This window comes from Tachysurus vachellii, chromosome 20 (genome assembly GCF_030014155.1).
Source record: "Tachysurus vachellii isolate PV-2020 chromosome 20, HZAU_Pvac_v1, whole genome shotgun sequence".
Classification (NCBI taxonomy): domain Eukaryota; kingdom Metazoa; phylum Chordata; class Actinopteri; order Siluriformes; family Bagridae; genus Tachysurus; species Tachysurus vachellii.
This window is the reverse complement of record NC_083479.1, coordinates 4,275,015-4,419,193: the sequence shown is the minus strand read 5'-3', so window position 1 is coordinate 4,419,193 and position 144,179 is coordinate 4,275,015. Positions and strand designations below refer to the sequence as shown.

The following is a 144,179-nucleotide window of genomic DNA, read 5'->3' as shown; positions in this document are numbered from 1 at the left end:
AGAACAAATAGTGAAAAAATATCTACAAAATTTTTATTGCAGTTGCTGAAAAAAAAATAAGAAAAAATAAAAGAGGAGAAGGAGAAAGAAAGAAAGAAAGAAAGAAGAAGAAGAAGATGATGATGATGATGATGATGATGATGATGAAATAGGAGGAGGGGGAAAGAGAGGAGGAGAAAGAAAAAGAAGATAGGGAAGAAGGAGTATGTGAGGAGAAGGAAGAAGAAGTACAAAGAGGAGGAAGAGGAGGAGAAGGAAAAAAGATGAGGAAGAAGATGGAGAGCAGGAGGACCAGGAAAAAGAAGAAGAAGAAGAAGAAGAAGAAGAAGAAAGAGGAGGAGAAGGAGGAGGGAGAGGAGGAGGAAAAAGAAGACAGGGAAGAAGAAATACGAGGAGGGGGAAAGAGAGAAGGAGAGGGAAAAAGATAGGGAAGAAGGTGTATGTGAGGAGAAGGAAGAAGAAAGAGGAGGAAGAGGAGGAGAAGGAAAAATATGAGGAAGAAAAAGAGCAGGAGGACCAGGAAAAAGAAGAAGAAGAAGTAGAAGAAGAAGAAGAAGAAGAAGAAGAAGAAGAAGAAGAAAGAGGAGAAGGAGGAGGGAGAGGAGGAGGTAAAAGAAGATGGGGAAGAAGAAAATGAATATCAGGAGGACCAGGAAAAAGAAAAAAAGAAGAAGAAAGCAGATTGAAATCTGTTTTTACTGTAACAGAAAAGCCTTAATAAAGAAGAGTTATGCTAACACACGTCAGTTTGCTAGCTTGCTAGCAATGAAAATGTTAGCCCGTTGACTCAAAGATTAATCTCGCATATAAACTTTTTATGTCTTAGAAAATCATATTTTTTAAACTTAAACAAAATAAATATGGATACCAGCTATATTTAATGGTCTAGCTGTTTCTGCTATATAATGTGTGCTGCACTGGATTTTCTTGTTTAAACGTCTGAAACGCCTGTGTAGGGTTTCAGTAAAGTAGATGCTGCTGTAAAGCTGGAAATGTTCTCAGGAGAACGCATCCTGAGGGAAGTCATGCTCTTTCTGTTAGAGCCATGAAGCTGTCAATGCTCTCCTGCCATCATTTCCAAGCACACCACTGCTCCAGTCGCGCTGGGAGATGCACAAGGCATCTGTCAGCATATTTGGTGTCTTGACTATTTGGCTAAGAAAAAAAAAACACTCCTGGGGGGAAAAAAAAAGTCCTTCCCTGGAGGAGTGTAGAGACGGAGGGAGAGAACCCGCCGTTAATGTGGCCCTGCTGTTGTCAGGAAACGGCAGTGATCAGCATTTATGAGGAAGCACGAAGGAAGCGCAGGGCATCACATGCACAAACCTGCTGCTGCGCTCTTTGAAGGGACGATAAAGTGAAGTGTGCAGGTTTTTTGTTCGAGTAATCAGTTCAGGACGAGAGGAAATGTAACACTGCCATCTAGGGGGTGGATGGACAGCAGCTCTGCGGCATGCCGAAGGAGATTAAGGAGTTATGTTGCACATTCAATGTAAATGAGAGAGCGCATGCCAGTAAGGAGGCGCGCGGATGCCCTTGGTGCATCTCTGCTGGGAGGTAGACGAGTGTGAGACAAAGCTGCAGAGCCAAAAGTGCACAGGCAGAGTGACTCGTCTTCCACGACAAAACAGGAGGAATAAGTGAGGAGGAACAAAAGAGAAAATGACAGAAATCTATAGACGTATAGAGAAAAGGAGAGGGAGTGTGTGTGGATGTGGAGTGTGTGACTGTGGATGAGAGACAGGAAGAGAAGGCGGTGAGACAAAAAGACAAGTGGAAAACAGCAGGAGAAGAGGTCTAAAATGTTTCGAGAGAGAAAATAGGAAGGAATATAACAAAGATGGGTTGAGAAAAGGGGTGAGAAAATGAGTGTGAAAGAGACTGAGACGACAAGGGAGGAAGAGAGGATGGTGAGACAGCGAGGGAAGGAGAAAGACAGGCCAGTGGAAAGAAGAAGGGACAGCTTGGGTGAAAGAGGAGAAAGGGAACGGCGAGAGAGTGAGGTAGAAAACGTCGAAGGTGAGACAGGAAGAGAAGGAGAAAGACAAAGTAGAGAAGATGGCAAAACATAGCGATCTAGCGAGAGTGAAAATGAGCATGATAGCAAAAGAAAGAAAATGGGTGGGACAGAGACTGAGATAAAGCAGGGTGAAAGAAGGAAGGAAGGATGAGAGAGTTGAGAAAGATAAAGGTGTGAGAACGAGAAGTAGAAAGGTTGGAGAGATTGGTGAGAAAGATAGGGTGAGTGAGGGAAGGAGCATGGCTGAAAGGGGAAGGAGAGAGAGAGAGAGAGAGAGAAGAGTGCAGATGATGGAGAGACAGATTGGGTGGGTGAGAAAAGAAGAAGAATGCAGAAGAAAGGAAATGAGCGAGTGTGAAAGAGAGAGAGAGAGAGAGAGCGAGAGAAGAAGCAGTGAGTGTGAGAGAAAGGGAGGAGGCAGAAGAGAGAGACAAGGAGCGGATGACATTTTTGTCAGTAAAAACTATTTCGATAAATTGCCTTTGGAAACGCATGTGTCGAATAAATAATGGACTGATGATAAACGTGAGGTTTTCTCTCACGCTTCCCAGTAAATGATCGTTTTCCAGCTTCAACATCAAACATGCTCTGCTTTTATTTATGGATGACAAATGTGTCCATTAACTACGGTAAATGAGAAATTAGGACCTTCTCAGTTGTATTAACATGTGCATCAACCCTGTCCGAGCTCCCTACTGTAAACTCGGGTTAAAGAAATGTCAGACCATCAAACCTTTAAAGAGCTGATAATACAAATCTTGGGCTAGTGGTTAGCATACTTGCCTTGCATATCTAGGAGTGAGGGTTCAATTCCCGCCCCATCTGCATGTGTTTAAATTTTTTTTTTCCAGGTACTGGACCTTCCCCAGTCCTGAGACATGCATCATAGGCTGATTGGAATATCTAACTTGTCATTCCTTCACCTTATGTAAATCGATCATAATCACTACATCACATCATCTACATCTGGCAACATTAATTAACAGTCAGTGGTCCAGACAAGAGGGGCACGGTGGCTTAGTGGTTAACACCTCCAGGGTTGGGGGTTCGATTCCTGCCTCCGCCTTGTGTGTGTGGAGTTTGCATGTTCTCCCCGTGCCTCGGGGGTTTCCTCCGGGTACTCCGGTTTCCTCCCCCGGTACAAAGACATGCATGGTAGGTTGATTGGCATCTCTGGAAAATTTTCTGTAGTGTGTGATTGCGTGAGTGAATGAGAGCGTGTGTGTGTGTGTGCCCTGTGATGGGTTGGCACTCCGTCCAGGGTGTATCCTGCCTTGATGCCCGATGACGCCTGAGATAGGCACAGGCTCCCCGTGACCCGAGGTAGTTCGGATAAGCGGTAGAAAATGAATGAATGAATGAATGAACTTCCTGACCTACATATTGGTCAGAATCAGAGAAACTGAAAAATGTAAACACATGTTTACTCTCTCACTCATTTTCTACCGCTTATCCGAACTACCTCGGGTCACGGGGAGCCTGTGCCACGGGGAGCCTGATCTCAGGCGTCATCGGGCATCAAGTTAGTTAAGAACGTTAAGTTAGTGCTAAGTAAATCATAATTAGAGCAAAACGTTCCGGTTTGGTTAGTTAGCAACCTTCCAGAAGATGAGATGAGATGATCGAATGAAGCGCTGCTGCACTGCACATGTAGTTAAACTGCATTATGGGTAATATTGGAAACCAGTAAAAATATAAAAATATATTGATGAATGAAGTTTAAAAAAGATCAGCTCGAATGTTTAAGTTTCATAAGCATATCTTTCAGGACAGATTAAACATGTGAAAAAAACTAGACATGTGGCATAATCTTGAAGAAGCAGAAGTCATTTAACAAAGCAACGTGAGAGCAAAGTCAGATCATTAGATGGAAAATCTCAGCCCAGTTAAATGTATGCACTCATCTCCATCTTTAGACATGGTGCAGTGAAAACAGGCGGAGCTCAACGCTGCCCCCTTGTGTTCAGAAAACAAAAAAAAATCCAATGTAATTAGATTTCGACACTATAGTAATATAACATACCAGGTTTCCTTGTAGAAAGTTAAGGGATGTATTCCCATGATCTCACCCAAGATTCATCCTCACACGTCTCTAAGGATTTTACGTCTCTACTGGTTCTTTTCTAGTGAAGGTTTTTCCAGTTCTATTCTTGCTTAGGATACTATCAGTCCTTGCTGATTAAAGCGATCAGTTCTGACCCTGCAGACACTCAGGATCACCTTTTTGAGATAGACAACAACCCCCCGTTTCTCTCATCCTTACATCATCCTTCTCCCACTGATTGGGGTCTGACAGTTTGAGTTGGCTTTGTGCTTTTCATTAACAGTCCTGCTCTTTAGTTCACAATAGAGTAGCAGCTACAAGACATGCAAGGCAAGCAAGCATTAGGGGCCCAAGCATCTACATAGGAAAAAAAACACAGGACCTGGAGTTAGATCTCTCTCTCACTCTCTCTCACTCATTTTCTACCGCTTATCCGAACTACCTCGGGTCACGGGGAGCCTGTGCCTATCTCAGGCGTCATCGGGCATCAAGGCAGGATACACCCTGGACGAAGTGGAGTTAGATCTCTGTTGAGGAAACCAGACGTGACAGTAGCAAGAAAAAAAACCCCTGAGACATCATGAGGAAAAAAAAAAACATGACAGGAACCATACTTATCTACAAACAGTAGTAAGGGTGTTACAGGGAAAGAAAGTCATTTTGTTTCATGAAGAACATGAATCTAATGACAAATTTGTTGAATACAGGATCTGTGAACATGGGTTTATGTAAACATTCATAGTTTATTATTGAGTTTGTCTTTTTTAAGCTATTCATTCTGTCAGTTGTTACCGGGTTATTGGTTGGATTTAAAAAAATAAAGCTCTAAAAGAAAAATAAAATGTTTACACGCTATTAATCTACCCTGGGGGGCACGGTGGCTTAGTGGTTAGCACGTTCGCCTCACACCTCCAGGGTCGGGGTTTGATTCCCACCTCCACCTTGTGTGTGTGGAGTTTACATGTTCTCCCCGTGCCTCGGGGGTTTCCTCCGGGTACTCTGGTTTCCTCCCCCGGTCCAAAGACATGCATGGTATGTTGATTGGCATCTCTGGAAAATTGTCCGTAGTGTGTGATTGCGTGAGTGAATGAGAGTGTGTGTGTGTGTGCCCTGCGATGGGTTGGCACTCCGTCCAGGGTGTATCCTGCCTTGATGCCTGATGACGCCTGAGATAGGCACAGGCTCCCCGAGACCCGAGGTAGTTCGGATAAGCGGTAGAAGATGAGTGAGAGAGTGAGTGAGTAATCTAGCCTGATTTTATTCCTGCTAATCTTTTCTTTGTTCCCTCTTGTTTTTGTTCTTTTTTCCCGGGTTTCTTTTCTTTTTCTCATCATGTTTCTCTCAGAGCCATTTGGTGATGATGAATTAAGCCTGTGGGTCGAATACAAACTTCTCTTCAGTCATTTTTGGGAAAACAAACCATTAAGTTGTTTGTGATGTGGCATAATAATGAAGGAATAAAACGCAACTGTGTTTATGTACCTAATAAAAAAATGTTCTCGTCGGAAAACGCTGTGGCGTAACAGGAGAGCAAAATTCATACAGGACGACCTGCTGGAGGAAAATAATCAACAGTGGGGTGGTGTGATGTGTTAACACTTCATACAGAAGTGTTACATCATATGTTTTAGGCATCATGGCTATATTTGTGGAAAGTCTATGAAACATTTTAATTCCTGTTATAATTTATAATTGTGCAATTTCTCTAATGGCCTCCTTTTTCTTCTCTGGTGTGAAGATAATACACTCCAAATTATTTCTTATTATTGCTTTAATGGAGTTATTTATATGCTTTATTATTTATATAACTGTGTACGTGACAAATAAAATTATGAAACATGTTGACGTTACCATGGAACAACATAAAATCCTGAAGATGTGTATGAAGTATCTATCTATCTGTCCACCTATCTGTCTGTCCACCTATCTGTCTGTCTGTCCATCCATACATCTATAGTTGTTCCTATAGAAATGATAAAAGATCATTAGACTAGTCTGTCTGTCTGTCTGTCTGTCTGTCTATCTATCTATCTATCTATCTGTCTATCTATCTATCTATCTATCTATCTATCTATCTATCTATCTATCTATCTATCTATCTATCTGTCTGTCTATCTGTCTGTCTGTCTGTCTGTCTATCTATCTATCTATCTATCTATCTATCTATCTATCTATCTATCTATCTATCTATCTATCTATCTATCTATCCATCCATCCATCCATCCATCCATCCATCCATCCATCTATCTATCTATCTATCTATCCATGTATCTATCTATCTATCTATCTATCCATCCATCCATCCATCCATCCATCCATCCATCTATCTATCTATCTATCTATCTATCTATCTATCTATCTATCTATCTATCTATCTATTTATCCATGTATCTATCTATCTATCTATCTATCTATCTATCTATCTATCTATCTATCTATCTATCTATCTGTCTATCCATCTATCTATCTATCTATCTATCTATCTATCTATCTATCTATCTATCCATGTATCTATCTATCTATCTATCTATCTATCTATCTATCTATCTATCCATGTATCTATCTATCTATCTATCTATCTATCTATCTATCTATCTATCTATCTATCTATCTATCTATCCATGTATCTATCTATCTATCTATCTATCTATCTATCTATCTATCTATCTATCTATCTATCTATCTATCTATCAGGGTGATGAATCAACACCTTCCGACCAATCAGAACAGAGAATTCAACAGCGCAGTGGCCTGATTAGTCTCTGAGCTCTACGTATCACAGACAGACTGGCGCTGTATTCATGAGTGGTGCAATGATTAATGGGTACTTCATTCTCACTTGCATCAGTTGGCGTTGGCGATGTGAGACGGCGTGAGACAGGTCGATATTCATCTTGGCCTGCGAAGTGTTCAAATCAGCCAACATTCCTTTGGATTTAGCACAAGGAAAGTTTGCAGTTGCTGTCATCAAACATGGTGTTACCTTTCAGAGAAGCTACAGACAGGGAATTTGGCGCGTTTGGTGTGTTTGGTGTGTATGGTGTGTTTGGTGTGTTTGGTGTGTATGGTGTGTATGAGAGGCAACCTTTTGGTCAAGTCCACAAGTCCTGCAGCCTGCTTACCATCTCTGTTTACAGCACCTGCAGTGACACATTGGTTGCTCATGCTTGATGAAGGAGAAGAAGAAGATGAAAACCAGCACTCGAAAGAGCAATTGTGAATCCTGATAGGCAGGATTATTAGCCCCAGCAGAAAGAATGATATACAGTATATATATATACACACACTAGCAGATTGTCCCTGGCTTCTGTATCTCACACCCAGGAGAATTTCCTCCAAATCCACTCAGGCAGCTGACTATCACACATCAAACCACAGTTTTGTCGTGCCTTCTGGGTGACTATGATCGCTCCGGGACTACGATGAAACACAGATGAGTGCGAATGTGTAAATATCACAGCTGACTCCTCCAGTTTGATCACATCTAGTCCGTCTGCCAGGATCGTGTGGGCTAAGAGAGAAAACGCTGCAATCAATGAATGTGAGTCAGAATAGGATGTGACATTATCAGAAGGGTATCAGACAAGCACCGTAGTGTGCCAAATGTATTAAAACATAATCACTGGTATTAGCTGGTATTAAAAGCTAAAAATATAGGACCAGGCTGTACGGGCAAAAACACTCCTCATTTTGGTTCTTGTGGGGTTTTTTTTAGATTTTATGGACATCCAAATACACATTTGTCTGTTCAGATTTTGTGAAGAAATTGACTGAGTTTAAAAATGATTCAGGTTATTATTCATTCATTTTCTACCGTTTATCCGAACTACCTCGGGTCACGGGGAGCCTGTGACGCTGGACGGATGCCAACCCATCGCAGGGCACACACACACACACTCATTCACTCACGCAATCACACACTACGTACAATTTTCCAGGGATGCCAATCAACCTACCATGCATGTCTTTGGACCGGGGGAGGAAACCCCCGAGGCACGGGGAGAACATGCAAACTCCACACACACAAGTTTTCTCTTTGATTCATATCGTAAGTGCTTCGGGAATTTCCTTGAAAGCAGGTTCAGTATGTCCCCTACCTTGTGCCCTGAGTCCCCTGGTATTCACTATTATTATTATTATTATTATTATTATTTACATTTGTCTTTCTTTCTATCTTTTTTTGCTTCTAAAATCATTTGTTTCTGATACCTGACACTTGGCCATTGAAATCTGGAGTTACAAGCCCTCTGATGCCATTCTCTGCATGATGGTTAAACATCTACCTGTATTATTTCCCACCAAAATAACTTTTATTCAGCCAAAACAGACACAGAAAAAAAAAACAGCACTTTATAGCTACTATAATGTAAATAATACCAGGAACTAACATGTCCAACAACATTCAATGTAACTATAAAAGGATAAAAAGTATTATGTGCTTAACTTGTTCTTAACCTGTCCTGTGGTACAACACTTTAAGGCTGCTAAAGTTAAAAAAGAAAGTAATAAATTAATTTAGATGATTGCTGTATGGTCATTTTTTTTTAGGATGAGTAAACTTTAGGCAAATTTTAAGGTGCAAAAGGAGAAAAGTCCCGTTCAATATTTTTAAAGATGTGAATCTTTTCAGTTTCTATTTTGAATCTGTTTTTGGCTCTGAAACTGCTCTCCCTCTCTCTCTCTCTCACACACACACACACACACACACACACACACAGATGTTCGAAACAAGGCTTCAGAGGTTACAAATTTCTTCCTCTTGGCCTGACTGCGGCCTGGGATCAATATTCAGAGTTTGTAATAGTGTCACACACATGACAGTGTTGTGTATTTGTTTATTCTGTGACTTCAGCAGAGATGGAAAATCCTTGGTATATTTATTAATTATACTTATTGTTAACCATTATTTTGGAATGTTTACACTTTACTCGAATCGTACTGAAATTAAAGGATTGTACTCTTACATGAATATATTTACATGTAAAAAACCTTTAAAGTAGTTTACATGCACAAAAAAAAAAAAATCAAGGATCGTGCAAATCATCTGTGGTGATGTTCAAGTGCTACTCAGTGTTTTTAGCCCTTTAGCTATCCATGTATTTTTAAACATGGATAAACCACTCGACTGCAGCACTTAATTTCATTTTCTGATTTTAAAGTAAAATAGGTGATTAAAATCTGCTGCTGAAAGCAAGGACTCGTATAAATCGAGCAATTATGGCATCTACAGAAGGCTCTAGCGATGCAGCAAGCTCAGGTAAACATTAACGTTAACCGACTCACTAAACTAGCCCGTTTTCTTTGCTAATTCGTGGTTATGCTAATTAACTTATGCCAGCTAACCTCACCTGGTTAAGAAGCAAGTCCAGTGCTAGCTAAATGAAAAATGTTGCTTATTTACAGAATATACGTAATATTCTCACTCACTCATTTTCTACCGCTTATCCGAACTACCTCGGGTCACAGGGAGCCTGTGCCTATCTCAGGCGTCATCGGGCATCAAGGCAGGATACACCCTGGACGGAGTGCCAACCCATCGCAGGGCACACACACACTCTCATTCACTCACGCAATCACACACTACGGACAATTTCCCAGAGATGCCAATCAACCTACCATGCATGTCTTTGGACCGGGGGAGGAAACCGGAGTACCCAGAGGAAACCCCCGAGGCATGGGGAGAACATGAAAACTCCACACACACAAGGCGGACACGGGAATCGAACCCCCAACCCTGGAGGTGTGAGGCGAACGTGCTAACCACTAAGCCACTGTGCCCCCCAATATACGTAATAATTTTGTTTAATTCATTAGAAGTTTTCAGGTAAAAAAAAACAGACACATATATAATCTAACAGCTTTCAACTAGTATTAAAAAGTTCCGTTTTTACACCAATTTTTACATCATTTTTACTTTTTAAGGCTTAAATAGTTTTAAGGTTTGAAGAATCTGTACTTTCAATTAAGGATCATTTCTCATTTCTCAGTACTTTCCATTTAAGTATACTCTTAACAGCAAGAGAAAAACATATTGAGAATACACAGTGTTTAAAGGCAAAGAGAAAAAGAGAGAGAGAGAGAGAGAGAGAAAGAGAGAGATAGAGAGAGATTCGTCTGAAAGCCTAAAGGGACCAACCATGTTGTGTTTAATCCTCCTGTCATCATGAGATGTTCTGTGGCACGGCCTGTTTGGCAACTCTGCCGTTCTGCTTGGACGCTCGTGCCCCTGCCTTTGCTGGGGTACGGCTTGGCATTATTGTATTGTGACTGCTTCAAAATGCTGTCTGTCTGTGACCCGTGTGGTTGGATAGACACACATGAACAAGCACGGGCGCTGCACAGATCCACCCGATGCTCAAGATCCCTGTGTGTCATCTCTTTTTTTCTTTTTTTTTGTCTTCAGTGCCAAATACTATATTGGGTTCTATCTGGACTCTGCCTTGCATCAGTGCTCTCGGTCCCAGGCGAGGATTAGCACAGAGGTAAGTGCCATGTCTTATCAGTAAGGTTTTATTAACGCTAAACGGTTGTATTGGCAGTCGTAGCTCAGCGGTTAACGTGTGTGTCAGTGGACTGGAAGCTTTTTCGATCAAATCCGGCCGTAGAGAACCGTTTATACAGGAATCGCAGCCAGTAAAAGATCAGATTTGTGAGATCAGATTGTCAAAAGCAGCTGTTAAAAGAATTGCCAGTGACAGTGAGATTTTACAATAAGGTTAACAAACAAGCATGCAATCACTGAACACTTTATTAAGAGTACGTAGATCCGCTGAGTCACTGAATCGGTTAACTAATCTGTTTATACATCGAACGTAAATGTCTTGTTATTTTCTTGTGTGCTAAAGATTACTGAATTTATTAATTCCTCAAAATAAAAGCATTAATACTTTAATGTATACTTGTGGGTTTTATTGGAAAGAATGAATCTGCCTCACATGCTTAATGAAGTAGAGTAGTACACATTATTATACTGGTCTTTATTTTGCTGATTTTATTACACACCACTAGTAAAAGGCCAAAGCAGCTCCCAAGGCACTGTGGCGGCTCGATACTAAAGCTCCAAGTCATAGCATTACAGCAGGGTTTAAGCCTTCCTGTGTCTATCAATCACCCTAAACTATTTTGCTCCCATCCGTGCAGGCGATGAATTTGGCCCAGATTCATGACAAACAAAAGCTAAAGAAATTTTGGGAGCAGAAGATAGAGCGACACCATCAGATGACTGGGAAAGAAGAAGCCAGAATGAAGAGGAGCGCTTTATCAAAGTACGTACGCCTGCCACATCCAGCACCGGCTCAGCGTAAATGACTTTCCTTTGGGAGAAATGCTTCTTTATCAAAACCAGATTCTTTGTTTCTGTCACTGGGACTTTTTAGGGCTTATTATTGTCTGGCAGGGGTGATTACCAAGAAAACCCCTGTCTATTAAATCAAAATTGGAGATTATTGTGAAAAATTGACTCGGAGTCAGGGAGCCATATGTGCAGTGAAGGAATACATGGTTAAGACCACTAGGGAAGATGGAAAGGGACGATTAGATTTAGATTTTTTTTTTTTTTTTTTTGGATAAAGATTTTCAGTATCTTCTTTAGTGGTTCCATTTTATTTATAGCACCAGTTGGTCAGCTTCATAAGTTGAACTTTCTCAACTTCCACTGACATGATGTGATCGCTTCTGAGAAATCATGATGGAATGACGTAATTAAACATTAGGCCACTGTTTTTATAGACGAATGTAAACAAGCTAGCTCGCTAGTAGCCGCCAGTTAGCCTACAATGCATGTCTTTGAGAACCAAGAGAATCCCTGAAGCATACAAACTCCATGAACATTTGGCAGAGGCAGGAATGAAACCCCCAACCCCAGAGATACGAGGCAACCAAACTAGCGTAATAGGTCGTGCCACCAATGGCTAAATTCCTCTTTTAATTTTCCACAGTTCAGACTGTAATATCATATACAATTTGATATGGCCATTTTGTTACTTATTCTAAATAAAGGAAGCAAACACCTTATAAATATTGCATATCCAAATACATTTTCTTATATGCTATAATGTTATACAACTTTTTGAACCCCCCAGAGATATTCAGCTAATATTGACAATGCTTGTGGCACAGAACACTAAGTTTCTGACTCTCCACAGGTTAAAGAACGAGTGGATCCAGAAGCTGCTCATTCGGAGCCAAGGCATGAATGAAAACAAGGATGCAGCGGAAATGAAAAAGGATTGAGGCCTTTTTTATTTTGAGGATTGAGGATAGAACACTTGATTCCTTTCCTATCATATGTGCATTCAGTTCAATTCAGTTCAGTTAATGTTTGCTTTTTTATTTCCCACTTAATGTTTTATAAAATATACCATAAGCCTAAATCTATATTGTGTGCTTATGTGCTTTGTTGGAGGGGTTATATGCGGGTGGATGTGGTAGCTCAGTGGTGAAGGCGTTTGACTACTGATCTGAATGTCATTGGTTTGAATCCCAGATCCACCAAGTTGCCACTGCAGGGCCCCTGAGCAAGGCCCTTAACCCTCAATTGCTCAGGTGTATAAACTGAAATAAAAATGTAAGTCACTCTGGATAATATGTGCGATTTACTGTATTTAGAGAGCATGCTGGTCACGAGATTGCGTTCTTTCATGGAGACCCTGGACCATTTATTGAAACACGAATGGCCTGTGAAGTGACATAACTGAAAGTCTAGTAGCTTTGTATTGCTATCTTTGACTGACAGATGCCATGTTATAAAAATAAATAAAGAGCACTTTCAAAAAACACCAGCTACTATCACTTTTGTGAGAAAGTTCAAGAAAGCTGGGCATTTTATCCAAATTTGGAGCTCTACGTCCAACCGCAATGATTCCTCGATCACTGTCACAGGGCTCAGTACTGTATGTTTCATTCAAAATGTAAACAAATACTTGTAGACACGTTGTTCGTAGAAACTACCACAGCTAATGTTAAGGTGAAGCTGTTATAATGTGTATGTAATTACATAGAGCCAGACAAATGTTTATACTTATTATACAGTGTCGCTCGGAAGCTTACGAACCCTTTAGGAAGTTCTATTTCTCTGCATAAATATGACTCAAAACACCATCAGATTTTCCCTCATCAGAAGTTCTACAAGCAAAGTGAACTTAATCAAATAAAAAATATATTATACATGGTAATTCTTTTATTTAGATTCCAATATTAGATATATGTGAGTGGCAAAAGTAGGTGAACCTCTAGGATTAGTATTAGAGTTTATCTGTTTTCAATCAATGGGATGACAATCAGGTGTCTGTAAGCACCCTGTTTTATTTAAAGGACATAGATATATCAAAATCTGATGTTCACAACGCATTTGTGGAAGTGGATCATGGCAAAGTAAGATTTCTGAGGACTTCAGAAAGAGTTATTGTTGCTCATCTGGCTGGAAAAGGTTACAAAACCATCTGTAAAGAGATTAGACTCTACAAATCTATAAATCAGACAGATTCTGTACATTCATTCATTCATTTTCTACCGCTTATCCGAACTACCTCGGGTCACAGGGAGCCTGTGCCTATCTCAGGCGTCATTGGGCATCAAGGCAGGATACACCCTGGACGGAGTGCCAACCCATCACAGGGCACACACACACACACTCTCATTCACTCACACAATCACACACTACGGACAATTTTCCAGAGATGCCAATCAACTTACCATACATGTCTTTGGACCGGGAGTACCCGGAGGAAACCCCAGAGGCACGGGGAGAACATGCAAACTCCACACACACAAGGTGGAGGTGGGAATCGAACCCTGACCCTGGAGGTGTGAGGCGAACGTGCTAACCACTAAGCCACCGTGCCTCCCAGATTCTGTACAAATGGAGAAAATTTAAGACCATTGGTACACTCCCGAGAATTACTCACCCAACAAATATCACTCCAAAAGCAAGACTACATAGTCTGTTGGGTCAGAAAGGAACCAAGGGTAACTTCTAAGCAACTAAAGGCCTCTTTCCTTTTTTACTTTTACTTTGAAAGGAGAAAGCCACTACTCTCCAAAAAGAACATTGCTGCCTATGAAGTTTGCTAAACATCATATGGACAGGGGACTAGTGGAAAAATAGTTTGTGGATGAATGAGATCAAAATATAACCTTTTGGTTTAAATATGAGGCATTATTTTTTTTAGAAAGACAAATACTGAATTCCTAAATACATAATAACCTTATACCAGCTGTGAAACATGGTGGTGGTGGTATCATGCTTTGGGCCTGTATTGCTGCATCTGGTCCAGGACAGCTTGTCATCATTGATAGAACAATGATTTCTGAAGGAAAAAGGCAAGACATCTGTCCATAAACTGAATCTCAAGGGAAAATGGTTCATACAACAAGACAACGACGACAAGCACCCAAGTCTGTCTACAAAAGAATGAAGTCAAATCCCTGACTTACTTTAATCCAAAAGAAAAATTGTGTTATGAACTGAATCAAGTAGTTCCTCTGAGGAAACACACCAAAATCCCTGTCTTGAAGCCCTTCGGTACAGAGGGATGGGATAAATTTCTTCCGAGCCGACATGCAGGACTGATCAACAGATCAGAAGGGTTCACATCAGATACTGAAAGCAAAGGTTCACATACTGTCGTTTTGCAAGTCGCAGATATGTAATGCTGGAACATTTTTCTCAATAATTATAAGTATATTATTTTTGGCTCATTTGCATTCACTTTGTTTACTTTTAGGACCTCTGTGAAAATCGGATGATGTTTTAGGTCATATTTGTGTAGAAATATAGAAATACTCGAAGGGTTCACAAACTTTCGTTACACTGTGTCTTTACAATGCATAATGGCAGTGTTTTTAGTTTCCTGTGTTTAGTTTCTTCCTTTCTCTCTCTCCACTGAATCCTAACCAGTAATAGGAATGATTAGAGCGAGAAATAAAATACAAGTTGTCAAAACATGCATATTATGTGTCTTCTTACTTACACTAAACGGCACACACACACACACACACACGCACACGCACACGCGCACACACACACACACACACACACACACACACACACACACACACACACACACACACACACACACACACACACACACACACACACACACACACACACACACACACACACACACACACACACACAACTAGACTATCAGCTCTAATGATCCCAGGTTCAATCCTGAGCTCAGGTCAGTATCTGTTTCTTGTTTCTCACACACTCCCATGTACAGGTTTCCTCTGGGTTCTGTTTTTTTCCTATTTCCCCAAAAGGCTTGTGGAGTATTGTCTATGCTAATTTGTCCCTATGTGAATGTGTACATGCATAATGCCTTACAATGGACTAGCATCCCATTTAGGGAGTTTTCCTGCTTTGCACCTGTGTTTCCAGGATAGCCTCCAGATCCATCACAAACCTGATGAGGATAAAGCACTTAGCGAAGATGAATGCTCGAGTTCTTCATTAATATCTTCAGCGCAGATACCGCTAGGATTCTGTTTACAGCTTGCCTTCCAAATGGTAAATTACTTCTGCTACCATGTACATGCTATATTATCCTCAGTTTACGCACTACACTCTATCTGCATGCTCTACTTCCATAAGATCAAGATCAATGTGCTTGAACTTTGGTTTTGTAAGCATTGTTCTTTAAAATAGTCCTCACAAACAGGGGGGGGAAAGTTTGCAAACTAGAACATGTGACTTTTTAGAAACCAGTGGGAAAAAAAAAGGAATAGGGACAGTAAATTAGTTGCTAAGAAGCCTCTTCAGCAAAACTGAAGCTTCTGTTTTGTGGAAAGTGTTTCAGAAGGTTTCACAGTGCACTAGAAACAGGAACTTGGTCAGTATGGGTAAGAAACTTTTACACTTAAGAATCAGCTATGAATTTGTGCCTTTATGAAGCATCAAATAAATAGAAATGTATTAAAAACAGAAACAACATTCAACCTGCACAAATGTTTGACACAGCAATAATAATTCAGGTTTATATTTGTGTTTTGGTGCCACCCAGTGGATAATACACAGAACACAAGTAGGACATTAGCCTTGCACAAAGCATCAAGACATTTTGACATTTCTTTTTCCTCTTGTTTAATCTGTTACGATTATTAAAGTTTGAAATAAGATGCACTGCAACCTATACTTTTGCATGCACAAGGTTTAGACACACACTGGACTAGGACTTTGCAAACATTATGCAATATTATATACACATGCAAGCATGTATAACAATATTATACATAACCTGAGGCACATATCAGTGTGAACGCAGTAATTACTTTATTTCTTTAAGTTAATGTGATGAAATATTAATATATAAAACCTATAGTGAGGTGGTCTGTAATTAAGGTTGTGTTGGAAACGTATTGTATTGTATAATCATCATCATCATCATCTTGCAAGGTTAGCCACATTCTCTTATATAGAAAAGAAAAGTTCCTTATTATGCACGAGATTTAATATGCTCTGGCATACAGCCAGTTCTGCTACAGCACATTGTTTCGCAAATCAGGAATTCGCAGAAATGGAACTGCTAGTCACGCAGAAATTATTTCTTGACACAGAAATAATTAAAGAAAAAAACATCCCACACATCATCTGTGACATGCTGATCCAAAGTAATAATGCTGACATTTTGGTAGTTTGTTCCAAACCTTCAGTCAAATCTGACCGGCCGTAGAATATAAATGAGCCAGAATATAAGATGCAGGATATAAATTCGATCTTTCTCTCGGTCAGCTGAAATAATCAAGTCCACAGATGAACTTTTTTTTTTTTTTTTAAAGCGCTTGTGTTTAAAATTATTATGTGACTGACAAACATCAAAATAATCACAATTCAAATCAAATAATTCACATTCAAATCAAATTCTGACTACGAGTTGCAAAGGAAAGAAGAAGGAAAATAGCAGTCTATACAAAAAGCTTTAACTGTTGACACAATTGGCCACACAAGCTTTTTAGAAGTTAGGTGTTTAAGTAAAGGAAGCCAAGAAACCAGTGAGGCAAAATAATGCTGCAGCTGAACCTGTGGTATGGTTTAGTTGGTTTATTGCTGCTAACCTGCTTTGATTATTGAACACAAAGCTTCACAGTTTAAAAGTCTTTAGTTATTTCTTGTAAATTTCATGCTAATTTCTATCCATTTAAAGTCCTAGACATGATTCTTGAAATCTCTCAAATGAAAATTTAAAACCTAGCCTCTGACCTTGGCTCGTGTTGTTTTAGTCTCTGCTTAACGATGTCTAACATCGGACATGTCGTCGTGTTAGTCGCTGTTTAAAGGTGTTTTAACACTTTAACAGATAAGAGTGATTTCCTCTGGTAAGCTGCAAGTCACAGTGAACCATGCCATAGCAAGTCATTGCTATTTCTAAACCTAATAAAAGAACAAAAATAGTTTTCTGTACTATATAGGACAAAAGGTTTTTTTAGCGTCATAAAGGGCCACAGCATAGTTCAATTACTGTCGGTTGTCCCACATATTTGAGAACTTCACAATGCTGCCTCATTTTTAGTTGGAATTGGTTTGTCTAGAATATTGTAGTGTATCACACAAATAGTCGTACAACATGTTTTGTTATTTCAGAAATTTATTATAGTATATTATACACTTCATAACTGACTATATAACAATGCTTTGTTTACATTTCTAAGAATTCAAGAGAGCTTACTTTCAGACTTTATACTTCAAGGTGTCTGTGCCTGCATGCTAGAAATAACTAGAAGACACACAAAAAACACCCACCATTTTTAATGACACTATTAAACTGAGTCATGTTGACTCAGACTGCAAACTGAAACAGTGCATATCCAATACTCAAGAACAATTAAAGACTCAAAGTCCCCGAATCTGACAAACTGTCCAAGAATGCAGATCGGATGTCACGTCATTAACATAACATTAACATCCTGGAATCCTTTCTGCTCAATGCAACCATTCATGTCAAAGGAATGCATCCTAAAAGTACACCTAATTTCAAACCCGAGACATTCACGTGAATACATGACTCTGTCAGACCAATAGAAGAATCAATGTGAACCTGATAAATCTGATGTCTATTTAATTAATAGTATTATAAATGAAATTATAATGGAAAACCATTAAACAATGTTGTCTAACATCACAAAAAAATGTTTATCCATACAGTATACATTAACAAATGTAAATATATTTATAATAAACTTTAATTACATTTATTCCTACCATGTTTAAACTATAGGAATACTTTTCCTCGACTACAAAAATAGTAAAATAATGAATTATCTATCAATTGAAAAGAAAAGGATAAAGGTAAAGGATTAAAGTGCCACTGCATCACTCTCTTTGGGTAAAAACAAGGGATTAATCCCTTTTGGCACTACAATCAATAGTAGTCGTATAAAGAGACTAGTGAAAGATGAAAGTGAGCTCTGATTATCATGTCATTACCGATTGGGTTAATTATACGGATTGTTGTGCAAATCAATCAGGGTAGTTTTCCTTTTATTACTAAAGATATTACACACTACACAAACATGAAGTAAAAATATGCTCCATGTCACTGTCACAGCTGGGCATTTGAGGAGTCGGTGCAGTGCGACTGCTGTCCTTTGGAACTCATCGTGTTATCTTCGCTAAACGCCTTCTCGAAGACCCGTCTCAGCGAGAGTTTGACTTTCTCTTTAAAGTCCTGCCCCACAAACACATAGAATATTGGGTTCATGCAGCTGTTGGCATATGCGAACGAGATGACCAGGGGATCAAGTTCACTAGCCAGTATGGCTTCATGTGTCCCACCATAAATGTCTAACAGACCCACCACATGGTAGGGAAACCAGGAGATAAAAAATGCCACCACGACAGCCAACATGATACGAAATGCTCTTCCTGCACGAAAGTGGCTGCTCATAACCTTCCGGGTGATACCGGTATAGCAAAACACAATGGACAGGAGTGGTATAAGGAAGCCTAGAACAAACCGGGCCATGGTTAGCGCACTGTAAGAGACATCTGTGTCGATGCTGAAATAATCATCTGTATTTGTAGTATTTCTGTTCCTGAACATGCAGATGGTTATGTTAGAGGATGTGAACGTTTCTCGAAGGATTAGATTCGGCAGGCTGAGGAGTATGGCCAGTGCCCATGCCAAAGCACAGCATATCCATGCTAACCTGATCGTACGGTTGTTCTGAGCCCAAACTGGTTTAACAACCTGGATAAAGCGATCCAGGCTGATGAGGTTCAGGGTAAAGACGCTGGCAAACATGTTGATGACAATGATCGTGGGTAGGACTTTGCACATAGCGTCTCCATAAGGCCAGTTATGATTTAGAAGGATTACAGCCACGGTAAAAGGTATGGACAGGCAGCACAGGAGGTCAGCGATGGCCAGGTTCAGAAACCAGATGGTGTTAATGGTCCTCTTCATCTTCACTCCTGCAATCCATACTACAAGGGCATTTCCAGGAACTCCAAGGAAGCATGTTAGGCAGTAGAACACAAGCGATGCTACTTCAATTGATTTCCTTGATGTTTCAGACAAACCAGCACTGTTATAAGGGTAATCTTCATATGAATAGTCATCGTTCAAGGAGTCATTCATGTTGTTTTCTAGTTTCACTGTTCCATTGTTGGGGAAGTATAGAAGCAAAAGAGAAATATTTAAATATTAGATTTCTTGATTAAGCTTTAAATGGTTTTTAAACACCACTGAATTCATGATATTAAAATTTTTCCAAATATGATCCTTGGAGTTTAAAGGGTTATTATTTTTAAATTCATGTGTACAAAATAAAATATTTACCCCAAGCCTCCCAAATTCATTAGTCAAATATTTTGGTTCTCTGTAGAACGCTTCAATGCTCTGAATTCAAAGGATGTTTAAATATCACAATCATGACTTTTAAAAACGTTCTCAAAGTTTTGTGTTATCTGTGCTTTCATTTGAAGGATAAACGAAGATCTGCGATTAACCACATATGAAACCTCAGTACTGTTTATCCATACATGTGAAAGGCTCATTTTCCTTCTTCCCATCCATGTTAAATTATGATTATATTAAACGACACCCTAAAGAACAAACCAAACATACGTTCAAATAGTACTTTACATTTAAATCACTCAGGTTTTTACCCTTTCAGACAGTAGAAGTGACTTACCCTTGCTGATACCTTGTCAAGCTGCTGAAACCAAGTCGAAATTCTAATTCTGGCTGCAAGTTAAAAAAGAAGAAGAAGAAAAGAAAAAAAAAGCTGCAGGAAAAGCTTTCACAAACATTTGATGCAATCAGCCGCACAATCTTAACATCTGAGGTCTTTACCACAGGAAGTCAAGAACCCACTGAGGCAAATGAATGCTGCAGCTGAACCAATGGACATGAAAATGTTTTGTTATAATACAAATGTCAAATATATATTATACACAAACATCTAAAAAAAAATAATGCTACATTTATATATGTATGTGTAATAGTTAATCTATTTGTCTATTGAATTTCATTACAGAATCGTGAGAATTCAGAAAATCATGCAGATACAAGGTCGAGCTATAGTTAATATTCACACCAAACATAAGAAAGGGGTAAAAATGTGATCTCAGTGACTATCTACAGTATGTACTGTATACCAGGGCCCGGGAACCTTAAACACTCAAAGAGCCACATGGGAGCCATATGGGAGCCACAAAACCCTTTAGACATCTATAATGAAGATAAAACTGCATATATCGTTTTTTACCTGTATGGAAAGTATAGAAAAAAACTGTAGTGTGTTTATTTATGAAGTCAATGAACTGTGAAATTTTATTTCTGCAAGCAAACAAAAATATTTTGAACAGTTTGAACTAACCTTAACAAAAAAGACGCTGAGACGAAGGTTACTTTCAAATAAAATGTTCAATGTCTAATTGAGTCCTCTTCGTATTCATGACGTCAATATTTTAACTTGCCGGCTGCAGCGAACCAAAAATGTCGTCTGCTTCTGGGATGCGCTTATTTTCAAGGGATTTCAGAACAGCGTAACATATTGCGTCATCGAGTAGGCGTGGCCTATTTTATAACCTAACCCTAACCGTAGTTTTTGGTTGTTTATTTATTTTTATTTTTTTAAGAATAAATCTACATGTATGCAAGGCTGCCGACTCTCACGCATTCGGCGTGAGACTCACGCAATTGACCCCAATCTCACGCTCTCACGCCACACCCCCATATTCTCACGCAGACTCGTGCAGCAGTGAGGAATAACAAATCGCGCCGCATGGTCTCGCAAAGCAACGCGCAGAGAGACGGTGTAGTGTTTTTTGTGACAATTGTGAGGGAAATATGTACACAATTTATTCCCATAAACTGTGTAATCAGCCGTTCTCCCTCCCATCTGCACCGTGTGGATTGTGAACGCAGGCAGGTCAGTGAGTTACAGGGCGCTCCGTGTCTCCGTCCAGTTTAGACTAGTAACCAATAGGCCTATGTGTTATATAGTTTATATAGGATTAAGTTAGCATTAGCAGAGTTGTTTGTTTTGCAGCACTGAGCAGTTATTTTAACATAACTTTATCATAAAAAAAACAATACAAACAAGGCTGCCAACTCTCACGCATTCAGTTTAAATTAAACGTAATGTAAATCTCCCAAGAAATTTTGTACAGATACCAAATACTTTGACAATCAATATATACTTATTACACTCCTGCTAATGCAAGGATTTTGTTTGTATTTTTCCACATCAAGCCACGCCCCTCCGTAAGCCACGCCCCATAACCAAAGCCACGCCCCCAAAAATCTCAATCTAAACTGAACTCAAAAATTGGCAGCCCTGCTGTATGACTGTTTTGTCCTTCATAGTATGCTGGGGTTTTTTTTGAAAGAGGGCGTTTTTCCAAGATCTCCGGAAACACGCCCACTTTACATCGTGGTAACGAAACCCCTGGAATTTAGTGAACGCCGGGATGAGTGAGTGACCCCTTGCCGGCCCCTGACCTATAGCATTGTTATTAGTATCGAATGGGCTGGTCTGAGGATTTCTAAAGAGTTTACACAGAAGTTTGTAAAACAAAACAAAAATCCCGTTAAGAAAAAGGTTTGCACTGATGCTACGGTTACTCAAACAGCCACTCTAAAGTGTGTATGTTCAGCATACATACTAATTTTTAGTTTAATGCTGCCAACCTGCTTTGATTATTGTACACAAAGCTCCACAGTTTAAAAGGTAATTCTTCAAAATCATTCAAAAAAACCAAACACTTTTGACTTACTTGATCCCTAAGACGTACTTCGAAGATATTACTAATATATGGCTGTATTTATTAGATTAAGAAGTAAGCTTAAAACAATAGTTACTGCAGCCAGAACTTCATGAATGTTCAAATCAATTTTCAAGAACTATGAGCTACTACATAATTGGCAGAATTGAACGATCAAAAATGATGCAAAAGTTTAACGATATAATTTTTTTTTAAAACAAACTCATTCAAATGGAAAAAAGGAATGCAATCTGTAGCAGGTTCAATGATAAAATGCACAGGAGGCAACTCTCACCAAAGTGGTGTTTATTACATCGATTTGCCATTTGTAATTTGAAAAGTGTCAAACATCACTCAGCCTACTTTATTGCATGAGGGGGAAAAAGGTAGCGTTTTGGATAAAGAGTATATCTGATCATGTGCTTCAGCAATAACTCTGAAAAATGGGTAAAGTAAATTAGGTTTTAAAAAACAACACCAAAACCTACAATAATTTAATTCTAACAACTTCAATCCTTTATAAACCAAAGTGTTCATTTAAAACATTGACCTCACCTGAAAATGTTGTACACGAATAGCAGAGCAATGAATCTATTTATTTTTTATAATCTATGTCCGTTGTAAATATCCTCGGAAGTGATCTATGGAAGTGAACTATGGTTTTTCCATAGTTAATTCCTTTCAAAAGCACAGACAAACGTGTAAAATGTTACACTACAGCTATCAGTGTCCACATCAATGCTCATCAAGTTTACTTCAGGAAATAGCAGAACATTGGAGGAGTTCATGCAAGGAGCGGAAGTCATAACATACAATATGTGGCATTAGAAAGAAGTTTGACATTTGAATTAATACAGGTGTACAGTTCCTTAAAAATCAAATGCATTAGTAAGGAAGGTCAACCAAAAGGTATCGCAACATCCCCAATATTCCACTGTAATTATCTACCTCAATTCAGACAAGATCAGATCTTGTCACTGGTTTAAATTAAATATATACATAATTAAATCTGTACAAATTGGCATACATCCTGCCCCTCGTCCACAGATATTCACGTGTGCCTGTCACAATTCTACCAGCAAAAAGTACACAACCGTATATTTGCTTTGACTACAATAAGTTTAAACAGTTTTTCTCCAAATCGAGTATTGTCCAGTACATTAGCACACTTTTACACCGAGGTGACAATATAGGATCCGCTTTCTGTCGTGTCTCCTTTGGAGTCTATTTTTTTTACACTGCTGTTAACTGGTGTGGGGATCTGAGATGGCCTTGGTGTTGTGTTGTCAGCGCTACTCTTTCTTGGGCTTGGTGTATAGTTAAAAGGGCTAACCCGGGCAGCAACAGCACCACTTGGAGAGCTGTGTTTGCTGGAATTGGTTGAGCTGAAAGGTGTACGCTCAGCAATTGCAATTTCATGAACTTCCGTAGCAATATTTGGAGTGCTTAAAACAGGCTTTATGTCAGTCACCTTTTTGTCAAGACTCTCACTACTTCGAATTAAATTCAAATTTGTTTCTGAACCAAGACGTCGACTGGCTCCATTCTCGTTGGTTGTTTGCTGCCTATGATGCATTTCACTCAAGTCCCAATCACTAGGATGTAGTCTTCCAGAAAACCCATCAATTACTGGTGGTGTGTTTGCCGTTGGTGACTTACTAGACTTAGGGCTATTGATAGGACAGTCTTCAATCCTCACCCAGACATCCTCAGATACTGATTCTGTGGCGCTCGTTTGATGTGCTGTGCGTACATCGCTAGTTGGATCAGGTAAGTCAAGAGTCATTGAGTGTCCCTTGTCACTATCTTTAATTTTCCTCCATGTTCCTTTTCTTTCGAGACCCCCATCCTTGTTCTGTCCAGATCGCTGAGGTGGATTAGCTGGCTGGCGTTCATCTTCACTTCTGCCCTTCTCACTAGACTCAGATGATGCAGAGAGTATAGAGGAACTGCTGCCTGTCCTTTTCCAAGTTCCTACTCTTGGGAGAGAGGAAGAATGTTTGCTGTGCTCCCTTTTCCATGTCCCTCCCCTGTTAATTGGGAGTCTAGAGGGGCTCTCTGAATGGGATCGGGAGATGTCATGCCGCCTAAGTGACTTACTGTCTCCATTTTCAGAGGAGTTTTGGCTTTGGGGGGACTTTTTCCAGCCACTTCCTTGATAAGGCAGTGAGAGAGACATGTCTGGTAAGGATGGACTTGAAATAGGTGTTTGAGACTGACTAGTAGAGGAAGGAGACAAAGACTCAAAAGAAGCAGACTCCTCTAATTTCCTTTTCAGGGTTGGACTTGGGGCTTCTTTGATAAACGTGGATTGGCGAACAAGACCAGGTTTCTCTGATCTGTCAGACTCGCTCCCACTTGACTTTGTGGAAGACATTCGAGAGAGCTCTGCTTTTTTGGAAGGGCCTGTGGCTCCACACTGATTTAGAATTTTTGAAGCAGATTCACTCCTGGGGATACCACTGGTGCTTCTTGGCAAGCCACTATGTTTTGGAGGTGTATGCTGACTCAGCTGCCTTCCTGGAGAGGGGTAAGACATTCGACCAGACCCAGGTTTGGAAGTTGCACTTGGAGAAACATTACGAGGTATCTGAGAGAATTTGTTTGGTGGAGTTAGACCGTTCCTACCTGGCGAGGCAGAGGTACGACCAGGAGACTGCATGGGTCTAGCTAGGGATTGTTGGGGTGGTCTAGATGGTGTAGAGTCTCTTGATCCTGATCGAGAGGAGGTTTTACTTGATCCTCCCTGGGAAGCAGCTGGTTCTCTAGCAGGACTAGGGTCTGACTTTGATGGTGTTTTCATAGTCCTAGGTGAGTTTCCAGAATTTGGTGCCTGAGGAGCTGGGGGTTTTGTGGCTTGTCCACGAGTAGGAGGCTTTTTTGGAATAGGGCTGGTACTCGGAGAACTGCTTCTCACACCAGGGACATGAACCATTGTCCTTCCTCGTGACACTACAGGAACTTGAGTTTGTCTCTGCTGAGAAGTTATGGTCTCAAGACTGGGTCGTGGTTTTCCAGTGATAAGACTTTTATATACTTTCTTACCACCTTTTAGGCTTTTAGCAGCATCATCATCTTTCTTTTTTGTCTCTAAAGTACTTTTTTCACCAGGTTTCAATATTCTTGGTCCTTTATGGGCAGGTGGCTTATTGTCATCTTGATTTGAAGGCAGGTGGAAGGGGGAGCCAATTGAAATGCCAGATTTAAGAGAAAGGATAGAATCTGAATCAGATGATCCTTGTCTGGATAGACTGGCTGCAGCCTGGTGCAGACTGCTAACAATTGAATTAGCACCCTCTTGGATGGCTTTCCAGTCAAATGATTCAGAGTCTGGAGACAAGGCTTGCTCTGAAATAGGACTGTGTGTATCTGTGAGATCCAGTATGAGGTCTGGTTCCTCTGCTAAAATACCATCAGCTAGCATGCTTTTCTCTTCCTTAACACCGTGGTCATCGCTCTTATTTCTAGGTGGTTGCTTCTTTTTCTTTGGCATTGCAGAACTGATGCACTCTTGTAGGAGGTCATCCTCGGAATCAATACTGAGGGAGCTAAGAGAACTATTTCGAGAGAAACACACAGGCGTATCCTCCACATGAAAGGCTTTTGGTGCATAGCCAGAGGCTTGAGGCCTGGGCACTTCTACTTGTGATGTGTCCTCTTTGTGTGAGCAATCTTTGTTGTTGTTTTCTTGGTCAATGTCACTAAGAGAACTAAGGGAGGAATTTCTTGAGAAACACACTGGGGTGTCCTCTATTGAAAAGTTTTGCTTTTCATCATGCACTGGTCCAGTATTTTCTTTGGATGCAATTGAAAAACCTGGTTTTTGAAGGGCCTTTGATGGTGCAATCTGAAATGTGGACACATTTTTCCTGTTTCCAGAATGCTCTCCATTACTTTTGGAAGGTGGAAGGTTTCTTTGTTCCTTATCTTTTCGGAGCTCGGCTTTCTCTTTTGAAAGGTCAAGATCGTCGTCCTCGAAGTCGAGAGAGCTTAGTGAATCGTTGCGAGAGAAGCAATAAGGAGTACCCTCAATTGGCGTGTAATGATGTGGAGAATCAAAGGCAAAACCTGGACGGGCACGTTCCTCAGTATTCAAAGGCTTATCTGCCAATCTGGGGCATGCTTTAGACTCTAGTTTTTTTGTTTCTGTGTTTTTATCAGGAAACGCTGGCTCTGAAAAGTTGCTAGGGGCATCTGGTCGCTTGAGCATTCTTGCTCTATATTCACTGCTCTGTGGCATTGGTTTTACAGGGGACGTTGGCTTTTTCTTTTCAAACTCTTGCTGGACTAAACTTCCAGTAGCAGTAGGTGGATGCTGAGGCTGATCTGACATTTTTTGCACCCTGAATGGCTTGTGTGTTTTACCTTTTGGCATTGCCGAGTTGATGCACTCAGCAAGAATGTCATCCCCTTCATTCTCACCAGGAGCACACTGCAAGTCAAAAGCACCAGCAATGTCGGTTGTTTCTGCACTTTTACCCTCTGGGACGGTGTCTCGTCTTTGATTTGATGCCTCTGCTTGGGGAGCTGGAATTTCAATAGCAGCCAACTCATTTGGAGGAGAATCAATAGTAAGATCACTAAGAGATGTTGCTGTGGAGAAGTTAGTAGGTGTTCCTTCTACACAATATACACGAGGCATGTCTTCTCCATGACTTAGTGCCATATGTTTTTGCAGTTGCCCTCTGTTTTGTGAGGGTAGTAATTTGTAAACAGGGAGCTGGCTGGGTTTACAGACCACTGGTGGTGGTATTCTTGAAGTGGTTGGGGGTGTTTGTTTCTTGGGTTTTCTCGAAGACTTTGTTGGCATGGCCGAATTTATACATGCTTCTAGGATCTTTCTATCATCATCATCATTGTCAGAGTCATCCAGTATGTCTTTCTCGGATTCAGTAGTTGCTGGAGGCTTGTCTTGCCTCTTGGACTCTTTAATGTCTTCTTTCTCCGATTCAGTCTTGTTTCCGTGGTCATCCTCATGAAGCGGGGGCATTATTTTTAGCTCCACATCCTTCTGAATAAAGGGCTCATCCAGACTTAATGCGCTGAGACTAGAAGCACATGAAAATCCCTCTGGAGTACTCTCTGTAGCAAAATGAAGAAGTGTGTCATTATCTGGAAGCACTTGCACTTTTTGCACAGCAGCATTGACAGCTGCATGCCTTGGTGCCAAGTCACGTTTTTCAGAATGTGGTGGCATGCAAACTTTCTGCTTTATGGATGTCGTACGCGGGGGTGGAGGTGGAGGTGTCTTGCTACGACTGGGTGGCATGGTTTGGCCAGGGCTATCAGGCAGGTCACTAGGGCTTATTATGCCGCTGACCATTCCGCTGTATGGCTCACTTTGTACTGAGCTTGCAATGGAGTGGCTCTCAAAGCTATCAAGAGAGCTGACAGAAGTGCATCTGCTAAAAACAAGAGGTGTTTCTTGCACATAATGCTCAGGGGGACTTTTGGGTGTCTGCGCACCACTTTTTGATGGTGATTTAGCACCTGATGAAAATTCTACTGCTTTTTGATGTCTGGAACCCTCACCATGCCCGACATGAGATCCTTGGTGTCGTGGTGGCTTCATTCTTACATAATGGCTGGATGACTGGCCTTCTGTTGTGCGCTGATCAGGAACATTATTGGACGACTTCTCGGCTACAGCCAAAGTCGTGTAATTACTTGCTGCATTTACATTTTGCTTACAGCTCTCCATTTCGTCTTCAGAAGATAATGATGATAAGGAGCTCCCCCTTGAAAAACATATAGGTGTATCTTCCACACAATAGGTCTGCAATGTTTCTTGATTTATTGTTGGAGCCTTACAAGTGGTCTTTTGAATTGACCTACCAGGCCCCGATCGAGCCGAGGATTGCTGGAGCTGTTTTTGCCTATTCTGAGTTTTTATCGATGAAACCGATGATGAACTGTCCTGGCTTAACTGTTCCTTGACAGAGCTCTGTGAAGATGATGCTTTTGAGTGACTGAACACTGGCTTTTTAGAAGACGCATCAGAATACTTCAGACTATAATCGATAGGTTGTTCTACGTGGTGATCTTCATTGTATTTTATGCTGTAATTGGTAGGCTGTTCATCAAGTTGTTCCTCTTCTGAATAGCGCTCACTGTAGTTTGTTGGTTTGTCATCACCAAAATCATCCACAGTACAAATAGTTTGGTTAATTTTTTTGTTCATTCCATGACCAGATGCACTGCTACTTTGCTCATTTGGTCCCCTGGTTCGGAATCCTACAGACATGTCCTGTTGAACAAACAGGGGCTGGTATTTTTTAAGCTTATCTTCACTTTCACCATTTCCCTCTGTGTACATTGGGTACCCTGGGCTTTGGGACCTGGGTGGATTGTGTTCAGTGCGTTTAATTTCATCGTCCAAAATCTTTGGCCTTGCCCATCTCTCACTCTGGCTGGGGCTTTGCCGGCCAGAGTTGAGCTGCTCGTCCGAATACTTCAAACTATAGTTAATTGGCGTGTCTAGATCACCATCATCATCCTCCATATGATTTGCATTGTGTATCTTATGGGCAAGATCAGCTGGATATTTTCTGTAGACACACCATTTCCCTTCATCATCTTCAGAGTAAGAGTCTACAGATGGTTTCATCTGACCCCTTTTTCCATAACCATCAGTGCTGCTGACACTATTAAGGCTGTCATTAGAAGCTCTATACTCCAATTTGGGCATTGGGCAAGGTCGCCCTGATGCATCTTGTTTATTATAGTTGTACATGTTTTGGTGACCATGAACCCCAGTCTTACGTCTGATGAGGTCATCCTGAACTACGTGAGGGTCAGGAGTAGATCCAGGAGTTCGGTCATCTATGCCCAAGTGCATGTTTTGTACTTCTTCCATTACCATTGCTATTTGTGCTGCAGTGGTTGGAATTTGCATTCCCATTCTTTTACCCGAGTCAGGTTCTGGGACGGCACCTCTTCGCTCCCGATCCAGACTCTTGTCTCTCTCAGCCCTAACACTGTCTGCATTTCCCCTGTTCTCCCGAGCAGATGGGCTGGAGAGAACTGGTGTGTTCATGTAAGGAGAGCGAACACCAACACCGCTAGTGTTAAAACCATCTGGCCTGCACACCCCATCATAATCACCATAAACATTGTGCTTGTGTCGGAGTTTGCTCCTGTGAGAAGCCTTGGGACTCAAATTATCTATATTATCAAAAGTTTCAGAAAGATGCTGTGCATCTAGTTCTTCAATTAGTGCTTTCTGTTTTCTTACATGTAGTGAAGGCAGGCTAGATCCAGGAGACATTATGTTTGCATCCTTATATTTGGCAGGCCGATTGGCCATGAGGTTCCTCAGAGCTGCAGCACTACCCATAGCAATCATTTTGTGCTTGGAATGAATCAGATTCTTTAGCATACTAACGGCACCCATATCCCACAACGCCTCCTGGTCTTTTGCATTTCGAGCAGAGAGGTTCCACAGAGTTCCACAGGCATTGCTCACTATGGTTAAGCTATGAGATTTGAGATGCTGAAGAAGGGTCTGCAGACAGCTGCTCTCCCGCAGGATTTGCCTATATATTAAAAACATATAAAGAATATTGTGAAATAAATAAGAATTAGCATTTGCGGCACTGTGAGAATAACAAAAATTGCTTATGAAGCATATCACTTAAAAAGCAATAGAATATAATTTCACCTGTGCTCCTCGTTCGTGGCTATAAGACTTGAAACATTCCTCAAGATGCCTCCACCGCTTTCTATAATGGCAAGGGTGTTTGTTTGGCTTCTGTAGGTTAGAGTGCTCACTAAAAAGGCTAATGCACCAGCAACAGAACAGATATCAGCCTTGTTTTCAGTGCAATGAGCAGATAGGTTCCAAAGGGCACTAAGCACACTTTTTAGTGTTGATTCCTATAAAAACAAAAAAAAAAAAAAAGATTCATATAAGAGGTCGTTATAGAAAACAAATAGCAACAGTTAATGTGTATTGTGCACCTAATACAGTCCTTACCTTCTGAACCTCAAGAGCACACTCCATTAGAGCCCGAACACTGCCAACCTCACGCAATGTTTTTTTACTATTGACGTCAGCACGCCAAGACAGGTTTCTCAACACACTGGCAATTACCTAAAGGAATGAATTTGATCAAATTTTAAAAAAAAAATAAAAAATGAATAAATAATAGAATTACTGTAAAATAGTTAGATACATATACACAATTGCTATATGATACTTAATTTACCTGTTGTAAATCCTCACTCTCAGATTTCAGTTGTGCTACCATGGCCCTCATACATCCCTTCATGGAACAAAGCGTGGCCTGTAAACCAAAAATACCATGGTTAATAACAGTAATATAATCATAACAATAATAATTTAAATCTGATCCCGAATGGAATGCACTACCTTGTTGGCTACATCTCCAAAAGTTAAATTAGTTAGAGCCATGCCAGCATATCGTCTTAGTGTAACACTGTAGTGGTCACTCGTAAGGCCATAAATTTCACAGTCCACCTGCAACAGTTCGCCTATAGCCTGCAATCCACCTACAAAACCGCAACCGTTCAGTAATTATTTTAAAATACAGAGTACTCTGGACACACAGCTCACTGGGAACTCTAAGCAAATGGCTGTACATAAGGATGCTTACCAAGTTCGTTCATTGCATGTCTATGCTCCTCGTCAAAGGACAGCTTCATGAGAACACAAACAGCTGGGCAGATCTGGTGCTCCATAGGGGAAGGCACTAAAATGCAAATGAAAATTTCATTAGCAGTGTCACTTAAGCAGTATTCGGACGGGACTAGTTTTCCAAACGAAGTTTGAGTTAGAATTTTTTTCAGCCGACGTCGGTCATTTCATGTATGGATTCGGACGGGACTAACATCTCTGTGTTTATTACGGAGGTAGGAGTGTCTGTGTTTTACATGTGGGCGTTGCACAAGACCACATGTCCAGGATGCGTGGATTGCGTATGGTCATATGACCGATCAATAAACTTGGTAAAAACATTTTCGGCAAACACAGACATTCGCATTCGGACGGGATTAGATTTCTCAGAGGAGCGCCGATTTTGCTGAAAAACAGTAGGTAATTTGCTCTGGAATTTTTACACAGGTCGTGTGAGAAAAAGACAGACATGGCAGATTCGGACGGGATTAAAATCACAAAGTACGTCTGTGAAACTGAAATTACTCTAACGACCCCCTGTAAAACTAGTCCCGTCCGAATAGTGCTTTAGACACATGTTAATTACAGTATTATTCTTAAACCACAGGGCAAAATTTAGCTTATACAGCAGTAAAATGTATAGAGAGAACCCAAAAGCCAGCCTTACTTGGGTTTTTATCTTGGTCTACTCCACGCTCATGGCTCTCCTGCCATTCCCAGCAGGTCTCGCAATAAGCCCTGATCTGTTCCAGCAAGTGAAGAACCCTGATTTCTCTCCGGCCGCGCTTATCGTCAGGCTGCGAGTGGATGATGTTATGTAGAGCAGCACTGGCCCTGGCTCGGGCCTCCTTGCTGCCTCGAGAGTTGCCCAGCAGAACAGAGTCCTTGTCATTGCCATGCAAGAGCTGGATGAGCAGCGGAAGGCAGCCAGATTGACGCATGGCTATACAACTGTCCTGAGAACTGGACATGGCCAGGAGAGTGCGAGACATGTCGTCCTTATCATGAGTGCCCAGCATGGAAAGCAGAGAGTACACCATTTCCACCTGAAAAGATAGGACGATGGTAAAAATTTCATCATCACGCTACAGTATATGCATGTTTTGGTGAACAAGGAAATGCACTGAATATGATGCCTAGTAGGTAAAATATCTATTAGTCTAAATAATAAAAATATGATGGTTGTCTTTTTTCTCAAAGAAAACACACAGCTACATAACATTTCTATAGCCTTCTGTGAGACAACTCTGGTTTGTTAGTTTACCTTTGTGCCCAAATGACTGGTAAGTCTACGTGGAACCGAGTAGCTTCCTCCACTACTCATCTCACTGGCTGTGTCATGATCTATACGAGAGCTTGTGACCTGGCAAAAAAGGAGTGAGTTATCTTTATATGATCATTTAAAAAATCACTACAAAAGTATAACTAATTGAGGAGGTCAATGCTGAATTTTTACTGTTAACTGTGTAAAGGCAACTATGGTTTAAAAAAAAAAAAAAAAAAAATGAATAAATAAATAAATACAAAATCAATCAATCACACGTGATCCCTGTGGCTGATCCAATTACACGTCTGTGGCGCCACCTGTCTGCAAGACTCTATTGTTCAGTGAGCCAGGAAAATGGCATGCAATTCACCAGCAAGCACACAATGGGCATTTAAAAGACATTTATTAAGTTAATGTTTCTAACATTCCTTGTATAGTCTGAAGCAGCTTTGAAATTTGTTCCAAATGCCAAAACTAAACAAAAGAAACACAATATCAGTGAGTAATGCAGGAACAGTTTGCCTTTCTTTACCTGAGAGCAAGCTCCATTTCCAATGGCTGTGTCTCCTGATGCCTGTGCCCCCTCTGCCTGGGCCATGAGGTCATGCTTGGCCTGAGAAAAAGCAAAATCAGAATGCTATTGAGGAGGTTATATAATATTGCGCATGTGAAACATACAAGCAGATTTCTGCACTTACATATGAAGTGGATTTATTCATCCTTATCATAAAACCCTAATCATCTTAAATGCGCACACAATCTGGGATGAAACCTTCCACTCACACAGCAAGCCCTGTGACCCCTGATCTGTACATCTAAAAGCCAGGTCAAGCTCACATATGTTCATGTTCTGTCACACAAAGCGTCTATATTTGGTGCACAACATTGCTCCATTAAAATGTGATTACGCTTTGGGCCTTTTTATACCTGCGAGTGACATACGTCCGTTTGGGAGGAGTATAGCACTGATGTATGTGGCTTGAACAACCACATTCATTTACACCTGTCCAGTTTCATCTGAAATGCGTCCCAGACCACCTCCTGAAGTGGTTTGAACCATCGGATTTATAGCCGTCTCCAAAACATTTCGGGGGGCATTTAGACCTGGTCTTTTTACCATCGGATAGCTATCTGATCACAGAAAACGCATGAAGTGACCAGGTGTAAAAAGCCCCTTAGAATTAGGGTCAAAGTAACTGGTCTAACGGCGTATATGACACACTAAAAAAAAAAAAAAAAAAAGAGAGATCTCGGAGGGTGAAAGACTTTCATCATGTGACCTGAATCATCAAATCCTGAGATTAGAAAACCTTTGATGAAATGTAAAGATTCATTGCCATCAAACCATCTTATTGCCTGTTTCACAGAACAAGATCAATATTCGGATGCTGCTACTGTGTACATCCCATTGTTTATTTGCTTGAGAGTGAACTTGAGGGTGTTGTGAGTTTGGTAGACTGACCTCGGTTTCTGAAGGCTGGGATTGTAAGTGCTGGCGCAACTTCAGCATGTCCTTCTCGATCTGCTGGATCCGCACCAATCGCACCTGAATACAAACATTATAGGTTGTATTAAATTTAGAAACAACGGTAGATCAGGTGTTAACCTGTTCCAAATCCCTGTGCTTAAATTAGGTTTTAGGCTCTCACTTGTAGTTCACTTTGAATAAAAACTGGGGTCAAAGGAATAGCAAGGTGCCAACCTTGATAAGCAAACTATATCTGACCAGAGGTTATCCAAAATGTGCACCAAGCAACAGTAGGAACATAGTAAGGCAAAGGATCAATAACAAGGAGCCACTTTATTTATTTTTTTTTTTGACTGAACAAGGAGACCCTAGTCCAGATATTATGTTTTCTGAGACCAACACTAGATAAAAAAAAAAGTTTGTGTCCTTCATATCACTTTCAGTGAACTGGCTTTTCCACAAGGTGAGCATTGAGCAGACCTTTGATCTTCTGATAAAACAGAAAAAAATCCAACCGTACTGCCGAAAGGTCAAAAATAAATAAAAGCTAAAGTGATAAACCATATAAATTGGATTCCTGGAATATATTTTTCTGTTAAAAGCTTTGTGAGGTGTTAATTAAATGACACCTCACCTGTGCTCTCTTCTCCATGTCCTGGCAGGTGCCCAGCTGCTCCTCCATCGCTGCCCGAATCTGCCGAGCCTCGTATTCCAGCTGCCTGCGCGTCATGTCTGTCTGTAATGAAAACTACACAGCAAAGCAATATGATTAATTCAATGCAATTAAATTAATCAAGATTAATAATAAAAAAAAAAAAGGCTAGCACAACATGCCAGCCATCAAAGTATTGGAATTTCTGATACACTTTGCCAGTGGTAAAATAACAATACCATGTGTGATAAACTTAATTTATGCATGTACATTCTCAGTCAGTGGCAGGCTGTCGATCCTTTTGGTGAGGTTTTGCAACTGGGCATAGTACCAATCCTTCTCTTTTTCCTCTTTCTGAAGTTCAGCCATTAACAAGGACCTAAACAGATTTAAAAAAAAAAAAAAAAAAAAAAAAAAAAAAAAAAAACACACACACACACACACACAAGCTGTTAAATATTACAAAGGAATAAGCGCATTATTACACTGACAGCTGGGAAGCAACAAAGCAACACAGCGCCAGTATAAAATTAGCACAAACAATTTTAGATCTAGCGAACCCTCTGACTTTAGAGCCTGGGGAATCTAAACAAGCTCAAGGGAATTAAATGTTCATAAGGTGAAGGAAGCTCACCTCTCCTTTTCAAGCTCTTCCAGGTATCCGGCGCTGTCTCTGCCTCCGTTTGTGACTCCTCTCCTTGGAAAGGAACCCATGGGGCTGCTGTCAGCAGAGCGGCCTGAACTTGAGCCTGGCATGGACGCTTTAGATCTCAGTTTAACCGCTGAGAAACTGCTAGGCTCCAGATTTATCTCTGGAGAAGCAAAAGAAAAAAAAAAAAAGAATAAAATCTTGATGAAGCTTCTTGCTAATGGAAGTAGCTTTCTCCGGTATTTAGTGGAGGGATAGGAACAAATGTTTGATTTGAATAGGAACAAATATAGCACTGGGACACTTTGGATAGTTAAATATAAATATATATAGGGATGTGGTAGCTCAGTGGTTAAGGTGTTGGGCTACTGATCGAACCCCAGGTCCACCAAGCTGCCACTGCTGGGCCCCTGAGCAAGGCCCTTAACCCTCAGTTGCTCAGTTGTAAGTCACTCTGGATAAGGGTGTCTGCTAAATGCTGTAAATGTAAATATATAAAAAAATAACTTGATTTCTTGAGAGACAAAATGATGTTGATTGTGATGAAAATGTGGATACCTTGCCATCACAGCCACATGTGCTTTCTGAATATTTCATTATATATTTTAGGGATATATTCATCTAGATTGTGGAGTGTGGCTGTTGAGAATTAGCCATTCTGCCACAAGAGAATTAGTGAGGACAAGTGATTATTTTGGTCAAGGTCAAGGATCTGTGCAGGACAATTGTGTTGTTCTCTTCCCACCTTGGCAGACTGTGTCTTCATGGAGATGGCTTTGTTTACAGGTGCACGGTAGTGCAGGAACAAAAACCATTCTATACCACTGTGTGCTTCAATCTTTGTGACAGCACTTTGTTGAAGGCCCCACATATGGGTGTGATGGTCAGGTGTCCACACAGTTTTGGTCACCGCAAACGAACACTCATACCTTTAAGCCTCTCCAAAAAGTCAATCTGGCCCTGGGAATCATTTGAGTCGTCTTCAATATTTCCTTGGAGCTGCTTCAGCACCTCCTGTATCAGACAAACAAAGAAGGGCCATGTAATCTTTAGATCCTGGAGATCAAAAAAAAAAAAAAAAAAGTACCGGACTAAAAGGAGGGAAATGTTTTTGCCTCTTTTTTTGCCTGTAGGTTAAAGTGGTTATGATAAAGCGAAGAGAACGGTAAACATCAAAGAGCTTTGAAGTCTCATCAAACAGGTTCTCTTGTCAGAAGCTCAGAACTGCTTTGAAGTCTCACAGATGTGATCTTGCTAATTCTTTGCCATTCTGTCTGTTAGATACATCTCTAGATGCGAACGGAAAGGAAGTGGTCGCTCTTTTAAAAGCCATTTTTCTTTGGCGTGCCTTTAAACAGAACGCGCGTGTGGCATAGGAATTTACCGTGCGAACATTTTTTCTCTCAAGCGTCTCTAATAACTCCAATCATTTATATTTGCTATAGTGTAATTGAAGATGCCTGTTTAGTTGTTTAGTTGATTCTGTTCACACCAAGTGTCAAGCCATATGACACAATGTAGATAATAATACGATATAACCGTCACTTAAACACCAATTTTAACGTTAAAAAAAAAGAAAAAAATGGCTGCCTACTTACCACAATATAGTTATTATTCCATTTTCACATTAAAGCTACTCCAAGATATGTTCTTTAAACCCCAGACCCGAAATAACATTGTTCCTGTATCCAGTTTATCGAAGTCGTTCAGCTAATCCATGGAGCAGGCATTGTGCCTCGCAGGAAGCAGCTCTTTCCTCCCATCGTATGCAGGCTTGTGGAAAACAGCCACTTCCCATTCAGATGCATGGCCTTAGGCCTCTAACCTCCTAGCTGACACCCATCACCGGCCAAAAAGGACGCAAACAAAAACGGCTGCTTGCCTGTGACACTAATATCACTCCCCCCAAACAAAATGAGACATCGCTGAGTAGACTTGAGGAAACAACGGCTTCATTATTGGAGAGGACTGAGTCATATGATTGAGGACCTCTTACTACACTCTTAGTCAGAATAATATATAGAGCGGATTATAACAACTCTTCTCTTGGTTTCGGTTCGTTTCGGCTCAGTGTTACAATTTTAAAAATGCAGAGTAACCCGGAGAACGGTTAATTACAGTGTTCGAGCAGCCGAATCCACAGCAGGCAATATTCAGCCTGACAAGTGGTGGCTCATGAGTGTAATTTAGCTTTCGCTTGTGCTGTTCAACGTCAGGAACGGTGTCAGCTTGCATGGATCCAGAAGGGACAGCAGATGCCCTTGAAATTCTGTCACATGGAAGCAGTGATGCATAGAGTCACACACACACTTTTAAAAATGTCATTCTATCCTCCTGGTAATGGAAATCGATGTGGTACTCATCTATAGGGATGGAACCAAGAATACCAGGGGCACTTGAGTATTCTATAGGGATACTCAAGTCGGCCTGGGGCTGTGGGGAAGACCCACCTTCTGTTCTTTCCTGGTGGTAAACATCCTTGAGAAAAACAAGGCAGATAGGATTCCACCAGATAGGAAGCAAAAGGAAAATAAGGGGTTGAAAGTATAAGGCTCCATATAAATACAACTGTCATGGCTGTATGCCATTGATCCAGGATGTGAATTAAAAAGCACATGCGCATGCAGACATGTGTTACGCAGCTTGATGGACTGAAAAAAAAAAAAAAAAAATGAGCAAAGCCAGCTTAAAAACCACTACATGAGCTAGCATTCACACAGGGTTCAGGAACTATTTGTTAAGGAACTAAAGTATTCAGGAGCTACCTTCTGAGTTGCAGGACGGTCTATGTTTCCACCACAGGGCAGAATTGTGCGACTGAGGCCTGGCTTGAATCGCTAGGCATAATATACCTCTGCAATATTTAAAACATTTGTAAAAAGCATTAGCCAAAACCAACAATCGATTCTGATGACGTTCGATAACCGTCAAATCCTCAGACGCTCCTTTCAATGCTCTGAGGTATACGATCTCTTTCTGTACAACTCTCTGGCCACAAGGCTCAAAATGTTGAATCTGATCTGTCTCACCGGTCAGACTGAATGGTTAGCGTTATATAATCATGGTTGTTTGTTTGCAGTGTTGCTGACGTCTTCCTGTGAAAGAAGGTGGTTCGTTGGACACAGTTATTCTTGAGAACTAGTAGTCTATCGGTATCAGAATCAGTTCACTGCTACTTAACTGCTACGGTTTCTTTGACATTACCACAATTATGCAACAGAGCATTAGCAGGCATTAGAGGGCAATCAATAATTTCCCACTTAAGCATCCATTATGTCATCACACTCTACAGATTTGTATAGTACAGAGCTTTTGTCTGCTCTAATTTGATGACTAAACGGGCTTCAAATTCATTCGTCGCTAAGTGAAGCTTTGTACAGCTTCTGTTTTAGGAACTGAGCTCAGATGTTTATGACACAATGAGTCACCAGTGCAGGCAGAAAGAAAGAAACTCACTGCTAAGTAAGAGACTAAACGGGATTCCTCGGGGTCTGATCCGCAGGGTAACACTATGGGTCTGACGGTCACGTGTCTGAAAGCAGCAGCTATTCAAGTGGCATTAGTAAGAGTCACCTGTGTACTTTATGTACATCTAGATTATTTTACACTATGTACACAACTACATGATTTGAGATACAGTTCTAGTTTCTTCAGTCTGTGCTCATACCCAAAGCTAATTTGTTCACATGCACACAACCGACACTTGACTTATCTTGCAGATAAGTGCTCGGAGTTACCAGCAAGCAAAAACCATTACAGCCTTACAGATGGGCATGTGTCCATTTTGGAACAATGCACTGTTCTGCGTATGCAGTATACCAGGACTACGGGAGGAAGTGGAGTCGTTAATGAATGTGAGGTGTTTACTGTCTGCCTGCAGATGTTTGCCTCCGGAAGCCTGGGAAAAAAGGAAATGGCCACAGGACAGAAATGGACCACATTCATCAGCGAGACAAAGCCAGGAAGGGAGCGTCACAAAAAGGAGGTGACTGAGGAAGATGGCTGATTTAAGCCTGTGTCACGGAGAGAGCAATCGATCAAAACAGGTACGAGAAGAATATCTATGCACGGATATATATTGCTCTGACACAAAGCAGTGCTTTTCTGTGCTTTGAAACAAAATTAAATAAAGCCAGAAAGTCAATTAGATTCTGCAGACACACACAGTTAGTATATATGTATACACACACTAACAGGGAAGTAAACGATTTATTTCTTATTCATTGCATTACACTGAAATGTAATCCGAGTGAGGCTGTAAAAAAATAAATAAGACATTTTAAAAAGAGAAATCCAAAAAACAAAAAAAAAAAAAGAGTGCACTTCACTGGTCCGAGCTGAAGATTGTAAGGAAGACATGTACTGCCCACATTCATCATGTCAGCCAAACTGCATGGGGATAAAGCAATGTCTCATTAGTGTCCAAAAGGCTGTGATTACTTCTAGAACTGGCAAACGTACTGGCATGTGGGACAGTGAAATGTTACCATACTGGTATCTCCACTCCTTTTTTTTCCCCTCAAAACGTAGGAGGACATCTATCCAAAACCTCTGCAGAACCCAAACTAAAACACAGGAAATGTAACATTTTAAGACGCCTCACAGTTTTCAAATTCTTCTCCTTTCTCCATGTCCTTTAGCTAGCAAGGGATGACGGCGAGACGCATAAAGGGACTGAATTCGCTTTTGGCGACAGAGGAATGAATGGCTGGCCATCTCTGTTTAAAAAAGCCTGTTTCTCTTGCATGAAGGGAATTGCATAGATTGCAGACAACATACTGTAGGTATATGATTTGTATTAGATGGGTGGTATGTAAAAGTATAATACAGCAAACAAGATTATTATTATTCATATTATCTTCTGGCTATTTATTTCTATTATCTAGTCTGATCATTCAGATCTAAATGAATATCATCTCTAGCATGTCCGTAGTTCTCATTTAACCAACCAAAAAAGGGTTCATTTCCCTTTAAGGATCCGACGACGAATGAATAGGAGAGTGCACGCTAATCTGCTTCCGTTTCCCCCGGCAACACAGAAAGTGCTTCCAGAATATGGCACAAATGCTCAGACCTCGTTATTCGCATGAGCCGCTCAAATGTGGCAGAGTATAACCGTACAAAAAAATCTGGTTAATCCAAGAGAAATATACGGCAAATAGATAAACGTTTTAAAAAAAGGAAACCTAACATGCATTTAGAAAGGAGTTCTTCCTCTTATACCGCCATCATCTCCCCTCGGCTGAAAGCTGCCAGGTCACATCCGAATGACTCGCTGCCCCCGAGCAGGCGAGCAGAAAACCAGCCAAGAGCTGAAGCTTGGCCGTGGATTTGGAAAAGAAATGAAGGCATTCAGGTGGAAATGATGGATCGAAGGTGATGTTTCTGCCATGATGGTGGGAGGGGGGAGAGAGGAGTGAAGAAATCAGGCATTATAGTAGGAAACTTCTTGGTGAGGATGCCAAGTGTGAGTGACCGGGTGCTTCCAAAATAGGTCATTCGTATGAAATGAAGGCACAAGAAAATGCAGTATGAATGCTGACTGACCCTTTAAAGCCACATGGTACATTTCCATTCAAATGTTTTGCAAATTTTAATCAAATATCCAAAAAAGTCAGATTAACTGTTAACAGAAAATGCAAATATTTCTAGACTATTCAGAAGGAGGTCAAGAGCTAAAGTCACGGTGTGATAAAGCTGACCGGGAAACACAGGCAAACGAATTCATTCAAATATACAACCAAAATTCCAGGTTTGAAAATAATAATTGTGCTTTAGAGAAAAAGACACATTTCAATACGTTCCTCCAGGTTATGACACTCGAGACTTTCTCTCCTTCGTTTTTTCCTACAATTTTTAAAAGGTCAATAAAGGCATCCAGAAAAGGGTGATAATTTAATGGGGCTGTAAATATCTAGCACTGTATACATGTGTCTTGTAATGCGACTACAAAAATATTTATGCGTTTGTGATAACGGCTTTATATTAACGGCTTGACGTGAACGACTTTATATTTAAAAAAGAAATTCTGCTGTTTTTATATAAGGAAAAATTCTTTACACTGAGAAAATAACTTTGCTCTAATCGCAGGTGTTATATAACAAAATGAATAAACAAAAATGAAGACAATATTCTTCTGGTGCCTTAAAGTTCACGCCGTTGTACGAGTGACTTAATAGTACTGACGTAATATCAGTAGCTTTAAAGGTGGGGTGCACGATGTTTGACAAACGCTTCAGAAAACTGAGTCGGGCCGACAAACAAAACAAACGTGTAGCCAATGAGCAAAAAGGGGCGTGTCTTGTCAACACGGAGAGAGTGTTCAGTGCGCATGTCTGACATTAGCAGAAAGCGATTGAAACATTGACATGGCGGATAAAAACAAAAACCATAAAAAGGCTTATGATAAGGCAAGAAGCATATGTTAATATAGGATCAGCTTTCCAGCCCTGAAGAGAACTGAACGTCTTCTGCGTGAAACGAAGCGAGTTCATTTATTGATAAATAATATCCCCTCGGCCAGAATAGTTCCACCAAAATAGTTGCCTGGGTTACGTATGTATGGTGTGGGCGGAGCTATCAAAACAGGGGTGACACCCATTTGGCTTAGGGGCGTGTTTGTTTTGGTGATTTCAAATGTCAACATTGGCTTTCAAACATCGTGCACCCCACCTTTAACTTCTTTTCCAGACTCGGGATACACGTACACAGTTATCGATCACGTTTATTGAAAGTCTCTGAAACCATCAGCCCATTGTAAATTCCTCTCACCAAATTTCATTCATGTTTTCTTATCTGCAAATTGAACGTTCACAGAAACAGGTGGATAGTTCATGTGAGTGCATCATAGTCCAGTTCAAAGGCTGCAGATTACAATAACCATGAATAAAAGGAGCAACATCCTTGACCCGAGGATGTAAATAAAGCCCGCTGGACGATGTTTTAATTACAGCGATAATTGCTGCAATTCGCTCTTTCAAGGTTCGGCTTTCTAAGCAGCCGGTGAAGTAAACGGAGGCAGACGGCTCGCGCTTCACTCGTACCTTCATGTTAGAGGCCTCAGTTTCCAGCTTGGTGAGGTGGTTCGAGTTATCCTCGAGCTCTTGTCTCAGGTTGGAGTTCTCCATCTTCAGGGCCTCCACTTGCTTCAGCAGCTGATCATATGATGCTGCAGCCATCTTGGACTACCTTTTGACCTAGGAAGCAAAAAAAAAAAATAACAGACTGTAAAAGGGATGGAAGGAAGCACGCGTTGTTAAATCGATAACTCGTTTTCAGAGATCGAGGTCTCGTATTTCTCGTCGTACGCAAGACGACCGAACGGTTAGTCCGTAACATTTGATATGCGAACGTATTCCTTATTCCTCTAATTCACTGGGCGGATAAGATGATATGGATTTTCCCACAAGTAATGAATTTTACAACTGAAATACAGATATTCAGAGGAATCCTCCTCACTTTTTTGTTTCGTAGCCAATCTGTAATAAAACACCAAATGGTTTAAGGCATAAATAATATCCACATGATCTACAACACAAAATAAGCAGAAATCTATTTATCAAGACAAAAAACAACAGAAATAAAAATGAAATCCTCCGAATTAAGACTGGACCAAAATGACGTTCAGACAAATCCTACATTCATTCTAATATGTTGCCTAATTCAGTGTTCTGGTTTTCCCATGAACCTAATTACCAAGTATAAACGAGTTAGCTAAAATGATTACAGAAAGCTAGTTAAGTGCATTAGTAAAAACTAATAAGGTGTGTAGAGATGCAGCATTAAAATGACTTAACGCAGATAATAAGCAACGGTGTTCACAGTGCCAGGAGAGGACCGACTAGTCCCTGCTGACACCTAGATGCATGCTGTGTGTAAACATGGTTTAAACAAAACTTAGAAAATAGTCATAAATGCATTTGTTCATCGTGAGTAAGAACTTTATCCTGGTCAGGGTTGTGATCACACTCGTTTACATCCTGGGGGCAATTTTTTTGTAGCCAAACCATGCTTTATTTTGGGGGACCAGGATGAAACCGACATCAGACCTCAGAGTTGTAAGATATTAAACAGGAGGAGCTACAAATGGACTGGGAAATGATTAGACATGTTATACATCAGCCCATAATAACAGGAAGTGACTGTTGAACATAATTTCAGGACGTCTTTAACAACCGGTAATGAGCTGAACTCAAAATCAGACCATGATTCTCCATGATGGTCCATGCTTAATTCATTTTACTTTACATATCAAATCAGGTACAATATGGGCCATATGCCTATAAGACAATAGGGATTACAGCAGGGTTGTCATGGTAACCAGTTTCTTATTGATCGTGCTGGTTTCATACGTTTGTCCCCCCGCCGCACAGGCAGAAGGTTCTTAAATATGAAACCCAGTATACAAGTATCTTTGGTACCCAAACGTGGTTAAAGACGATGAAGCCAAACACCCCAGAGTTTATAAGTCTGACCTTAGTCATGCTGGGTGCTATGATTGGGCGTGATTGGTGGCCTGAACAGTAGCTTTACTGCACCATTGAGTTGAACCTTGTTAAGGAATGAACCACAAGCGGGTCTGAGATTATAGTAAAGTAAAACATGACGACGTGGTGTTGCACTAGAATCTCCTTCTCTAACAGGCATCTCCTTACAGAAAACGTTTTTTTTTTTCTTTGTCAAATAACATCTTTACATCGGCGGTCCTGGCTTGCGTGGTGCATGCACCATGTGCGCTGTTACTATAGAAACCATTTTCTGTAGGAAAGCTTTTGGATTTGAGTATAAATCTGCGATATGAAATGGAGCCAACGCTGCTGTCAGACCTGAAGTTGTAGAAGATGAATATATTCCAAGTTATATTTGTCTGAAATTGGCTTGTTCCTCATATGTCCATGTTACGCATCCATTATTCAGAGAAGAGAAGAGAAGAGAAGAGAAGAGAAGGCTGCCAAAGTAAAATGGCTTCTCTGAAACCTAACTGCAGGCAAAAGACGATTTTGTGTCTATAAAGGAAACCTAATCAGTGATTTTTGTGCCGTACGGCCATCGATGGAACGGCGTGGACTGGCGGCCGAGTGCCACGGATATTCCGTTGACACACATTTCCTGACACACATTCGGGGAAGAAAAATCATGATCCTCATCATGTTGCATGGTGTACAAACAAACACAAATATTGAGTTTAATGCAAACATATCACCTCATTTGTGGCACAATCTTTTTTCTGTCTCCATGGAGTCATGTGGCTGCATTGTATAGCCTTGTATAGGTAGAGAAAATCCTGAGCAAATCCTTAGGGTACTGGTGGAAATCCTGTTTAAGGAGCGAAGGAAAATAAAATGGTCGACAATGCGACGAAAGCTTTAGAGGTGTAGACGAGGTAGAAGACGTTCAACGAGGTCAAATCTACAACGGGGCTGCGGAGTAACGGCGACTACTGTACGTTATATTGCTAAAAACCAATGCGGTTTTACTTGTGCACGTGCTGTCAGAGCCGTCAGGGGGTACAAATCGAATGGGATCCATTTTGTTCAACTGCTCAGGTGCATCTTTTTGGATGGAATATGCTTCCCTGCCTGATAGCATTCAGTTAAAAAAAAAACCCTGCAGTAAAGCTGCAAGAGCTTAAGCAAATGCCCTTCCCTTCCCTTCCCTCCACAAAGACACAGTGGGGCAGCTGTCGTACAGCCGTTAGTGCACACCTTGAGTGCTGATTTCTACAAACTTCCCTGAAAAGAAAAAAAAAAAAAAACCACACACACACACACACAGGTTATCAAAAGAGCAAGATGTGCTGAAAAAGCAGCACCGAGAAAACACATCTGCTTTGTTTGAGCATCGCCGGTAAAACCAGCAGCCCCTCCTTCTGCCACCATATTGCCTCTTAATTCACTTGGACATTTGCGTCTTTCCGATTTTTCTCATCTACAAACAGTTTCGTTTTTGCCTTGATAAAGCAAGGACCAGAGAATCAGTGCACATCCCCCAACACCCACCCAGACTGCCTCTCAACAAGCATCAAAACAAAAGGCTTAGAGGAACCGCCTCACTATTCAACCCCACACACACACACACACGACACTGCTCATTCGCGACAGCAGCTTTTGAATCCTTAGGATCGTGGAGAAAAAAAAATTCAGCTGCACATCCTGTAAAAGATGGAAAAGCAAAAACCTACCCCATTGCGATACCAGTGACAGCCTCCATCCCATCTCCCTCTCTTCGAGCTGCCTCGTTTTTTTTTTTTGTTTTTTTTTTGCACGACAGCATCCAGCCAGCACGGTCACATGGGCCACTGAGGGAGCCAATCAGTAGGCTCACGTGATAAAAGCCGGCACTGCAGTGGACGCTCGGTGGCTGGCTTGCTTCCCAATTGCAGCTGCGTCGCCTCAATTAGAGCTCTTGCAGCAAGAGGAGTGGTGTAGTGAAGGGAGGAAGGTTGTAATTGGGATGGATGGGGTGGTGTGGGAGGTCATGGTGCCTAAAGGTCAGGGCTTGGAGCTAACAGATCAATAAAGCAAAGCCTAATTATGTACATAATTATGTACATATTACGGCTTCAGCAAACAACATTGACAAAAGGAGTCAGTGTAATGAAATAATATAATAATAAGAAGAAGAAATATTAATAATAATAGCATATTAATCTGCAATGATTGTTCTCCGATACGAACTGACGCCACTTGGAAGTCCCGCCCATTCACTAATAATACATAGGAGCCCCACCCACTTTTAAAAGCTTGGTTAGATTTCTTCCCTCAAGCCAAAAAGGGTCATTAATATGAACTAAAATCAGCGTATGTTCACTTTAACCTACACTGAATATGTAATATTAGTGAATTAGTAAACATATGAAACTTATTAGAAGCTGAAAAGTCCAGATTAAAAAACAGACTTCAGTACAAATCATTAACCAAGTGGACATTAGATAGGATGTCAAACCAAGCTAACTTTAGTAACTTGAGCACTTGGCTGACTACACGGTCTCCCTAACGCTGGTCACCAAGAACCAAATTCTCAGTTTAAAGGCATCGCTTTAACAGTGAAAACACAAGTGTTAGCGTTTTGTCCTCACCGTGTCGGTGTGTCGGTCTTAAATCCAGCGATCGCCTGTATAGTGCAACTCGGCGATGGCGCTATTAGTATGGTGCAGTGCTTGTGTTACTGTAGCAGAACTAAAGCTTTAAGAATGGCAGCCTCTGAATAAGCCCTTGTCAACACTGGGCTAAAGCACATTCAACGGCCTTCGTTTTCTCTTAGCTGTGTAAATGAATGGAAAGACTGGTAGGAGGAGGATGTACTCTGGTGGGGTTTTTTTTCCCCTTCTTTTCATGTAAATTAGGTCCGAGGGTCTGAAAAGCTTCAAATGAACACTGGCAGAGACTCTTGTTCGACAGTCTTCCCTCTCAGAGATGCTTACCAAAGAGCTGAAGTGTGGGAAAATGAGTGATTTGCAAAGAATTAGTGCGTTTATGCTAGACGTTAAAACCTAAACGGGCAAAAAATTTTAATTGCTTATTGTTGTAGAAACAATGAAGAAAAGGTGTCTTTTGTGAATTTTCCACCACAGTCATTAGGAAGAGAGAGACGGCTGAATAAGAAACGGATTGTTTGCAGTTTGTATTTAGCCCACAAAATTATTTTTGGGAAAATATGGCGCGAGGCCCGAAGCTGGAAGCAGATGACAGGGTGACTTCAAGACCATTAATGAAAGGCATTGGGGGTTTGATTTCAGTCCCCACTTGGTGTGTGGAGTTTGTATGTTCTCCATCTGCTTTAGGAGTTTCCTCCAGGTACTCCAGCTTCCTCCCCCAGTCCAAAGACATGTGTTGAAGGCTGACTGGCTAAATCTCTGAATTATCCATGATGTAAGGGTTCCCGGGGGATAAAGCTCCGGGCTTCCCTTTTCCCAAAAAAAAAATAAATAAATAAATAAATAAATAAATAAAATGGATTAATGGATGGATGGAAGGAATAATCTTTGCATATCTTCAAGACAGAACCTGAATCGTAAACAAGTACCCATGTTTGAATATTCGACAGAAAGTCTACAGTAATTGAAAGAACCAGACTTTACGACTGTGAAAAACCTCTGTTAAGAGGGACATTTCAACCCACAGAAATCTCTCACTTTAATGGTTATTAGAGAAACTTAAGAAAATATTAAACCCACAGTGTACGCTACAATCAAAGTCACTGAGATACCTCCACACACACATTTACCTCATGTACGTGATGCAACAGCTACGCGTCATGTGACGTGCACAGAAAACACTAAAAGCAGTGTCTCAGATCACATAGTTGCTAGAAATAGATCCCACCATAGAAACCCATCGTCTCAGACGCCTATTCAGTGCATACATTTCACACTTGCGATCCTCCAGAAAAAGACATGGGCTAACATGTGAACGATGCATAGCTGGTGTGCGTTTTCACCTGCATGGTCACGGATCAAACACAAATCAGGCCTGTTACAACACTGATCGTTTTTCACACTGTCATGCAGAGGACAAATGGCAGGAAATCAACAATTCAACAAATCAGAGTTGTTTTGAAAGATGAAACTATGAGACGAATAGGTGAATGATGATTGAGTGAGTGCTTGGGTGAGAAGGCATGCAGACAAACTCAACATAGCAAGACAGATGGAAAGGAATAAAAAACTATTTTAGACAAAAAAAAAAAAAAATCCACAATCCTGAACATTTCCAGATACAAGAATATAATTTTTTTTTTACCATATATTGACTGAGATATAACCAACTGTGGGGTTTATTTTTTATTCCTAGTGTCTTGCATGTCCCACCTTTATGAAAGCAGAGTATACTCAGTATAAACACACACACAGATAGATAGATAGATAGATGGATATCTACAGAAACATCTACAGATTCTCCTATCATGTTCCAATTGTTTTTTCCTTTTGATTTATTTATTTTGTATGTTTTTTCTGATGGGTTTTCTTTCAGAAATCCTAGAAAACCCAGAAGTTTTTGAATGCACAATAGGCTGGCACGTGCAAATTCAAAAGTGCGGCTTAGAATAGCCCGTGAAAGACGATCTGAAATTTCCTCTGGTGTTAATGCATTAAGAGCTTGGCTGGTGCAGACGGAAAGCTGATATCTCGTGAAACGGTTATGGATCAGCTCGCGTGCGTGTACAGAGACCAGGACAGTCTCGTGAGACGGTTATGGATCAGCTCGCGTGCGTGTACAGAGACCAGGACAGTCTCGTGAGACGGTTATGGATCAGCTCGCGTGCGTGTACAGAGACCAGGACAGTCTCGTGAGACGGTTATGGATCAGCTCGCGTGCGTGTACAGAGACCCGGACAGTCTCGTGAGATGGTTATGGATCAGCTCGTGTGTGTGTACCAAGACCCGGACAGTCTCGTGAGACGGTTATGGATCAGCTTGCGTGCGTGTACAGAGACCAGGACAGTCTCGTGAGACAGTTATGGATCAGCTCACGTGCGTATGGAGACAAAGACAGTCTTGTGAGACGGTTAAGGATGAGCTCACGTGTGTATCGAGACCCGGACAGTCTTGTGAAACGGTTATGGATCAGCTTGTGTGTATGTAGAGAGACAGTCTCGTGAGACAGTTATGGATCAGCTCACGTGTGTGTATCGAGACACAGACAGTCTCATGAGACAGTTATGGATCAGCTCACGTGTGTGTATCGAGACACAGACAGTCTCGTGAGACGGTTAAGGATGGAACCCTTTTTTTTTTAATCTTCACATAAAACCACATCATAGTGGACTGTTTTCACAAGCACAGGTCTTTCTTATTAAACAAACAGGAGAGAGTGATGGTTTAAAAAAAAAAAAAAAGACTGTAAATGACAATGAACTTCATGATCTGTGTCTTTTCTGTTAATGAATCATATATCATTAATAAAATGGTGATGTTCATGCAGGCTGAAAGCCAAAATAACACTAACAGCACTTTTTTTTTTATTTTAACAGACTTAGGCTAGTGAGAAAACTCCCTAGACACTTTGCCAAGCACTGTGACTGTGTGTGTGTGTGTGTGTGTGTGTAACTGCCTTTTTGGGATGTAGTTAATAGTGTTTGGATGGATTAACGTTCCACTACCTCGTTCATTTACCATGGGCCAGCCTTGAGCTGTATCCCAAATCCATCCGTGACGCAGGTCTAGTGCACTAAGCACGCTGTAAAACCCATTTCCTCCTATCGAATAAAGTGCACTCGGACGAGCAGCCAGGACCGATTTGGAACGCGTCCCATCCTAAACAAACAACTTTCGGGAAGGAGGTCCGTCTACTACACCTCACTAAAGAGACTAAAGGTTAAAAAGCATATCGTCCAACACGGTTTACGAAACTAAATGTACAATCGCAGTGAAAATAAGACATCATTCAGCTGCATCATCACTTTGTTGTTTGTTAGCTTAGCTTCCGAGCTATGAAAGATAACATTAAATCTTACCTGCACAAACATTCACCAAGTTGTGCGACTTTAACGCCTCGGACACAAATTATCCTTTAAAAACATGGTGTCCGCTCACAAACAACCCACAGCCTGCGGACTTGAGTCACCAACTCACTTCTTGTGTTTCGGACAAAACTTTTTTTTTCTTTTGTGTCTGAATTCTCCTCCTTTAACAACGTTTAGTCCGACTCTTACGCCATATTGTGAAGCAGGCGGCTACTTGTGCGCATGCGCATTGCAATGCCGCGCTGAACTCAACACTGCCAGCTAGCGGTGCCCCATGTCGGTGTAATTCGTTTTATTCAACTCTTTTATTTTCTTCCAGTCTATTAAATCACATTGCATTTAACTATCTTTAACTATTCCATCTTATTCAAGTGTTTATTCCGTGTTAATCCTGTCAATCCCACCTGGATTCCCTTCCACTTCAGTCTCTTTCCTTTTTATTACATTGATCATTTTATCTTATTCCTTTCTCTTTCTCATTCTCTCTTGTTCTACCTTATTGCCATCTCTTCAAGTGTCATTCCATCTTATTCCATCTTATTTCATCCCTAATGCCTCGTATCCCATTTCAATCCCACCGCATTCCATTTCATTCCATAGGGAAAATAGTAGTAAAAGGTGTTGCTTAATTTTCTGTTACATCAGCTGATGGTAGTTTATATTAATGTGTGCATTCTATTCTCAATAATAGCAGCTCATTCACATAGACGGATGCTAAGCCTAATTATACCTTCATTAAAAAACATATTGCTATTTAACAAAGAAAACCATTAATATAAATTATAGCTATTTCAAGTCTTCAGGACAGACGACTTTACAGATTAATAAAGTTACCAATTATTGTCAGTGAGGGAATGATTATTTATAGCTGCTATAATGCATAGGATAACAGAAGACATTACATAGACATCAGACAGACTGACAGACAGACAGACAGATGACTTCAGAGATCATTGAGAATGACCAAATACAGCTAGAGCACAAACAATTTAAAACAGGATCAATGAGCATGGGTACAGAAGGAGAATATTGCAGCAGAAACCATCTATCTGTCTCAAAAATAAGAATTTTTTGGAAAAGAACATGTATAGAAAGAGAGCAGCTTCTGGAGAGCCTTCAGAATCTTCATAGAACATCTGATGGCAGAGTGTTTATATGGAGAAAGCCAGGAGAATGATTCCAACCAAGTTGCACAGAGATGGAATAATCAGGGCCATTTTTCTTAAGCTATGTTAAACATGCATAATTTTTTGCTGATGTTGCTAGTTGCTGTACTATGAAGCAACCAGTAGGCGTTCCTGCTGTTTCTGCTGGTTGCCATAGTAATAATGATTATTAGTAGGTGATGCAATAGCTTCATATCATACTAGATGAAGGAGAAGCAATGTGTGCTCTTTGCAGTGGATCACGTGCACTATAGAGTCTTCAGTGCACTATACAGTCTTCAGTTACATCTCTGGACACATCTAGTCACCAACAGTGGCTGTTGCACATGTCACTGGAAGTCAGCAGCTCTTATTAAAAATGAATGATCTCCTTTTGCTTTGTCACTGCAAGTTGCTGTATGTGTAAATGTAGCCTACACATTAGGGAGCTTGGGTTTATTGATGACATCACAATAACCATAGAAGTGTACAGGTGCATACAATATAGACAGAATGAGTATTGAATATGAATACAGAATATATGACTGATCAGTTATGTACATAAAGTGTGGGAGTGCAAATAACAATATTGTGCAATATTATGCTTTTTGTACAATATATAGCAGCAGTAGTGTGTAATATATACAGATGATGTGATGACTGACAGTCCTGATAATGCAGTACTTATAGATATGAAGCAGTGAATATAATTATGGTGAGTTGTTGATCAGGGTGATTGTCTGGGGAAAGAAACTGTTCCTGTGTCTGGCAGTTTTAGTAAGCAAAGATCTGTAGCGCCTGACAGAAGGGAGGAGTTGAAAGAGGTTGTGTCCAGGGTGCGAAGGGTTAGTAGTGATTTTTCCTGCCCGGTTTCTGTTTCTTGTGTCGTACAAGTCCTGAGGAGTGGGCAGGGGGGCACCAATTACTTTTTCTGCTGTTTTAACCATGCATTGCAGTCTGTTTCTGTCCTACATGATGCAGTGACAAGCAAATGTGCAGTTTGTTTATGCTCTTGTGTGGATTAACTGAAAGTTTTGTTGTTTAATCCACGGAGGAAACATCCAATAATGTCACTAGTGACTATTTCTCTAATTAATACAATTATAAATGTAATGTATTTAATTATAATACGTGTGTGTTATGTGCTTGACATATTTTTAATGCCTTTCCATATTCATACCTTTACGGCATTTAGCAGACACACTTATCCAGAGTGACTTACATTTATTTCAGTTTATACAACTGAGCAATTGAGGGTTAAGGGCCTTGTTCAGGGGCCCAAGCAGTGGCAGCTTGGTGGACCTGGGATTCGAACTCATGACCTTCTGATCAGCAACCCAACACCTTAACCACTGATGTACCACATCCATTTTTATTTTTATTTTTATTCAATTAACCTTTTTTGCCGACAGATGGCAGGAAAGTTGTGTTTTTTTTTTTTAACTTCACTTCTGTCAGTGAAACGCACGAGGGAGGAGTCCGAGAACAATTGCATTACAGTGTAAAAGCTTGTCTCATAAACAACCATCGTCAATACAGGTGCACTACATAGTGCTTAGTAGCCGTTACATTTGTCCACTAAAGAGGGCGCGTGTGTAGTGACACATAAGCGGTTTGGAACACAGCCGCGGCCGTGGAGCTCCTTGGCAACGGGGCGCTGAAGGAGTGAATTTTACAGCGCCTTCAGTTTCAAGTCGGTGCGGGAACATTTATCGCGGGGATATTTTTACATATATTTTAACGACTTCGGATGAAAATAATAACACGAGACTACTTTCTGAATTAGAAAAATAAAAAAAAAAGAATGACTTTTAGGACTCGGGAGCAGCAATTCACCTGAGCTCGCGCGCGGAGCTCTCGTGAGGGTCGTCAAGTGTGTGCGCGAGCGGTTCGAGAGAAAGATGCTGAGGAGATGCTAAAGGCTACGGAGAGTTTCTCTTTCTTTTTTCTTTCTTTTTGCTTTAATAAACTGTAAACAAAAACATATTTGAAAATATTTATATATATATATATATTTATTCTGTTCTGTCTAGCTAACAAAAGAGTAACTCAGGACGGTTTATTTTATAGACACTGAATTCCTCTGAGCACAATGAGGAAAAGCTCGAAGACAAATTAATATTCTTATTGAGAAAAAACAAAAAGTGAGACTTTCAGTGCAAATATGAGCTGTTTCTGCGCCACTCAAGAGGAATTTTACTGCGAGGTTTTGCTTCTGGATGAGACGAAGCTCATTTTAACCTCCCAGCATCAGGGCATTAAGGTAAGGTACATTTATATAAAGTATTTTATAGTGTTATTATTATATAGAGTTACTGTATTCACTCTCCTGTGGCTATGTACCGATAACTGGGGATATTTAACACTTATAAACACTTATAAACACTACACAGTTCTCCAGGCTCTGCAGAAATATTGGCACCCTTTACTCTTCTCCTCTTTATCCTCTATTTAAAAAAATTCTCTCTCTCTCTCTCTCTCTCTCTCTCTCTCTCTATATATATATATATATATATATATATATATATATATATATATATATATATATATACACACACACATACACACACACATCTATTGTCAAAATGTGTAGAAAGGAGTAAAATCAATAGAAAGGGAAATTAATTTCAGTAATTTCACACCACAATAAAGAAGCAGGAGCATCATAAGTAATTGTAAGCATAAGTAAGTAAATGTATGTATATATATATATACACATACATATATATACATACATACACACACACACACACACACACTATATATATATATATATATATATATATATATGTGTGTGTGTGTGTGTGTGTGTGTGTATGTATATATATATAAAATCCTTTCTCCTGGTCATGGGTTGGTCACTGGGCGAGAGGCAGTAACACAAACCCTACTGAATGGGATGCCATGGCACAATGACCACACACACACACACACACACCTTGGGCCAGTTCAGTGTAGCCAATCCACATAATTATTTTTTTTTGGACGGTGGAAGACCTAAGTGAGCATGAGGAGAACATAAAAAATGCTGCACAGACAGTAACTTGTTAATAATTAATAATTATTAATAATAATTAATAATAATAATAATAATAATAATAATAATTATTATTATTATTATTAAATCTAAAAAATGTGTAGCTCACAGCTGCACATTTTCTGAAACCTTTCCTGAGAACAGCCCAAAATTAAATCTATGTCAATATTATCATCATTATCATCATCTTGATCATTATCATCATCATCATACCAGGTCTGTAACAGATGGATTCTTTTACAAGACTACACAAGACTTTACTCATACACCCAAATCTCTGCAGTGATCATCTCAGTCTGCAGATTTGTACCTTATTACAAACATCTGCTCTGAACAAAACACAAAAATTAAAGAATATAAACAAGCTCAAAAATGTTCTTGGGATTCTGGAGATCAGGAGAATATTAACAGTTGGTGTGCAGATCAGTTTTAATGTAAAATTCTATGTTTAAACGCATATAAATGTATATCTTTTATCTTAAGATTCACTTTTCTTTTTCTTATAAGATTTAGGTCCAAAGCTTCCAAATCATCCGCTCACGCTCTCCTTCACTCCTTGTCTTTTTCTCTTCTTCTTGGTCTGGTCTCAGGCCCTGTATTTGTTTCCTGTTGTTGTTGTTGTTTTTTTAGTATTACTTTTCTTGCTTTTTTTATTTCCTGTGTGATTTCCTAGTGCAGTTTGTTCAATTCCACATTCAATAAATCCTGTCTGTCTTTTGTCTCTCTGTCCATTTATATCTCTCTGTCTAGCCGTTCCACCTGTTATCCATTCAGCTCTCCGTCCACCCGTGTGTCCGCCTGGCCATTTACTGTGCACGCAGCACTTATTTATTAAACCTGCAATATAATATATATTGACCAAAAGGTTTGTTTACTTTACACTGCAGACCCGAGTACAGTTGAATTGTATTACTTTCTGTCTTTCGCCGGCACTGTAATAAAAACCACATAATTCTTCTTTTGTTTGTCTGGGAGCGAATTAGTTCACAATTCTCGAAGTGAGTGTACAAACTAACATTTGGACAAATGTCATCATGCAAGAGAGACGACTTAGAGAGACGACTTATAGAGACTCCTTCCACACTTACATTCATATGTTTATTGTATATTCGACAAATAAATAGATTCAAGCGTTAACGTCTGTTGTACACACATTATTGTTCAAATGTACAGAAAGGAGTAAAATCAATAGAAAGGGAAATTAATTTCAGTAATTTCACACCACAATAAAGAAGCAGGAGCATCATAAGTAATTATCCATTATTATAGCGATAAGCCACAGATCACCGATTTCAGCATTACCTGTAAATCCCTGTGGACAAAGTTAGATGTGTGTCTTAATAAGATGTTTTTAAGTAGCTCATCTCCTCTGGTCCTCATTCTGTTTTTGCTTTAGGCAGCAGATTTAAAAATGTACACACACACACACACACAACACACACACACTCACACACACACACACACACACACACACAAACACAAGTCATGGCCTAATGGTTAGAGAGTTTGACTCCTAACCCTAAGGTTGTGGGTTCGAGTCTCGGGCCGGTAATACCACGACTGAGGTGCCCCCCAACACCCACCCACCCACAACTGCTCCCCAGGCACCGCAGCATAAATGGCTGCCCACTGCTCCGGGTGTGTGTTCACGGTGTGTGTGTTCACTGCTGTGTGTGTGCACTTTGGATGGGTTAAATACAGAGAATGAATCTGAACGATCTGCTAGAACGGCTTTCTGGTGCCACACCGGAGCCATTAAGTCTAAGAGAAGTTCCCTCTAGATGTTGATAGTCCTGGAGAGCTCACATTTACTGTACATGTCACTCCAGAGGTTGAGATCCTCATTTCTGAACACTTTGAACAATGAGGTGGATGATCCACAAGAGCAGAAGACCACAGCAGGTTCTGCTACTGGCAGCCAAGAACAGATATCTGAGGCTACAGTGAGGACAGGCTTACTGAAATAATCAGAAAAATGGTAAAGACAGTTGTGCCTGGAGAGCTCAGGAGATCAGCAGTGTCTGAAATACTTAAAGAAACCCATAATTCTTGCAGATCTTTCTATATTTTGATGTTTGATGTGAACATCTGAACTGTACCTGAAAGATTATTATTCTTTGCATTGCTGCTACATGATCAAATGCACGTATAAGCAGGCGTACAATCGTCTCTCTTAAAGTGTCCAGTAAGTGTACGTTCACTCTACTTTAGGACCGAGTTTCAAAAATGTGATCATTACGAAGAATGTCGCGTCACCAAATCCACTGATCTGGACCTGAGGTGTGCGTCAGGTGTCACACACGAGTGTTGCTTCTTATCAGTAATCCCTGAATGAACCGTGTTCCTTGCTGTGGTCTCTGGAGCTATTAAAGCTTGTTTCACATCTCTACGGTGTCCCATCTTTGATGATGTACACACTTGCTCACACACACACACACACACACACACACACACAAACATTGCGCACACTGCACAAAGAGTCCATTGAGTTTGCCCACAGGGTGTGTGGATTTAATGCGAGCAACAGAGCAGCTCACGTGTTTCACTGCCACAAAAGAAAGACCAGCAAGGCAAAGTTTGTTTTCTCAGGCCTGTGCTCACACTGGCCTCTTGACATTTGGTAATATTTTAGCGAAAACAAGTCATTTTGACTTTAAAACCCATACTCAAGGTGAATCCAGGGTGTGTTTTAAATTGTCACTGTTTTGTCCAACACAATGGCTTCTAAGGCCTAACAGAGGGAAAAAAGAATCATTCTCATTACACGCAGAACACATTAAAGGTCTTCTGTGTCGAGAACACAAGCCAGTCCAGTTTCCTGTTAGAATAAATTACACAGTGTTGTGATTATTGACCTTTTATAGCTCAGATCACAGCATTATGGCTTATGACATATGGATTACAATTCATGTGAAGCAGTAGTAAAGCACCACTGACTCGTTGCTGCTACAGCCAGTGGGTCAGCGCAGCACAGCGTTATATTTGGGAGCGTGCCTGGTGGCCGACACACACCGCCCCAGCACAACAGACCAGGAATCCATCTGTTGTACGCACGTGATGAGACGGAACAGATTTGCTTTGACTGGACCAGAAAGTGGACTAATCTAATTGTTTTGGATCACAGACCTTAACAGCGTGTTTAATGAGATTTCTAATGGGACTCCTGTCTCTCAGCTCCTACAGCAGCACCGTTTCACACGCTGCCATATGGTCACTTGTTCTGGAAAGTCATCCTGCAAAGTCATCAGGTGCCAATGAGCTAATCAGTTACAGAGAAACAATTTCCACGTCCCGTAATCTTCTGATTCATGACGATTCAAGAACATTAAGGGTTAGTTATATCATAAGTGTATTAGAAAGCTATCTCCTGTCAGAGCTCCATACATCGATTAGAATAATTTGACTTTAGAAGTCTTTAGAAACTTCTATTATTGTAAAAACACTTTCTTGTCACTTCTTTTTTCTTGTCACTGATCGTACTAGAGTTATTCACAGTAGCAAAGATGGTCAAATGCTCCATTTCCACATATCTTAGTGCTGTCGGTTACCACGGCTTCGTCGGCAGAACGTGAACCGCTGAAATGTCTCACTTGTCTGTTAACGTAGTGGTAGGTTTTATATCTGTTTATTAGCACATTTTGAGGGAAACATGCTGTAGCTCTTCACCCTGTTGACGTAAATCCATTTGCAGATGCACCGTTATACTGAAGGGATGCACCTGACTGGCGTTTGGATGATATCTTGTGTCAATCCTACATTATTCTGCGATTATATTAAAGGGCAGCAGTGAGAGAGAGCGAGAGGGAGAAAGAGAGAAAGCCCCTGACTCTCTGTAGACACAACAAGGTTTTATATATTCAGGTCACTTTTGCCTTCTGCAGGGTTTCACAAGACATAACGGCAAACAACACAAATATTGCAGGAGGTACGGAGCACATGCAGTGATATGTGTTTCTAATAGTGAGTGTGTGTGAGTGTGTGTGTGTGTGTTTGAGATTTAGGGCCTGGGTTTATGGCCCAGCTGGAGACAGGCACAGGCATTCTCCAGACCTGCACTTAGAAAAAGATCTTATCGACTCCTCTGCCAGGAAATATTCATCATCCACTCAGTTTTTCACCTATATTACTAATATTAATCTATATTACATGCAAGATGGAGAAACTAATGAAAGTGATTGTCACGTCACTCAGCCAGTTCCTTCTTAATCCTGTCCCACCCAGTTCTTTTGACATGTAGTCTTTCAGCTCAGAGCTGTCATTCCTGACAATTAAGGTCAAACCGGGAAGAACGCCGCCAGCGCAGAGGGGTAAAAAACAAAAAAAAGCTTTGCCCTTGAATAAAACATTGGTGCAGCGCAAACCTCGGTTTATGCTTCTTTCCAAACAGGCTGGAAACCTCTGTGGGGGAAAAACTTCCAAAATATTTATTCCTGGTGCATTAAAAACATTGTGATTTAAGAAGTCGTGCATTAAGAAAACAAAATGATAAAGAATTCCCGTGCATGAGAAATCGCCAGCGCGAATGGTATAAAGCTTGGAACAGCAATCATAAAACAAACATTGGAAATACAAACTAAAAAAAAGAATAAATGGCAGACTGCATACAAAAGATAAAGATAAAATCCATTGCAAATAAGAACTCTGTTAAAAGACACGCGTTTGTTTATGGATCTGCAGTAAGAACCCGTAATGAGCCGTACGATATTGAAATACCTCGTTAATCTGCGCACTAAATGCGCATTAATGCTCATCACACCGTCTGCAGGCTTATTAGAGATGCAAAGATTGTGCTGAGTAACAGGCGTCTGCGGGCGAGGCATTATTTAAATGGGCTGCGGTGTGAATAGGAGCGCGAGGATTTCACAGGCTTTCAGACAGCACCGCAGTAATCTCTGCATCGCAGACTGATCCAAGTCTTACTGAGCACGGGTATTAACGCAGATAGCACTGTTTAGATTTCCTAACAGCACACTCCTATGATTTATCTCTAAATGACTTTTCTGTGTGGGAAAATATAAAGTTACAGCTTTACCCCTCACACCAGAGACTCCATCCATTTTTCTTTAGTCAGTAGCAACACAGCTGAATTCACACATTTAACCCACCAAACTGTCGCTGAATAAAATTGTATTTTCCATCATCTATTAAGCTGTAAAGTACAAGTTCAGAAAACATTGTCAGTCCATTTATAGACAAAACAATGACTGACAAAGACAGATACAAGAGGGCTGGTATATATAGGACAAAACATCAGGGTAAATGGGGAATTTTGATACGGTGGGAAAGCAGAATAGGAAGGGCGTAGAACAAGCAAAAAGCAGGCTATGGTGAAACTGGAGGTCTGGCATGGAACTACCCCAGCAGCTCCTGACTGCTAGTTTGTTGCCCACTTCACAGTCTGGACTCACACAGTGGTCTAAAATGATGCACTACTGACTTCCTACATCTAAATGCATGATTATTATTATTATTATTATTATTATTATTATTATTATTATTATTATTATTATTATTATTATTATTACAGGGTGTTTTTTTAAACGTATTATTTTTGGTTGTCATTTTCAGCTCATTTTAATAGGTTCTGTTTCCCCAAACTATATAAAAAAAAACTAGTAGCCTTATTTAAACCAGCATGACCCTGACCAGGCAGATACTAAGGATGAACGAAAGAGCAAGCTTCATATCTGCCAGTTCACTCAGACCCACGTGAACGTCAGCACTTTAAACCTGTATCTGTAGCTGTGTATTTATCTACAACACATTATCTGTTTATTCTGATTAATATTCAGTTATTTTGTTGCTCTAATAAAACAACCTGCAGGTGTTGTTATTGTAATAGAAACATTAAAATAGGTAGGCGCTGTTACCGAACTAAAGGCTCCAGTTAAAATAGCGTAAGGAGGAATAATAAAAGCATGGCCCAGGGGACCACATCCTCCTAGAACAATATCTCTTTATCTTGCAGTCCTCATCTATATCGTTTCTTTTATTTCTCTAGCAAAAATGTGTGAGATACACGTATGTTATTGAGTCGTACTTCATTATCATTTGCGTTTTTATTTGGCCCTCAATTCAGCTTCTCTTGTTTTGTGTGTGTGTGTGTGTGTGTGTGCACTTTGGGGGATGGGCAGGGGTGTTGTTATATGTGTGCGGCTTTTGATTTGGCTTAATGTGTTTACCAATGATTTGATAGTGTATTACTGTTCTCGCTGTGTGTGTGTGTGTGTGTGTGTGTGTGTGTGTATTGATCTACAGGGAGTTTCTGCCACATTAATTGAAGCAGCGTGCACACGGCAGTCCACTTAGCAATTAAGTGCATGTGTTTTAATATATAGTTCTAGTCCTTTTCTCCCTGTGGTTGTGTTTAATGCGCACCTCGGCGCTGGTGTTATTCCTCACTGCTGTGCGCTCGTTGTCTGCTCTCAGCAGCAGCGCTTTTAGAAAGCATTTCTTTTTTCTTCTTATATTTAATATTACTTTGACTTGAATAAAGGAATAAATCCCAGACGTTTTTTCCCCCTTGAAATAAACTGGATTTTGGCTTTTGTTCAAATCAGCTACCGAGGCCATGTAGTCGATTGTGGGGAGTCTGAATTGGCCTTTTTATAGCATTTCTGAGCATTATTCAGTAACTCTGGAGACGATGGTGGCTTTGGAGACAAAGAGCTCAGGCATGTGGATGGTTAATGTTGGTCATCATGTCCCATGGGAGCTGATAAGGCAGTTACATTATTGCACAGATTTACCATTGTTAGTTAATTGGTTAGTTAATTACTGTTAGATCACTGTACTTGAATCGGATTGATCACAGACACCCTGGAGCTGCCCAGACCCAATGTGAGAAACTGAGTGTAACAATAAATTGATTAAAAAACCTAACAACAACAACAACAACAACAACAACAACAGTAATGGACAATGAGGGAAGGAGTCTCTGGTGTCAGCTGCTATAATGTGATAGCGGTAACTAATTTGTCTTGCCGATGAACAGTAGCAGATAAAAAAGTGTTCATTACATAAAGGGTGTGTCAGACAGGAGTGTTTTATTCCTTATGGGATACTAACTTCCAGCCATTGTTCCCTAAAACAAATGCAAATCTCATTCTGAAAAGCAGCAGCAAGTTACCGAACAGTGTGTGGAACATCTGCTGATGAAGATCATGACCATCTCACAGACACACACACACACACACACACACACACACACAATGACGGTCATCACCACACCCCTGCAGCTAACAGCAGCAGATGGTCCAGTCACCTCCTGTAATGACCCTGTTGCTATGGGGACAGAGGGGCATGTCAGAGGAAGTTAAATGTTTCCAAGATATTTCAAATGAATCTCTTTCCTACTGACCATGCACACACACACACACACACACACACACACACACACCTTGTTAAAAGCTCCCTAATTACTGCTATCCACACAAACAAACACACTAACTAGCTTTTTCAGCTCAATGTGTCATGTTCATTGTTTATCCTGCTGCTACAGATAAATTGTGGATGAACCTAATATGCTTTGCTTTAGACACTATGAACATTACGAAGCAACCGAACTGAATTATAGATTGCAGAATAAAAGACGTGCTTTCTCGCTGCTTGTGTTTGCACCGTGCATGCAGATACGCACACAAAAAGACAAGAGCGCATGGGTGGGGTGACGGTGGAGAGACAGGATGCACTGTGTGTTCCTTGTCTGTACAGTTGAGGCTGCTCTCTGAATTGATGTTGTACAGACATTCATACTCATGCGCCAACTTAATTAGTGTTACCATTGTTTAGTATCGACTTTCTTTTTTTTTCCTGTTATCTTCAGGATTTATCATCTCACTGACCCTTCACACTACACCGTACTTAATGACATCTTTGAATGTTTGTTACAGTTTGTTGCTGTCACATTCTCTGTGAACTCCATCTCCCACAATCGCCTGCTACCACACCCTCAGCTAACTAATCACACTCACCTGTGTCTCATTTACTAATCACCTCGTCAGCGTCCCAGTTTGCTTAACCAGCATCCGAGATCAGACTCAATGTGTCCTGAATTGTATTGATGTGTGTGTTTTTGGAGGCATTTGGGGATACTTAAGTGTCCATCCTGGTATCTCTTCATAACGATATCCCAAGAACAAGGATTTTATATGTAATTATCATTGCAAGCACCAGGTGAAATTTTGGTCCGGTTGAGCCCTTGATTTAAATATTCATTCATTCACTCATCTTCTACCGCTTATCCGAACTACCTCAGGTCACGGGGAGCCTGTGCCAATCTCAGGCGTCATAGAGTATCAAGGCAGGATACACCCTGGACGGCGTGCCAACCCATCGCAGGGCACACACACACTCTCATTCACTCACACACTACGGACAATTTTCCAGAGATGTCAATCAACCTACCATGCATGTCTTTGGACCGGGGGAGGAAACCGGAGTACCCGGAGGAAACCCCCGTGTCACGGGGATAACATGCAAACAAGGCGGAGGCAGGAATCGAACCCCCAACCATGGAGGTGTGAGGCGAACGTGCTAACCACTAAGCCACCGTGCCCCCTGATTTAAATATGTGGGTCGTATTTCCTTCCTCCCTTTCTGTCATAAAGAGATGTAATGTTTACACCCAATGCCCCAAGAACTCAAGACCCATCTTCTGCTTGCGTTCAATTATTGGCATCAGTTCAAATCCCATTCGTCCGTTTTTCTGTCAGTCCATCGGAGATTCTTGTTCCCACAATATCTCAGGTCCAAAGTGTTGCATATAGAACGTAGGCTTTTTTTTTTCTATTGTAAAATAGCCATCGTAACACAATACATTTTTAGCCTGCTGAAGTTTTTGTTAGAGATTCACCAATAGCTTACCTGGTACTCATGTCATCTCCATCTCACATGCTACTAGTTAAGCACATAATTGATCAAAAAAAAATTCATTTATGGATCAAACATGTCAGTAAGTCAGGGAGATGTCAACAGCAGCGATTAGAAGAGGCATTTCAGAACCGATTAAATGAGCAGAACTGGACAAAGAGCAAATCGCTGTTGGTTGGGATTTTGTAAGTGTTAAGATCCATGTGAGTATTTTTTTAAGCAGTTGAGATGTTTCTTGAATGAGATGTTTCTTATGGACTGTGGCCTTGACAGAATAAAATGCTGTCCTTTACCCAAAAAAAAGGTGAATCATTATATTGTTGGAATAAAACCACATTTAAAAGTCGACTGGTTTCTTGAATACCTGCTTATTGCATCCTAAACCCAATGCATTCTTGCCTGTGTAACAGACACTCACATAAAAACTCCACAATGCCATCTGCTCCTGTTTAGCCAGAGCATGCACTGTGTTAACAGGAGGAAGATTCTGGTTAATTAACTAATCCTCTTTGTGCCTCAGGATTTCTGTTTGGTTAGCTTTTGTTTTTATCCACTTTCAAGGCTCAACACTTTCTCGATAGCTAGCCTTTCACTCGGCTGGTCCTCGTGCTAATTTGTCTTCTTGATTCTGGCAAATCGACCATGAGAGATCCATCTTGGGCTATTGGAATTTTCACTGGGAACGAATTAGCATGAGATTTTGACATCACTTCCCTTAATAACGTTTGTGTTATTAAGCATTTAAAGGTTTCGATTTTTACTGAAAGTTTATTTTTAAAAAAGACAACGTGACAGGCATTCTGTTTTTTTCTGCGTTTGCGATTTATTAACGTTGATGTAAACGTTAGAGTTTCAAATGTAACAGTACACTTTTATTAGTACTACATATCATCTTCTATGAAGCACTAAAAGTCTTTGTGCTCTTAAGATGCCCTTCTGGAATTAAATAGCACGAGTACATCCTAAGACTAATGGCTCTGGCAGAGTCGACCCGAATGCAGGACTTGTTTCTTTCTCCGTACTAATGTTTAACTATCTAACTAGCTCAACATGCTGTACTTCTTGTCAACTTGCAAGGGAGATATTTAGTTAGTTTTATAATAAAGCATTGCTCCAAACAGCTGTAATACACAATCTCTTGAGAGAAAGATAACAGCAGAATAGAACTAAATGGAGGAAATAAACACATTTCCTCTAGTTTTTTCTGCCCAGGGTTGTTTTTGGCAGCTCCACCCCATTTCAACCATCTACATTGTCTTATCAGGGAGACAAATATGGCAGGAATGTGAGGAGCAGGTTGCCAGTGTGGATCCTACCGACTGCCCAGTGCTTCAGAAAGGTCTCGTTTTTCAACTCCGAGCCCCTCGGGCTTTCGAGGTTTGAGTTACACGACTGACTACAGCTAGAGTTACAGCACTTTGCAGCGGCGCCATTTCAGACCTAACGTGGTTAGTTTGACTTCATGAAATGTTAGCGCTCCTAAAAGTTAGGCGTCAAACAAGTAAATTGGACCTCATACAAATATCCCCCTGCTTTAAATTAGGAATAAATGTTCGCTTCTGGCACCGACACTAGTCTCAGTGTCAGAGCCGATATCTTTGTAATCCGATCCGCTCTCCAATCTCCAACAGGAAAGTCATTTCAAAACGTTTTGTTTCGAAACGGTCAATGATGATTAAATGAGGTGATCTTACAGATTTTCTGAACAGCAACAAGATAAGTCTTCTTTCAGTGAAAGTAGGTAGCGCCGTTCAGTGAAGTACCGGCCGCTCCAGCTCTAGCCAACACTAAAATAGTCCAAGCTGCAAAACCGGATTGAATCTGATGCTCGCAAAGTCATTACCTGATCACCTGGAGTTTATCGCTCTGGGCTTTTACTGAGTAACGTGAACCCGAGTGACGCATCGCGTGGCACAGAGAGAGCGAGCAAGAGAAGCAGTAGTATAAGAATAACCTCAGGGGCAGATACCAGTCACTGTTCAGTTTCAGGCAGTGTTACTGAAGCCAACATGTGTCATAAGTGACAGCTAGGGAACAAAATAACAGCAGTATCACACAGACATCACTGACATATGACATCACTGACATGTGACATTTGGGCAGTAAATAAAAAGGAAGCAGTTCACACTTCATACATGCCTGAAGCACAGGGGATCTAGTAAAGGGGATTGGAAACATGTGAGTTCAGTGTTTTTAAGACCCAGTTACAGTGTCAAAGAGCAAGATTGTCCTAAACACATCGTAACAGGGAACGGATTAATGAATGAAAGTGAGTCATGACTGCAGGAACCTTCTTGCTTAAAACTCAGCGGTGATGCATTATGACACATCGAGAATGACTTATAAATAAATAAATATAATAAATCATGACATCTGTCTCATGGAGAAGTAATTGTACAGTTCAAATCATTGTATTGTAGGGGAAAGTATTAAGAAGCAGTGTGTCACGTTCACAGCAAAGATAAAAGAACATGTGAAAGTTTCACTTGATTAAATGCAAGTATTAGAAGCGTTATGATAATGTGTGATGTACATGTATGTCAGCAGACAATACTGCAGATTAAGACACTTTCATTCTTGGACATTTAATCTTTTTTTTTTTTTTTTTTGCACCACACCGGAGAAAGGTTAGACATGAATCATTGTGTTAATGAAGTAAAAGCTTGCTTTCAGAGCCGACAGATAAGCGCATGTGTGGTAATTTTTACTTTAGATGGCTCAGTGGAATATTTTGTCTCAGCGAACAGCCAAAACGGATTTGCAATAAGCTGTGTGTATAAGAGAAGAAAAAGAAACTGCTTCTGTGAAGAGATTTAAAAGTTATCCTGTATTAGCAGAGTTTGCTTGTGGTTATTAAGACACTGGACGATTTATATTAACGCGCTCGTTCTAACACGTTATCTGAGATTTACTGATAACGTTATTGACGAGGTTTACGAGGATCCGTCTGAACCAGTGGGACAAGCAAATAGTGCACCATCCAGTAAACTCATAACTGGACTCAAAATGACACTTACATTAAAAGCTCTAACGTACAAACCTTTACATTAGCTCTGTCTCTCTACAGATTCTACAGTGAGTCTGAGATATAACAACGGCGAGATATTATGAGATGTTTAAGCAATCGATTCGCCGACACTTGAATTTTCACCAAGATTTAGAAGTTGAATAAAATGGATACTTCAGGAAAAATTTGCTGTTGTCTCTGAGTGAGATTTTAGAGATCTCTTAAAGCAAGTGTGGCTAATAGGGAGTTTTTTTGTGTGTGTTTTTCTTTTAGCAGAGAAAAATATCAAATGTTCATCAAGTGCCCATCAAAGCTCTTACCAAAGAACACACACGATTGGTTCGACAATAAAGGAGCGCATGAAATCAACAGTGAGCTTGAAGAGAGTTCAGACAAAAGCAGATGGAAAAACAGCCAAAGACTATCGTAAAAATAAAACAACAAACAACCCCAACAAAATGTGGATCATTTACACAACACTGACAGTTTAGTTAATGCACCCAGTTTACTTACACACACACACACAGGTGTATTTAACTCCTCGCTTTATCATCTTGACTCTTACCCGCACACTTCACTCTCCTTTGGGGATCACATTCCTTTATGAGCCACACAATAGCGTAAAACTTAAACACGGCACGTTTATCACACGTGTGGTTTGTGGTCTTGCTGCCTGTCAAAGCTGAACACTGAACCTCTCCCAGTGTCAGAAGATCTGTGAGAGATAAGACGACGATGACATGCGAAGAAGCTGAAACTAAATCGTTCACAGCCTGAGCGTGTGTACTCGCTTGAAACGACCGTTTTAATTCACTTTATTATGTAAGAAATAAATCAGCAGGGTTGTAAGGAAAGTAATTAACAATCAAGTGTCTCTTACCTACTCTTCTCTAACTGTTCTTTTATATATATATAATTTTACTGGATTTTGTGGAACCTTCCATTTGTTCCCTCTTTCCCCCCCCACCGTTCCTCTGCTTGCTTACTTGCTTGGTTTTGTCATTAAAGATCTCTTACCTACATTTACATCCTCCTCAGTGAGAATTGTGCCACTGTAACACCTTATAAAACCGTCGGGCTGCATCATGGATTATTTTACTAGAACATATAATTCTGCTTAAGGGGGCACGGTGGCTTAGTGGTTAGCACGTTCGCCTCACACCTCCAGGGTTGGGGGTTCGATTCCCGCCTCCACCTTGTGTGTGTGTGGAGTTTGCATGCTCTCCCCGTGCCTCGGGGGTTTCCTCCGGGTACTCCGGTTTCCTCCCCCGGTAGGCTGGTAGGTTGATTGGCATCTCTGGAATATTGTCCGTAGTGTGTGAATGAGAGTGTGTGTGTGTGTGTGCCCTGTGATGGGTTGGCACTCCGTCCAGGGTGTATCCTGCCTTGATGCCCGATGACGCCCGAGATAGGCACAGGCTCCCCGTGACCCGAGGTAGTTCGGATAAAGCGGTAGAAAATGAATGACTTACTGACTATAATTCTGCTTGAAAGTTGTCCTTCAATTAACGTACCTGTTTAGTTCCTTTCAAGCTTTTCTGAATGTTTTCAGTTGTTTTCATGTTGTACTAAAACATTGACTCTCTCTCTCTTTTCCCCCCAAAAAACCTTTTTCACCAGTCTGTGAATTGGTAAACCGTTTTATATGCCTTGTTTTAAGCCGTAGAATATTTCATTTGAATATTCAAATTAAATATTTCTTTTTAAATCACCCCTTTCCACAGAAATCCACAAAGGCCTGCATGGTGCTGGATTACGTGTTCAGCCACGTCAACCTTCTAGAAAGCGACTATTTCGGCCTGCGCTACTGCGACCGCGGCCATCAGACGGTGAGTGCAGAAGATCCAGATCACCCCACCTCACGGTTTGGAAACACATGGGAGAGATGGGTTTATACACACACACACACACACACACACACACACACAAAGAGTGTAAGAAGTGAAGAGTGATGGTGTTTGCCCTCGAGGGTGTAAACACGGGGCAAGGCGATGAAAGAGCCATAAAAGAAAAACACGACCTTAATTTTTTTTTCTTTTTCTTTTTTTTTTCCATAACCTCGTTCCAACCCAGACGTGATTTGTGCCTTCACGCAGAGCCGCAGAACCTTTCGGGGCTTGTTTTTTTTTCCAACCGGTGTTTTACTGTCTTTTGAGATTCATTGCCGTTATTGCTGACGCAGACAGAGCAGAAATAGTAATTAACAAAACGAGACATGATCACGGAGGAAGGGGGGGGTCAAGGGGCGTGTTGTCATACTTTCACTTCGGCTCATGCGGTTTATATGACTCCTCTATCTAGGCGTTGCATTCGATAAGGAAAGGACGAACCGCGCAGGAATTCATCCTCAGCACATTTCGTTCAGTTCAGAAGGGCGTGACGTTTCCTGCCGAACGTTCCTTTATGAGGAATCATACAGCATAAATTTCATATTACAAACCATCTTCTAATGACAAGATTATTCCATAATTATTCCACAATCCATTAATTGCTCACAGACACAGGAAGGAGGCTTTTAAAAACCGAGCCGCCACTTTTTTTTTCTTTCCTCTCGCATAAATCAGCATGCACCGGGCCACACCAGCTGTAGCAGCGCGATTATTAGATAACATCAGCCAATTCAATTAACTTCTTCTAATTTCATCATGCCTAGCGGTAATTGACCTCCCTCTGAATGCAGGACGTTCCAGGAAAAGGATAGGGGGATGGAGCTTTTAAATAGGAATAGAAACCCCTCTGCTTAATGAAGATATCAATTATTTCAGGCACGTTCAACCTCCTGCACGGATCAAAGTCGTTACGATGAATTACGACCTGTAGCTGTATCTGTATAGCGCTCCGGTTATTCATATCTGTACCCAGATTCAGATTGAAAACCAAAGTATCTTAAGCCAAGAAACCCCAGAGGTCCAAATATCAGCATATTGTGTTCCAGTGTCAGCTCCGGCTCTGACAGATCCTTAATTCGCCTTCATGATTCACCATGCTAAATCTTTTTATTATTATTATTATAGCTATTATTTTCTGTACCTGCCCAGAGTCTTTTATAAAAAAAATAAATAAAATAAAAAAAAAAAATAGTTGCTGAACTTCAGATGAACCGACACAGCAGGGACGTTAATGACATGTTAACAAACACGGTCGTATTTCTCCTGGAAAGTTCATATTTACCTGTCTGGAAGTCGTAATTACGACGTCAGGTGCATTCAAGTCACCGTGCAAGATGGAAACGTACCTTCTTTTAATTGACTACAAAAAAATATCCTCCAATAGAGTCTCAGTCTTCTGTCTCATCACATATTGAACCCTCTGTTGTCAGTAAGGTTCATTTACACAGTTTAATTTTATGCATCAAAAGATGAAAAGTACAAGAAGTGTCATTCGTTATAGACCTGAAACAGCAAGACTGAAAGCCTTAACGCTGTAACAAAGCAGCTGCTCCGAGAGAACTTTTTTCTTCTTATTATTTTTTTTTCTTCAAATAGACCGTAAACCTGACAGAGCGGATCTGTTGAATATGTAATACATCAGATCCGATACTCTGACACATCTGATAGATCAGCCTCGACCCAACGCGTCCCGTTAAGCGTTTAAAACACACGAAGAGCGTTTCGCTCGCCTCTAAGCAGCGTGCCATGACCTGCCGCTCCTTCGTGTTTTATTGATGCAGGCAGTAATAACTCTTATTCAGAATTTTTAACAAGCCTGTTTTACAGCCCTGTTTTAATGGGCTTCATATTATGCTGCTGCTTGCCTGACTGAACATCTCTAGGGTTAGCGCACAGTCAGCTTAGCACTCCAGTTTAATAAACTGTCACTTCTTCGTCGAAACAAAAAAAAAAAAAAGAAAACCACAGACGAGTGTGTTTAGCATGTGATCACGGCGGCGTGTTTGCAGGCTCGTACTCATAATTTTACGATCATCATTAACATTCCAAGTCTGATTGCTTTAAGGAACAATTTCATGGTCTGTTTTTCACTTCGGTTAATATGTCAGTTTCCACATATTTCCTGAAAATTCAGGGAAAATTGTCGTCTAGTGCGATTTTGTTTCCGTCTCATACATTGTAGCTTGACTGGCTTCTCTAAACTGTCCATTGTGAGTCTCTGTAATGTTTTTGGCACTCTGTGAGACACCAGGGTGTCTCCTGCCTTGCCCCCTGACTCTTCTAGGATAGACTCCAGGCTCCATGTGACCCTGTGTAGGACGAGCAGTACAGAAGATAGATGTATGGAAGTTGTACAGAAGGAATTCTTTGGGATTCTTTGCCCTAAAGGAATTAATGTGTATTATTTTTTTTTTTCCAGTATTGGCTAGATTCGACAAAAACCCTGGCAGAACATAAAGACCTTATAGCAAGTAAGTATAACCTTATTGTAGAGAAAATCATCCAGATGTTAGAAACCTCTCTTCCCAGGACTCCACTGATTTACTTGCACGCGTGTGGATATGAACTGAGTCGGCACTAAATATCCCGTCCCTAATATCGTTTTCTCGTTGCAGCCGGACCGCCGTACACGCTGTATTTCGGTGTTAAATTTTATGCCGAGGATCCCTGTAAACTAAAGGAGGAAATAACCAGGTGGGTTCTTCTGTGTAGCATCTGATACCACAAGCAGCTGTAGGGAAGAAATACGAAAATAAAAGAACAATAACAGTATTGAACCTTGGTGTGTGTGTGTGTGTGTGTGTGTGTGTGTGTGTGTGGTGTATGATGTGTTCTCATTGTCTTGTATCAGGTACCAGTTCTTCCTCCAGATAAAGCAGGATGTGCTTCAAGGAAGACTTCCATGTCCTTTCAATGTCAGTGCACAGATTGCTGCTCTGGCGATCCAGTGTATGTATGAATATTACATTTTCACCCCCAGTCATTAAAACAGATTTATTTTTTTTTTCTCGTTAGATATTTGAACCTATGTCTTAAAACTCATCTGCTTTTTCTTATAATCCAGCTCGTGCTTATGCAGAGTACAGGTTGTACTATGTGATCGTATAACCCACAGACCCACTATAATCTGCCCGATCGATCTTGTCTTTGTCCAGCTGAGCTTGGAGATTACGACCCGTACAAACACGTGCCAGGCTACGTGTCGGAGTATCGCTTCGTTCCAGACCAGCAGGAAGACTTGGAGGATGCTATCGAGCAAATTCACAAAACACTAACGTAAGCATGAAATTCATTCTCTTTCCTCAAATGCCACCAGAAGACATTTTTGGCTTATTATAAATTTCAAACGAAGTGAAACAAACTTTGAGTTTGGCTCAAAGTGCGGAGGTATTTTACAGCATGGTTCAGTAACATGAGGATCCTTGCTGCAACCTGTCCTTTTACTTTTAATGATAGTATTCATTCATGGTTGAAATGTTTCCAACTTACAAATCTCAAGTGCTGGAAAAAAAAGTGGGCCAAGCATCAAAGAACAAATGAAATATTACATTTTTAATCTAACAATAAATAAAGCAACATGCAGCATTTTTTATTTGACATTTACGTTGCTTTTTTATCAACCGTGCTAAAAAAAATGAAAAAAATAAAACGTCACCATAAGTAACATAGCGCTTTGAACACCATAGCAACACTTCCACTAAACTCCAGCATGTTAACAATGTTTACCAAGTCGTGGAATGCAGTAATTACAACTCGCAGCATCCACCACGCACTCCTGACATCCTAAAACCAACACCCCTCCTCCCCCAAAACGAGAAACCTTTCCGCTCCCTGTTTTTCCCGTTAACTCCGTACGAAAGTGTGTTTACAGTGTTCACAGGTTAGCAGGTCCTTCTTCCTCGCCGCTGGAATGTTGTTTAGAGCAGAATTAGGATTCCTCCCTCGGGCCGCACCGAACGCCTTTCTAACCAGAGCTTGAGCTCTAGACAGGATTCTATTATCTGGACTTTTTTTTCTGAGTAAAGCTGGAAAATTAAAGATGAGGGAAGGTCAAAGCATGCGTGTGGATGTGTGTGGTTGTGTTGAGCTTCAAGTAGTAATAAACATTCTCACGGCAACGACGAACATGAAGAGAGGCAGAAATGGCAGATAGCAATTTCCTTCAAGTGTGAAACAGCACGAGCTGTGAGCTGGGTGGGTGTAAACTGGCCAAATTAAGGAGAAAAACGTAAACAAGAACCGAGACATAAGTGACCTCCATCCGAGTATCGACCTCAACATGAGAGATTTGTTTACGTTCAGCAGGAGGACGAATGCAGAACGAGTGTTTTATCTTGTTTCGCTTCTAATGCACGAGTCCCCAACATCAGCACAGTGCATTGATTGCCTCGGCTCTAAAGTGCCAAAGAAACCTGATTATTTCGAGCGAGATAAACACGTACCTGTGCTGGAGGACCTTGAATTTCACTTTAGAGGAGGTAGCCTGGGATTCAAGTCTCTACTTTACACAGTTCAAGTGCTAAGAATTGAGATCATAATGATTGGCTTGGTATAACCCTGAAAAAACACTAGCACTGTGAGGAAAAAGTGGTGTGTGTGTGTGTGTGTGTGTGTGTGTGTGTGTGTGTGTGTGTGTGTGTGTGTGTGTGTGTGTGTGAGTGTGTGTGTGTGTGTGTGTGTGTGTGTGTGTGTGTGTGAGTGAGTGTGAGTGAGTGTGTGTGTGTGTGTGTGTGTGTGAGAGTGTGTGTGTGAGTGTCTGTAAGTAAATATAAGGATGTAAAATGCAAGAGCTTTCAAATACAAGATCTTAAATATATACAGTATATTAGTTTCTGGATATCATTCACTAAATCTGTTATAAAGTCTCCAAAACACATGAAAGAATGAATTTTTTTTTGTGTGTGTGAGGTGGAACGTGTGTGTGTGTGTGAGAGAGAGAGACAGAGAGAGAGATAGAGAGAGGTTTAATGTTTTTGTTGTACAGATTGTTGACAATCTGTCCATAAAAGAAGTTCAAACATTTTTTGCACAAAAGATGGAATGAATTTATTTGTGTGCTGGGGTTTGTTTTTTTCCTTTTTTTTCCCCCTGCACACAATCTCTCAGCCTCCCATTCATGTCTTCTGTCTTCAGCAAATTTAGCATCTTGTACACGGTATTAGGTGCCTCATATGCAGAAAATACAGAAAGCGAGCCCTCGACAAGACAGAGATGAACCTCACTGGATTGATTTGCATTAGTGAGTACGTAACTGTGCGCTTCTTTTTATTTCACAAGACCCGTGCACCGTAAATTGTAAATCGAGTTCTCTGTGATTAAAGCGACGACTCATGTCATGTTCCTTTTACCCAGCGCTCTCATGTGAGTCACTGTGTGTGTGTGTGTGTGTGATTCATGACAGTCACAATGGCTGCGCTGCTGGTACTTAAGTTTTCCTCTTCAGCTTTTTAAATTGCCTTTAGTTTTGAATGATTAGCTGCATGCTGCTATTTCTTTGGGCATGCTGTGAGGAGTTAATCTGGATTTCTCCTTGTTCGGCATCTCCATGATAGATGAAGTGACACTCCGCAAGCTCCGTTAAGTGAAATGGAAGCGAGGGAGGAAGAATTTTGAGAAGAAAGACAGTAAAATGTAGGTGAAGGAGCAGCGGGAATAATCTGAAGTAATCAGATACTTCCCCGGTTCCATACCCGTTCTCATTCACTACACTAACTGTAGTAATTGAGACATAGTTTACGTCATTTCATTTTGTATCTCTCAAACTTTTTTTTTTACCGTGAGATGAAAGTGTAATGAAAGGGACGAGTAAAAGCAGAATCCCTGCAGCGGCAATAAATAACAGGGCACTTACAACAGGAGATCTGCAATCATCTGCCTCTCCATCCAGCCTCACAAAACCTCCATCTGCCTGCTCACGGAGGGGGAATTCACACTGCAGTCAACCACACACACCATACTAAAGCTAACAATGTCACGTTTCCTGCATATGGTCTGAAAAAGGCTTGAAAGTAAAACGTTATATACGCATACGACAATTTGTAATGCCACACGCAGGGATTTTGTGTATCTGTTTTCAACACCGGTCTTGTATTTATGTTGCTAACAACAAAGACGAACAATCGATATGACAAGAGATTTCTTTGAAAGACTTTTGTTTGCGCTGTCAGAGCGTTTAAATCTACAGACCGAAGTGACGACCTTTATAGTGAACCTCAAACGTTCATGCAACATTTTGGACTGAAATTAAATTACAAGGACGTCAGACGATAAGAAGTAACGCTGAATGAGGTTCCAGGTTACACAATTGAACCTTTTTTTCATTTAGTACACAGGCACTACGCAAATGAAACTGAAGTGAGCATTGAAGTGAGTAAACGTATCAGTCAACTAGTCCATACAACTCGCGTTATTCACAGAAGGAGACTTAACAACGGCCGATATTTACACAACTGTTAATAAGTAAAAGGAAGGCAGTCGTCCATAAGCTGCTGGCTCGGGAATATTTTGGAAGGAATGTTAAAAATTCCAAGAAAGGAAGGTTAATCATTCACAGCATGGGACAAGTTTGGATAATATGCTCACCTTTGTGTTATTGTTTGTGTGTAAGATTTGTATTTGTATGTGTAAGATTTCACTAAAGAAACATCGCATACGTGTGATTTGCCTGACAGACCAATCAGAGTCCAGAATTCAACAACACTGCAAAATACCTGCAAAAAATTAGCCATGACGTTCATGTTGACTTGGACTGTATGACGCTAGCTCACTCAGTATAACTATTCTTTTCTGACGTTTGCACTACGTGCTTGTAAAACGACGTGCGAGTTTAAAAATGAATGACCTCATCAACAAGTACCTACTTAGTAACGAGAGAATTTCTCTCCTCAGGGGTCAGACGCCTTCCGAAGCCGAGCTGAATTATTTAAGCGTGGCCAAAACACTGGAGATGTACGGAGTGGACCTTCATCCTGTGTTTGTAAGTCAGAATATTAAATATTAATACAGTCGACATTACATCGGTCGTGACCTCTCCGCTTTCATTTCAGGGGGAAAAGCAGTCCGAATATTTCCTGGGGTTGACACCGGTTGGAGTTGTTGTTTACAAAAATAAAACCCAGGTTGGGAAGTATTTCTGGTAAGTAAACCTACTAGTCAAGTCTATATTCAGTAGAACGTCCACACGTCGAATTCCTGTAACATAGTTTTCAAGTCTAAGATAACAGCACATCATGTAGATATGAATCTGTTCACCACTTTTAGACTTTAATGCTTAGTTAATCACGACATCTCTTTATTCCCTGAGCAGTTTCAGGAGAGATAAACCGACCGATGGCGTCTTTACCCTCAAACCCGAGCTTGTTTTCAAAGTCTCTGTGGAGGAAATGTCTTCTTTTTTTTTTTTCTGCACAGGAAGTCAAAGCTCGGTGGTTATATGAGAGCATTTATACGTTTGTTTGATGTTTCAGGCCAAGAATTACAAAAGTATTTTTCAAAGAAACCCAGTTCGAGCTGCGCGTTCTGGGGAAAGATGTAAGTCTCATTATTTTTCAAAAAACCGACCAGTTAACGAAGGCACTTTTATGTGTTAAACGGTCTATTACCATGGAAACTAGAGGATTCACAACTGAACGACCCCAAATTATACAGACAAAAGTCGACTTTATTACAAAAGACATGAAATGTATTCGTCATCCCGATATTACTTCTTCGCTAACTTCTCATCCGTACGGTTTTAATACCAGTCAAATACATTCTCTAGTTCCCATGGTAACACCTTCATATATTTAACTTTCAGCTTGCTCATATATCATTATATATATATATATATATATATATATATATATATATATATATATATATATATATATATATATATATATATATATACACAGTATACGATAAAACTCGTCCTCAAAATGATGTTCATGTCATTACTGTGCAAATATGAAGACTATTTGACACACAGGAAGAAAAGAATCTAGGGAAGAAAAACTATTTTGACCGAAACACAGAGAAAGCGATTATTGACCCGGGACTACAACTACCCCCCCAGGACACAAATGAGATTTTACAAAAAATTCCTGCACACTTCTACAATTCTACAATACAAAACTAATTCTCCTACACGCTAATTTACGCTTTAAATGAAAGAAGTGCTTCCCTAAGGAGAGCATCCAATCTAGTGATATATATGCTAATAAGCTTCACCGGGTCTATTCAATTACTTTCACTGGGCGAAGAGACACTACACACCTTGCCAAAGCCTTGTGGTTTAATTTCATAGTGCAAATATGAGAGAAATCTAACCGTTGCTAGAATTGTCACGATTATTTATGGCACTCCTGTAGTCCAGTACATGCAGGAGAAACCAATGGTCACACAGATCAGGGAATGGAGATGGCCAAAGCTTGATTCTGTTGGTTTTTGGTGATCACTTCACAACTCAGTCAATGGAGTGAATAAAGTACCAGGAACAGAGTGGTATTGGGCTATTGATCAGAAGGTTGTGAGCTGAAATCAGAACACCACCAAGCTGCCACTCCTGGTCCCTTGATCAAGGCCTTTAACCCTCAATTGCTCAGTTGTATAAAATGAGATGAACGTACGTCACTCTGGATAAAGGCGTGTGCTTGATGATGTAACTGTAAATGATGCCATGTCTCCTATCCAGCTTTCCAAGAAGGAAAAAAAGCCGTACGCCATCACACATTGGAATCAAACCCACGTTGAAACCATGTTTGTAGTCAAAATGTTATATTTTTATCTCCATAAAAATTAGAGTGCCATTCAAAGAACTGGTAGCAAGTTATTTGTGAGTAATTTCTCTCCAAACAGATTTTTTGCTGTTTTAAAACAGACTCACTGACCTGAAAATGCCCCAAAACTCCACCTGTGACCCTCAGAAAATCTCTTTCCAGCTGCAGTTATTGCCCTAGCTGTAGGTTTTTAAGACATATCAAATGGGTGGGGTTTTTTTTCGAGCCAGTGTGATTTTTTTTTTTAAGTTGAATCTTCCTCAGTGAAAGTTTTTCTTGCATAATTCGATTACTGCAATTAAAGGATAGATCATCAAAGTACAAGGCAATAATTCTGAATTGTAATGTTTTTATCTCTCTTTTTTTTTTTTTTTTTGCAGTGCAACGAAACGTCATTCTTCTTCGAAGCTCCCAGTAAGGCGTCATGTAAAAACCTTTGGAAGTGTTGTGTCGAACACCACACCTTCTTCAGGTACGAAAACAGTTTGCACTCTGACCTCTTTAAACACAAATCAGGGGACCACAGCAAGTTTTTTTTTTTTCTTTCAACCACAAAAGCTTTGAAATAACAGCAGTAAAAGAAGCCTTAACCCTTTATATTGAACCGCTCCAGTCTCGGGTCAGTCGTGGTGCAGCTTCATATTCCAGGTGTTACATAGTCAAGATGAATGGAAGCACCTCTGGGGAAAACAACCCTCCTGTTAGTGAAGGCCAAACATAATTAATGTCACGTCAATTTTCACCCACAGGAATTCGAGAAATAGAATAATATCCATGTAAAATTGAACTGATTTTTATATCAGAGGTGGAACCAAGTGGCGCATCATGTGACCTCCACCACAAATAGGATCCTTTCTCATTATTGAACCGTTCTTTCAATACAGTTCTATTAAACGGTTTTGCCTTCAGCTGTTAGAACTGGAACGTAAGAGGTTTAGTGATTAACGCTCTGGGCTGCTGATCATGAGAAGGTCATGAGTTAAAGCCTCAGAATTCACCGCTCTAGCATCGCATCACGACTAACCCTGTGCTCTGACCCTCGTTTCCAAACGTACAAAGGTATGCTAAGAATTTCACCCGCTTGAGAAAGGTTTTTTTTTTTGTTTTGTTTTACACAATAAAAATGCTGTTTGATAAAAGACACTGCATTCCCATAATGCATTTAGAGCATTCTGTGACTTGTGTGACTGCAGTCACAGGATTAATGTGCTCATGTCGGTGTGTTAAAGGTGGGGTCTCCGTTGTTTGAGAAATGCTTCAGAAAACTGCGTTGGGCCACCAAACAAAACAAAAACAAAACTAACGTGTAGCCAATGAGCAGAAAGGGGCGGGTCTTGTCAATATGGGCAGAGAGAGTGTTCAGTGCGCATGTGTGACATTAGCAGAAAGCGGTTTTAACATTGACATGGAGGATAAAAACAAAGAAAGAAAGCGAAGAAAGGCTTACGATAAGGCAAGAAGTAGGACGTGTTAATATAGGATCAGCTTTCCAGCGCTGGAGAGAACTGAACGTCTTCAGAAAGTTTGTTTGTTTGGTGATTTCAAATGTCAACATTGGCTTTCAAACAACGGAGACCCCACCTTTAACTCCTCTTAGAATCATTATGTGGCCAAGTAACCATTAAGCAACTTTTACAATACAGAATTTCTAATTGTTAGTTTCTAGATCGATGATGCTTGTTAATTTTATTTCAAGTCTTTTTTTTTATATCAAATACTTGCTCAACCAAGCAAATGAAAGCATCTCCGTTTTCAGAGTTTTATCAGTCGCGTCCGGAACAATCACGTCGCATTTTGAAACACGTCTACATTAGTACGAAGAGAGGTGCTTTCACATCGTGCATTAACAGCCAGCACTTCCAACACTTTCACTTTTCTCTACTTGCCTTTTATCACACTCGTGTCAAGTCCGACATCATATAAAGCCTAACACGAGCTGCAATAATCTTCAAATGTATTAAGCTTACTTCCTCTGCCAACTCCAATTCCGTAGAGAAGTCGCTTTTACTCTCCTCGCTAAAAGAAGTCCCTGTCTTAAGTGCACTCGCTCTCAGATTTTTTTAATAAGTCCCTGTCTTTGAGACGTCTGCTCTAGACCCTGTTTCTTTTTCTTAAGACTGTTTCTTTGATTGAAAGCAGGCTGTTAGGGAATACTCGTTCCAATCACTCCCACCAAACCGACTGCTGCTGCCATATCAGCCTTAAGTGAGACACAACACATGAATCCAGTGGGTTTTGTTTTTTAGCCTGTAATCCACGTGTGAAAGCGGATCCGGGTCAGAAACAAAGAATTTCTTTTTTTTTTTTAACAAAGGATTTCTGATTTTATTTAATGTTGAAACGATCATCTGTTTAGAATCGAAATGAATGTGGTGCCAAAAATGTCATTGAAACAAAACAAAGAAGCAAATCAAGCCAATTTAACAGATTTAAAGTATAACGTAGGTCAAACTATCATTTTAAAAAAATCTAAAGGTTTCATAAAAGGTTTCTATTACGTGAGTAAGCCCTAAAACCCAAAGCAAAGAAAAACTAAAGCACTAGTGACTCTGAATATGCTAATAATTATCGAAGGCTAAAACCCGTTAATTAGTGCAGGCTCATTACCATAATTATAATTTCAGCTAACTGATTAATAACTGATATGCAAATATGTTAATTGAATCCTAAAATAATAAACTACATGTTAATCGCCACCATCTCATTACCATAAAGATCATTTCATTTAATTAGTGATCAAACATATAGTTCTGCCATGTATGGTAATAAAGCTAAGAATGAATAAATGCTAATTACCTCAGTGTCATTACCATAATGCTAATTAGGTTTGTATGCTAATTAAAGAATAGCACCAGCGCGGTAACATAGTGAAGAATCGACAAAGGTCCGTTCGGTGTTGAATGACTATTGACTCGGCAGCGGAGGAATGAGTTTGATGAATCACGCTGTTCTATCTGAAATGATTCCTCATGCTGCATTATTGGTTTTTCCATCACACGGTTTAAAAGCTTCAAACACAATCCACAAATTAAAAGTAAGTTAAGAAGATCGCAGGAAGTTCACATAATGCTTCAGGTTACATGCTGAAGGAAATTGGGTGCAAGATTGTGTTAGTGGATAAACCTATTGTTTTTTAATCAGAATGGGGAAATGACTCTCTCTCTGTCCATCTTTTTGTCTGTCTCTCTCTCTCTCTCTCTCTGTCCATCTCTCTCTCTCTCTCTCTCTCTCTCTCTCTCTCTCTCTCTCTCTCTCTCTCTCTCTCTCTCTCTCTCTGTCCGTCTTGCTCTCTCTCTCTCTGTCCATCTCTCTCTCTCTGTTCATATCTCTCTTTCTCTCTGTCCGTTTCTCTCTTCCTCTGTCCATCTCTATCTCTGTCCATCTCTCTCTCTCTCTGTCCATCTCTCTCTGTCCGTCTCTCTCTTTCTCTCTGTCCATCTCTCACTCTGTCCGTCTCTTTCTCTATCCATCTCTCTCTCTCTGTCCATCTCTCTCTCTCTCTCTCTGTCCGTCTCTCTCTCTCTCTCTCTCTCTCCGTCTTGTTCTCTCTCTCTGTCCATCTCTCTCTCTCTCTGTTCGTATCTCTCTTTCTCTCTGTCCGTTTCTCTCTTCCTCTGTCCATCTCTCTCTCTCTCTCTGTCCATCTCTCTCTGTCCGTCTCTCTCTTTCTCTCTGTCCATCTCTCACTCTGTCCATCTCTCACTCTGTCCGTCTCTTTCTCTATCCATCTCTCTCTCTCTCTCTCTGTCCGTCTCTCTCTCGCTCTCTCTCTCTCTCTCTCTCTCTGTCCGTCTTGCTCTCTCTCTCTCTGTCCATCTCTCTCTCTCTCTCTCTCTCTCTCTCTCTCTCTCTCTCTCTCTCTCTCTCTCTCCCTCCCTCCCCCCTCTCCTGTTTTCTAGAATGCCGGAAAATGAAGTCAACATTCTGTCAAGCAAACTGTCCAAATTCAGCTCTCTTGGCTCCAAGCATCGTTACAGGTTAGTATGGTCTGGATGAACACAACAGTGAGAGTGAGGAAGAAGGACCAAGGAAAATGTCTATTACAAATGTAGTTGAATGAGATTATGGTTATTTAGAGCACTTTGGTACCTCTTTAACTTAATCCCAGTACAAATTCATTTACTGTTCAAATATTTAACTCATTATTTCAATGTGTACAGTGATTATTCTGCCTATTTATTAAAACTACACAGCTTTTAGTCCTGAACTTTACAATCACAAGACTTTTTAATTAAAATTCTCATTTGATTCATTACTTTTGAGTTATTGAGGCTTGGAGAAAACTCACACATCATTTTTCAGGACACAGAAAGGTGATGCAGAACACAGTGAACCCGTCATGTGTATCTCTGCTCCATCTGACTCTCAGAATCTCTACGAACTTCTACATCGTTTTTTTTTTCCCCGACATACAAAATGAACAGGTTCAAACCTGTACGACGATTACAGTAAACAGGCTATAACACGTGCTAGCATTATAGTAAACAGACAAGTACATGACCTAGCATGAACCAGGCTAAAACATAAACTAGCATTACAGTAAACAGACTATAAACTAGCATTAAAGAAAACAAACTTACACATGAACTACAGTTGCAGTAATTATAACATTCTGGTAAATGTACTGTAATGTAAATGTAATGCTCTAGCATTAGCATTAAGCCTTAAGTCTAATGAACTAGCGTTATATTAAACAGACTAAACATTCAACATTTAAAAACTATTAAACAAATTAAACTTATAGTAATAATCATAACTACACAAAATGACCCAGACTTCAATGGGTTGTGAGGCTAATTTAACTTGAAGGCACCAAGATGTGAAAACTATACATTAAAAAAAAATAAAAGTTACATATTACTACATTTTACATGTAGTTCAGGTGGCACCTGACGTGATTATATTCACTGTTATTTTTCATAGCGGGAAGACCGCCATGCAGATGGGAAAAGATCAGGGTATCAGTTTACCCAGGCCGAATCTGGAGGTGGTTCGTACACGCAGTAAAACTTACCCAAAGAGGAGCACTCAGCCTACAAGTGAGCATCCATCTGTCCATCTAACATCAACATGCTATCACTTCTTCTGATGATTCATTGTCTCTATAGTAACAGCTCAATCACACGGTCGATGTAGATCGAACGGTACAAAGAATGATATAAAGGTGCTGGGATTTAATAGGAAATACGGTGACGCCTTCTATAAAGTGATGTTTGGTTATCAAGCAGGGAAAGGAGTCTCCAGTGTCAGAAAGTTTATCTACCAGGGGAAAGGCTTCAGGACCGAGACATTTCTCAGTAAATTAGCAAGCTGGTAAGGGTCTTTAGGAGGCAGCGAATCTCTTTGTAGATAAAATAATAAGATTGATGACAAAATGGCAGCATATTTAATAAATATTGGATTATAATCATTGAGGAATAAATAAAAATAAGTTGCTGTTATTGGGATGCTTTTGGGCCCCAATATGATTCAGTGTCGTTGATTATTTTCCCCCATTCGCAGAACATGTTACGCCATTCCCAGCTGTCTCGTACAGGATCACACCACAGCCGCAGGATAACGACACTCCAGCATAGCTGTGTAGATGTAATTATTAACACTAAGCTTGTAGGAATTAACATTTATATTGTAACGTGCAGCCTTGGCGCATACTAATCCTGTTATGCTAGATGTGCAAGTCATTCTGCTGCTAGCCATGCTAATTACAGCGATTGTAGAGATTAGGTTCACTTCAGTAACTCACAGGTGTGTCGAAGGAAGCAAGTTCAACACATAACAGCTTGCACTTAGTCGTCTGACAAAGAACGTCTGCTTCCCCGAGGTTCCCCATCACCCAAATATGCAGTCGCGCTGTCTCTCTTTTGCAAATATTGCCTGTATGTACACCGTGCATGTCATAGCACATTGTAAAATTATTGCGATTGTTGAAATCGGTATAAACGTCCTCCACCATTTTAAGCATCCTCACCAATAAGACGACTTCAGTTTCATTGCAGATTTTGAGTATCTAAGGTCCTATTTCGTTTCCTTTTCTTCATGCACATGTAAAACGAAGGGTTTCATAGACAAACAAGGAGTGTTGATTAGGGTTCGGTGAATGCAAGCCAAAAAAAAAAGACTTGATTGCTATTTAGCCTGCAAGAATATGAACAGATGCATGTCAGATGTGAGAATAAAAAAGACACATTTTGAAATAGACTTCTCAAAGCGGATTGAGGTGAGATTTAAAAAGACATGTACTTTTTCATTTAAAGACACAAATACAACGCTATAAAGAATTTCTTTGTCATTTTATTATTCAGATTTTGTGTTAAAGGTGGGGTCTCCGTTGTTTGAAAGCCAATGTTGACATTTGAAATCACCAAAACAAACACGCCCCTAACCCAAATGGGTCCCACCCCTGTATTGATAGCTCCACCCACACATACATACATAACCCAGGCAACTAATGGAAAGAAATGTGTCTTTATCATAGCTGAAGTGAAGAACAATACGATTGCAGATAAACAAACAAGCAAAAATGACACACAAACAATCATGCAAAGGACAGCATATATTAGTTCTGTGTAACAAAACAAAACCAATGTTACTCACCTATCGAGAAGGAAAAAAGCGCCTCGGCGTCTTAAGTAAAGTTGGTCGCATATTCACAGATTGGAGTTTCCAGAGTCAATAACTCCACAAAACGCGGTTGTAGCTGCGTCTCTACATTACTACGATAGAAAAGAGGTGTTATTTGTGTAGTAACAGTGTTTAGCTCAGGAGTTATTGACTCGGGAAACTCCAATCTTTGAATATGTGACCAACTTCCTGCTCCTTCAGTTCTCTCCAGCGCTGGAAAGCTGATCCTATATTAACACGTCCTACTTCTTGCCTTATCGTAAGACTTTCTTCTCTTTCTTTCTTTGTTTTTATCCTCCATGTCAATGTTAAAACCGCTTTCAGCTAATGTCACACATGCGCACTGAACACTCTCTTCGCACATATTGACAAGACACGCCCCTTTCTGCTCATTGGCTACACGTTTGTTTTGATTTTTGTTTAGTTTGTCGTCCCGACTCAGTTTTCTGAAGCATTTCTCAAACAACGGAGACCCCACCTTTAATAATAAGAGATTTAATGTAACAATTTCAAACCCAAGATTATTAACCACTTAAAGGCTCATTAATGAGGATGAACATTGTAATTATTAACACTAAGCTCGTAGGAACATTATAGTTCATCTTAAAATGATGGCGACCACAGGTTAAGTTTGCAGCCACCTGACCATCACACCTATAACGTGCATGTTCCTCTCTTCTGTTATAACCTTAACTCTTCTGAGAAGGCTTTCCACTTGGTATTTGGAGCACGACTTTGGGGATTCGTGCTCTTTCAGCTGCAATAGAAATAGAGTTAATGAGTACTGATGTTAGATGAGGAGGTCTGTGGAACAGTTTACCTTCCAGTTTATTGTAAATGTGTTCAGTGGGGTTGAGGTCAGGGCTCTGTGCAGGACACTCGAGATCTTCCACTCCAACCTTCTCAGACCATGTGTACAAAGACTGGAGGAAATTGTCATGCTGGAACACTTAGTTCCTCTGAAAGGAAACGTTTAATGCTATAGCAAACAAGGACATTATAGAACATGGGTGTCTAATCTTCTCCAGAAAGAACTGATGTGGAGAGCTGCTAAATTTTCTCATCATTAACTGACACAGTTAGCTATGTAAAATCGGCTTGTTAGTTAATCGGGTTCCAGTGTAGCGTAGACATCCAGCTGATGCAAAGATAAATAAATAAATAAATAAATAAATAAATAAATAAATAAATAACTGCAGTTCTTGCAGGGAAAGCAAGCCATTAGTTATTTATCTTAAGGAATATCATTCAGTCATGACTAAGAATTATAGTATATAGTTACAAGGGTGAGTAATGAGAATCTGGAGCCACAATAATTTCTTAAGGTTGTAGAGGTTAGAAATTGTCCACGTCTAGCCCTCTTCCTGTGATACCGGTCCTGTCTAAATGTCACAGAGCGAGGGCACGGATCCTAGTGAGGTGCAGTTGCAACGAGAAAGTGTTTCGATGCTAATTCCCAACTGGAGGCTGATTTTGGGCACATTTGAGTCGTGATGCCATGAGTTGTGGATATTCAGGCCAGTGGGGAAAAAAACGTAAAATACACTAGAAGTGATGCAGAAATCTTTAAAGAAGTTATGTACATAATTATCTAACTTATTTATTAAGGATTTCCTATCCTAACCTAATTACATATTTGCTAGGCTCTGGTTATTTTGGATTCTGACACACACTTGATTAAGTATAAAGCCAAACAAAAGGGCAAACAAACCAAAAACAACTTTGGCTCAGATTCTAACTGAAAGGTATGAAAGGAGTTCTCTTCATAACTCTTGAGTCATCTTTTACTGCTCTACTAAAGCATGCATGAGTTAGTCAGCAGTTTCAGCCTGAGATAATTAGATCTCTAACTTTACAGAGTGACTTTATTCAGTGATGGATCCCCACAGCCACTGTAACGTATGCTTAATCCTGACAGTGATGGATTGTGCTGTGGTGCTGTAACATTAATCTAAAAGTGAAATAGTGCACAGACTCCTTCAATGTGTCTTCTAGGCTTGAACAATGGGAGCCGATCAGTCACAAAGGCAGGAAATTCCCTGGGTGAAGGCCAGGCTAAAGCCAGCACACTCCCACCAGCCAGGAGGTACTGACCTCATCCACACTTTGATAAAAGACTGTGCAGTGAAGCAGATCGTACACCTATTATCAATTCCGTATAACAGTGTGAGATTAAAACGTTGTATTATTTTGTCCAAGCCCCAAAGTGTCCAAGACGGAGAGCGTTTCAGAGGACCAGCCAAGCAGGCACACGGCCCCCTGGGACGAGAACGCACCACAGAGGTACGGTTAAAATAGAGGTCGTGCTTAAATGTGGTTAAAGGTCCGGATAATCCTGCCTGAATGCACGCAAACATGCACAAATACACACAAGCCACGACTTATTGCAAGATAAAGATCAAGTTTTGGATTAAGTCGACTTTCCCTTCCAACCCTTTATGAAAACAAATCACAAATCAGTATAAAGGTATTAGTTGCCAACTGTGTCTCCCATTACTTCAGAACACGAGCTAAGCTTTCTGAAGAAAATGCCAACAGCTTTGGATTTACCAGTTTCCCTTTTATTTCACGCCATAGTTTCAGTGTGAAAGTCTGTCGTTCTTTGTTTTTCCTCAGCGGGTTGTATAACTCGGCCAGCGAGCGAAACAAATCTCCCAAATTCCCGAACACACGCAGACGTTCGCCCTCAGGAGGCAGCGAGAACGAGGTTACGAACTCCTCCAGGCACAGGTACAGGTGTGTGTGTGTGTGTGTGTGTGTGTGTGTGTGTGTGATATTCACATGTGTGTACCTGCCTAAGAAACACCTACCTACAAGGAGCTGTTATTATTCAATTAACAATTTTCCCATTAGTATTACATATCAGATTAAAGCTGGAAAAAAGGAAAAAAAAACATTATGCCAAGATATTCAGAAAGTGTTTTTATTTTAAGGCATAATCTAATACGGGAAAAAAGTTCTATTTAAAATCACACAGTATGATGTCTTTCAATCCTGGGGTCATTTTCCAAGCACTAATACACCCATGTGTTTGCCAGTGAGTCAGCTCAGGTGTGTTTCATGCAGCACAGGATGGTTAAGCACGATTCACAGGTGTTCCCGGTTCAAGTCGTGCATATTTCTGATCATTCCCTCACACTGACACAACCGTGTAAGCTAATTATCAAGCTGTATATGAGCTGATCCAAGCATGTTGGAGCAGGAAATGCAGTAAAGGGTACATAATACGTGACTTCAGCAGGATTATAAGATCACTATCGGTCACAGGGTACAAAAAATGAGCCCAATAAAATATTTATTTGTAGAACAGCACGGTTCAGGGAATAGTTCCAGGCGTAACGTGAACTATAGGGTTGTATTAATGATTGACTATTGAAACAATACCACATTCAAACAAGCATCATACACAGGGATGTGTACGGCAAACGTACCATGTAATCTAAGATTAATATTAAACAGATTTAACAAAAAAAAACATTATTTTTACATCCATAAATTAGACATTATCGCTTTCAAATCAGAACACACTCCATCCAGACCATGTGGTTATATGACTAGAACACACCACCTGGAACACTTATGGTCTGGAGTGTGTTATTCCTTACTTATTGCATTCGTAGGTTGCGTAAACAAATGTTTTGTCATTGTCACTATTGTATATGTAGCTGTCCTGTAAGCTTTACATCATCTGGTGAATTTTACATGAAGTCTTTGCTTTGCTTTGCAGCCTGCTAAGACATTACTAAGACCTCTAATCTCCAATCACGACTAAAGACTCTTTTCTTTTTTCCTCCGTCAATGAAAGCCAAATCAGGTAGAAATTATACAGGCTAAGTACAGCTGTACCTGCTAGAGCTGATTCTGACTCTGCTGCTTGCAAATTGCTCAAACCTGAAGAATTCTGAGCTCCTAACAAAGCTAGACTACGGTACATAAAATAAGGAATTCCACTTTGATTTATTTGTGATATTTTAAACTTTCTGTGTTTGTCTAAATATATAATGGTACTTGGACTCCCTCTAGTGAGAAATCTGTGTAACAATGTTTTCTCATTCAAGTCAGTAGTTTGTAGCTCTTGAATATATTGAGCTGGGAAAAAATGCAGACCAGATAAAAACACACTGACACACTTTATTCATTGTTGTTTTTTTTAAGAGACGCTCTTAGAAAACACTTGAAGTGTTTCAGCTCTTAATATCTACAAAACACCGTTTGTCCAGCACGTCGTCATGCTGCATGATTTCCTTTGACTCCCAGGCTGGAAAGCATACAGACATTCAGATCATGAATATCCTAGAGCTTTCGAGTCGGGGCAGAGAGCCGCCTAGATCCATCCCGAGGCAAGGCACTGATGAAAGAAACCCTAAGAATAAATAAGTACATCTCAAGCATCAAAGCGCATAGGGAGCTTATCTCACAGCCTGAATTTGTAAAGACATTGACTGAGGGAACTGCTATGATCGTTTGCTCTTGCAGGAAAGGCCAGAGCAGTGAGGATCCATCCAGCAAACAGCACCGGAGAAGGTGGGCAGGACACGACAACATACACATTATTATTATTATTATTATTATTATTATTATTATTATTATTATAATTATTATAATTATTATCACCACCACTGTAGTTACTGAAGAAAACTTTTAAACGTAAATAGTAGGATTTTTTTCTCTCTCTCTCTCTCTGTCCGTCTCTCTGTCCATCTCTCTCTCTCTCTGTCCGTCTCTCTCTCTGTCCATCTCTGTTTCTCTCTGTCCGTCTCTCTCTCTCTCTCTATCTCTCTCTCTGTCCGTCTCTCTCTCTCTCTCTCTCTCTCGCTCTCTCTCTCTGTCCGTCTCTCTCGGTCTCTCTGTCTGTTTGTCTCTGTCTGTCTGTCTGTCTCTGTCCGTCCCTTTGTCTATCTAGAATCTATCTAGAGAACAATTTGCCCTCTCAGCAACTTTTAACCCCTCTCTTTTGTCCCCTCAGGTCACGTTCCCGTGGCAACACAAGCAGCGGCAGTGAGTCGGAGAATTCCAACCGAGAGCATCGTAAAAAGAGGAACCGGTACAGAGACTTTTCTTTCTCCACTCACTAAAATCAACACACGAGGAAATCGGTCTTAATGGTCTTCATATAGAATGCATGCACAGTTGTGGTTAAATGCCTGCCGTTAACTTGTTAAATAGGAAAGATTGACACGTTGTCTGTCTAATTTAACATCTACACATAAGAAGATTTTGGTCTGTAACCGTTGTTTGTATGTGTACGCTGTAGATCCCGACAGGAGAACGAGATGGTAGATTCCGGGCCGCAGTGGGAGGCTGTGCTTCGCAGGCAAAAGGAGAAAAACCCGAACGACCCTAACCATCGTCGCTCACGCCATCGCTCTAGATCGTTAGTATTTCTGATTGCAAACACAGCAGTGGTTTCTAAAAGCACTTGTTTGTGGGTTCCATCTCATATTAGTTTTGCTGGAGAAACAAATACTGATGAAATTATTAACATACAAAAAAACCTGCGGTCCGAATGAATTCAATCCAATTCAGATTTATTTGTATAGCGCTTTTAACAATGGACATTGGACAGCGTCTCAAGGCAGCTTTACAGACAAGAAGAAACATAATACAAAAGGTTCATCATGCAAAGATTAATATTAGCCTTATGTTTAAATGTGATTGTGTTTATCCTCAATGAGCAAGACTGTGGCACGGAAAATCTGCCTTCGACAGAAGAGGAAGAAGCAAAGATCCTCTAAAATCCTGTTATTCTCTTCTGGGAAAGCGCTCGGAATTGTGGGGGTTACGATGATAGGTTTTGCCGAAGAAAAATTACACGTGAGGGGGAACAAAAAAAAACTGAACAGCAGCTCATTTGTGCATTATGTTTACTCTTTGTCTTGCCGGGTGTTAATAAGTGACTATACTTTTATTTTTTTTATTTTTTTGTAGAAGAAGTCCAGATGTTCAAGCTAAAGAGCAGCTGTGGAAGCACATACAGTAAGTAGCGATGAGTAGCTCTGATAAAAGCTCATGTGAACGTGTTTACTTGCTCCTAGCAGACAGATGCAACACTTTGGATGACTCACTCCGTCATGGTTGTAATAATTGTGTGTGTGTGTGTGTGTGTGTGTGTGTGTGTGTGTGTGTGTGTGTTCAGGAAGGAGTTGGTGGATCCATCCGGTTTGTCAGAGGATCAGCTGAAGGAGATTCCATATAAGAAAGTAGAGTGAGTGACTTTATTAAGTATGATTATCCACTACACTTATTGTGTAACGGTTGAACAAGGATCTATATGAAGGTTTTTAATGTTATTTTATATCAGTGTCTTAAAGGGAGCAGCAGAAATGCAAAGAGATTACCGGAAACGGTAGACAAAATTAATCTAGACAAAATTCATGCCCTCGTGACCGTTTAAATGGTAGCAACTTTAAGCACAAAATATGGCTCATGTTGTGATTTTACCAGTTACATCACTGGGGAAAAAAAAAGCTTTTGATCCTATTTTCCTTACTGTCTTTTAAAATGACCGGATATCTCATTTCAGAACTCAAGGTGACCCGATCCGTATCCGGCACTCTCACTCTCCCCGGAGCTACCGACAGTACCGGCGCTCGCACTACTCCGACGGAGAGAGGTCTGTCCTCTCAGAGGTCAAGTGAGTCCAGGAATAATTTTGTTCAATTCAAAGATCACGTTTCCCTTCAATAGGTCATTCACATCGACAAAAGAAACAACTTAACTTTTTTTTTTTTAGCTCTCGGACTGATCTGGTGCCTCCGCTTCCTGTTACACGCACCGTAGACATTACCGGGTCCAGTACTGCCACCTCACAGGTGAGGCCTGGATTTATTTAGAGAAAACACCGTCATACACGTACTGTATATGTGAATATGAGGTTATTATCTCAAGTCTGCTGTTTCTTATTTCAACATTCTGACACAGACATCCAGGCGTGTAAGAGAGTGTAATGGTCTGTGTGGTCTGTATGCAGAAGAGGGCAGATAGACATCTTCTCTGAGGGTGTTAAGCCAACCAGTGATTATAAGCTGCAAAGGAGGCTATTGTGTGACATGGGGTTTGACAAATAGGGTATAAAATGGCTTTAATGAGAGGAACAGATATACCGAGTATGTTACCATACAGTACATACCAACTGCTCTTACTGTTCACGAAGGCTAGACAGTATTTGTATGTGCTCAGAAATGAGCGATGCTGTGAGATGTTTTTACAGTCCTGTTTAAAAATGTCTGTGTTTTTCTTTGAGCAGAAGAAGAATGGCTCCAAAGACAACCTGTCAGAGAGCTCTGGACAGGAGACAAAAAGCAGCATCAAGTCAGCGATAAACCCACACAGCACTCGGGTGAAAAACGAAACATGACCCCTTTCCTGACTTTCACCACGGAAGGTTAGGCGAGGTAACGGACCATACTCTGAGACCTGGAAGTATTCAACACTAATAAGTGGAAATATCAGACGGACAAGAGCTTGTCTAATAAATAAGTTAGTGTTCATTTAAAAAAAAAAAAAAAAAGCCATTTTGTAGTTGAACGAACATGATGACAAGTGTTTTAAAAACCACTCATTCTATTCTGACAATCAGAAGGATAATGAATCATTTATATAGCGAACACTGCACAGTCTTTAAGGTGTTACACAGCACACTGGTTTGGACATTTTTATACAGTATTAAATATTCTCGAGCTCGTTATCGTACATGTGGATATTATCACACAGACAGATTTGTATTTGTGTCCTCTGACCGTAGACTAACTACAATTTCTGTAGAAAACTGTTGCTGCTGTAAGTCTTTGTATTGTCTTTCTTTGCTGTTAGGAAATACACTGGATATGTTTAGCTGTAGTTGAGCCGGAGACTCAATAAATGGTTTATATTTAAAAAGTCTACACACCTTTTGTTAAAATGGCAAGTGTGCTCAAAATGTTCAATCTCATGTTCCAGAGTAATCATCGAGTCAAGAAGCTGTCATCCATGAAATTCTTCTAATTAACCTCAAAATAAAGGTCAGCTGTTTCCGTGGGTTTTTACTTCACATCTTCTCAGTTTCATACAAACCGCCGAAAGCGGAGCTTACAAAGCAGGCACGACGTCTCACTCGTTAAAGGTATGGAAAAAGCAAAAGAGTTACAAATTTCCAAAACGTTAGCCGTATCATGGAACACATTTAATCGCCATCATCAACAAATAGAACATGGAGCACCACGGTGACATCAGCAAGAACATGACGTCCCAACAGAAGGGGACGCTGCCAAGGGAGCTAAAGGTATATAATATTTGAGTAGTTTTTAAACGGATCACTGATCACAGATCACTTAGTTTCTCTGCTTTTACACCTGATCTTTGTTCTTTATCAAAGATGGACACAAAAATTTGTAGAGTTGTACATTCACGGTCCAAATTTAAGGGGCTGAAAATAAAAGATGCAGAATTTGTACAGTTGTACAAATTAAATACAAAAAAAAATAATACATATACATCATGAATATAGAAATGGTAAAGGGACACAGTTTTACATCGAGGTCCTTCTGAATGTAAAAAAAAAAAACAAACACGGATTTTAATCTCCTGAGTAATCCGATTGTGATGGAAATCAATGGTTAGTTATTGGTTTTATATATAAAATATATATAAAATATAAATTGGTTTTATATATATATATATATATATATATATATATATATATATATATATATATATATATAGTATATATATATATATATATATATATATATATATATATATATATATATAGTATATATATACTGTATATATATACTGTGTATATATATATATATATATATATACATACACACACACACACACACACACACACACACATATGTATGTATCTTTTTATACGTTGCCTTTTTAGTCACACATTAAATGCTCAGTATTTTTGGTGGAGGTCATTTCAGAATTGTTCCTTCCAGGGATTAACTGACCATTTCCAGCTTGACCATTTCAGACCAGATGTCCAGTGTTTACAATTTCTCGCCATTAGGGGGAGACACTTAACAATTTCTATTGGCTCAGTAATTCAGATTCTTTCAGAAGAAGCATCAGTCATTCCAACTGATAGGGAATGTTTTAAAAAACTGGAATGTTTGTATAATTTGCTCTTAGTCGGTGTTAAAAAATAAATTTGTACAGTTTATTCAGTAATCATATAATCCTGGACAGGATTGCAGGAGCACTGGAATGGAGTCAGGTAAATTAACAACGGATGGGATCGCAGGCATTTTTTATTGTGGACTTTATATGAAACATGTTTAGATTTTCTACAGTTTCGACCAGTAAATGATCTGTGAACACGTGGACACTTGCGTCACAGAATATTGTAGTATTTTAAGCTCTTGCTAAAACAACCAAATCCTCTGTTACTACAGTACAAGCAGAAAGACAGGAAAAAAACAGCTGTATTGAACAGAAACATGCCTTATTTAGAAGAACACAGCAACTTTTGTCAAACGACATACTGAACCCAAGTGGTAGTTGTTTGTTGGTTACAAACACAACGTACATCCAGAAGTATTTTATTATAAGAATCTTTGCTTCAGACCTGAGTTTCTGAGCTCTGTGCCCTTCTCTGCTTGAACCTAATTGAACTCAAAGATTTTGGATGAAAGCCAAATACCAAAGATTTCACCAAGCCTTAATGTGTAATTTAAGAATTTGTTAAGGCCTTATGCAGCTTTAGAAGCTATCGACATTGTTAAACTACCAGTGTATTCAGTCTGAAAAGGTCATGATATTGAGGTTACATAGAATTGTCTGAGACGTTTAGATTTAAAGCCTTCTGTATTTCTGATGGGCAAGCTTTGTTTCTGTGAGGCCGCTGGATTTAATGTTTACTTTTACTGAGCTGTGTCCTCATCTCAACTCGATCTAGCACTGACTTAGCACTGGTTAAGTTTAGTCTACAGTAGGAACATGTTTGGTCTGGCAAAAGCAAACCCTGGTGGTTCATTTTGGTTGAGATGAACACAAATGTGTCTTCTTAAAACTGCAACTAGTAGTAATTTTGTTTAGTAAACGTGCGTACGTAAACCGTGTCCGCTGTTCTAATACATCTGCACTGAAGCCACAGCAGGAAGAGAGTTCTGTGCGTTGTGGCAGAGCTCCAACAAATGTATGCCAAATGCACTCGTTCACCTCGATGGATTGTGAAAATGTGGAAGGGAGGGGCGAGATTCAGAGAGCGCTGAGATTCTTACTTGTGATTTGGGACGGACGTTTTTCACCCCATGGGAGCTTTCAATGTTGAAAAGATTTTAAAGGCATTATGGAAAGGTTTGTATTTTATTCTCTGCAGCCATTCTTGGGCATAGACCTGTTTTTTTTTTTCTCATAAACCCAGAAACCCTAACAGTTTACAGATGGCCTCATCTCATCACAATGATGTTTAACCATGTTTTTCAGAGCAACAGTTCTCTCCATTTTTTTTTTTATTTATTTTTTTTTTTTTTTTGTTTGGGAATGGAAACAGTTTAGGCTGCATCTGGCAACCCGAAAGCATCCTGTGGGTCCTTGAGGACAACAGCTTTCTGCACAGGGTCTTGCATAAACAGGATTTCACCCTTTCCTGTGTGGAGACCTATTATCAAATTAGCAAAGCGAATAACCATCATTCATGTGGACTTAATGGTTTTTCCAGCCATTAAAGCTCAGCTTTGTAAATCCTTGCATTGTTCTTATAGTAGGCTTTCCTGCTCATGGTTCTTGGATATTTTTCAACTTATCATAAAACCAGAATTAAATCAGGCAACTTGGAGCAAAAAAAAAAAAACAAAACAAAAAAAAAAACACAGATAACACAAATTATGTCATAAATGACTAGTACACTTGTGTTGAGCACATCAATAAATCAATAAATCTTGTTTCCAATGAGGAGCACTGAGGACAGAAATGGGAACTCCTCCTTTAAGGTTATGACTAGTCCTCAAGTCTCCAAAAGCCATTGTCTCCTTTTAGCCATAAAACTGTAACACATCATCATTCTGGGAGCACGGTGGCTTAGTGGTTAGCACGTTCACCTCACACCTCTAGGGTTGGGGTTCGATTCCTGCCTCCGCCTTGTGTGTGTGGAGTTTGCATGTTCTCCCCGTGCCTCGGGGGTTTCCTCCGGGTACTCCGGTTTCCTCCCCCGGTCCAAAGACATGCATGGTAGGTTGATTGGCATCTCTGGAAAATTGTCCCTAGTGTGTGAATGAGTGTGTGTGTGTGTGCCCTGCGATGGGTTGGCACTCCGTCCAGGGTGTATCCTGCCTTGATGCCCGATGACGCCTGAGATAGGCACAGGCTCCCCGTGACCCGAGGTAGTTTGGATAAGTGGTAGAAGATGAATGAATGAATGAACATCATCATTCTAAAGCTCGTGATGTTTTCATGTTTTCAGCCACAAGGTCATTTCTCAAAACTGAGGAACCGAGTTAAGCACCAAGCAAAAAATGGTCTGTCTTGAGGAATATGAGGTCTTGAACATGTTCATATCTGGGCTGGATCTCTCAAGCAATGTTTTGGCTAAATGGTATGGAGAATATTTGTGGGAATGCAGCAGGATTTTTGTTGGTGCTTTAGCTGTTTTCTGATTTTCACCAGACAGACCGACCTCAAAGGACTCGGGAGTTAAACTCCTGCATGTCTTCGTCTGGTGCCCTTTATCTTTGTCTGTGGCATGTCTAGGAGATAAGCACCCTGTGAAGTTGCTACCTGGAAGTGTGATATGGATGTCCTTGGAAGAGGATAAAAGAGATCTAGGAAGAGAACATCTTGAGGAAGGTTAATCACAATCAGGTGGAATGATGTGAACTTACAGTATCGGAAGTCAAAAGAGTTGAAGCTTTTTTTTTTAATCTCTGAAACAACAAATCTTACTATAGAACTTTCAGTTCCTTGGTGTCCTTTAATCGAGGTACGGCTATGACTGCTATTTTACTTAACCTTCACCCTGGCAGTAGTTCATGCGTACCCATTAACTGAGAAATGGACACCTTATTAATTCGCCCTCAACTTGGTTAAAAGCATTAACGTTATGTGAGCACGTAACACACACTACTGGTAACACATTGGCAGTGAAAGGCCTTTTTGTGCTAGGAATCGATACAAATACGATTTAGTCCAAGAAGGAAAAGATGTTTTTATGTTCACTGGAGAGCAGATCTCATCATTTTATATTTCATAATCATAACCAATCGTTCAGATAAAGCCAAAAATGACACACACTTCAAGCCAAAATTTCAAAGCCACACCTCCTGCCTCATAGAAAGCTGTTAGAAATATTGAAGAGAAAACATTTGTGCATACTGGCATTTTCCAAACTGCAAAAAAAATGAACATGAAAAACCAAAAGACTAAGGTGTCTGTGTTGAGGACTAATTCTAAGTGGGTCGAGATCAGCGAGGCTTTGTGCAACTTTAGTTTCCTTGCAGCAGTTTCCATGTGACTAAAAACTGAGAGATGTTTCATTCCCTTCAGAAGGGCACCACAAAGAGAGGTTTCTAATGAAACTGGTTATTATTGTGGAGTTTATTTTCCACCATTTAGTGGAAAATCTACTGCATAAGAGCACGAGTTGGAAATAAGATGCTGAAATAAAGGCTGATGATAATGATAATACCCTTTTGTGGGTATTATTAAGAACTTGTCATGGGGCTTGTGAAGGGACTTGTTTGTTAACTTGAGTGAACTTCAGAGCTTAAGGCTTACAGTAGGAACATGCATGATCTGAGGGGAATGGTACAAAAAAAAAAGCTGGGTGTAAACTAGCCAGACTTAATCTGGAACCAGGTCCGGAAGGGAGGTTTTCAGGAGACGGAATGGTCGCTAATCCACCTACAGTACAGTCAGGTCCATAAGTATTTAGTGACATCAGTGACACAGTTTTTTGAAGGGCTATTGAAGGGCTATTCAAACAAAACAAACAATTTGAAATAAAGCGTTATTTTGAATACTTGGATGCAAATAATTGAAACATGTCCAAATGCTCAATCCCTAGATATGCTTTGCTATAGCTTTACTGCACTCACCCTTAGTTTTCCGCTTTCCCACGTGTCTTCAGTAAATGAAAAGCATGCTCAATTGAGCTAAGGTCAGTTGACTGACCATTCCACTTCTTTACCTTTAATGGGTTGCTTTCACCGAGGTCATTATCCATCTGTACTGTGAAGCAGCGTGCGTTCATCCATCGCTTTTTGCAGCATTTGACTGCATCTGAGCAGAACTTATAGCAGCTCAATACACCACACAATTCATTCTATTTCTATCAGCAGTCACGTCATCAATAAACACCAGCGAACCAGTTCGATTAGCAGCTGTACATACTGTACTCATGCCATAACACTGCCTCCACCATGCTTGACAGAATAACGCGCACCATTCTGCTATTTCATCTGGCCAAAGAAACCTGTTCCAGACTTGGCCAGGCTTATTAGACATTTTCTAGCAAAGTCTAGCTCTCTGATAGGACTGTTTTTTTTTAGCCTAACAAAGGCACTTGCATTGACTGCTTATAGGTCAATTGTCCAAATATTTTGGAGTTTAAGGGAAATCTTTCTTCTTACTTAGCGCAAAGGGCAAAGGGAAAAAAAACAGACACAAAAACCACCTTGAGAGCTTGCATGTTTATTGGATTACCGCTTAAATGGTCAAAATTACTTGTACAATACATAATGCTTTGTTATTGATCACAAGCTGACTTTTTTTTTTTTGTATCTTTTTACACCAATAGTTATTATAGTATTTCAACATCAGACCCTACCTAATCTACGCTATTTACAGGAGCTAGAATACCTAGCCTATGAAAAGAGAAAATGCAAACAGTCCAGACGAAGATGAAAACGAATCAAAGCGGAAAGCATGCAGCCGATGCACTAGGGAAGATCTAGAGCAAGCTGGGAAGGTTCCCACGGTAGTGGGGGAAAAAAAAAAGAAAAGACAAAGAAACTAAAGTGGGCTTTCAAGTTGGTTGTCGATTTGGGATTTGTTTAAAAGTATACGTTTAACTGGAAGCAAAGACAAAACTGCAAATACTGAAGGACGACAGCTTGCTACTGAATCACCCAAAATAAAGAGAAAGCTTTTTGGTTTCTATCCTCAAGGTGACCTACGAGTCGTTCACAAAAACCATCCGTCGATGAACACTAATTCATCAGTGCTACATTTTAGCTTAGGAAAAGAGCATGATCAGGTCGTGTGCTGTGAGATGTGAGGGTCTTGGCTGCGAGAAGCATCTTCTAATTACTGTCTGGTAAAGACTATGCAGCTGATTTTAAGCCTAAACCAACCTTTCCATGGACGAATTCATGTGGGAGGGGGAACAAAGTATGATTTTTTTTGGAACTGTCCTACAGGAAAGCTGGTGCCTTTTTCTGGGTGAACAGATTGACATATTAAGCAAAAGACAAAAGAAACCAACTCTCTGCCCAACGTTCCATTCTTTAAGTGCTAAAGACGTTCCTGGAGACAGGTCCTTGACATAGTACTATCAAGGAAAAAATGCTCACAAGATGGTATGCTATTTTGCCACTGCCAAATGATCTAGAGCCAGTAAGTGCGACTAATGCCTCGTATAAGCTCTTGACCTTAAGGGTATAAACATTAATAATTGCAGTTTTGTGATTGCTCCCGCTGTTCTTTTTTTAAATTTTTTTACCTTTTATTTTTTTTATTATTTATTTTTAAATCACCCTCTTTAAAGAGACTCCTCTGAGAAAAATATTTTGTGGTCTTAGTTTTCTTTGTACACATCATTTTCTTTATTTATTTTTCGTTTAGTCCAAAGAGAAAGCCGCACAGAAACGACAGTGGGTGGAAGGACGGAAGGAGGGGCGGAGGCAGGAGGGAAGGGGAGAAGGAAAAAAATTAAAAAGTCGATCCAGACCAAGTTACAACGACCATACGACAAAGAACCAAACACCTTCTCCAGACGTGAAGAGATATGAAATAACCATCTCAGCTACCTTACCAAGGAGCAGATTAAAGTCCAAAATAGCACCATTCATCAGTGTCTCAAATCCGTGGCAGCATCTCAATCACTTACCACAAGGAAACAATGCGGTTTCTACAGCTACTTCTATATCACAACGCACATGATTACACTTTAATATACCGGCAAAGCAAAAGAAAAAAAAACAAAACAAAAGAAAAAAGAAGCCAAAAAAATTCATCAAAGCAAAGTTAAAAAAACGTTTTTAAAATTACTGTGTACTACAAAGCGTCTAGTAACTGCATGGGAATTTGGGGACTCTTAGCCTCAGTAAATACTGTTGAATGTGTGTTATAAGTTTCAGTAGTTAGTGTGTGAAGACAAGATCAGTTGCTGTAGTTTAAAGTGGATCTGAAAATAAAGAAACAAATGGACAAACTGACTGATGAAATCTGGCAGAGATTAGTGTGCTGGAAAAAGTGTGGACTTGGCTTGTGGGTATATTGATCGTTTATTTCTCCCTCCCGATGTATTTATCCCTAGCAATGTGACTGAAGATGTAACATTGGAACGTATTAAATACTGAAGTTTCAGAGAGTCTGTGGAGAAACACAATGGTACCAACACTGAGGGGAGGGGGAAAAAAAAACAATTAACAAAATATATAATAAAGGATCTTGCTTCTGTAGGTAGTGGACAAGTGGGTGACATGCTGCTGCAGATGTTCTCGGCCCTTTGGAGGTTGTAAACGATGCAGACTTGCAGGTCTGTACAGCTCCAAATCTGTCAGCTCTGTCGCGAGGTGCTTTGTGGTGCTTGCCGCTACTTTGTGTCCTCCCAAGAACGTGAACTTATCAAGGCTTAGAGTCCCGAGCGTTTCTATCATAGTATTAAAAAAATCACACAGATGGGGAGGAAAATGGCCCCACAGTCATATTTCATCTTTATCACATACCATAAAAATGAGAATATACACAATTTAGGAAAAACAGAAACTATACAAGAAGGCTCTTTAAAGAAGATTCCATGTTAATAAACAACTTCTATCCTACATCCAGCTGAAGGAAAGCTGAATTTTCGCTGTGGCGCCCCATCGCCCAGGCCTGCACAGGGGCCCAGATGTTAACCCTGAGACAGAGAGGAGACATGAAAGAGAAGAGAGAGGAGGTGATGTGCCAAGGCATCTGCAGCTCATACAGCCAGTTTTCTGTTCAATCTTAATTCCGTACTGGTTGTTTTGAGATTTGGAGTACTGGAACATACCTCTGGGGATCCTCCATTGCTCCTGTCAGTTTAATTCTGCAGCAGGAAGCTTGAAGAGAGAGAGAAAAAAAAACATGAGGGCTATTAACAATTTTGGTATTGGAATGACAAACAGCACACAAACACGCTAACGACATGAGAACATTTACCCCTGGTGCATTTCTGACCATTGTGCGAAGTGGCAAAGGACAATAAGCTTAGCAACAATCAAAGCCAATGCCTTTAGGGGTGGAGCATATTTAGTCGCTGTCAGATGAGAGTTAGACTAACTGTAATTGGATCTTTCCTCCAATACATCAGACCACAGACTTTTCCAAATAAGGAATGTGTAACATCCCCGATTGATCTCGACCCAAAAGGAGCTCAGGAGACAGCCGTACCAAATCCTAAGAGACAAACTAAGAAAACTGATCATCCATAAGCAAAAGCACACATGGCCACAATAGCACAGCCCCGGCACCTGTTCAAATCCTTTCTATTCTGCTTCCCCGACTGCAGCTCTGGAGCGTTTCCAAGCCAAGTAAAAAGAGGTCACTACCCCCCCTTCTCCCTCCTCCCGTCCTGTCTCTACCCGCCACTGCGAACCCGATGAACCCTCAGTGCTGCTGCAGCGCGCGCACAGTCAGGAAAATGCAAACTTCTAACTGAGCAAGGAACACTGGCAATGGTGCCCAACATTGCCTGGTACTGCTGCAGATTCTGACTAGATGAAAGGAAATCCAAAGAAGGTACTATAACAGGAAGGCAGAAGAAACTGAATCAATAAAAAAAATAATAAAAAAAAATCAATCAGGGGCTAATAAAAAGAAATTCCAATAGAGATCAAAGATAAACTGAAAAGAAAAGACATCCGAATGCATGCATGCAAAAAAATAAGCAATGAGAAAGCAAGGACGTGTGTTATCAACCGGTACACATTTTAATGCAACAACAAATGTATTATGAAAATGCTTCATTTTTTGGGAAAGATGCACAAGCTCACCATGATTGTCGGTCTGCGGGAGTGGCTCTTGTACTGCAGAGGACTGGAGATCTCTAGGAGACAAAATAAGATAGAGGGGTGTCTCTTGAATGTGGCTGCAGCTTTAATGGAACAGACTGTGCTTTGCCCTTGGTGTGTGTGTGTGTGTGTGTGTGTGTGTGTGTGGACGCATAAAGCATTTTAAGATGGGAGACACACTGGCATGTCGCAGCCCGCCTGTATGACCTCATCAGCCCCTGCAGCTGGCTATGTGTAGGCTAGAGAAAGCCATAGAGCTGCTGGAGCCCAGAAATAATCATAAATTAAAAGGGGGGAAAAAAAAAAATCAATGTCTGAGACGAGCTCGAGTCATGTTCCTGACTGGACAAACAAATGAGCAAAATATCCCAAAGTTTCAGAGAGAATTCCTCGTTATATAAAATCCACCATCAAAGGAAACCTCTGTGTGTCTGTGTGCTGGACACATTTAGCATTCGTGTCTGGCACGTTTTATAGACGGCTACAAGACCGAGACAGACACTTTACCAAAACATTCTACATTTAAAATAAAAGCACCTTAAGTACAGAGACTAGCCATATTTCCACAGCATTGCTAACGAGAGCGCAAACGATTCAACCGCCTTCGCCTCGCGCTGCTAAATACAAAGTTAAATGCTAATTAAAACCGGATAAAAATGTACGTTTTCTTCTCTGTAAAGAAAGGAACGACATTAAAAACGGACAAATTTGACCACCACGGTGTCGTTCGGCTACAAAGACCCGAATTTATGCTTTGAAGCTCAGTTTCCTGAACAAAGAAACGGCTTGCTAAGCTAGCAAAGCTAACGAAGCTCGGCTAGTTCTATGGAATGGCGTTAGCTAGCAAAGCTAACTGTAACGACAGCAACGACGGGTTACAGTTTGGGTTCAACGCCGTATTAGAGATCGTCTTTTTATTTAAAATTACCCAGTGTTTCGTATTCAGACTTGTTTATTTAACAACAAACGACCCACAAATCAAAAGGCACAGAAACCTAATTAGCTTTTAAAATAGTCTCGAACTCGTGAAGTCCTTTTGTGACCCGAGAGTCATTAAATCATACGTTTTATATAAAACACGGGCAAACGGCGCCAGTCAGTAAACACGTGTCAACGCTTTTAGTCTGAAGCTACAGCTCAGGATTCGGTCAGGATGCAAACTTACAGTTAAAATCTGCTTTTCTTGTCCGCTTTCAGCCCAAGTTTCCACCTGCAAATAGTGAAATACAGCCTTGTACGTGGTGCATGAAAATGCTCCGGAAAATTACACCTTCTAACGGGTTTCACCAAGACGTCGTGGTGAGCGGTTTAATATTCAATGCTGTTTGAATATAATCCAGACTGATATGAATGGCGTGGGGCCAGGAGCCCCTTACGGGCTGCACTGCAGCCTCAGACAGACTGCTTACTCGGCACGGCAGCAAGAACAGTCGTCCAGGCTCCCCTCAGTCTGACGAGAAAGGCCTCCGTTCCAAATCGCACTAAAATTATTAGCAAAGTGCACTACGTAGGGAGTAGGTTGTACTTTATTTACACTCTATCTAGTAGCCCTATACAGGGATAAAGGCTGGTTTGGAACGCGTCCAATCAGAGCGCGATGCCATAAAGCCAACAGTTTAGTTCCGGCCGGAAATATCGCTGATTGGTCAGAGCTTTTTTTTTTTTTTTACCGTTAACCAATAAGGACGCGAGGATTCTGTTAGTTAGAACTGAAATAAATAGCTGTTGTGCTTTAAAGAGACAACGATCCTTGTATTTCTGTTTAAAGATAAAATAAAAATCATTTAGCTATTGTTTGAGTAAATAGCCATATAACTGTTTTATTCTTTTATTTAATGTCTGAATAAATGGTTATGTAATTTGATAACATGTTTATATATTTATCCTGACAACAACAAAAATAATAATAATAATAACAACAACAACAATAATAATCATAATAAGCATAATAGTAATAATAATAATACTAATATTTAATAATATTTAATAATAATAATAATAATAATAATAGTAGTAGTAATAAAATAATACTAAAATAATAATAATAATCATCATCTCATTGGTATTTGAATGTACATTTTACATTTAGCAGACATCCTCATCCAGAGTGACTTACAACTGAGCAACAAGGGCCTTGCTCAGGGGCCCAGCAGTGGCAGCCTGGTGGACCTGGGGTTCGAACCCATGACCTTCCGATCAGTAGCCCAACACCTTAGCCACTGAGCTACCACATCCCACATGAAATATCTGACAATTCAGATGTAGCAGAACTGCAGCTAGGGCTCTTGTGGAGTGTGGGTGTATGCCCACTTAGAAAAGATTGTTGTCTGACACTGTGATATTCATGGCAAGAAAAAAGTATGCTGTTCCTGTCTGCAACAAGGGATTGCTCTGCGACTGTGAGAACATGTAGTCTTCTGATTCCTCACTGCCATCCTCAGCATCCAACTGGTAGTACAATGTATTTCTGCAAGCATTTACCAAATGCATTCTGCCTCAGAATCATGACATTTATTTATTTATTTATTTATTTAAGTTACAGTGATTTTAATGACAATGTTGGGAACACCATAAAGGCTTGATGTGACAAAAATGCAGAAAGGGATGGTTGGAGAAAATCTGAGCTCCTCTTATTAAGAGTATATCACTGCCTTGCACCCAGTAAAATCTGGATAGGCTCTGGATCCACCGGGACCTAGTAACTGAAGGTAGAGTGGTTACTGATGATGAGTGAATAATAATAGTTTTCTTCATGTGGGCTTGCCACTTTTTTGTGGTCCTCTGAAGAACACAGAAGTGAATAAAACATTCTGAGGGGTTGATTTTTGATGAGCCTGTGCACACACTCCTAATGCATCATCTCTTCTTGTCAGACATGGTGATCTAATATGCTGTCTGGTGCCTCCATCTGGTGCATGTGTGACTGCTGTTTCACTTTTTGTCATGTTAGCAAAGGCCCTACCTACGCAGTGTCACAGTGCAGAACATGAATGAACACTCTAAAGAGTTGGACTCATAATCACGTCAACAGACCGGCCAATATGTAACTACCACTTTAATGCCAGTCACAATTCTTGGCTCTGATCTTGATCTAATAATTTGCAATGATAGTCTCCAGTATCCATTTGTTGAATGTACATGCAGTCATATCTGTTTTCTTCACTGAGTTGTCACAATCATCTGTCCACCTCAGATATGTATATAATGCTATTTAGAGCCTCCTTCTAGCTCAAAAATCTTTTAATGTACAGTTTATGTAGTATATATAGCTATTAAGCCACTGATGGATTAGAAAATCCTGGTCTTCTTGCCAGGAACCAAATCAGCCTGCTATACCTGTACCAATGTTTAAAGCCCTGACCATCTTGTCCTACAACTAATGTGAAATAAAATGTTTACATGAGTAGGTATTCATTCTAAGTGTTTGAGTAGTCTCTGTGCTATGCAGAATGCAGCCTTCTTTCTGGCTTTTCATCCCAATCACATACATCCACCAAGTCCAAGCTCAGATTCAATGTGTCAATGTTTGTTTTACTTCTCAGTGTGGTTTCACGATTATCTACACGTATATACCTGACTGTTCATTGGTTACAAATCCAAAAGTATGCCCCAATAACATTTCTCATGTTCTTCCTAATTTTGGGATTTTACATTCATCGTTTTATGACAGAGTAATGACCCTTTTTTTGATGGACGATGGGGTTGATTCTCAGAGTCAGGCTCATCTTCACCTGATCAAGTTATCATCTGCATGTGAAATGCAAGAAAACCTAGTGTGTTTCTGATTATGTTAAGTTATAGCTAAAATTCTAAACACTCACAAACTGTTTGATCAGTGGTGGCTTAAGTGGTTAGGATTATAGAGCATTGACCAAAAGATTGTGTAGTAAATTCATCAAGGGTTCCAGAGAGCCGCTCTTGGGCTTTTGAGAAAGGATTTTAACCAGCAACTGTGTTATGTGCTGAAGTGTGTTATGTGCTTATGTGCTGAAATGTGCCTGAAAGCACTGAAGTTTGTGTAACACTGTCCTATGTCAGCACTGAGAAGTGTAAGGCTTTCTCCGGACTTGAATTAATGTACAATTTAAAAAAAAACAAAACACATTACATATTGCATTAGAGTACTGGTTTCGTAATGGTTTTGAGGTAAGTAGGTTATAATTTAGACACTAATTAGGCTCTTTTCTTCTTATCTGTTTGTCCCCTGATCACTTTCTTATGCACGTATCCGGTACAGCCTACAGAAGCGCTTTTTGGTCTCCATCAAAAACTTGTCACCTATTAGTACTAACATCCACATGCAGAATGAAACAGAAAAGTAGGATACAAAGCCTTTATTGTCAGACATATAATTACGGTCCTAAATACTGAACCATAACAGCCCCTGAGAAGTTAGCAAAACATGTCTATACAGCAAAAAGTACAAAAGCATTTTTTTTTTTAAATTAGTGCTAAATCTTCTGGGGTAACCACCAGGCATGGCTAGAGCCCTGGGCTGTTGATCAAGAGGTTGTGCTCTGCTCCAATAGTCCTGAGTAGTTAGCACAACAAAAACAGTCCAAGTCAAGTTTTTTTTTTCATTAGTGCTAAAAGAATGTTCTTAATGAAGAGGTAGGTTTTGTCTTTGTGTGAAGACAGACAGTGAACTAAGATTTTGATTGAGATCCTTCTGTTGTTGAATGACTGAGTTAGGTTAGCAACATGAGAATTACCTGTGTTGTCAGATGGTATGATCTGAATAGGGGTGTATCTGAATCTTTGGGGAAGAAAAATAAAGTCCTACTTGGAAAAAGAAGAGGATCAGCATCAATATTGCAGTGGTATTAAAATCACGGATATCAGGATAAAACCTCAGCAGTAGTACAGGCGTAGAGGGAGAATTTTAGGGGTCTGAGAGCTGAGCTTTGTGGGACACCAGTAGAAATTCCACATGCAGCAGATGTGTGTCCTCTTCATAATAATTGATGTAATAGTCCCACTGTGACTGCCATACCATTGCCATACCATTGCCATACCATTGCCATACTGTGCAACAGATTCAAAGGCTCAGATGGACTGAAGGATCTTGTTATTGACCATGTTGAAGGCTGCTGAGCTGTTAAGAAGGATGAGAACTAAAAGTTTGGCTGATCGAGTGGCATGAAGCTTCTCAGTGGTGAGATCAGACTGGGTAAAGACTCGATTTTGGAGATCTTTTCAGCTGAGAATATACAGTATATTGAAGAATTTCAAATAGAAAACAGATAAGTGAAGATGTCTGAAGTGCCTAGAATTTTCAGAGTCAGTTTAAGCCTTATTTGTCAATAAATGGCTAGATGTTTACAATATTAGTGATGAAAGTAAAGAGTTCTTTCCGGATCTGTTTGTAGAAATAATGAGCTTTTACAGGCAGGTAGTAGGATTGCTGCAGAAAAGAAGCATCTATAGAAAGTGGAGGAAAATGGTACGGAGAAACGAAGGAAGAACAGATTGCAAAATGAGATCTCATCAGAGAAGGTGGCAAACTAATCAGCAGTCAAAACACAGGGGAAAGGAAAATGTAATGGACCTTGCATGGATCAGATTCATTTTACCTTCTGTTGATTACTCTTAAAAAATAATCAAGAATGATTAAAGTACATTTCATATTAGGTTCTATCTAAACAGTTCCATATACACAAAAAAAAATATTAAACATGCTAATTTACTGCATAGGCTGCCATTTCTTTGTCACAGTTGTCAGAAAACGTTTACACCCTATTTAATTATTTCAAATCGTTCCATTCTTTTCAGAATCATGAGATCAGACATAGAATGGAACTATTTCTTTAAATCATAGTGTGAAAATATCTTTGAACCAGCCCCATAATCTGGTTTTCCACAGATTTACACCCAGGTCTGTTAAATACTGAATTTCAGGTGTGAGCATTTTTCGGCAGATATCCCTGAATGGTTGCTCGATGTTGCTCTTCATGTTGTATCCTAAAATAGAGCTCTCTCCAACAGGCTGCCAGGGCCTCATGCTTAGGTCCCTTATGTTCTGATCCTCCACAGCCATCCCACCACTAATGCAGAGGGCTGCCATCTTGCTGTTCTTCTGGCGCAATTTTTGCACCTCCTGCTCCATGCGCTTCCTGCCGTAGGCGTTTACTTTGGCCCAGAGCGTGGCGTTGAAGTAACGGTAAAGCTTCCAGTCAACTCCGTTCCACTCACGCGCCTTGGCCCTCAGCTCAGGTGTAAGCTGGGACACACTTGTAGGCCTGCGGGTGTTCATATTGAAGAACAGCAAGTCATCCATCTGCCAGCAGAGAGCATCCTTGAGCAGAATGAGGGACTCCTCAAAATGTTCAGCAATCATGACAAATTGGAAGCGCTCTGCAATGGCACGAATGGCTCTGTCCACTAATGGATCCTCTGGTTCCAGTGTGTTGTCAAAGCCTAAGTCAAAAAAATGAATGTTCTTTAGGTAAAAGGAGTTGAAGCCATTTGAGTCAAAGTGGAGCTGTGGTTCATTCAGAAAATCCATCAGTTTATCCTCACCATGGATCCTCCATGTCAAGGGTATGACTCTTTTGTAGTAATGGAACGAGGACTCGAAAACCAGAGCTGGGTCTCGGAGGATGGTGAAAAAGAACGTGTCGCTAGGTAGAAGAGCTTCGACCTCAGGAGCATTGAAACGCATGTGGTTGCAGATGACATTAAAGCATGCACCTGGCTTGTAATCCTTCACATATACGCGCCTGAATGTATCAGGATACGAGAAATCGTTTTGACCGTTGGGGAGAGCGAACTTCAACCCATTCTTCTCTCCATAGCGCAGAATTATATTTAGAACAGTGCTGCTTGCTGCTTTGTGGGTCTTCAAGAACATTATGTTCACTTTTGGCACACAGTGCTCACTTTTAGAGAAAGAAGACTTCTTTTGCCTTGTTGGGGTTTTATTTGCACATGGAGCTGTCACTGGAAAACTGTGGATTAGATAGATGCAGTACAGGGTTACTAGGAATTCTTCCTCTTTGAGGAACAGCAATTATCAGGGAACTAATCCAGAGGTGACGTGATGTTGCCTATCCTAATAATAAAGCATGAAATCTCTTCATAGATTTTAAAAGTGAGTATATTTAGACTCAAACCTAACGAATAACCCAAACCCCTAACATGATCATGATCATATTAGAAACCCTGGGGTTGTTTTTGATCCTATGTTGTCCTTTGATAAACAGATTAGCACTGTTGTGAAAAGCAGCTTTTTTCAGTTAAGATCAATTGCTAAAATCAAGAAGATGCTTTCTATGAAGGACCTTCAAACGATAATTCATGCTTTTATAACTTTGAGATTGGATTACTGCAACTCTCTTTATTTTGGCTTGCCTAAATCATCTCTCGACCGTTTACAACTGGTACAAAATGCGGCAGCGTGATTACTGACTGGCACCAGGAAACGTGAGCACATTACCCCAGTACTTGCCTCATTACACTGGCTCCCGGTTAAGTTCCGAATTGATTTTAAGATTTTACTTTATGTTTTTAAAGCTTTACATGGTTGCGCTCCCCAGTATATTTGTGACCTCCTCACTCCGTACCCTACCCTTCTCAATTCCTTCTCTCGGTACCTCGTGCACATTTTAAAACTAAGGGCGATCGGGCTTTTGCTACGGCAACTCCAAAGTTGTGGTACAATCTCCCTCTTCATTTAAGATCTGCTACCACTCATTGTTTAAATCTGCTTTAAAAACCCACTTTTATTCTGTATGTTTTAACTCTGTTTGAAAGTGTAAAATTTTATGTGTTTTCTTTTGGTTTGTTTTGGATTGTGTTTTTACTTTTGCACTATTCTTGTTTGTTTCTACTTGATGTACAGCACTTTGGCTGCAATGGCTGTTGTTTTTAAATGTGCTTTATAAACTAAACTAAACTAAACTAAACTAAACTAAACTAAACTAACCCTAACCATAACCTTACCCTAAACCCAATGCCTATCCCTAACCCTAACTTTAGTTTTAATTTAATAAAATAATCCTCCAAAACAAGTTGATGGAAAAATATCTAGCTGTCCCAATCCAAATTATGTAATCATTTCATTCTCTCTCTAGAAAGTTCATACAGTATATTGTCTCCTTTTTAAAAATGTATGACAAAACCAATAAACAATGCAGTTATTATACCACATTCTATTAATCTCATTTCAAGCGCAAAATTCTAGCAAGAATATTACATAATCTCGTTTTGTCAAGAACATGAATGGCAAACCTTAGTGAGTTGACTTGGAATGTTGGCACTGAAAAAGAGAACCACATCATTGTGATGCAGGTGAACAGGAATCCCAACATAAGCATGTGTGCACTTGACCTGGGCAGATGATGGTTCATTTTCTACACACCCTCCAAATATGATTCCCAAAGACCTGTTGATGCAGAAGCAAAATTAGGAATTTTAGAAAACTCTAGATGAACGTTTGGCAATCTAGATGAACTCATTCTTTTACATAAAAGTCTAACAGTGTGTGTATTTATTATTAGGTTCATTCATTCATTCATTCATTTTCTACCGCTTATCCGAACTACCTCGGGTCACGGGGAGCCTGTGCCTATCTCAGGCTTCATCGGGCATCAAGGCAGGATACACCCTGGACGGAGTGCCAACCCATCGCAGGGCACACACACTCTCATTCACTCATGCAATCACATACTACGGACAATTTTCCAGAGATGCCAATCAACCTACCATGCATGTCTTTGGACCGGGGGAGGAAACCAGAGTACCCGGAGGAAACCCCCGAGGCACGGAGAGAACATGCAAACGCCATACACACAAGGCGGAGTCGGGAATCAAACCCCCAACCCTGGAGGTGTGAGGCAAACGTGCTAACCACTAAGCCACTAAGAGAGAACTAAGAAAATGTTTTCCATGTTACTTGGTCTCATTAAAATGATGAGTCATTAGTAAGACAAGGACCTCAATAAAAACTAATTACTTGGTGTAACTTTTGCCCTTGTTCCACTGTGATTTCAAAGCTGGCTTTTTCCAGACAAAAGAGGTGGTTAATTAAGGGGTTTTGTACACTGCTGTCTGTTATCGAGTCTTGAATGTGTGTGAGAATGTGATTGTAGATATTGCAGTCAGGCAAGAATGAACAACTTGATATTGATATCACAATGGCTAAAAAAAAACAAAGGATTAACTGTTTATGCATCATTAGTGGATTATAAATGAGGAGATTACAGTGGCTTTTTGATATGGACCGTTATATACTGTATATCGTGAATTTTTGGACAATATTAGTGGTTGTAGAACCAGTTGATTTCTGGCGATTAGAATTGAAGGGTCACTAAGGTACTAAACTGACTAACACTTATCTTCTGTCCCTTTAAAAATGATTTCAAGTTCAAGTTCAAGTTCATCTTTATTTATATAGCACATTTACAAACAGCCACATGGCTGACCAAAGTGGTTCACAGTGCGTTTGACATTACACATACACTTAAGAATACACACATGCACAATAAAAATAGAGTTCAAAAAGCTAAAATAAGAATTATTAAAAATTATTAAAAGGTACACAGGTGAATCTTAATAAGTCTTGCCCTATTAATTAGCTTAAAAAAAGGTAAAAGATACACACTCAGGATAAAAAAAAAAGAGGTTTACTTGACAGTCCCACTGCAGTGACAAGGAGATGTACTGTTTAGTACCAATTTTTCTGTGATTGTACACAAACTCATACATTTACATACTGTAAATTACAAATTTACTACATGGATAAATGCACTTATGTGACATATTACTAGAGTATAATTTAGACCACAGTCTAGTTATAATAAATGTAGTCAATATACATTCAAAGTAGTGGTGAACCTTAATTTGGCATCATTTATGTGGAATCAAACCGCTATGATGTTAGAAACATTGCTTATTAATCAACTGGAGTTTGAATACAAGCTGATGGTCATAATGCTGAAAAGGATAGATTAAAGAAGAATGGTGGTGTTTACACAGTAAATATGCTGACTATTGAGTCATGTTATTGCTATAATAATTATTGTTACACCCCACTATACATGTCTCAGGGTAAGCAGTGCAATTGTTATGAGAGATCCAGCGGTTTATTTCATCCACCCTGGTTTCAGCACTGCATCAGCCATAAACCAACAACCAAATCCAGCATTCCCAGTAAGTCTTCCGGCACATTTTCTGACCATTCATCTAGGATTCAGCAGTGATATTTCCCCGTTTCAATTGGTGTGTTCCCGTACCCTGACATGTACCGATACAGCGGCATACAAGTCCAAGTGTTGCCCCCCTCCTCTGAGGAAGAATGGTGGGACAGGTTGGAGGACTTGATGTACCTCCGCCGACAAGGACGAGCGGTGAGTTGTTTTGCCCAATTATTCTGGACATGTGCGGCTGGTTTGAACCTCAGCGACAAAGAATTAAAGTTGTACTTAAATGACTGTCTGGATGAACCTTTGTCTCAAGCAGAGACACAAAGCTTACAAATTTTGGACTTTTGGGGGTTTGTGAGTCATTTAGAAAGCTGAAGCCGATGGAACTTATGGGAAACCCTGGATGGAAAAACCATTGACAGCATGGCCGTCACTAGGCCGGTCTATGCTCCTAAAACAGCCACTGTCACGCCTGCCCCTACTCCCAAAATGGCCGCCAACATGCCTGTCTCAGATCATAAAACAGCTGCTCCTATGCCTGAACCCTTGTCTAGGAGGGCTATCAGAAGAAAATGCTTCGCAAGCAGGACTGCCGTGTCTGCACCTACCCCTAAAATGGCTACCGTCTTACCTGCACCTGTTTTCAAGAGGGCTACTACTGTATCTGCATCAGCGGTTGAAAGAGCCACTGTCCTGACAACACCTGTCCCTCAGAGGGCCGTTACCATCCACGCACCTGTTGTCAAGATTGCTGCCATTCCTGCATCCCAACCACTTCCCGAAATGGCTGCCTCACCTATCTCTCCTGCTCCTGCAAAGCCACAACTACTAGTGTCTAGTCTACTGGATCCCCAGATAACGTCTGCGGCATGCTTGCTCCCCTTCTGTTTCACCGGGCAGTTCCCAAATCCGCGACTCTGAACCATCTGCCTCTCCCGAGCCACCTGAATCATCTTTCACCAGACCCCCTGACCCGTATGAATCACCTGAACCTGCTGGAGCACCTGAACCGACCGAACCATTTGAATCTGCTGAAGCACCTGAATCTGCTGAAGCACCTGAACCGGCTGAATCACCTGAACCTGCTGGAGTAAATGAATCACCTGAACCGGCTGAATCACCTGAACCTGCTGGAATAAATGAATCACCTGAACCTGCTGGAATAAATGAAGCACTTGAACCGGCTGGAGCAAATGACTCACCTGAACCTGCTGGAGCAAATGAAGCACCTGAACCTGCTGGAGCAAATGAAGCACCTGAACCTGCTGGAGCAAATGAATCACCCGAACCAGCTGGAGCAAATGAATCACCCGAACCAGCTGGAGCAAATGAATCACCCGAACCTGCTGGAGCAAATGAATCACCCGAACCTGCTGGAGCAAATGAATCACCTGAACCTGCTGGAGCAAATGAATCACCTGAACCTGCTGGAGCAAATGAATCACCTGAACCTGCTGGAGCACCTGAACCGACCGAACCATTTGAATCTGCTGAAACACCTGAATCTGCTGAAGCACCTGAACCGGCTGGAATAAATGAAGCACCTGAAACTGGAGCTAATGAATCAACTGAATCATCTGTAGCAACTGGAGCACCTGAATCAACCATATCATCTATGTCCGCATCATCTTTGAGTCATGCAGGGCCCACCTTTTCTTCTGCTTCACAGGAAATCCCACACTCTCATGAACCAGAGTCCCCCGAACACTTAGTCACGGCTGGAAGGTTCGAACCTGGGTCACTAACCATGCACGACTTCCAAGGTCTCAATGTCTCATCAAAAACAGTCGACCCTGAACTATTTGCTTCATCTAAGATGGCCAACTATGAACTCTCTGCCTGGCCCAAGATGGTCGTTTCTGGGTTCCCTGAGCTCTCTGCCTGGCCCGAACCAACCAATTTGCCTGTGTTACCTGTCCTGTGTTTTGTTTCACTGGCTTTGCCAGCCCCTCTACCTCCTGTCCATGTTTACAGGCTCGGAACACCTCCAGCACTGCCTTGGATTGCGATGCTGACCAGTTTGCTGAGTTACTCTGTGGCACCACCCTGGCCTCCAGTCCTGCTCTGGTTGCTGGCTCTGCCTGTGGCACCACCCTGGCCTCCAGTCCTGCTCTGGTCGCTGGCTCTGCCTGTGGCACCACCCTGGTCTCCAGTCCTGCTCTGGTTGCTGGCCCTGCCTGCAGCACCACCCTGGTCTCCAGTCCTGCTCTGGTCGCTGGCGCAACATGCTGTACCGCCCTGGCCTTCAGCTCTGCCGGCTCCGCCCTGGCCTTCAGCTCTGCCGGCTCCGCCCTGGCCTTCAGCTCTGCCAGCTCCGCCCTGGCCTTCAGCTTCGCCGGCTCAGCCCTGCCCTCTGCCGCCACATGGACCTGACCCGCCTTCCCGCCCCCTGTTCCGCCTCCACTCCACCACCCTCCGGATCTACATTGGAGTGTCTGGAATCCACTCCTGGGGGGGAGCTCTGTTATGAGAGCCATGAGGGCTCCCTCTGCTGGCCTGCAGAGGATTTGCTGCACGTTATCATCAGGACTCTAATTCCCACTATCCATTGCACCACCAACTCAGTACACCTGTTTCCTGTCTGTAATCACCTGGTCTATTGAAGCTCTCTCAGAACTCTTTTACAACGCGAAGTATTGTTAGCCTGTCTGCATACTGAGCGTATTTCTCTGTTCTGTTTATTGCCTCGTTTTTGACCCTGCCTGTTTTTCTTGTTTGCTACCTGCCCTGACCTACGCCTGGATTATTGACCACTGCTTTTGGATTTCCTTTGTTGTTGCTGTTTGCCTGGTGTTTTGACCCTTGCCTGTTTTTGGATTTTGCAAATAAACCTGCACTTGGATCTAACCGGTTTCACGCTTTATGACAGCAATGCTTATTTTATTTAAGAATATGTAGATTGCATTGATAAATAAATTCATTTGATCTTTTCATTTCCTCTCTCAAGGTCTATCCCAAGGTCTTGGATCAAAAATCTTAGACCACAGAGATAGATCTTTTGTCAGAGAAGTAGTGTTCATGTGCTAGTAATATAGTAATAAAAGGTTCAATAATAAAATAAAATGTTTTTTAAATCTGGAATGTTTTTTGAATCTGAAAAAAAGTCATGCTATGGGAGTTGCTAAAAATTCATAATGTCAGTTAGAGAAAACTTGGGCTAACAAATAGGAAGCTAATCACATGCAAAGAGTTGCATACATTGACCAAGCCCAGTTTCAGGTTTTTAATTTTCATGTCTGAACCAGCTTGGAGAACCTGTTCTGCTGGACGTAACCCCCCCCATCTGTGTAATAGTGGCAAGAAAAATACAGGATACACTGGTTATTCCTTGAATGACGGAGCAAAATTCTAAACTAATGGCTAATATTGTCATCTATTATTCTCTCTTTTTGAGAGAATTTATACTTTGGACACAATCAGTGATGACATTTTACTTAAATGTTATTTCCTTGTTGCAGTTACTGTAGCGCTACATAATATGGACAAAATATTGATTATTGTTCTGTGAAACTGCAGTGTCTCAGATTAGTCAGAATGTAATCAGCACACAATAAAACATTGAGGAACTGAATAAAGGGCTTGGCTTCATACTCCACATCCCTCATGAAAAGTCAGATACATTCGGTTGTCATCACAAATAATGTTTACACTAAAGTTCCAGTGTGTACTGTATACCGTATATAACATAGATGGGGGACTCGAGTCATATTACTTGACTCAAGTCAGACTTAAGTCGCAAATTTGAGACTTGAGACTTGCTTTATACATATTAAAAAATGACTCGACTTGACTTTGACTTGACATTCATGACTTGTGACTTACTTGTGACTTGCACATTTGTGACTTACTCCCACTTCTGGTATATAAGTTATAGTAGAACAATGAGGAGGAATAAAACATTTATTTCTTTCCATATGAATATATAAAGAAATACATTTCACACTACAAAAATAATTAAATGATGTCCTTTTCTGATAAACACAGTTTTTTTTAAGGTATAGGAAGTTTACTAAGTTTATTACCTTGAATGTTTGCATGTTTGCCTGTTTGCCTAGCATGTCCAAGGTTGGGATTAATTCCCATCTATGTCCCATGTGCTCAGAGTTTGGATTTACTCCCAAACTGTGTTTCAAGGATTCAGTGGTATTTTTATCTTGTCTATAGTGTGTGAGAGTGTGAGTGCTTATGCCTTATGATCTGTTAGCACCTTGTCCAGAGTGTCCCCTGGTATAGGCTTCAGGTTAGCTTCTAAGATAAGTGGTACAGAGAACGACTTTATGGATGGATGGATGGATGGATGGATGAAATATATCCACCAAAAACTAGTTTGCTTAATGTTATTACAAGTTTTATTTTATCTCGGGGGTTCTCCAAATATTTGCAACCAGAGTCCACTTATATAGTTTTTAACTATGTACAAAATATATATTTTATATTAAATACATATTCTTGAGATATTCTTGAGTTTCAAATTAAAACCCCTTTAAAACCTGTATAATTTAGAAAAATCTATAAACTATAAGATGACGATAATTAACAGAAAAAGCTTTGATAAGAGTGGATCGTGATTTCTGCACTGAATGCACGTAAGCTATTATGACATACATCTACTTATTTAAAGTCAGTTATAAGCATTATAAGCTGTGGCATTTTGCTAAGACAGGAGCTTCAGCTCACTAAGCTGATTGTGAAATAATCTACGCGAATACGTTACAAACATTGATCACATCCTCTAATGAGACAGAAAGACAGAATGAAAGAGACAAAGAGACATGTCGCAGGTGAACTTATTCCATGTCTTGAGTTTTATTTTCATTACTTTTTCAATACATTTCATTTATGTCTATTTAAAAAAAAAAAACTACAGGGATGCCTCGAGATACGAGTGCATTGACATACGAATTTTTTGAGATAGGAGCTGTGATTTGACCAAATTTTTGTCTTGATATACGAGCAAATTTTTGAGATAAGAGCATCCGAGCCGCCGCCGAAACAAAGATCCCCAACGACCACGTGTGCTCTGTTTCCCCGCCTCAGCTTCCCGCGTTTCCACTGCACACGACAAACGACGGTAAACCGGAAGTCATTCATTTCCTATGGAGAGTCGCAAAGGTGCTGCGTGAGGTGCCGACCATCTGCGGATCCGTAATTTTCAGATCCGCTTTAAGCGTTGGATCCGTTAAAAAAATTTTAACTTGTGCGACTACACCGCATCCGATATGCCGACCGAACAGGTGTTTATTAAAACGACCGGCAGATGTTAGTGAGGAAAGAGTGACAAAAAAGGCAAAAACAAGTGAAGAGAAAAGCGATGAAGAAAATTAAGCAAAATTAATGTAAAGAAAACAGAAATTGTAGCAAATAAGTTCAGTTAAGTTAAGAGAATTCCAGTTCTGTCAGGACCACTTTGTCAAAAGAGAATTTATTAGATGATATGCATACAGTTAGTGTTGGCGGTATGGTTCTGTTCTGGACAAAAATCCACGCGCCCGTCCGTCCGCATGCGTGGACAGAGCTGGGAGAGCAGCGAAAATAGAATAGACCCCCGTATAACAGAACCACTAATCATGCATAGTATTAGATATGCTCGCTTACGCGTTTTTGGAAAGTAATAAATGAATGAATGGATAAATAAATAATTAAATAATTTGAGAGAGAGGGAGAGAGAGAGAGAAAAATATGTGGAGATTTATGACGTAAACTGGTACAAGGAACACAGGTTCCGGCATGGTGGAGTCGGGGTTGGAGGAGGGAGTTTAGATCGCAGCGAAGCGCTAGAGCGGCTCTGTGAATTGTAATTTAAATTGTAAAATGGATGTAGCAACCGGATTGGTGCGTTGTGGACAGCTGATTAACAGCTGATGCACGCTTGACGACGTGGCCTGACAGAACTAACGCGATGCTTGATTTAAGTTTGTTAATTTTAGTGAAGTTGAACGAAAGCGAAAGTGAAGTACGAGACAAAATTCCTCCTGTTTACTCCTCCCTCAACCTCCGTGCGCATTTTCCGTAAAGTAAAACCAGTTTATTTTTTTTAACATTCTCTTTTATTACTGTGTGTTTTTATACAATATTTGTCATTTATAAATACAGGTACTGTACATTTTACATATTCAAAACACATAAACAAAACAACTGGAGTGGAATTTTGCGAGCTGGAACGGATTAATGGGATTTCAATTCATTTAAACGGGGAAAATTGTTTTGAGATACGAGCAATTTGAGATACGAGAAAGGTCATGGAACGAATTAAATTCGTATCTCGAGGCATCACTGTAATAGCTTTAAACTATCCATGACAATTTTAGAAACTTACACTCTCAAAACACAGTTTATCTCAAAGTCTCCTCATTGTAAAAGCTCACTATTGTAGATTTGTATCCTGAAGCTGCTACAGACAGATTTTTTGTGTGACAATTTAGGATCGAAATCAATTTCCGCAAAGCTGCTTTGTGACAGAATCTCTCCTTAAAAGCGCTTTAATTCTCTTAAAAAAAATTAATTCATTTCTACTTCTATGTCTTCTTCTAACTAGCTTGCTAAAAGTGTCGGCTAATCCTAGCTAGCTGGATAGTTAGTATCTAAAATGCCACAGAGAAAACAAAGTATTATAAATTTGATATGTCTTTTAAGACTTCAAACTTATTTATAGCCTAGACCACTACTATTCAAAGACTAGAATGAAATCAGCTTAATCGTGTGCTGGAAAAATAAATGTCAGAAAAGAAGTTGAAGTTTCCCAAGCAGCAACTTGAAAAATGGGTTGATTCTATCATTTGGTTAGGTAAATAAATGGGTGCAGAGTAGTCAGGGCTTTCTTCTTGTCCTTGTGGGTGATATGTAAGGAACTCATTGTGAAGAAAACAACAAATGAAAAAGTAAAAACGTATAATCTATGGATCACAGGTCTGAAATAAATATAGCTTCGGGCCATGAAACATGTGCTGTATATACTGTCAACACTTAACACTGTATTTTTCCCTAAAGTTTGGTTTAACCTTTTCATTAACAGGTATTTTAAAAGCAAAGGCTGTATAACCAAGAATGACAAAAATATGTATTTGCCTAAAAGCCTATTCAAAACAGGAAAGGCATATTTTTGACACGCTCATTGCATTATTCATTAGCGGCCTGAAGTACGCAAAATAAAGTCTGGCTTTACTAAGATCAAACAAATATTTGTAAGGGACATTTTTGTGACTAAAACATTGGAAAGGTAATTTTTAGATATCGAGTGTGTTTTGGATTCGCCTTATCTCTAAAATCTGAGATTTCAGATGTCTGAACTAAAAGGTTGAAATCAGGTTGACATTTTGGACAAGACCATCCAAAAATAAAAGCTTTAGCACAAAATATTTAGTCATATGACTGAGGATCCACACATATCACACATTAGTAACATTATCAATTTCTCACAGCTGTCTAACTCCACCCTAAGGTTCTGCATGATAGATTGAAAAAAAAAACAACATGAACATAAACACAGCCCACATTTTCAGAATGGAAAGGTGTGTGTGAATGTGTGTGAATGTGTGTGTGTGTGTGTGTGTGTGTGTGTGTGTGTGTGTGTGTGTGTGTGTGTGTGCCCAGCTTCAAGTGGCCTAGCAAGTCCAGTGTTGATGAGTATAAAATAATAATAGTAATCTGCGGTATTGTTAAGCATTGAAGGAGCAAAAAACTATGGAATCAGTCTGCCACGCATGCCATGATTATTTGCCGTATGACGCATCTATCTTCTTAACAGGCTCGAAATGAAGCTCATTGTAATAGAATGATTACGTTACAGTAACACTGGTTAATTCTGTCTAAATTTATTTATTATTACATTTCTTATAGCAAAGATTATGGATTTGATTTCATCCTACCTTATTAAAGTAATTCCTGATTTAGACCCAAGAGAGTCAGGAAAGACTTTGTCCTAAAGAAATTTTTGAGAACATGTGACAATGAGACATCTTGATGTGAGCCTCACAGTCTCTGCCCTAGCTCAGAGAACCGGTTCTGCTTTACCTCTGTCTTCCCACCTCTCTGCCTCTGTGTGAAAGGGTGTGTGTGTTTGTGTGATTATGTTTCACTGAGCAAGTGTGTTTTTTGTATGGGCTGTGCTTGCTGTCGGGAGACCAACCAGAGTCTGATCTCATGTAGTAATTATGGCTTGTGACATAAACAACAGCAAAAGCAAAAAAACAATAACCAAAAACAATAAATTAATTTAAAAAAAAGGCCTGTTGTTGTAGGTATGTACATAAATCCTTATAACTGATCAACTGATCAAAAATGTTTTATTTAATGCTTTTGTATTTTACTTAATTCATTCAGGATCAAACACCATCAAAGGGACAGAAACGGTTACTGAAGTGTGATTTAGGTTTAATAACTGAATAAAACCCACTCAGCCACTCAGTAAGCATAATAAAGTGTGTATAAGGCTAACTATGCATTGGAATGTACTCGGTTACCCAAACACATTATAAATTTCATTTTACAAACAATATTTGAGTTTTGGTGAATCTACAAGGGCTAGGATTAGGATTTTACTGGTTTGATTGCTGGCTCTGGATATTCAAGGTCATGAAAGTTTATGACCATCCCGGTTACTCAGGAAAATCAGAAACTCATGAATGGGTTCAAGTTACAACCTCTTCCGACACTCGAAACTCATGACAAAGATCACGGCTGACTACAATCACTGTTGGCACATGAATAAAAAAAGCAGGATCATGAAACTCTGGAGGTGAAAGTGTGATAAGTACATTTCTATGTGTTTGTCTGAGCAGGTACAGTATGTTACAATATCAGAGAATTTCAGGAACTATTGCTAAGGTGTGGAAAACTCTTGTGCAACTGTACCTATATATAACTATCTATCTATCTATCTATCTATCTATCTCTCTCTCTCTCTCTCTATATATATATATATATATATATATAGAGAGAGAGAGAGAGAGAGAGAGAGAGAGAGAGAGAGAGAACAAGTCGTGAACAATGAACAAGTCGTGGCTTTAAATAACATTATATTATATATATGCATTATATATATATATATATATATATATATATATATATATATATATATATATATATATATATATATATATATATATATATATATACATAGAGAGAGAGAGAGAGAGAGAGAGAGAGAGAGAGAGAGAGAGAACAAGTCGTGAACAATGAACAAGTCGTGGCTTTAAATAACATTATATTATATATATGCATTATATATATATATATATATATATATATATATATATATATATATATATATATATATATATATATATATATATACACACACACATATATATATATATATATATATAGATATATACATATAGATAGATATAATGTGTGTGTATATATATATAATGCATATATATAATATAATGTTATTTAAAGCCACGACTTGTTCATTAACGTTTATCTGAATATATTTTAGTTGGAGTGGGCGGGGCTTCATTATTTGAACCCTCTGGGAGCGGTAAAGTGGGCGGAGCTACTGCGTTGGTCATCAGACACTTCCTGCTCAGGAGGAAGCTTCAGTTAGGTTGTTTATCTTGGCTAGCTTTACTGCTACCTTCCTCCTTTTATAAAAGGTATGGTCACCTCTCACAGTGTCTAACTGACTTTTTGCGCATTTCATGCACCAACAAGCCGTCCCTGCATTTATTCACCTCGTGCTGGAGGTGTTTAAATAGAGCAGAGCGTGCGTGCTAGTCGGCTAAGCTAATAGCTTTGTCTCAACAAAGAGACGCGTTAGCAAGCAGGCGGCGGCTCTGAGCTAGTTCACACTTCCGTCTGCTGTAAATACGTTTTGGTGTAAAATGTCGAATATTATTACACATGAATATTATTCTGTTCAAACGAATTCATTGCTCACGTCATTATCGTGAGGTATTTATTAACGTTACCGTCAGCTCGTGCAATGCTAACATTAGCGGCTATGCTAACATTAGCGGCTATGCTAACATTAGCGGCTATGCTAACATTAGCCGGCTAATATCAATGAAGGACAAGACTGAACTGTAGGTAAATAATACGATAAATAATATAATATAATTGGTTTCTTGTGATTGCTATAAAAAACGTAATGTTGCGTACATTTTGTATTTTCAACGATATCCATTGAGCATTCGGTTTAGCTGGTCAGCTTTGTGTTTAGTTTCAGTTTACTAGTACAGGCTCAATAAGCTGAGTGAAGTCGGTTGTGGTGTAACCGCAGGTCGTTTATATTCAACTACGAGTATCAGTTTGCTCTAGTGATCTAGCTGTCAAGTTGTGGTAATGTATTTACCACCTCAGCCTGCGAGCACTTAGTCAACATAGTGAACTGCATTTGAGTGTGAAATGTTTTTAGAAATGAAGCCAATGGAGTTAATTTCAAGCAGTAATGTTTGATTCTTCTAAAGTTTTCACGGTATGATAACCAAATCTAAAACATCAGGGTACCAACAAGCCATTTAAAAAACAACCAAGCTTGTGGCAAAAAGGTATGAATCAATTGTGAAATCTTTGTGCATGCTTAAAACTCTAGAACAACTTAGTTGGAGATGCGTAGATGTTGTTTTGCTTGTAATTTGATCCAATTTTAATAAGCAACAACGTTTATCACCTATCATTCATTTATGATCGTGTTATCAGTTAGATTACACAGAAAAAGGCTTTTCGTTGCAGTAGCAATGGAGGTAAAGGAATATGATTTGTGGGGGTTTTCAAGGAGTCACAGCACCTGAGTAAGGAACTCGATTGTGTAAAAACAAATTAAAATGTACATTGTTATATGTAGGAGTGTGTTTAAAAGAAAAATATTTTCTATTAACTTTTATGACCAACTTTTCACTTTCCAGCGCCAACATCCTTTTTTTTTATATCCTCTGATTGTCTCACTTATGTTTTCTTTTGGCTTGGCCAATCTTTGCCCTTCATACATTCTTTGAAATAGGTTTGCAGAGAACTTGCTTTTTTTATAATACTATAGTCAGATATACACATTTCATTTGTAACAAGTATTCATTCTAAACAGTATAACTGGGGTTCGTTAGATTTGAAAGATTTTTTTGCATTGCGGCTTTAGTTTATATGGACACTAAATCTGTGTGACGTGTTATTTGTTTTGCTTTGTAAAGGAAGGTTCGTGCACCTGCACAGAAACTCATTATGCCATTGTGATTGATGCAAATGACTTTGAGGTTTTTTTTGTAAATCTTCTCACTAGAAACCCCAAACAAAAACGAGAGTAAACCTGGCCTCATGCTGCTAGTATACTTATTAACATAACACTTATTTCTTCTATAGAAATGTGATACTTTTCCCCTGTCATGATCACATTCACCCACTCATTAATTATGTTGTGTTTTAAGGTTTCAGATTCTGCTGAAGTCTTGAAGAGGTCCTATGGTTTATTACTTGAGCTCAACATGTACTTCTACTGCTGTTCTGGCCAGAAATTAAAGTTTTAATTAAGCCATATTTAGGAGGAAGGACTTGAACCAGGATTGTCATTCGAGGTCATTTGGTGGAACCCTGTATCTCCTTGAAGGCTGCAGGTCCATTAAGCGTACATTTATTTAAGTTATGGCGGACGGGAGGATCTATGTGGGGAACCTTCCCATGGATGTGCAGGAGAGGGACATTGAGGATCTCTTCTTCAAATATGGCAAAATTCGGGATATCGAGCTGAAGAACAACCGCGGCACCATCCCTTTTGCCTTTGTTCGTTTTGAGGATCCACGGTGAGTTCCAGGGCTGATGTTGTCATTTTCACCATCACTGACTGAAGACAGGGAACATGGAGGATCCATTTCTCAAAAGTCTCTGAATAGAAAGAAAGTTAGGAGCACTTTACTCTTTTCCCATAGGGACGCAGAGGACGCAGTCTATGGAAGGAATGGATATGGATTTGGAGACTGTAAGCTGCGTGTGGAATATCCTCGCTCCTCAGGATCCAAATTTGGCGGATCAGGCAGTGGACCACGGGGAAGGTTTGGACCTCCGTCACGTAGATCTGAGTTCCGGGTTATAGTTACGGGTAGGTCAAAACATCCCGTGTCTCCAGTGTGCCATTTGTTTTCTGCGAGGAGCTTGCGTATCGCTCATTCCAACACAAATCATCGTGTTAGATGCACATCACTCTGACTGGTATCCACAGGTCCTGTTCTTGTTGTTTCAGGCCTTCCTCCCACTGGGAGTTGGCAAGACCTTAAAGACCACATGCGAGAGGCAGGAGATGTATGCTTTGCTGATGTGCAGCGTGACGGTGAGGGTGTGGTGGAATTCCTTCGACGGGAAGACATGGAGTATGCCCTGCGTCGACTGGACGGCACGGAGTTCAGATCCCACCAGGTTACACTCGATAGCAGAAATACTAACAGCTAAATGTTGTGCATCTAGAATGCATTATTATACAAGGCTCTGGTTCTCAAAGGAAACATGTAACCTGAGGGCTAATTTATTTGATGTATCCAACAGCCAATTATTTAGTGTATAGTTATAGCAATAATTACCTGGTTATTAAACCTAAAGCTTCTTAAACACAGGAGGGTTACAAATGATTTAGTCTATAGACTGAAGCATCACTGCAAATTATTAGTAGGTTCAAAGGCAGTTTATGCTGGTCTTCCTTTAAATTTGTCACTAATTTATATCTATATGATATAATATATATATATATATATATATATATATATATATATATATATATATATATATATATATATATATATATATACTCTTTCTAACATTGCTAGAAGGAGATAGCCTCTTTGAGTTTCCAAAATAGTGAACAGAAGATAACAGCATCTCTGTTTCGCTCTACAGGGTGAGACAGCCTACATCAGAGTTTTGGAGGAGCGCGGCACAAGCTGGGGTCGTTCCCGTTCACGCTCCAGGTCTCGTGGGCGGTACACGCCTCCGTACCAGAGCCGAGCTTCTCCTCCTCGCTACCGCTCTCCTCCACGCCATATGGCTCGTCTCAGTCCTCCATCACGAAGACCACCGCCTCAGCACCACAGCCCACCACCACGTCACTATCGGTAAATGGCCAAACAAGTTCAAACCGGTCTAAACCCCAGACCTCCCTCGTGTCCTACCTTTTAATTTTTTTTTTTATTTTATTTTTTTTTTGTAATTTACATTCCAAAATTAAGACCACCCCCGAAAGCCTTAGTCTCTGTTCATGAGTGTCAAAATGGTCTTGAAAGATAGACGTTTCTCTTCTGGTCAATAATAACTGGATAATTCATAACTGCCATGAAGAGAGCTTTTATCTTTTTATTTAGGGCAGACGTCATGTTTAAACGCATTTGTCCAGCTTTGTTGTTACCGTGGCAAACAGCTTTTCTCACAGAAGTTGAGCTAATCTGTTAAATTCTTCTGAATCCTTTCTTTTAAATAAAATGAAAACAAGGCTTATGTTTGTTTTCTAATGTATTCCCTCCTTACATTTTTGTATCGTGTTAGATATGTATGAAAAGTGTGCTTGAATTTTTTTTTTTTCCTTTTCTTTTTTTTCCAATTAAAGATTTGAATCATAGTGGTGTTCTCCTGAAATTTGGTAATGTCATCATTCTTGACTCTCAACAACAATGCAACAAGCGGAATGACTGAAATGATACAGGGAAGAAAAACACAGAATGTAACACAAATTTTTATTTAAAATGTATTAGTCATATTTCAGAGGCATGTTAAGTGCGGTTTCTTGGTATTCCACTTATCCAACATTCTAATGGCTTTGTTAAATCTACCAGGTATGGATTCCCAGCACACAAGCAAAAAATAAACACAAAACTCGACCGGCCGTGTCCTTTTTAGCTTTCCACCTGACAAAGTATTAAACCATTTTGCTCAGCGCCCAAAACAGTTCTCAAGTCTTTGTCACGTCTGATGTAGACATCACCAGTGCAATCCAGAATGATTTCTCCTAAGTAGTTGTAGAAGAACAATGGTTCAAAGTCACATCAACTGCCAGGTTTCTCTTTGTTTGGACCCATGAACTCCACACCATCAATGGGGATGTCCTTTTCTTTGATGGCTTTCTGTAAGGCAAAATCACATCAGTACTAATCAAATAATTGTACTTAACACTGAAAGCTCTGACAGTTTATAACTGACACCAAAGCCCTTGGGAGAAGATTGCGGTTCTGAATTTCAATAATGTCACCATTATCTGTTGCTAGAAGTACAATAAAGACAGAGTTCCTGTTCTTTTTATGTGGGATGGATGGATGGCATGGCTTCGTCTCACTTGTCAATTTCAGCATCGCTAACCAGTCATAGACATTATGATCTCATGTACTGTGTGAAAGATAATGCTTTCCTTGTGTGTAATGCTGCCAATTTTTGTCATTTGTGATTTTTGGCTAGAAAGAAGTACTGTAAAGAAAGTAAGAAAAGACTGCAAGATAAAAACATACAGCACTGCAAGAAGCTACAACTACACAAAAGGTATTATAGTTCAGCTTTGAGTAAGAAAGATAAATATACATTTCTTCTATCAAAGCGTCTCTGTCATCCGTTAATCATCCACATGATTAGAAAACAGCTTAATGAAATAAACACAGTGACAGTTTGTGGAAATCAGCAGGATTTGGCTCGAAGCAGCATCAGATGCAGTAGAATCCGCTCCTGTTTCACCTTTTTATAATAGCTGTAGTGATGGATATAAAATACTTGTATGAAAGTGAGTCAGCTTCAGTTCTTGTGATTCCACTGTTGTGCACATTTCTTCCTACACCTAATCCCGTTCATCAAACAGTGTCATGTGCATATGGAGAACCTGAACCTGTATTGAACCTATAATGAACCTGTACTGAACCGTGGATCCCAAAGATCCAGGAGATGAGAACCGGAACATCTCATCTCTTGGATCTTTGGGATCCACGGTTCATCAATCAGTGTCATGTGTGTATGGAGAACCTGAACTGAAACGTGGATCCCAAAGATCCAAGAGAGATGAGATGTTCCGGTTCTCATCAAACAGTGTCAGGAGTGTATGGAGAACCTGAATCTGTACTGAACCATGGACCCAAAAGATCCAAGAGATGAGCTGTTCCGGTTCTAATCTCTTGGCTCCACGGTTCATTAAACAGTGTCATGTGCGTATAGAGAACCTGAACCTGTACTGAATCATGGATCCCAAAGGTCCAAGAGATGAGAACCGGAACATCTCATCTCTGGGATCCACGGTTCATCAAACAGTTGAATTCAGGTTCCTGTACTGAACCTGTACTGAACCGTGGATTCAAAAGTTCCATGAGATGAGATGCTCGGTTCACCAAACAGTGTCATGTGCGTATGGAGAACCTGAACCTGTACTGAACCTGTACTGAACAGTGGATCCTAAAGATCCAAGAGAACATTTATAACATTTGACTAGTCAAGTAAGAGTAATTCTTGCTATTGTTACAGATGACGTCGTATTCGTGTTTACCTGAACACAGGACTGATATTTCTTGAACAGTTCAATGCACGGGTCTTCACCACGATCTCCTTTCAGGAATTTCTCGGCGAACCATCGGTTAAAACACTGGTCATATTCGCTCTTCAGCTCAGTGCAGCCTTCACCTACGCTGTTCATTTTTAGGCGAACAAACTAAAAACAAAGGCAAATGCTAGAAGTATCCGACTGCGTAGTCGAGCCTTGAGCAATACTCTTCTATCGATTGATCGGTCTATCTATCTGTCATAACCCCGAGCCGAACACCAGCCCTTTACCCCTGACTTTGCTTCTTCATACCACGTGGTCAACAACCGGCGCGGGATGATGACGTTGCGTCAGTCTCACTCTGTTTAAACGGCTTGTTTACTAAATCTAAGCAGAATTTTGCTCAGGTGTTTGTTTTCTTAGTCAAAATGATCGTTATCACCTGAACCTGTCTGTGGTAATAATTCGTAATGATCTGATAACAGCTTAGTAAACACTTTTATAAGCCCTAATTATACCGAAAAAAAAAAGGAAATAATATTTATTTATTATTTCATTACTGTTGTGAAATGGAACTAGACTTAAATTCATCTATGTAGTGGGAAGTCCTTCATGAAAATAAATGTCAATTAAATAGGTAGAAAGACTGAAAGTAATGAAAATATCCATCCTGAATCGGAGTTATTTTGTAATAAGTTGACTTTTTTTTCTTTTTCTTTTCACTTTACTTTAATCTTGTTTGACTGACATGTCATGAGTGGGATTACGCCTGTGTATCATCTCTACCTAAAGAAAGTCATTTAGTCGTCGCAGATCTCTCACCTCCTGATCTGTAACAAACACAGTCACTTTTTAGAATCAGAATCAGGTTTATTTTCCAAGTCCTACATCAACCAAGTTCATCCTTATATGAACGTTAACGCCTTTGCGTTAACTCACCCAGCAGAATTTCTGCCGTACTCATACTTCGGTCTTGGATTTCTCATTAATAAGATGTTAAATGTCATTGCAAAATGGTGGGCAAGAAAAAACAAAACTCTTTCTTTTTTTTGGCAGTAACAGTGAAATCTGACCAGTCATTCATCTCCATTTTGAGATTGTTTACATTTTTCTGCTGTTAAAAGCGTTTCTGAAATAGATCTGTTCATCAATGATAGTATTAGGGACTGTGGTAGCCTAGTGATTAAGGTGTTGGGCTAACAATTGGAAGGGTGTGAGTTCAATCCCAGGTTGGAAGGGTGTGAGTTCAATCCCAGGTCCACCAAGCTGCCACTGTCTGGTCCCTGAGCAAGGCCCTTAACCCTCAATTGCTCAGCTGTATAAAAATAAGATAATGTAAGTCGCTCTGGATAAGGGCGTCTGCCAAATGCCGTAAATGTATGTGTTATTTTCCCCCCCAAGATAATTAAAGTAAACGATCCCACAATTGTATAATATTACATATTACATATTACAACACAGTTGCTGCGAAAAGCAAATAACTGAACAATGAAGGTATTCATGACAGTCCACATTTATTCAATTTTACAATACACCACCAAAACATTCTGACAACATAATATATAGTCACTGATTACAATAAAAATAAGCGTATAGTATATATTTTTTTTATATATAGTATTTTTCTGTTCTCTTAAATAAATTTTCATGAGTTGAATACAGCACTTTCCCTTTTCTTCTTTTTTTTTTTACAATTGACAAATTATTTCAATTTCATAGAGTATTTTTATAATGTGATTTATCATTTTATAATTTCTAATGTACACAGAGCATCTAAGAAATGGCAATACACATATATTAATGGAAATGGCGTGTGAGTGGTTAGTGTTAATAACACTGGCACTTGAAACAACTGCTCTGAATTACAAGGTCTTAGTTGAGTCCTACAACCACAATGAATCCATTGGCTAAAAGGATGAGACAAAAGTTTGGTTGCTGGTAGTTCAGATTGTACTCACACGCTCACACTCTCGCTATGTAAATGCTATATATTCCATTTACTGTAGTAAATGAGTCCACATTTTGATGTACAGACAATAATTCCATTTTTGTTTTTCCTGCATTCACTCACTTGAGCATAAACAAATTCGGCTGAATGCGTCCCTAAACAAAGGAACTTAAGGCAAAAAGACTGCTCAAAAATAAACACATCTCAGAGATTATAGTATATTTATGATTGTTTTCGAGTAAGGTCAGTTCAGGTGAGGTACATAATTGTGTAGCAGCTCAACATGTCACCGAGCGACAAAGTCACCCTAGAAAGCTTAACTGGTAATTACAAAAAAAAAAGAAAAATAATAATAATAATCTATTTGTTCTCATCTATAATAGAAATTTGATAATACCTGAAAACAGAAGGGTGTGCCGACACAGACTGCAAGTTTTCCGTGCAAAAAATGGAGTGGTTATGACTGACAAGTAATACTCAACAAATCTGGCAAGTGCTGTTAACAGCAAGCACCCCTCTTGAATGTGTTTTTAACTGCAGACAAAAAGACAGATATTTTGTGCTTTTCAAGGAATCTCTGTTGGTAATGCCACCATTTACGTTTTTCCTGCCACTGCTCAATTAATATGCATTGATTTGGCAAACAGTTTTAATTAAAAAAAGAAAAAAAAAAGGCATGTTTAATGAAGTCTTATAACAGAGTTGGTCAATGACCAGCGTTACTCATGGGCCACATAATAACTCCATGGGTTTTGACGCTCAATCTTCTGATTACTAGAATTGAATCATCTTTTTTTTGGTACCCATGGTTCCATCCTCCTGTGGTGCCCCTGCCCTAAACATGTTTTTCCTCCAGTTTGAACACACCCTATACAACTAATCAAATAAATAACAGGACCTTCCTGATGCAGTATGGGTAAGTTGAAGGAGGGAAAGCCCTAACATCTAGGGCTGGGGTACTCAATGGTCAAGGCTGGAAAACGCTGTTTCTGTTTCGTTGGGATCTTTTAAAATCATGTAACTGAGATTTTTCTTCAGAGGACTGTAATCGATCATGGATAATTTTTTATTACTGTCCAAAGTATGTCATTTATCATTGGGATTTATTGCTTTCAAGCAAGTTAAATTACATCAGAAAAGGATTACAGCCAATCCTTGCCCTGTGGAACTCGGAGAAAGGTGTTTCTAACAGCTGGATCTAAATATAAAATTTGACAATAATCAAACACGAGTAATCTTTTGAATAATGGAGAACAATGATAAAAGGGTATCACTTGTTCTCTATGAGGATCTGGACTTTGTGAACCAAATCTCTGGCCATCACCAGAAGTTGTGGAACATCATGCCGCTCAGCCATTTCTGAAACGAAACATAATTGGGCGCACAGTCGTGTTATTCGCTCATCATTCATTTTTGGTTACTGCTTTACACTTGTACATGAACACAGTGATTGTGGGGTGCCAGAAACTACTTTATGCAGAAGCATGCATACAGTAACTTGGAACTGCAAAGTCAACTATAAAAGTGTGGGAATATTTTCAGTTACACATGAATGAATTATTGTTTTGCACTTTATCACATCTTACCATTGAAGAACTTTATGATGTCAGTGAAGTCCATGTTGTTCTCCAGAATGATGTCCCTATATAATTCGACCAATGCCAAGGCAATAAACAGCACAAAATGGCCAGAGGAGATGGTACGAGCCGCCCAGATGGTCTCCCATACAGAGAACACGTCATCATACACCATTTCTTGAGACATACAAATAAGTTGTATTTATGTTTTGACAAATAGTGATATTTTCTGTTGGTATTATTATGCCACTTTTCTTATTCCTGTACTTTGGATCAACTCTGTAAAAGTCCTCACCTCTTTTAAAGTCTAAGAGGAACCATCGGTAACAGAAGTAGAAGTGGGTGTAGTCTCCATTCTGCTGCATCAGCTCAAAAAGCTCCGAGTCAAGAATCTAATTGTTCAGAAATTAAACACTACTATAATAAAATAATTAACTCGATCGAAGAAGAAATTTGACCAGAAGAAATTTTAAACCTGAATAAGAGAACGCATATTGGCAAAATGGGTGTCCATTGCTCCACCATGAGGAAAGTTCTGATTCATTCTTTTCATGAGCTCAGTAAAGCAACTAAATGCCATGGCCTCTGTGGGGAAAAAAAGAGAGAAATAGCAAAACTGTGAGTCAAAACAACCCGAGGCTTGAGAATATGTCTAGACAATTAATCAATTGCTATTTATAAGCCGTAGAGCAACTTGGTGTGAACTTACCGTCATCAAGAATAACAAGCAGAGGTGCAAGCAAGTCACACATTCCCTGCACATATCCAATGTCTAGATGCTGCCAAACATAGCTATTAGGAAAAAAAAAGTAAGAGAAAGCAAGCAAACTTAGGCACATTTGCAAGTGAGTGTTTAATGCATTAAATAGTAATACTGTATAACACATTCTCAAGGTGGTAAAAAGATCTGTAAGATTTACCTGCACATGATGTTGCGTAGCTTCTCAAGGTTGGCAGTGGTAAAATACCAATAGTTTCTATCACACCTTTGAACATCTTTGTCAATACGGTGTAGATTGAGGGTGTACAAGTCTAGCAGTTCTTGCTGTAGAGCAAAACGGCAACAATTAATGAACCTAATATGCATCGGAAAACACTGCATTTGAACATGAGCAATGACAAAGACCCAAAAGAGCATTGTCAATGCATGATGTCACCTTACTTACAGAGTAAGTAGTTCCAATAGAGGACACTGGAGAAGCAACATCAGATTTATGGTCTCCTACAGCAAGAGAGTCTGGTTTGGGGAACAAACTGTCCATCTCTGGTTCTTCCTCAGACAGGGCTGATTCAGTAGCATCTGGGCTGGTGTTCTGACCTGCCTCGGAGCACAGCTCCAGTGCAGGCATACTCTTATCTGGTGGCATTGTTAGAGCCAAAGGAGGACCCAGGGTAACAGGAAAATTGGCCAAAATATCCTCTGAAGGCATAAACACCAAAGCAGATGGGATTTCCTCCATTTCCAGTGCAGATGGTGAGTCATCAGATGTATCTGGAGATTGTTTCGATAAAGACATAATGGAAATACAGCTATCAAGCAAAGGTTCGTTCATTTGTTTCAATAATGCCTTGGTTCTACTGGAATCATAGCCCCAGTTCATTGTAGATTTCATATCTGACTTGTCATCATTAGATGGGTTGTCCGTTATTAAGTCTATGTCTTCTGATTCAGAGAAAGGTTGAGGAGACTTTGTTTCTGTGTTTGAAGGCTCCACGTGAGAGTTACTGGTCGTCTCGAAATCAAAAAGGGGTTGAAAATGCTTTATGTCTGTTTTTTCCAAAGGCTCACTGGACATCTCTGATTCCGAAAGAGGTTGAAGAATTTCTTTTTCCGTAGACTTTATATCAGAGTCACTGCTAATCTTTGTTTCAGGAAAAGGTTGACAAATCTGTGCTTTTTCCAAGGGCTCCTTGTGCGAGTCATTGGTACTCTCTGATAGAGAAGGAGGTTGAGGAGACTTCATTTCTTTTTCTGTAGGCTCTACGTGAGAGTTGCTGGTTGTCTTTGATTCAGAAAGGGGCTGAGAAGGCTTTATATCTGCTTTTTCTAAAGTCTCCATATCAGGGGCACTGGTCATCGCTAATTCAGAGAAAGGCTCAGGAGGGTTCATTTCTTTTTCTGAAGGCTCCATGACAGGGGCACTGGTAACCTCTGATTCAGAAAAAGGTTCAGGAAACTTTGTTTCTTTGTCTGAAGGATCCAAATGAGGGTCACCGGTCATCTCTGATTCAAAAAGAGGTTGATTAGACTCTGTTTCCTTTTCCAAAGGAACCCTGTGAGGCGCACTGGTCATCATTGACTTTATGTGTTCAACATCTCCAGGTGAGCTTGTATCGTTGGATTTTGCTCCTTCCACAGAACACACTTTAGTCACCGTACTGTGAGCATCACACATGGTAGGTGTTCCATTTTTCGCTTGCATTACCGAAGGGATATTTTTCTTAGAATGGTCTGGATCATCATTAATAAACTCCATGTTTATCAGAGTTTCACCAGACATTTGTGAATCCCTAATTTCCTGTAAGGATTTGGTGATCTCTTCAGAAATATCCTCTGGAGATTTAAGTGTTTGCTTGCTGTTTTCATTGCTATCTAAAGGTTTTGCATTGTCTTCAGAATGCTTAGAAATTGGGATTTCTTCCGTTTCAAAAACATTCAACTCGGATTTTTTATTTGAATCCCATTGAGAGTCCATGGACTCGTCTATGTCAGCCCTGCTAACTTCTTTGGCATATGAATGTTCTACCTTCTCATTTTCCTGAGATTTGATCATCTCATCTTCTGGAGGGAGAGCTACTGCAGGTGATTTGATGAGATCCCCCTTGTTTGTGCCAAGCACCAGTGAGCTCTGTTCTGCTGGTTCTTCTTTGACCTTGTCTTCAACGCTAGAGTTGGTTGGAAGGTCAAAAGAAACCTCAGAAGACACTGCTGATTGTTCTGTCAGTTTGATTTTGGTTCCATTATCTTGTGTTGAAGGGTCCTCTGTGCTTGGGGAGCAATCTGAGAGTCCTGATGTGACCGAGAAGTTGCGAGAGGATGGATGACCGGAGTCTGGAGAACTAGTGCAGTTAGGAAGAGTACCGTTTGGAATTTTGGGCTGGGGCTTCTCATCTTTTGGTTTAGGTTCAGATTCGATTGGGTCAACCTCATCAACAGACCCAAACACCTGCAGAAAGTCAGGACAACTAGCAGTAAGACAAATGCTAATGACACATTGGTGTAGAAAAAAAAGTGTCTGTTAGGGCACACCTGAGTGCTACTGTTGGAGTCAGTGTGGGAACAGGCATTGTTCTGTTTCTCTGAGCTGCAGCTCTGGGATGACTGGACAGAAAAAAAATACAGCGATGCACCGCTATTTTTTCCATTCCTTTAACTATTAATTATTTCCTCTAGCCATATATTTAACCATGTCTTACATGTAGCAGTAGTTTATGGTTAGTATTTATGTTTAGATATAACTGGTGTGTTTTGTAGGCTAAAAACACACCCTGCATTGGATATTTGATATTTGACATTTCCTCTGTTCCATTTATTCCCTCCACATTGTTACCACTGTTCCCTCTATTCCTTCCTAATTGACCACAATTAGCAGTTGTAATATTCTGGCCTATAACATAATGTGGTCATTAATTGTCCATGTATTACATCAGTGCTGATAGTGGAGTCCTGTCGTAGATCCACACTTGCCCCAGAGGCACACTTGGCAAGGGCAGCAGCATGTTGCTCCTTCTCACGTTGCTTCACTATGGCTTCGCAACCCAGCCACTCACTCATGGTTTGCTCATAACAGGCTCGAACATGCTCATCCACCTGTGGAACAGACTTGACTAAGGATGTTTTATACCTCAAAGTATTTGTTTATTTCTATCAAATGAGTGTCTTGCACCATACCTCCTTCCTATCACCAGGAGTCATAGTGAAGTGGTAGTGGCCTAGCAAGAAAGGCCACACCTCCTTACGCAGGGTGGGGTCTACACCACCATAGTACACAAGCCTTAGAAGTTCTGCCTCTTCATAAGCCTGCCAGGTAGGAAGCATAAGCAGAAATATGCAAGTAATGCATTATTATGTACTTCATTTGAAAGAAAGTACTGTAGAAGTCATTGGTTTATCTCCTTACAGAACTGTCTTGAAGAAATGTCTTCCACACGTCTGCAGTTAGCCCTCCTTTGGCATCATAAGGATTGTCAGGCTCAATAATAGCAGGATTGACCAAAGCGGACAGATGTGTGCGGACAGTCGACAGGTGACGACAGTAGGCCAACCCTAAGGGGCAGAAAGTTTAATTCATGCACCTTTAAAGGAACTATGGCTAATTCAATACAGTTTTGGAAATGTTACATACAGCCATAGAAGGCACGAGAAATGATCTGGTACTTCATGGTCTCACAGAGTAACTTCAGCGGAGCCCTGCACAAAGATAAATAAGTGCAATGTAAAAGGTTTGCATGTGTATTTGAGGGTTTCTGTGTTTTCTTACAGTATGCACTGTTGTTCTGCTTGTTTCATACTAGCCTGTCATGATTGCAGCCATTGAGAAGTCCACCTTCAGAAGAACCATTCTGAGAGCAAGAGGAACAAGAAGCCTTCCTTGGAGCAGGCTGCCACATGGTCATGCTCTGGTCTATCAACTCTGGGCCAACTGCATCATTATAAAAGCATTCAAGCTGTAGTTACTTGTTATTCTTTCATCACCACCATCACCATCATCCTCAGTATGTCATGGTTCATTTAATTTTTTTATCTTATGCCCCTTTTCCACCAAAAAGAACCGGGTGCTGGTTCAGAGCTAGCACTGGTGCTGGTTCAAAGTTGGTTCCACTGGCAAACCTTCTAAGAACCGGTTTGCCTTTCCACCGGTTAGAGAGCATCACAGAGCCGAGTCTGACGTCACAGTATATGTGTCACGTTTCCCAGCAACTTTAGCGCAGCAGCGGCAAACACAAACACATCAACAATGGCGGATGTTGCTTTACTGGTTAATGCTCATGGCTTTGTGAACCTACATTAACACCCAAACGCGGCGAATCCAACGTGTACGTGCAGCTCCATGTAATCTGTATAAACGGAGGTTGTTATCGAGAAAGTACATAACATTATTTTATCATTAACACAGAAAAAAGTTAGCCTTAGCATGTAGCTACTTACTATCATGTGTGCTGATAATTGATCATATTGCGGTAAAGTAAAAGTGTATTAAACATTAAACCAGCCCCGCCCACAGCCCCTGACGCAAGCGGTTCTTAAGTCTAGACCAGCAACGTTTTGGTGAACCACTTTCCCTGGTTCAGAGCCGGTGCTTTGGCTGTCGAAAAAGAAAGAACCAGCACGCAAACTGCCTCGGTGGAAAAGGGGCATAAATATGGCTCTAAATCAGGTGTCTTATCCACAAAGCACCAGAGTGACTGCAGATATTTAATCTAGGCAAACAGGAGCCACACTCTCCCACTTGTTAAATCAGTAGATCTAGATTATTTAAATACATTTCTTTTTCTAGAATGTAAACCTGCAGCCACATCTTTTTTTTGGGGATAATACAGAAGACCCCTGTTCTAAAGTGTGAGAGAGCGTAACTAAGGAAATAAACAGTAACAGACCGAACATGTTTTCTCTCTCTCTCTCTCTCTTTCTCCAAAAACATAGCGAACCATGAGGTCGATGGTGCACAGTGGACATGTAGAGGTATGAGAGGATGCTAGGGATGATGTGATGCTGGGGCAGTATCATAACCTACAGGAACAGGAAGGATGTGCACAAGACAGGGTGGAAGGTATACACAAGATGGAGGAAAAGCAAATACGTCACAACAAAAGTCCACACAACAGTGACAGCACAGCATACAGCATACAGCATACAGCATATGACCACAGTACAACCATATCCCATTTGATTGAGCCACATACCAAACTCCTGACTGCCTGGATATATTATCCGAAACACATAATCTGTTGCTTCATCTTCATCCTTGTCAGAAAACGACTCGCAGGAGCTGTGTGGGCTTCTTTTCCGTAATTTTGGGAAAACCTTTCCCTGTAAAATGATAAACGTTACATATGTTGTACAGAAACAACAGTAGTACTTTCCTAACTACTAACTGAAGACAGAGTTGTTGATTTCAATGCCCACCTTTCCTCTCTGGGACCAAAGAGGAGGATCAAGCTGGCCATGCGGAAGGAGTCCTGTCTCCAGACACGTGAGGAACTGTAGCAGATGACCTCCTTTTGGAAAACGGAATGGAGGCCTCTGGATCCCATCCTGGCTCACCAACACCACAGTGCCGCCACTGTCCACTGAAGACGGTGAAAATATTTGTCATCGGTTTGTGATGGTGAATTGTTCATAAATAATGAACATCGAAATATGCTATTAATTTACCCTGGATGATTTTACCTTGTTGATGGCAATGCAAATAGACAATTTCCTCTAGACGAATAGTCATTGCGTAATCCCAATACACACTGTAAAATAATCAATAAGTGTTTGTCAAAGCAACATACTGTACAAACCCACCCAGACAACAATAATGCAATCATACATCATCATTTCTGTACTACAGTAGTATTAAGATATGTTTACCTTTTTTCATAATCAAACTCTCCCATGTTGCCATTCATCAGCTGGTTTGGTGTCCACTTCAGTGTCATTAGCTCTGCAGTCTGATGAAGAGAGAGGTATCCTGGAATCGCTTCCATGTCATCTGTCTACAGAAATAGACATGTGCTATGATAGCATAGTTCATTCAGTTCACTCAGTGCGGTCATAATAATATTAGAATAATTTCAGAACAATACATACTGGTTGAACTAGAACATTATTCTTGCCAAACAGCAGTGTGGCTCTAGAGTTCTGATGGAGCGATTCCACATAGTCCCGAGCCCACAGTGAGGGTCTGTCATCCATACTACCACTTGACTGCCTTTTCTGTATCTACTCAAAAAATACACGTTAATCATAGCAATGTATTTAACTGTAAAGATCATATTTACATATAAAATCCACATGGTAATGCAGAAAAGCTGCAGTACTGACCAGAGCAGGGCGCTTGGTGGGTGAGTCCTGGCGGCAATGACCACTATGAATGCGGTGTCTCTGCACCAGCTCGTCAGCTGAAGGATCTGTCCAAAAGTGGTTAGCTGTCTTTGCTTTTGTATACTCCAGAGCACAGGGTCCAACTAGAAAAGTCAAGGTAAGATAGAAACATTGTTCAAAAATGAATTAAATTTTATAACATGGCTTCATGTCTAGAATAATTCCTGGTACCTACCAGGCTTTCATTTATAGGTTTTAGCATTAAAGGGTTTTAAATCACAAGGTGAAAATATGTTCGACCATCTTAATGTGGCATGACTGATATGTAAAGTACTACTAAAATACTTAAAATACTATTTTTATTGTGGATTGTTTTCTTTTGGTTTTACCCCAAAGTGCTGCTATCTCCAGAATACTCCACAAAGTATTTTGTATTAAATGTATAAAGTATTACAGTACGTTTTCTACGAGAATCTCTAACGATTTCCTTGAGCAACCTTTGTTGAGATTGTATCTCATATGTCTGAATGCAAAATTTAGTATTGACCAATCCAAGGCTATTGTTTCATTTACATTTACATTTACTGCATTTGGCAGACGCCCTTATCCAGAGCGACGTACTTTAAGCACGTAAGTGCTTAAATCTCTAACATTGAATACATTAATGCTGGCTCACTGAGTTACATACTTAAGATACCATGAGTTTATAACATTTGTTCAAAGTTACAATGAAAAAGTGTCAAAGGTTGTGTGTGTTTTTTTTGTTGTTTTTGTTTTTTTTTTTTAAATGCAAAAGATAAGGAAAGAAGTGCTAGTTGAAGTGTTTCCTGAATAAGTAGGTCTTCAACCGCCGCTTGAAAATAACCAGTGACTCAGCTGTCCGGACCTCTAGGGGAAGTTCATTCCACCACCTTGGTGCCAGAACAGAGAAGAGTCTTGTAGTATACTTGCCTCTTACCCTGAGAGATGGTGGAACCAGTCAAGCAGTGCTGGTAGATCGGAGGGTGCGGGGTGCAGTGCGAGGAGTGATGAGGGTTTTGAGTTTCACTGCTCTATTCTACTATGTAACTTTGTTGACCATAATAAGCTTGGAAAATCATAATCGACCTCATACCCACCCAGTAGTGATGCAAGGATGGGTCCATCAACAGGATCCCTCAGTAAAGCTTCTCTCTCATAGAATTTGCTGCAAAAAAAACATAGCAACATCAAATATCTAAACAATGCAACACAATAATCCTTATATCCAATGGACTGGGAGTGGAACAGATTCTCAACCTGCTGTTCTCCACCAAGTATAGAACGATCTTGTCAAGAACTTTCTCCGTCAGTGCCGTACGGATCCACAAATGTTTGATGGCTTGAGGGGAGAGGTTGGGAATCCGTGACTGCTTACGGATACCTTCTTGACTCGTCTGAGATTGGATCTGTCTAGAACTGTACAATTGGATACAGATTTGTAGTAAGCAACGTATATACTGTAGCGTCTACACTTACAGGCTTGAAACTTATTTCAAACCTAGAATTATATTGGAAAATGTATAGATCTCACTTGTTTTCAATGAATTGTTCCAGTTCCTGCACCTTCTTGCACAGATCCTCGGCTGGTGTAAAGATCTTCCCAACCTTTAGGAAGAGTGCTGCCAACTTGTTACTGCGCAGGAAGCCAGCAGCACGTCTCTTCAGCCCGTGCAACACGCAAGCTTCCACAACAGCTGAGAAATTATATCATGGTATAAATGCTTCTCCATGTACCTAAAGTCTAATTAGTACTCCAGCAGATATAAAATAGCAGCATATTGAACTTTTAGTTTATTATTGTATATTTTTGGCACCATATGTCCCTAATGTAGTTTATCAAGTCCAATACCAGCAGCAAATACGGCTGGTATTTTTGTATTAATTATTTACTTACTGCATTGTATAAAACAGCATGGATTGCTGTTTATATTTCTCTATATCTGTATCTCTGATTATGTGATAAGCAGCTCAGTAGGTGGAGGAGGTACAACTTGACATTTCAGATTGTTGACATGCACAGATATGATCTCTTCGGTCAGAGCAGTGAATGTCAACAGTCATTAACCACCATTAGACTGCTACAGGCATCCTTATTCCACCACTAATCATACCTACAAAGAATCCATAACATTATTATGTTTATGATGACAACTTTCAACCACAGTTAGAGGAGTTTTAATACTATCTTTCTTTATAAACGGTGAATAACTTTATACCCTGTGATTAGTACTTTACAAAAATATACATCAGTAATGACTCACTCCATGTCCTTTACGACATTCTATGTCTCACAAAAGTGGGTGCCTACATTAATTCAAGGCTCTATAAAACACAGTGTGATGAAAAGTCCCCACAGAGGTGACACACTCACCGCAGAAAGAAATGATGTGGCTGCTGTCCTCGTGTACAAATTTCCGAGTCACAGCCTCCTCCATAATTTGTTTCACCTAAAAGGCCACAGGGGAAGGAAAATCATTTCACAAACCAAAGATTTCTTGTTTATTTCATCCTTCCTGAGGGAGGCATAATTACGCGTTGCCACTTGCAAGCGTGAAAAAAAAAAGAAGCAAGAAGCTGATATAGACTGTGAGGTGGACAGGTAGGCGTGTGCGTGCATCATCATTTCCACTACAAGTTTAGCAAGCTGAGGTCCGTGCCAGCTGTGAATCATACGTGATGCGGAGCTGGCGAAGGCTGAAGTTGAAATATCATACCTCTAAAATAGTGCAGAAAGCATTTTTAGCCTTTCAGATTTGACAAATCAAAGCTAGAAATTCCAAGCAACAAGAAGTGACCCGGAGATGAATTTGCTGCTGCTTAAATCTCCACCAAAAAGGAATCACATATTCTCTTTAAATATCTTTAATAAACAGGAGCTTAACTGATTCCCATCTATAAACATATAGCAAGAGAAATCTTCATATTGAACCCTATATATGATTGTAGGGCTATAACACCTTTCCTGCACATCCCTGAAATAAGAAAGTATTTTTTTTATTATTTTTATTATTATAATAACAAAATATTAACTATAAAATTATAATAAAATATTTATTAAAATGCTGTTTTTTTTTTAAGACAAAACAAACATTGTCTCTATAGAAAATCCAAAAAATGCAGTCATGTCAGAAGACTTAAAGGTACAGCTTTACCACTGACAGTGTTAGACTGCTACAAAGCACTGAAACTGGAGACTCTTTCAAAAATGCCAAATACATTTTTCAACATTTCAGCTTTTACACATCTATTTATATGCTGTTTACCACACGAGTATCTACACAAGTTGTTCAAGTAGAAACAGTAACTTATTACAATAAGATTTGCGATATAATCCTATGTATAAACCTACACTGACCATGGAATGATGATGCATGAATCTCTTATTGATGCTGTATTATATAAGCAAAGTGTCTATATGTATTTCCATCCCTTCCTCTTTTCCCTACAGTCTCATGGGCAGGTCTGTACATGCTGTGACATGTTTCTGCTTTTTGCTTTACTGGTGTAAAAAAAAAAACCCACACCATTTGCAGTGTGAGGTTCACCCACATTAAGTGATCCTCTTCTTGTGAATGGCACCACCACCATCACCATCGCCAAAATATATTTAAACATAAAGTTCTACATTTTTGCAAGAGGTAAGTCATAGTCCAATAGTGCAATAGGCATGGCTTTGAGTACCGAGAACCAAAATCTGTGATTTAATTGCTGATTAACACGATTTGTTATTAAGTTGTGTATATCCCAATATATCCCAACCTTCTTGTTACACATAAAAGGAAACACATATCAGACTGAATGGTTGAAGTGTGTGTGTGTGTGTGTCTGTGTGTGTATGTGTGTATGTGTGTGTGTGTGTGTTTATACAGATTCTACTGTATTAAATGGCTAGTTTATAAAAACATAGTATTGATGGAAATTAATGTAAAGGTTTAAAAAATTTTCCAAACAAAAATATGTTCATAAACATTTTTCATTATCAAGGTTTATTACAGAGCCAATTAAGACACAATTTATTCCAGTTTATCAAATAATCTAGCAGTCGTCACACAAATCCAACACTGATAAGCAATAAGACTTATTTTAAGTAAGTCATTTTTAAATTGAAATTTTATCCTGTGGCAGGATGTAAAACTTGTTACAGGATGTAAACAACATGTTAGAATATAAACTTCATTCATTCATCTTCTACCGCTTATCCGAACTACCTCGGGTCACGGGGAGCCTGTGCCTATCTCAGGCGTCATCGGGCATCAAGGCAGGATACACCCTGGACAGAGTGCCAACCCATCGCAGGGCACACACACACACACTCATTCACTCACGCAATCACACACTACGGACAATTTTCCAGAGATGCCAATCAACCTACCATGCATGTCTTTGGACCGGGGGAGGAAACCGGAGTACCTGGAGGAAACCCCCGAGGCACGGGGAGAACATGCAAACTCCACACACACAAGGTGGAGGCGGGAATCGAACCCTGACCCTGGAGGTGTGAGGCGAACGTGCTAACCACTAAGCCACCGTGCCCCCCAGAATATAAACTTTACAGATAAAATTTCAACTTACTTTTTCATGTTGCTAACATGGTATCATCATGTACCTGACTTGAATATGCAATTGATTACCTGGGAAGGTTCATGTAAAATGCTTTTGAGTAGCTTTTATTTTAACGTTTTACAGATACAAAAATATATACTAAAGGTACAAAATGTGCCACCATTGATGGCAGCACCCCAGCAACAAGAAACATTTCTACGGGTGTAATAGGGGATTATAAGTAACTTTGTCAATAAGACAATTTGTAGTGCAGCATTAAAACCTGCACATACTGTCATGGTTCTTGGTGTCCCAAATGGTTAAATAATAAACACTATTTAAAATGTCATGACTTTAAAAAGTAAACAAAATAAGGAGGTACAAGAAGCATCTCCAAATTAACCAATTGCCAGCTATAACTCCTACATGCAGAGAGAAATTTGGTCCTGTACAGAATTACAGTTATAAGGCTATTGCCTCACTGTTCAACTTAAGTAAAGAATGTAAACCCACAATGAAGTTCATTATTTTCCTTAAACTATTTTCCTATTATTTTTATATTATGATGATGATGATTATTATTATTATTATTGTTGTTGTTGTTGTTGTTGTTGTTATTGTTGTTGTGGTTATTATCCTCTATTTTAGTTTTTAACCCTGCCTTACTGGTAAAATAAAATGTTAAGTAAAAAAATGTTTATTCTCTTAACAAATACTGCAATTTTAATGAATGGGGAAAAAACTGTGCAGTTATGACTGTCTGTTTTATATTCCTGTAACAGCACATAAAAAAAAACTTTTTATGACACAGCAATTTAGTATTTATTTATGTTGCCATAGTATAAAAGTAACTGTTCAAATCTTTATTTGTTTATATTGACCTACTAGGAAACTTGTATATTCTCCTGATGCATTTATTTTAATGAGCAAAACAGACCAGCTAGCTAGCTTTCAGTAATTGAGTATTTTCAATGAGTGACTGAATACAATAAGGAGGTTATTTCAGGTCATTCAGGATCTGTAAACTACACACATGGTCTTTCATGCACCCAAACATCTGGATACACACTACATACATGTGGTGGGATCCTGTTTTTAAGAATACACCAAGCAAAATGTGGATGCACGAGTAGCAAGAGAGCAGGCCGACAGACGGCTGACGTATATAGTATAGGATGCACAATAAAGGACGCGGTATTAAGGATGCGGTACAGAAATGTATTTCTGGCGTTGCAGTTGTTCAGTCACTCACCTCCTTTTTCACGCTGCGCAGTAATCGCTGACGCGTCTCCGCCTCTGCAAAGTAAACAAAACCCATATTTACACACAACCATGAAAACGACCGAGGCCAAGTCACATCACGGGAGACACGGGAGACACCACCATCTTGCGACATGTCTTACCTCCCATTTTTGCTAATTCCGGTGTGTCCGATCAGTCCTTGTTGATGGCAGTATTCGTTTTCTTGTTCTTCCTGAGATCACGGAGGTACAGAAATATACGCAGGATCCTATCGGTCACCGTGGAACAGTCACGGTGGGCGCGTGAGTCAGTGCCGTGCGCGTCCGGGGTGTGGCACCAATGTAACCCGGATTCGTTAACGATAAAATTTCCGTGCCAGCATTCTTATTTCCGTACACTTGGTAATATCACCAGAATTGCGAACCCATCTACGAATCTGTCATGTTCGTGGCAGGTCTGCATAGCACTCGCGTCCACAAACACACACACACACACACACACTTCATTCATTGGACGCACGAAAACCAACCGTTTATCAGGAAACGTTTTGTCCCCGCCTCTTTTTCCGTGAACCGAGATTAATAGAGACGTGAAGCGCGTGTGTCACGTGGGATTTTACGAGCGTACCTTCGCAGGTGTAATTATACCCGAGCACTAACACGTGTCTGGATTACAGCACCATGGACAGCAACCATATGAAAAAAGAAGCTAAATAAAACAGTGCAATGGTTTATCCAAAATATATCCTCATTTATATCCACGTTATACGGCACAGCTTTGTCTTTTTTTCGCAGTCCAAAGATTTATAGATTTAGAAGCTCCAGTGTCAAAAGCAATGGCTGAACGCTAAATGTTGTTTTCAGTGTGGTCATCAATGTTACATGATGCACAACAGATGGTAAATCTTGCTGTGAACGGCCAGTTTGAATGATACATTTAAGATCAACATGCTGTTTGATATTTAGATCTGTCACATTAGCATACTTCACTAGTATATTTTTATATTTCTTGCCCAATGATAAACAAATATTACTTAGGTGTATGCTTTTTATCTATAATGGGAATCCTATTCAGGCCATAAACAGAACCACATAAAGTCACTCTCTATGAATGTGGATTAAATATTTTGTAAAACCCTAAATCAGGTTACTGTCTAACCCTAACCAATAGGGTGGCATTTTAAAAGGTCTTTCAGTGAACAGATTCATTTACCCAGTCAAAAAAACCTACTTTACATGAGCATGAAGTGATACTATATGTGTATGTATCAGCAGGGAAAATCACCAAACTGGACGTTTGTCACTCTGTTGTTCTTCTAAAGTTTAGATTGTATGTTCTGTATAATTCTGGTCACAGGGCTCTACTCAGTGTGACACTTTACATTTGTTACAGTAAACATTTCTTTACATCTTAAATTTTAAATAATCTACTTATTTATTTTCCCTAAAAACATTGTTTCTCTTATAGGTTCAGAAGTAGAAAATGTGTGGACACCTGACTATCACACCTATGTACTTGTGGAACATCCCATTCCAGATTAAATTCCTTCTTTGCCATTATTATTAGCTCCATTCACCTGGGAAGGCTTTCCACTATATTTCGTTAATTCTTGGCACCCTTACAGTTAATATTTAGTGATGTCTCCTTGTAGAAAAGAGCCTTAAACACCTCCCTGTATACAGGACCAGCATATTAACTGTATATGATAAATACACATTTCAATTTAGACCAAAGGGTTCACAATTAGAGACTGAGATGATTGATTTTTGTGTTGACTAGAAGATTCTACAGACTCAGCTTTTTATAGGATCCATCTACAATTAACTACATTAATGCTATCAGGCCAGTTGTCTATGATGTTTTTCAATTAAAAAAGTGCTGGCTGTTCTGTTGCTGTTTACTTCTAGGATGTAATCTGATGATGTGAAAAATGAAAGTATTAAATCAGTGTATTTTTGATCTTTAAAACACAGGGGTCAACACAGGGGCCTGAACCTTGGTGTAACTCAGCGGTGTCCAACTTTATCCACAAAGGGCTGGTGTGGGTGCAGGTTTTCATTCCAACCAAGCAGAAGCCACACCAGAGTCTACTAAATGCCCAGAACAACTGATTAAACAACAGGTGGAATCAAGTGTGTCTTCTGTTTCGGTTGGAAAGAAAACCTGCACCCACACCGGTCCATTGTGACTAATAAACCAGATATTTATTGTAAACTTATAATAATAATAATAATAATAATAATAATAATAATAATAATAATAATAATAATGACACAAACATCCAGATCCTTTGCAGTTACTATTTGAAATCATTACAATGCCTAAAGACTAAAGACTA

At 40.0% G+C, this 144,179-nt stretch overlaps 7 protein-coding genes and 2 long non-coding RNA genes across 13 annotated transcripts; 3 read left to right on the top strand and 6 right to left on the bottom strand.

Annotated features, from left to right (window-relative positions):
- The first annotated feature begins 10,479 nt into the window (after window positions 1-10,479).
- On the top strand, window positions 10,480-12,326 carry LOC132862871 (uncharacterized). Its single transcript, XR_009650075.1, has 3 exons — window positions 10,480-10,546; window positions 11,205-11,329; window positions 12,209-12,326. It is a non-coding gene; the product is annotated as an uncharacterized LOC132862871 (long non-coding RNA).
- A 5,306-nt stretch (window positions 12,327-17,632) lies between these two features.
- On the bottom strand, window positions 17,633-21,015 carry c3ar1 (C3a anaphylatoxin chemotactic receptor). The gene is made up of 3 exons (XM_060896479.1): window positions 20,886-21,015; window positions 20,199-20,251; window positions 17,633-19,659 (listed from the first exon to the last, which is right to left on the bottom strand). The coding sequence occupies exon 3, from the start codon at window positions 19,640-19,642 to the stop codon at window positions 18,605-18,607; it is 1,038 nt and encodes a 345-aa protein (XP_060752462.1). The 5' UTR covers window positions 19,643-19,659; window positions 20,199-20,251; window positions 20,886-21,015; the 3' UTR covers window positions 17,633-18,604.
- Window positions 21,016-22,566: 1,551 nt separating this feature from the next.
- apc (APC regulator of WNT signaling pathway) lies at window positions 22,567-49,626 on the bottom strand. 4 transcript variants are annotated; one of them, XM_060896205.1, is made up of 16 exons: window positions 49,401-49,626; window positions 41,990-42,142; window positions 35,876-35,960; window positions 34,932-35,109; window positions 34,568-34,676; window positions 34,280-34,393; window positions 33,640-33,723; window positions 32,710-32,790; window positions 32,175-32,273; window positions 31,578-31,956; window positions 30,891-30,986; window positions 30,647-30,786; window positions 30,483-30,560; window positions 30,251-30,367; window positions 29,936-30,150; window positions 22,567-29,810 (listed from the first exon to the last, which is right to left on the bottom strand). In XM_060896205.1, exons 2-16 carry the CDS (start codon window positions 42,122-42,124, stop codon window positions 23,447-23,449), a joined length of 8,274 nt encoding a protein of 2,757 aa, XP_060752188.1. In that variant the 5' UTR covers window positions 42,125-42,142; window positions 49,401-49,626; the 3' UTR covers window positions 22,567-23,446. The 4 variants fall into 4 exon arrangements, with proteins under 4 accessions (XP_060752188.1, XP_060752190.1, XP_060752191.1 ...); XM_060896207.1 differs by having other exon boundaries at window positions 49,519-49,607; XM_060896208.1 differs by lacking the exon at window positions 49,401-49,626 and adding an exon at window positions 45,127-45,145.
- A 2,570-nt stretch (window positions 49,627-52,196) lies between these two features.
- epb41l4a (erythrocyte membrane protein band 4.1 like 4A) lies at window positions 52,197-90,685 on the top strand. The gene is made up of 23 exons (XM_060896335.1): window positions 52,197-52,817; window positions 67,194-67,298; window positions 69,778-69,829; window positions 69,974-70,052; window positions 70,210-70,307; window positions 70,514-70,634; window positions 74,247-74,334; window positions 74,405-74,493; window positions 74,825-74,888; window positions 76,495-76,586; window positions 80,014-80,091; window positions 81,038-81,153; window positions 84,731-84,821; window positions 84,935-85,018; window positions 85,352-85,465; window positions 87,212-87,259; window positions 87,702-87,779; window positions 87,990-88,109; window positions 88,664-88,711; window positions 88,872-88,940; window positions 89,259-89,369; window positions 89,469-89,547; window positions 89,982-90,685. The coding sequence occupies exons 1-23, from the start codon at window positions 52,719-52,721 to the stop codon at window positions 90,090-90,092; spliced, it is 2,034 nt and encodes a 677-aa protein (XP_060752318.1). The 5' UTR covers window positions 52,197-52,718; the 3' UTR covers window positions 90,093-90,685.
- Window positions 90,686-96,336: 5,651 nt separating this feature from the next.
- LOC132863079 (uncharacterized) lies at window positions 96,337-101,378 on the bottom strand. Its single transcript, XR_009650090.1, has 4 exons — window positions 101,084-101,378; window positions 99,901-99,953; window positions 98,919-98,967; window positions 96,337-98,783 (listed from the first exon to the last, which is right to left on the bottom strand). It is a non-coding gene; the product is annotated as an uncharacterized LOC132863079 (long non-coding RNA).
- A 2,937-nt stretch (window positions 101,379-104,315) lies between these two features.
- Window positions 104,316-118,076, bottom strand: gal3st1b (galactose-3-O-sulfotransferase 1b). The gene is made up of 3 exons (XM_060896625.1): window positions 117,926-118,076; window positions 108,148-108,301; window positions 104,316-106,865 (listed from the first exon to the last, which is right to left on the bottom strand). Exons 2-3 carry the CDS (start codon window positions 108,264-108,266, stop codon window positions 105,731-105,733), a joined length of 1,254 nt encoding a protein of 417 aa, XP_060752608.1. The 5' UTR covers window positions 108,267-108,301; window positions 117,926-118,076; the 3' UTR covers window positions 104,316-105,730.
- A 1,454-nt stretch (window positions 118,077-119,530) lies between these two features.
- srsf9 (serine and arginine rich splicing factor 9) lies at window positions 119,531-123,470 on the top strand. Its single transcript, XM_060895423.1, has 5 exons — window positions 119,531-119,656; window positions 121,421-121,792; window positions 121,919-122,088; window positions 122,230-122,402; window positions 122,877-123,470. Exons 2-5 carry the CDS (start codon window positions 121,635-121,637, stop codon window positions 123,093-123,095), a joined length of 720 nt encoding a protein of 239 aa, XP_060751406.1. The 5' UTR covers window positions 119,531-119,656; window positions 121,421-121,634; the 3' UTR covers window positions 123,096-123,470.
- A 219-nt stretch (window positions 123,471-123,689) lies between these two features.
- triap1 (TP53 regulated inhibitor of apoptosis 1) lies at window positions 123,690-125,786 on the bottom strand. The gene is made up of 2 exons (XM_060895424.1): window positions 125,488-125,786; window positions 123,690-124,093 (listed from the first exon to the last, which is right to left on the bottom strand). Exons 1-2 carry the CDS (start codon window positions 125,632-125,634, stop codon window positions 124,016-124,018), a joined length of 225 nt encoding a protein of 74 aa, XP_060751407.1. The 5' UTR covers window positions 125,635-125,786; the 3' UTR covers window positions 123,690-124,015.
- Window positions 125,787-126,992: 1,206 nt separating this feature from the next.
- On the bottom strand, window positions 126,993-142,380 carry sgsm1b (small G protein signaling modulator 1b). Of its 2 annotated transcripts, XM_060895422.1 has the most exons (25): window positions 142,003-142,380; window positions 141,852-141,895; window positions 138,429-138,504; window positions 137,589-137,751; window positions 137,315-137,473; window positions 137,155-137,222; window positions 136,037-136,179; window positions 135,803-135,934; window positions 135,584-135,708; window positions 135,398-135,465; window positions 135,134-135,297; window positions 134,911-135,037; window positions 133,523-133,649; window positions 133,353-133,417; window positions 133,128-133,273; window positions 132,899-133,027; window positions 132,653-132,817; window positions 132,257-132,328; window positions 130,173-132,173; window positions 129,927-130,051; window positions 129,716-129,798; window positions 129,482-129,591; window positions 129,302-129,398; window positions 129,016-129,183; window positions 126,993-128,788 (listed from the first exon to the last, which is right to left on the bottom strand). In XM_060895422.1, exons 1-25 carry the CDS (start codon window positions 142,007-142,009, stop codon window positions 128,700-128,702), a joined length of 4,653 nt encoding a protein of 1,550 aa, XP_060751405.1. In that variant the 5' UTR covers window positions 142,010-142,380; the 3' UTR covers window positions 126,993-128,699. The 2 variants fall into 2 exon arrangements, with proteins under 2 accessions (XP_060751405.1, XP_060751404.1); XM_060895421.1 differs by lacking the exon at window positions 142,003-142,380 and having other exon boundaries at window positions 141,852-141,917.
- Between the last annotated feature and the right edge of the window lie 1,799 nt (window positions 142,381-144,179).

What these genes read in the sequence shown, in the direction of transcription:
- epb41l4a (XM_060896335.1), top strand. Translation starts at nt 52,719, where the DNA reads ATGAGCTGTTTCTGCGCCACTCAAGAGGAATTTTACTGCGAGGTTTTG. An exon ending in TGCTGCTCTGGCGATCCAGT is followed by an intron (nt 70,308 to 70,513) that starts GTATGTATGAAT and finishes GTCTTTGTCCAG; the next exon opens with CTGAGCTTGGAGATTACGAC. An exon ending in TCACGCCATCGCTCTAGATC is followed by an intron (nt 88,110 to 88,663) that starts GTTAGTATTTCT and finishes ATTTTTTTGTAG; the next exon opens with AAGAAGTCCAGATGTTCAAG.
- c3ar1 (XM_060896479.1), bottom strand. Translation starts at nt 19,642, where the DNA reads ATGAATGACTCCTTGAACGATGACTATTCATATGAAGATTACCCTTAT.
- triap1 (XM_060895424.1), bottom strand. Translation starts at nt 125,634, where the DNA reads ATGAACAGCGTAGGTGAAGGCTGCACTGAGCTGAAGAGCGAATATGAC. An exon ending in AATATCAGTCCTGTGTTCAG is followed by an intron (nt 124,094 to 125,487) that starts GTAAACACGAAT and finishes TTTGCCTTACAG; the next exon opens with AAAGCCATCAAAGAAAAGGA.
- sgsm1b (XM_060895421.1), bottom strand. Translation starts at nt 141,917, where the DNA reads ATGGGTTTTGTTTACTTTGCAGAGGCGGAGACGCGTCAGCGATTACTG. An exon ending in TGCGCAGCGTGAAAAAGGAG is followed by an intron (nt 138,505 to 141,851) that starts GTGAGTGACTGA and finishes GTGGCCTTTTAG; the next exon opens with GTGAAACAAATTATGGAGGA. An exon ending in CTATTGGAACTACTTACTCT is followed by an intron (nt 130,052 to 130,172) that starts GTAAGTAAGGTG and finishes TTTGCTCTACAG; the next exon opens with CAAGAACTGCTAGACTTGTA.
- gal3st1b (XM_060896625.1), bottom strand. Translation starts at nt 108,266, where the DNA reads ATGAACCATCATCTGCCCAGGTCAAGTGCACACATGCTTATGTTGGGA. An exon ending in TTCCAAGTCAACTCACTAAG is followed by an intron (nt 106,866 to 108,147) that starts GTTTGCCATTCA and finishes TCTAATCCACAG; the next exon opens with TTTTCCAGTGACAGCTCCAT.
- apc (XM_060896205.1), bottom strand. Translation starts at nt 42,124, where the DNA reads ATGGCTGCAGCATCATATGATCAGCTGCTGAAGCAAGTGGAGGCCCTG. An exon ending in ACATGGAGAAGAGAGCACAG is followed by an intron (nt 33,724 to 34,279) that starts GTGAGGTGTCAT and finishes GTTTGTATTCAG; the next exon opens with GTGCGATTGGTGCGGATCCA. An exon ending in AGACCAAGATAAAAACCCAA is followed by an intron (nt 30,987 to 31,577) that starts GTAAGGCTGGCT and finishes TTTGCATTTTAG; the next exon opens with TGCCTTCCCCTATGGAGCAC.
- srsf9 (XM_060895423.1), top strand. Translation starts at nt 121,635, where the DNA reads ATGGCGGACGGGAGGATCTATGTGGGGAACCTTCCCATGGATGTGCAG. An exon ending in GTTCGTTTTGAGGATCCACG is followed by an intron (nt 121,793 to 121,918) that starts GTGAGTTCCAGG and finishes CTTTTCCCATAG; the next exon opens with GGACGCAGAGGACGCAGTCT. An exon ending in CGGAGTTCAGATCCCACCAG is followed by an intron (nt 122,403 to 122,876) that starts GTTACACTCGAT and finishes TTCGCTCTACAG; the next exon opens with GGTGAGACAGCCTACATCAG.